Here is a 121,896-nt window from a genome sequence, read left to right on the forward strand (position 1 = left end):
GGGACGGGGAGTATTTACCTTGCATGTTTCATTTTAGATAGCTGCAGATATCACCACATGTGAAAAGCCACATCAAAATACTAAGAAAACATGGAAATACTTTTTCTCTCTACAATGAATTCTAGTATCCCAAACAGGGTACTCACTGGTGTCTGTACAATCTCACAGAATCAGGTAAGATAATCCACCTACCCATGTGGATCTTTCAATCAGGAAGGAGCCCTCAAGAAGCACAGTTTAGACAGACACAGCCTTCTTAAATTCCTACAGTTCTAACACAGAGTAGAAGCTGAATAATTCTGCTTAAAAAGCAACAAAGATCCAAGTAAAATGCACTTTCCAGGTATCCTGTCCTGGGAAAGAAAAACTGGTTCTTAGGGTGAGATTTTCAAGAGAAAGTAACATTCCTTTTCTGCACATAAAATATTTTGGCATCCTGTATCTTTCACACATATTTGGCTATAAAGAAATATTTTGGAAGCACTTTCCTCCCAGATAACAAACACTGGTCTGGACAGCCTGCTGCACAATCTGGATTACAGGGACTTTTGATAAAAAATAAAAATAATTACTTTTCAAGCATTTGTCCACAGCAGTGCATATTACAAAGCTGAGGACGAGTATCAGACAACAGAAAGAAAGGCCTGACAGCTCCACAACTTTCCAATTTGTCCTTCCAAGTGTTCCGAGTAGGTCAATTCATGTTTTATTTAAAGGTGAAAGTATCATCACCCCAAGATCAAACTTCCTTAAGCTCCTGAGGTCTTTCCCATGCCCTTCCTTCCCCCACCAATCTACGGAGTATTTAGGTAGAAAAATAGAACAGGATACTGAATTAGAGGGAGCTGAGAGAGAGTAACAAATGGTTTAGCTAGACTGAAATCTCTCAAGCAGGGCTTCTCAAAGCCACTATTTATTGTCACGAGTGCTGCGCCCAGCTATCTAATATAACACGTCCCTCCAGAGCATGGTAACACACAAATATTCCTGCCCACCAGTTACTCACCCAGGGGAAGAGTTTCCAGCAGATAAAGGTAACACTGAAAGAAGTCATTCTGGATTGCCTTATGTAAGTCAAATGACATGCTGTGGCGACAGAGTTCTTCGTCTGTCTTGTGCCAGCGTGACTTAAAAGCCAGATGTGCTGCTTTATATGCCATGACGATGTTTTTCACAAGTGTAGGCAGCTGTTGTGGCTGCTGCTCTCCGAAGGACCTGTCCTTCTGAAGAGGCAGAGGCAGTGTCATTTAAACTGTGGCAGCATGCTGTCATTCTATATTGGGGGGTGTGTGTGTGTGTGTGTGCAGCAGTGCAGGGGGCGGAGGCGGGCAAGAGGGGAGCGAGAAATGCTGGCTCTTGGCACTTCCTCAGTGTAATCCCTGAAGTGTCGCCCTCTGAAGCAAGCAGGTGCTGGAAAGCGATAAAAACCTCAACCAGGAAATTGCTGAGCCAGGGTAAAAGTATATCTACTTCAAAAAAGAGTGCCTTTAGTTCAATTAGACTTTCCCTAATCTATGCAACATTCACTTCAAAGAAACTCAGATACTATCCAGGGTCTCCCATCTCTCTCTTTAATCTCACAAGAGAATTTTGTTTCTCTCTCTCAGTATTCTTTGGTCTGTGGGAAACCAAGAGGAAGGCCAGAAAATCAGAACGGGGCATATGTCTCTATACAAATTTGGCACCCTAATAAGCACCAATAATGATTATATGTATTATAGTAACTAATAATGATTGCATGCAACAAGAAAACAGTAGGCTCGTAACAATTAGATCAATGCAATGGAATGGTGATACAGGAGGTGTAATAACAAAGGCACTGGTGCAAATGGACAGACATGACAAAGGAAAAGTGCTCGCCCATCTCTGAAGATTGAGGCTCACAGGGAAAACACCACAGAGGGATCTCGAACCAGAGATTCTTCCCCAGTGGTAGTCAGCCCTTAAATGAGATCTAAGAGAGGTGCAGCCAGGCTCCACCCCTTGCAGTCACACAGTTGAATTGCCTTCACCTGTGCTCCCGTGGCTGGCCACTCCTTTCCCCAGGTGCTCTATCAGTGGTTCAGGCCAGGACTCAGTAGTTACCAGACAAGGTTCACCATCATACTTTGCCATTGTATACAGCAGGGCAAACCACTCTCTAGGACCGTAGGCTGCCCAAGTTCATGTAATCTGATTAAATGGTACCGAGCATCTCATCCACAGAGGCTAGCTGCAAGAAACTGCTGTCTGGGAGCCAGCAGGTACAGCCAGGAAAGGGTAAGAGTTTTTTGTTTTAGCTATCAAAATACATGGAAGAACAAAAGGAGATAGACTGTCCTTTAATAAACTTAGACTAATGCATTAGCTGGAAAAGAGGAGGAAGTTGAGCTTCAAGCATCCAGAGCTGCAAAGGTACCTGTCACAGGGATGGGGATTTTGTGCTGATGGCACTGACCTCCATGCATTGTGCTTGTGAAGGTTTCCTCTTTCAAGCCTTTTCTTCCAGTTGCCTGCAGCATAAGCACACTAAAACACAGCAAGGCATGGTGAGAACGTTGGATGTTTTCAACATAAAAAGCCTCCTACTGTATGTCCTGAGCAGTACTGCAATTACCAACAAATGTCTGATCAAGCTTCTGAGCAAGGAGCTTCTGCCAAAAATCTCTAGTATTTGGCTGCACCGCTGTTTTTTTTAAAGGAGCTCTGCCTTTATGAGATGATGCTAAGCAGCATTTAGCAAAGCATCAGTTAATCACTGGGTATTACTGCCTGTTTTGTTTCTTCAGTGAACATCCCCTAATACCCATTCTCACCTAAATGCATTGGCACACTGCTCTGCCACTTGATCCAGTCTAATTGATCACACAAACATGTCAGTGAACAGATCAGTGAATAGATATCATGAAAACTAATTCAGAAAAATGTACTTTTCTTTCAAGTGGCATCAGTTCCTCATTCCAGTCTTCAACTGACACAAGGGAATTTGTCATACGCTACAACATGAAGCTGAAACTGTTATCTATGATGGCAGTGGCAAGAGTCACAATACACAGCAGCCTTCACAATAATGCAGATCTCCCCCTGTATCTTGTCAGATGAGTGCTGGACCTGGTTCTCTGAAAGTCAAATGTAATCAAAGTACTGGAAAATGCATTTCTATGGCCTGATTCCTCCTTGCTCTTGTATTCACAGAAGCCCAGGTTAGAAGGGACTAAGGATCACGAAGCTCCAAACCCCCTGCCACATGCAGGGCCAACAACCTCCCCATTTCATACTAGACCAGGCTGCCCAGGGCCCCATCCAATCTGGCCTTGAACACCTCAGGGATGGGGCATCCACAACCTCTCTGGGCAGCTGTTCCAGTATCTCACCACTCTCTCTGTAAAAAACTTCCTCCTGACATCCAAACTAAATCTTCCCTCCTTCAACTTATAACCATTTCCTCTTGTCCTGCTGTTATCTACCATTTCAAAGAGTTGACTCCCCTCCTGTTTATAGGCTGCCTTTAGGTATTCCCTCTGTTGGGGTCTCTGCTGTGCCTTCCAGCTTGCTACATAAGCTCACATTTTCTGTCTGTCAGCACTGTGAACAAGCTCAATGCAGAGCTTATAGTTGCCAGAAAAATGCAAAAAGAGACGAATGTGCAGCTGAGCATGGAGTAGGGAAAGTGGGATCATGGCAGAGATTAGATCTGCTCTGGTGCCACTAGTGCACCATAGCCCAGACCTCCCTTGAACTGTGTTCTATATCCATCCTTAGAAACTCTTAGCTCCTTCCTGAACTCTATCAGTGAAGCATAAGGTCCTCTCCAACCAATTTTGAAACGCGGCCCCTGACAAAATCCTGGTGTATCTCTTGGTTCCCTCACAAATCTGGCCCTTTCTTTGAGGTTGTCTATTTTCAGCCACACTCAGTTAATGCACCAGTAATGGATGTGTCAAGACAACACGTGAACACTTTGGAAAGAGCTCACACATTGTCACTGATGAAAGACAGCCCTACAAACTCCCAGCCCACCTGCTCCATATTTGACATCGTGCTTCACATTTGGTATGGCTGTGATTTTGGCAATACCCATTGTGTAGCAAAGTGACCTCTCTGCTTAGAGACTAGCAGAGACTCCAAGCATGAAACCTAAGCCCTGTGTGTCCTAAGGGAGCCAGGTGCTAGGACAGCACAGTTGAGCACACTGAGATCACAGGCTCAGGGTTCCCCACAGCCTTGACAGTCACAAGGTCCATTTACATCTGCTAAGAGGAGGTGAGGTACAAAAGCAGAGAAGGGCTTTGCTTCTCCTGCCTTCTGTGCCCAAATGGGGTTTAACACTCCCTTTGGGTCCTCACATTTGAATTCCTCAGTGTCTCTAAAGCGTGCCGCAGCAACTGTCTCCAATGAAGATCTCTGGATTTACACCCTCCAAGAACCTTGCCAATACATGCACAGGGGAAACTGGGCATATTTCAGAACAACTCCCTTTTTAACATAGTACCACAGATCTTCTTGTAACGTACTCTTAGTCTCATTTCCTTAGGAAAAAAAGATGCATTCTCTTTGCTTATGTATATACCTTTCAGTTTCCCCTGTTACTCCAAATCCAAACAACATTTAAACCAGCTCAACTATTTCAAATAAATTCCACAGATATTTCAAAGTTCACAACAAAACAGTAGAGCAGTAGACAAAGGTTTCATCTAAAAATGTTACCCAGGGACAGCACAAAATCTGTAAGAGGGGAGGGCATGGGCACAACTGCCCCTCTTTCCAAGGCAGCATTCTCAATCATCCAATACAAATCTGTCAGAAACAGTTTTTTTAGACTAAATGTTGATTGTAACTGTGTTTGTCACACTCAAAAACAGTGAATATCCATGGCAAGCTGTATAACAGCTCATTATATTCATTCCATTTGCATGTAAACAAGACTAAATTCCTGTTCTAAACAGCTTTGAAATCTAGGAGAGGCACACTGCATCTTCAGATACTGATTAAGGTGAGTCACAACAGCATGAAACCTTTTAAATCATTTTCAAAGCATTTCCTTCTGCTGCCAAAGGTTAGACAGCAGCAGATTTATGTCCAGAAGTGCCTGAAGAAAGCCACATAAATTGCACCTTTTTCCCCCAGAAAGTGGATGCTATATTTTCTGTGTATTTGCAAGCAGCAAATCTCAGTATCACCTGCTAAAACCACTCACAATTCTGATTGCTTTACACTGCCTCCTAACTCCTTGCTTTGAGAACAAGCAATACTGATCTACCTAGGAGCTGCAAACGTGTAACGCTTTATTATATAGCCTACATCTCCACTAACAAGAAGAGTGGAGGTTTAATATAGGCACCCATACTGCTTCTAGTGTCACTGCTGGAATATGAGACAGTCCTTTCCATTTTAGCTTCCTTTATTGAATGGCCATTTGACTCTTTCTGAAGTTTTCTGAGACAGAAAGTCTACTTTTTTGTTTGTAGCAGAGAAAGCTAAAGGTCCAAAGCTTTGAGTAAACTGAAGCCCTATGCTAAAATAACAGCAGAGACAGTCATAATGCACAACAGTCATTGTCTTGAACAGCTTCTGGTCTAAAATAAGAATGTGTTGGTATTTAAGTGAGTAACCAAATAATTCTCCATCTGTCATCTTCCTCCTCCCTGTAAAACTAAGCAGTCCAAGGACATCAAGTTCTTCATTGATGAAAATGAAGAATCAGAGTTCCAATACCTTCAAATGGTCTCTGCCTGAGGGCAGTAGATTTAAAACAAGGTATCAGATGCTTTATGATTCAAAGCAGATCTGTTTGTTGGAGTATCAGGGAGAAGCTGGACTTCTATATTAGTAGGTCAGATCTGCAGATCTGAACTGTACTTGCTTCTTCTGAAGCACATCAGCTGCACAGAAGAACACGTGCACCAGCACTACATATCACACAGGTCACAAAGGGTCAATTTGGCCTTTAAATTACTGTGTTCTGCTTAGAGAACACCTGGTATGCAATGTGATTTCCACACAGACCAGCCATCAGGATTGTTGTAGGATGTCTCTATCTTAAAAAGGCTTTTATATTAATTCTTCTCCCTCGTGCTCACAGCTGGCATATGATGTCAGGAATAAATGTGGTTAAAGCAAGTAATTTTTGTTTTATCTCTGACAACAAGTTTTTAAAAGTTCCTGAAAAACCACAGGATCATGTTGACAGAGGAGGCACAGGCAGAGAGCACACAGGCAGTTATGACAGCAGTGAAGAACAGCTGCAGGTTGGACTGCAGGTGGTAACCTTTACAAATGACTTTGCTGCAGCCAGAAAAGCTGTTCAGACTGCAACTCCAGGGGGTTATTCAGAGCAACAGTGTATGTCAGCATGGGAGTACAGAGCTGGGAAACAGTAATCCAACAACAGATGAGCCAACTGCCTGATGCTGCTGAAGTCTACAGTCACCAGTAGGCTGGTCAGTCTCAGAAAAATCACTCTATGGCAAAAGGATGCAAGGAAATGAAGAGCAAAACAGGTCCTTGGGCAAAGACCCATTTCCTAGGGTAGAACTTGTGATCACTCAAGAAAAATCCTCTCTTTGAATACATTTCCAAAGCAGAGTTCACTGACTGTAGGTCAGGATGACTCATGCCCTTCAGGGCATATCCTGCACAATTCCTGTGCCCTTTCATGGGTACAGTGACAGCAGCAATCTGTTATCATTTATACAATTGGAATTTAACAATCTGGACTTCCATCTAAAGCAACAAAACAGCATGTGAGCCCTATGGGTAAATACATTATAATACATGTAAATGAAATTGGCCAGAGATTTATCCCTATGGAGGGAATACAATTCTTTCCTTCAAATCCTTCTAGCTCAGGGGCCAACACTAAATTATGATTTTAAGGGAGTGGGAGAAGTTGCTGTTAGGTGGTCATGAAGCCTGCCTCATCCTGTCTCAAGCATGGCAACAGCCACAGTGGGGCCCTGATCTGGAAATCCATAAACAGTACACTAACATAAATAGTAATATTTGGGGGGGGACTTCTGCATGCTTTGGTTGTGAGGATTTTATTTGGTTAGGGACTCTCAGTAACACTGGGGCTAGAGGGAAAGAAGGGGAGGGTGCCTGATGAAACTTCAGCAGGGGCTGCTCTGTTGTTCTTGATAAGCATGACAGCTGTGCCCACAACATCTGGTTTTCATTGAACCCTAGTGAGAGTCCCTTGCTGAGTCTCTTCCACCCCATATGTGGTGGTTTAATTGATGGAGCCTGAGAAGGTTTTAGGTCCAGCATGGAATGCCGCCTTTCACTGTGATATGTGATTCCAGATACAGTAAGGGCTGGGCTGCTTACAGTCATCTCATAAAAGCATTTCTTGATATTGTATTTTGTGTACATTGCCCTCTGTTGGCTTGAGTGCAAGATAAAGATCTTCCTCTAGGTAAAAGCTAACAAAAACCTCCTCACGGCTGAGTGGCACAGCTTGTGGGTTTTGGAAAACGCAGGATCAAGATAGCTGCAGCCTTGCATGCATGCATAGCTCACTTCCCCCAGCTCTGCCTTTAAGAATGCAGGCACAACTCTTGAAGCAGGGAGGAAAGAGTTCTGCAGACTGGCTGGCTCTGCCACTGTGGACCGCACATAAGGAGAGTTTTAAGGAGTGAGCAGAAGGCATAGTGGTTTGGTAAGCTGGGATAAAGAGGATGTTGCACACTCAGAAAACTATGAAAAATAATACAGAAAACCTGTGGGAGAATCGGGAAGGTGGGAGATAAACTACAGAGTCTCTTGCAGCTCTGGCATCTAACTGCCAGAAACACTTTGCTAAAAAGTCTCTCAAAGAGGCTTTATTTTAAGTTCCAAAGCAAAAGAGAGATAGAAAACCACACCAAAGCTCCTTCTGCACACAGCATTGCCAGAAAAAAAAGCCCCTCCCACTTCCTCTCAGTTGGATCCTTCCTACCTAAGGCATAAGACTGACCCATCTGCTCAGACGAAAAAGCATCCTGCCTGGTTATCTCATCTCTAACAACAAATGGCAGCAATGCCTAGGAAAAGCAGCCTAAACCCATTAGCTAAGAAATATGCTTTGTCTGACCCTTAGCATCTACATGCTGCTTCCTCACAGCCAGGCCAAGCACTGCCCTGAACTATTAAAAGTCCACAAAGGCTCCTATTCTGGGAATACCAGAGCACACAACACATCACAACTGTGATGGGACAAAGATGGTTGATGCCACAGGGAGACACAGCCCTTCTCTGCAGCATGAACAGCATGAAAATATAGGAACTCCAATCTGAAGAGGTAAAGAGTACAATGGATAACAACAGATCTGCAAAAATAAGTGATATGGCCAGGCCGTGCTTCAGAGAGGTCATTTAATTTTCTGCTGTTTGCTAGGGATGGACATGGCTTATTGAAGAGGCATAAAGATCCAGGCTTCCAGATCTGGAGCTTTGTGGATCCCACACTGCTGTTGGCTAGGATTGTAAACATTAGATTGGCATTTCCCTAGTCTGGTAGAGCAGCATGTTTCACAGCAGTGGTGGTGAACATCCTTTTTGTTAAAGCAAGACTGGAAAACGCATTTTCCTGCAAGCTGTAGAGCCACGTGATCGCTGTGCCTCACTGTTTCTACTAGAAGTAACCCCCATACCTGCTCCCACTGGCCATCTACTGTGAAAGATACATCCTGGACATGAAACTGCCTGTGCTGCAGCCATCCTGGAGCTGCTCTGGGAAAGCCTGGTCAGTCCATTCATTTGAGCTGTCTAGCTATTACGCAAAGAGTGACTGACCTCTTACTGCTGCCAAACAGCTGAACTCTGCTTCACTCTCCCTCAGTGAAGCCCCTATCATGGGTTTCTCTCATCTACCTGGCAGCCAGACTGCACAAACCTCAAGAAACTCAATTAACCTTCAGCCTCTATACACATCTTTCAATGGTGACTGCACTTGGCCAACACATCAAGAAGTTATTAGCAGGAGAAAGAAGAGACCTGATGAATGCAGGGATAAGAAAGACAGGATAAAATTCATTTCTTGAGAAAGCCAAAGGAAAGCTGAAAGAGAAAAGTTGACTGCAGGGAACAAATCTGACCATCTTTTACACCTTTAGGTCCTCAGGTATGTCTGGCAGACACCAGGGAGCACAGACCCAGAAAACTAGAGATTAGAAAACAGCAGCAGCTGTAAGCAGCATTTTTGCTACACCAGCAGAAGTATCACAAGTATACTAATCCCAGCATTTCAGTGTGTCTATGACATTGCTGGCTTGAACAGCCTTCATCTTCAAATTATCTCTGAGTTGGGTGTAATTTTACAATAGCAGGAACTACACAGTTAAATCTTGTGCACACCTTGGAACATTAAATTCACTTTCTGGATGATGAAATGATACATACAGGGGGTAAAAACAAACCTAGATTGAGCCCTACCCCTTGTAGTATAAATACAACATGAATTGCAGGGACTATAAACACACATTTTGTGAAACACAGCTCCTACAGACAGTATTGGCTCAAAAATTTGCAAATAACATCTTTGTTCAGCATTGAAAATAGAAACAAAAAAGATGAAGGCTTGAAATTCCCTCCTTTGCACAAACACTTCCTATCTGAGCTGGCAAACTAAGACTGTTCAAAAAAGCCAAATAAGTGTGTGTTGCTCTTTGGAACTGAAAAACAATCAGCATGAAAAGCTTGAGATGGTTAATGTTTCCTCCAGAGGCTGGGGATTAGAAGTCTGGGCAAGTAGCAGAGGAGAAAAAAACAAAAAGAGTAAAATAAAGAAGAAACTCTTAAGTGATCTGACAAGGGAAACTTAAATCTTATTTTTAAAGGGTTAGGTTGTACTAAAGCTTGAAAAATTAAATCCACAGCTGTCTCTAGAGTACTATATCTCACCAAGAAAGCTTCAAGTAAGTTTATCATGTATCCAACACCTAGACATTGGTCCTCAGGGACCACTAGGATAATATTTCCTCTGGATTAGCAAGAAGGCTAGCAAGTGACATCTGTACAAGACCAACTTTAAGTGTAAGCGGTTTTCTTATTATGAAATGATAAATGAAGAATGAGCTTACTGGGAAGGAAAGCTCTTACAGTTTGTAAATCTAACACATCCCTACTTTTGCTTTAAAAATCCACTGTTATCTCCTAAATTAATTTTATTTTGTGACATCACTAATGTGATGTTTCTAAGTCTATCCTCCTCTCAGTGAGGATCAACATGTTCTTTATGAGTAATATTTTTAATCCTGTAATCCCCTTTGTGGGAATGCTTTTAATTTAAGAGACTATGAGCACTGGCATTGAGACAATGTTATATGTACAAAACGAATTCAAGAATGTAACTATAGGAAATGCAGGATGGATCTGGCAAAATTACAGTGCTTTCCTTCTTCTGGGATTCTTCAGTATTAGCCAATAAAGCCCAGGACATGTTGGAATGCTATTAATTAATTCAACTTGCAGTGCCTTGCCATGACAACTGATACACCCTTGGGTTCCAGGGAAATCTTACAAACCATATGAGATAGAATACTGAGCTTGAGCTAGGTGATCTAAGGACAACTTAATGCATTAACTTAAAAATCTGGAAAGCAACAGCAAACTGAGTTTGGTACATAAAGCACAAAATGAAAGCCTGACAGCTATACAAATACCAAAGTTAGTGCTTCATTGGACAAATCTCTATTTATTTATGCATTTTGCACTTTGTGTTTGTCTAAAATCCTTTGCTGGAAAGAACAGACCACTCGTCACTGAAGCAGAATGAGTACAGTCCATGCACGGGCTACAGTAAGCTAGCATTATCCCTTCCTGCCCTCAAAGCACATCAGTGACAATTGTGTTTTCTATGTATTGGGAAATCTTCTGAGTTACACACCCATGTACTACTCTTTGCCTGTACAGATGCACATGTAGGTGGTATAATAAAGAAAAGGCACATACAGCAAAAATAAATGGTAAAAGCTAAACAAGCAAATTGCCCAAACAGCTCACAGATGGTAAGTAAATTACTCGAAAGCTAAAGGATTGTTTTTTCAACACACAGCTCAACAGCACTGTAAAACTCCCATTATTATAACCCATAGGCTCAAGAGAAATAGTCATTAGCAGAACTTAACTCCTTGGCTCTTGTATTTTCTTAACCATAGCTGTCTAGACCAGGGCCTGATCCTCGCTTCTTCTAGTGATTTCAAGACTCCTGAAAACTACAGGTGGGATGATAAGGAAATATTCTTGACCTCATGCTCCCTTCTTCCTCTCCTGCCTTTCACTGCCCCCCAATACAACTTGTTTCAAACCTAATCACCATCCTTCCCTGGCGCAAACTCTCTTACAGGCTCCCCATACGCTCTCCCTACCAGGGATCTCTTTACCTGCTTCTATGCTGAACTGGCAAGGACAGCACCAGGACACACAACACTCTGGAATTCAGGCTACCAGCAAGCCATGACTACTCTAGCCAGAGACGCTCTGGGAAGCACTTAGGAAAAAATGCCTTGAGTCACTGTCTGCTAACATAGCACCCTGAGCTGATTACTTCATCCCCATAAAAGCATGAAGTCATACTTCTTGCCTATCTAATACAGTAACACAATAGAAAGCACAGCAATAACAGCAGAACAGTAAAATCCAAGGCTGAAGCAAAAAAAAAAGAGCAAGCCCCAGAACAGCAGCTGTAGGCACAAAAACAAATAAAAGAATCTACTTAAATGTAAAAGGCCTCAGATGCACAGGAACCTCCAGCCAAAAGCCTTCTGTTCCACTGCCAACCCTCAAATGAGGTCTGGGAAGGGGTGGAGCCTGGCTCCATCCCTTCTGGTCACTCAGGTTTATTGCATACACCTGAGCTCCCCTGGGTTGGCCCTGCCTTCCCATCAGGTGTTCAATCACTGCTTTAAGTTGTATCTTAGCATTTCTGCTACACCTGTTATTACTTTTAGCTGAAACGTGGGAAAGGCTTCAGCTGAACTACTTTACCCAGGTTTGGATATGGCTCTTCAGGACAAATATGGGTCAAGTAGCTTTGATACAAACAAGAGGAAGAAAAAGGTTTTATTGCAATAATGGCAATTTAGCCATGTAACAGATTCCCCAGGAAGACTAAAATGTCCATCAGTAAAGGTGGTATTAGTGATAAAAAAAGAACATGGATGTTATAGCAGAAATACTAAGTTACAGCCTGAAGCAGTGATTGAGCACCTGGTGGGAAGGCAGGGCCAACACAGAGGAGCTCAGGTGTGTGCAATGAACCTGAGTGATGGAAGGGCTGGAGCCAGGATCCACCCCTTCCCAGACTTCATTTAAGGGTTGGCTGTGGTGGTAAGGGTGCCTCTTGCTGGGAGGTGGGGGGGGGTCCTTTACATATCTGAGGCCTTCTTTAGGTAAGTAGCTCTTTAACATCTGTATTTGAGCATGTTCTGATTTAATGTATCTAAAGAGTTTTGCTACCCTGTTATAGCATTTTAGAAGGAAAATATCTTGTCTGGGGAAAGTATAGACTGAAAGAGGTCACTTCAAGCTCTATCTGCTATGCTACTATGAATAACTTAAGCTGAAGCTTCACTGTTTTCTCCTGACATAAAGGCTGCTGCTGCTGGGGAAGTTTCTGCTTGTGAACACTGTGGGAAGTTATCCTATTGGTTAAGTGCTACCTTCTTAAAACTTTATACTTGCTTCTAGGCCTGAGTTAATCTGGTGTAAATGTATTTGTTGTCACTATGTTTCTTATGCACTTCGGTTAAAATTAAGTAGGATCTAATAACGTGACTTTTGTTACCTGCAATAGGAGAAGGCTTGCCTTGATTAAAAAGATTTTGCATTTAAAACATTCTGTGAAATCCTCACTTTATTTCAAAGACAGAAGTCACTGTCTGAAATTCATAGTAAATATTGCAAACTGAAATTCCCCTTTTGAAAGTATTAGAATGAGTAACTTGTTTCAAGTCACTTGACACCTGACAGCATTTCTGGTAAGGTACCCATTCCTTACCCTTCCTTTGCCTTCTCCTATGTCTTTTTGGCAAAACCTGAAAATGATAGCATTTTAAGGAGCAAAGAACTTGATGATCATATTTAAAATCTATTTCCTTATGGAGGGGATGATGAGGAAGGGGCGGAATTCCTTATTTATGTTCAAATGTAGGCTTGTTCAAGTGCAAAGGAGACTTCTTGCAAACACTTAAGCTGGCACTTAACTTTATTACTGTGGCAAAACTAAGCATGTGCTTGAGTGGCTGTAGTCAAAACCATAAAATGCTATGGCCTTTACAGCCATGAACCTGCTTTCTGCCTGCTGCACTTAATACATACTGAGAGGTACAGTATGTATTTATCATTGACATTTTATCATGATAAAATTCTCATTAATGTTAAAGGAAGCAGATTTTAAGTAAGAGATCTGCAACACTATCACAGTGGCCCATTGGACAATATAAAAACACTGTCTGCTATTGTACACTGTTGTATATTTAAGCTGTTTTCTTTAGTGCAATTAAAATGACAAAAAATGAAAGCATGTAATTAGCTCTCTGGATAAGGATGACATTTCAGGTTGTGCATCGGGAAATAAGCAGAAATCAAATACGCAAGTTCTAGTATACAATACAGAGAACATACTGAAAGCATACAATCTGTTGTTCAGTTGTGTGTGCCTCTCAGCAAAATTCCCTCTTAAAGCGTTGACCTTTTAGGGGGAAAAAGAAGGTAATTAGCACCATTGTGGTAAATCTTATAAATTCCAACACATTTTGATCAGCCTTAGGACATGAGTTAAGTGGTATGTTTTTAGAAGTAGCAACCTTAAGATCTTACATCAGGCAATGAAAGTCTGATGATTGCTTTCTACATCACCAACTCTGGCTGAACATGGAGATTGTATTCCTGCTTTGCAGGCTTGTGCAGGGGTGCAACCACAGAGCCTGTGACACTCCTGCTGCTGAGGAGTACTGGGGCACAAGGTGGTAGAGGTCACTTTACCACCAACTCAATGTAATTACTCAGCCCAGTGAGCGAGAGTACAAGGCTGTCAAATCGTTGCTTTCATGGGATTGAGCAATCTGATATGAATAAGCCAAGAGAGAACTTTGCTCAGTAGTACCTAATTAAAAGAAAACTGCACGTCTATGAAGAGGCCTGTTTCTTTTCACATATTTAAGCATTTCTTTAATGTCCCAAACCTACAGCTAATTCTCCCCACTGGTTTAAAGAGCTGCAAATTGATGCATTTACTGAAGTCAGCATTGATATTAGATAGTGTAAAAAATAAATCAAGCTCTCTTTCAAGGATAGGAAGAGTACTCAGTATTTCATGTGTTTTATTGGCAATGTCCTTTGCTTGTGTAGACAGCCTTGTCATTGCTGATCAAAGAGGCATTCCAGAATCATCTTGACCTTTGTCCCAAAATTATTTCACTGAGAAGAGCTGCACCAGGTATTCCCATTGCAATGCAGATTTTACTTTTCCTCATCCCACTTCCAATGTAAACTTAGGGCCCAATGTTTATCACCTCTGTGCCTCAACCACTGCCCATGGGGCAGCACATCAGACCAACATCATCTCTGTCCCCCTGGGTGGTACAGCATAATCACCTAAAATATTTACTCTGAAAGTCATCCTTTCAGATTTTTATAATTCAGCTAATAAAGGATGTTATGGAGTTTTACACGTAGTTCATTTTTAGAGGGTGTAAGATGTCCCCAAATTCACAATTTTTCCCTTGAAATCCACACATTCTTCTATTTAAGAGGCAGATGTAATCTTTCAAGGAGAGGTTACAAACCTTAGGGTGGGTTTCTTGATTTCTGAAGGGAGAAACTAACTGATTCTAATAAACTTCCTATGGGAAAGCAATGTTGTTACTTTAGTTATTTTTTTTTTATTATTATTATTATTTGTTTTTTTCTCTATGGTGATGCTGGGATTCAATGAAATTTTTGAGCAACCCCAAGGCATTTATGTCTGTTATATGCCAAAGGCCGCACAGGGCTCATCACAGACCGTGGAATCAGCTTCAGAATTAGGCTGAGCATCAACCTGGATTACTATTGTAATCGCTTTGCTTAAACTGAGAGAACAAAAAGGAAGAAATAAAACAAAGTCACTGTGGCACATGGTGGATGCTGTTCCCACACAAAGAGTGGCTGGCACTGGTTAAGGGCACCTCGCCACGTTTTGAGGGAGAGAATAATCTGAGTTACGCTTTTTGCGTAAAGGTGAGTGTTCTCAGCGACACGAGAACGCGTTCCTACCCTTAAAAAGCAAACAAGGTTGGAACGGGCGGCCTCACGCCTCAGGGGCTGCTCCGCCACCCGCAGCCGGCCTACTGTACTGCGCATGCGCTCTCACCCGCCCTCCCTGGGCAGTGGCGGCGGCGGCGCCTGCGCACTGAGGGGCCGCGGGGCGGGGCTCGCGTTCACCCTGGTAACAGCACCGCTGCGGGGCCGCGCCCTGCCCGAGCCGTCCCAGCCGCCATGCAGGGCGAGGACGCCCGATACCTCAAGAGGTAAGCGGGAGAAGCGGCTGGAGCGCTCGGGGGGCGGGCGGGGACGGCGATGTGCTGTAGGGGCGGCAGGCTGTGGTGGCGGGGGGGGGGTTGCTGGGGGATTGAGGCTGTGGTGGAGGTGGCGGTGCTGCTGAGGCGCCGCGGGGTGCCGGGTTTTGCTGGGGAATGAATGAGGTGGGTGGTAAGCTGGTGGTAATTGGTGGCAGGGATGTTTTAGAGGGGTGCCCCGGTCTGCGGTGACCGGTGGCATCTGTGTGTGTCTGGGGTGCCGAGGTAGAGGCTGGTGAGGGGTGAAGGGGAGCTGGGTGTGGATAGAATGGCTGAAAAAGGTAGCAGGTGGATGAGTGATCCTCAGGGATTAATGGCTCTTTTATCTTGTGCGGCAGTGAGGCCAGTCAGACTACCACACAGGGTCTGGTTAGGGAACTATAGCATCAGTGTTGTTGTAGAGCAGAAGCACTGGCTGGCAGTCCCACAGATATCACAACTCCAAGGCCTCCTTTAGGCTTGGTTTGTGAACAGTGTTGCTTTCTGCTGCTGTATGAGCGATGTTATCTATCTCATCTTGAATTTGATGGAGTTTGTTGTCCTTTTTTTCCTTTCTTTTCTGTGGTGTTCAGCAGCATTTGCAGATCTTGCTGATGGGCTGTCTGGGTTTTGCTTTTTTCCCTGATATGTCACATATTAAGACTCCAATATTAATTGGAAATGGTGGGGAGAAAAAACCTCTCAATAATCTTTGACACTCATTAATGCTGTCATGTAAATGTGAAAGCAGCTACAAATCAAAGGGCTGCCTGTAAGGAAACAGCTGTGATTTCATAGCAGTGCCCATTTCTAGCTTTGCATGCTCTGTTTGTGCCACCTTACGTGACCTTGCAGGAATCTTCTTTTGTAGTTATCACTGTAATAAGCATCATTTTATTGTTTTAGGGAACACGAACCAAAAAACAGCTGCTGTGCTCTTTAACGTGACAAGGCTTGTGAGCAAGTCCAGTGTTTCTCTGATCTCTGTTTCCCTTTGTCATCCTCCTTGCGTAGTCCCCCTCCCACCATGTCAGACATGCAAGGATTTGTTACTGGATTTTCAGCTTTATCCACGTGTGTAGTTTGTGCCACTTTTAATTAGGATAGTTTGATTTTGCTTCCCCCCCCCCCCCTCGAAGGAATCAGTCCATAAAGGGCATTCATGCACCAGCTTTGGTATGTGAGCTCAGCTGGCACTGCCTTTGTAGAAAAGGCCTTCCTCCTTTCAAAACTTGGATAGAGTAGGATTCTGGTTGACAGAGTAGGCAGATGAAGGGGAGGACAAGCCGCTGTGTGCAGACACCCCCCTGTGCATTGCTGCTTCTAGCAGAACATCTGTATGCTCACTTGGTTTATGAAGTTATTAGGTGCTTGCAAACTCAAGATGGATAGAAAAATCAATAAAGCAGATGTTTGTTCGTTAGGAGTGGAAGAGGGGGTCTTTAAATAATATACTTTTTGTGGTGCTGGCATTCTGAGTACAGTGGTCTCCAAACAGTATGCAGTTTTAGTGTCTGTGTGATGCATTTCAGTGTAGGTTTTTAAGCATTTCAGAGGAAGAGATTGAATGTGAATTGATTCGTGAATCATACAGCCAGGAAGTAGCTCAGTGAGGGCGGTTATCAGGATGAGAGGACAAAATCTCTGCAGCTGTATGTTCTTTAGCTTACCCATCTGTCCCTCTTAAGGAAGGGGAAAAAAAAAAAACAAACAGGAAATGTTAAAACTAAGCAGTCTTAGGCTGAGATTCTGCTGGTAACTAAGCTCATCAGTGGCTTACTGCTGCCAAAAGGAGATCTCTTGCCTTCATTTTTATCCCTGCTCGTAGCTAGAAATTGTTATTCCCTTTGTACATTGCACTTTAATTGAGTAACACATGGAAAATCTCCTGCTGCCCAGAACATGACGAGTTCTCTTTTAACTTGCTGGAAGAGGCTGTGAAGGGGTTTGCTTGTGTTGAACTAAAATGACTGCTGGGAGCAGGGAAACCATGGGAAGATCAAATTCTTTCTGCAGTGATAAATTGCTAGTTCAGATTAGTTCTTGTATACACTGCTCCTTCAGGCCTGTTTGTTCACCACCCAACCTTTTCTTTATATCTGTGTAAATGACCTAGCCATCACTTAATAGGGGTTTGTCTGTCAGGTGGAGCATTTGTGGTTAGGATCCTCTGGTATGTGTAAATGTGGGGGAAATACATCTAGGAGTAAAGTGAAATGTTGATTTCTTTTGAAATAGATTCCCACAAGCTTTTTGCTTCAGAAGACTGAACCTCATGAGGCTTCTATATGAGAACAGCCTGACATGGAGCATCTGCTCCGAAGTACCGTTAAATGAAAACACAAATCTCTTCCAAAGCGTTAAGTGATAAATGGAGTTTTGCTCCAGTCTCCTCAAGGAGGGTGTTGTTTTTCAGCAGTGAGCTGTATTTGTTTGCCCTGTAGTTTTATGTCTTTGTAAAGCTTGTGGTTGAACTCTGCTTTCCTTCCCACAGTATCCTTTACAGGGTTATTTGGGTGGCTGTGAATATCTCAAGAACCAGGTGCTTTTTGCAGTTGCATCTCTGCAGAAGGAAACTGCTGAATGAAAGAAGGCATGACTTCCAAAATTTTTCTGTTGAGTGGTTACACTGAAGGCTACATCCAGGTTCACTAACATTTTTAGCTCTGTGAGGCATAACAAATCTTCCTTGGTCTAATTGACCCTGCGCCACCACTAGCTGCCACCTGACTTACAGTGCTTGCAAAGTCACCTGTAGATCTCATAAAACAGAAGCTGTATTAAAAACATAACAGCAAAACCCAAAAACACTACAACCAATCAAAACCAAAAACTGACCCACATTACAAGTGGTTTTTTTTCACCTGCAGTGTTTTGGCAGCTGGGTTGATAACATAGCTGTACACAGTCTGTTGGCAGTACTAAGGACGAAAAGATAAGTGTCAGTTTTACCACTAACGACAGATGTGTAAATGTATTCTATGGATGTGGTTTTGCTGTCACTTAAGAACATGGCTCTCATAGTTCAGCATGACCGCGGTGTTTCTGGCCTAATTAAGTAAGCAAGTCAGACACTTCTGTCAGTGCTTTCTTGGAGAATGTTTTTCCCAAATATGTGTAGCTGTAATAAAGCAGGTAGACATGCTTGACTTACACACCTGTGGATGGCAGCTGTTGGTCTGGTATTCCCCTAAGCCTGGCAACAAACACCATGAGGCAAGTAACAGTAGTGAATGGGTTTATGTTTCAGTAGAGAATAGAGAATTTGGGACTAAAATTTTACCATGAGTGAATTACAAATAATTTGAACTGTCAAGGTTTAGATAAACCTGCTAAGTTAGTCTTAGAGCAAAAATTCTCACTTGTAAGTGGCAGTACTTGTACCACTTGATCAATTAGCAGAAGAGTCTGCAGTGCAGATTAAGGGATCTGGGAAATTCACCTTTATGAAGTGCATCTTTGTTGTTGTTAATCTTTGTGAAGATTAAGCTTCTTTCAACCAAGAGTGGCCGATGACTTGGGTGTTTCTGTACATACAAGAGGTAGTACTTAAGAATAAACATTGGTACAGCTGTCTGAAATGAAGAAATGTGTTGTGGAAGGAGGACAATGCTTGGGGTGAGGATATAGAGCTGGAGACTGGTTGTTGTTAATGATCTATGTTCTAGCATGATTTTTGAGCCTTTCAATTAATCAGTAACTTGGTTTTTCTCTGCAGGAAGGTAAAAGGAGGCAACATAGATGTGCATCCATCAGAGAAAGCCCTCATTGTTCACTATGAAGTGGAAGCAACAATTCTGGGGGAGACAGGAGACCCTATGCTGGGGGAGCGCAAAGAGTGTCAGAAAATGTAAGGTCGCAAGTTCTAGGTTTGTTTTATCTCGGTCACAAATTATTTTTGAAAATTTGAGCGGACGTGACTACCTGTGTGAGTCCATGTAAGAAAAGTAATAGAGGGAAAGAATCCTGAGACTGTTTTTGAGGGTACCAGACGTGTTCATCTGTTTCAGATGAATCAGCATAACTCACATTTGCAATTTGCTGGAATTCATTTTTGCTTCATCCTTTTGTTAGTACTCACAGAGATTTCTTGCTGATCATTGCTTGTGGGAGTTTTACTGTAGGTCTGTCAGAACTGTGAGATACACCTGATGCTGCATTTGCAGGCACTGTGAAAGTAACTTCCTTCTGTAGCTCTTAGATGTGTGTAAAGTCAAAGGGCTCAAGATACAAGGATCTAAAATATGAGACCTTTCTAACTCTTTTGCAGCATTCGGCTAAAGAGTCTCAATGCGAATACAGACATTGCTTCCCTGGCTCGAAAGGTGGTTGAAGAATGCAAGCTCATTCACCCCTCCAAACTTGCAGAAGTAGAACAGCTGTTGTACTATCTACAGAATCGCAGAGATGCGTCAGCAGGAAAAGGTAAATAGTACAAGAACAAGGTAGCTTGAGGCTGAGGTCTTTCAGCGTTAGAAAAACTGCTGTGCAAGGTTTTCTTTAGCTGAGGTCCTAACTTGCTTGGTGTACAAGCTCCCACGTTGAAAATGGGAAAGATGTGTAATTAAACCACACTTGAGGGGAAAAAAAAAAAAGGCAATCATGAAGTGATGCCTGCAGGGGGGTGGGGCAGGTGGAAGCTAGAATTGTCATTTTAATTATCAAAATATGTGTCGTGGCCTGTCGCAGGGCAGCCTTGCTACATTGTGCAAGCAGATTCAAAGCTATTGAGGTGTCTTACTGTGGAAAGGAGGGTTTTTTTCCTTGCTGGACGCAAGAGGACTTTGAGCTTCATTGTACCAGAATGTGTACTCTTGGAAGAAATGTGTTTTTGTCTATGAATATGTGTAAGTTAAATGCAATTATGTTTTTTCATTATAGAAAAGAAGGAGAAATCCAGTAAGCCAAAAGATCCACCACCATTTGAAGGCATGGAGGTAAATATTGGTGTTAGATTAGCAAAGAAAAAAAAAAAATTACTACTAAAAAGTGGTTATATAAATGGGGAGGGGAAATGCTTAATTCTGTGTAATGGTGAGTTGTTTTTTCCTTTTTTGTGTGTGTGTGTTTCTTTTTAAACAATGAACTTGGTTTAGATATATTGCACAATGGAAAAAAATCATCTCCATAAAGGGTAAAATATGTGACTTTCATACTTCCTCCTCATCTGTAGCACACAGCAGGACAGCAAGAGAGGTCTGGAACATAGGACAGGATGCAGGGAGTCATGTCTGAGCATCCTTTTGTTTTTTGTAATTAAATCTTCTCAGATTTCCTGGTGCTTGTTGGCTGTGATTCTGCGTGTTGATTTTTTTTTTGAGTGTTTTATCCTTTCCAAATATCTTAACTCAAAGCTCTGCTTTCTTTCGTCTTGTGATTGAGAAACACTGTGATCAGTCGTATTAAACTGACATCTCTTTATCTGTAAAACCGTTGCTTATGACTGCTTTCAGATTGATGAGGTTGCCAATATCAATGACATGGATGAGTACATTGAATTATTGTATGAGGACATTCCTGACAAAGTGCGTGGCTCTGCCCTCATCTTGCAGCTGGCTCGGAATCCTGACAACCTGGAAGAACTGCTTATTAATGGTAACAAGGGTTTGAAACTTCTCTTAATGTTATGTTGCTTTTGTGGTGCGTTCTTGATGAAAAAGCAGTTTGTTTTTCATTTGAGATTTTCTGTGGCGTTATGCTATAGCTAAATATTATGCTTGCTCTCAATAACATGCTAGGCTGTGCTTCTCAGTTCATAATGAACTGGCTGTCAAACTCCAGTTAGATCTCACCACAAATGGACACAACTTAGGCTGTCCATAGGTAGACCAGAAATCATCCAGGTTCAACTTCAGCTGTTTTTTTTCTCATCTTATTAAGTTGGCATTGGTACTGGAGACAAAAAAAAGAGTTGCATTCTGAAGATCAAGACCATAGATGGTTTGAAAACAGGATTTGCAGTCTCACGTAATTATAGATGTTAGGTTTCCAAGAGAATAAATTGACTGTGGATATGTCATCCAACTATTTCACTAGTGTAGCATGCTTCTTTGGTTTAAGGATCCATTTTAAAACTAGAATTCTCTCTGTGACATTCACGCTGTTGTAACTGTCTGTTTATGTATGTGTGCTGCCATGTATTGTGTCAAGGTGAGTCTGACAAAGAGAAGATGCACTCAGTCCAAACCAGGCTTTGAAACAGACGATAGGCTCATGTCTTGTTAATTTAGTTCTCTCCTTCCTTGTCTCCCATGTGTATTTTATTGATTCTTCTCTCCTGACATTCTTTAAGTGATTGTAGTGGAAATGCTAAGTCATGGCTTGAAGCAGTGATTGAGCACCTGGTAGGAAGGCAGGGCCAACCCAGGGGAGCTCAAGTGTGTACCATAGTACACCTGAGTGATGGAAGGGATAGAGCCAGGATCCCCCCCCCTTCCCAGTCCTCATTTAAGGGTTGGCAGTGGAGGTGAGGGTGTCTTGCTGGAGGTCCCTGCCTACCTGAGGCCTTCCAAAGGTAAGCAGCTTTTCTTCCTTTGTTTCTATGTCCACAGCTGCTGTATTTGGGCTTGTTCTCATTTGCTGCAGCCTAGGATTGTGCCAGCCTGTTGCTACTGCTGTATTTTCCATCATGTTATAGCATTACAGCAATGAATGTGCTATGTCCATCCTACAACGTCCATAAGTAAGATTATTGCAAGAATTGGGGTGGGTGTAAAGAAATAGAAAGTAGTGAATGGAAAAAGTGACAGTTGTTAAGGCAGAACTGAAATAGAATTTGAAAGTGATGTGTTGATTTTTGTCACGAGGAGCCAAAGTGTAGTATGGAGGGCACAGGTGATAGAGATCACAACATTTCAAAGTCAGTAGTAGGCTTAAGATTGTGTTAATGCTTGGTTTCACTGTCCTTTCTTATTGCCTCTTGTTGATGCTTGTGAGTGGCCAGTCAGGGTGCTCTGTACCATCTGCAAGCAGAACCTTTTGAGCAGTGTTAACTGTCAAAGTGAGATAACTCTGAAAAGCTTCTCTTTAAACAATCAAACAACAAGACGTGCAGAATAAAGTGCATTCAGACTTTGTCTTTCAAGAGAAAAGGAGGGATATGAAATTCTGGTGCTCATCTAACTCTTGTTTTGCTTTAGAAACTGCCCTGGGTGCATTGGCTAGAGTGCTGCGAGAAGACTGGAAACAAAGTGTGGAACTTGCTACTAATATAATATATATTTTCTTCTGCTTCTCAAGGTAAGTTCAGAGTCTCTGTGTATAGGAAGATAAGGAACATTTTTTTCTCTGCTTAGTTACTTTCCATTTCTTTGCACTGTGCTACAAAACCTTGCTGACAAAAGGGCAAGATATTCCTGATTTAGTAACACCTGTTAAATGGCAAAATTGAGGCATAGAAAGAATCCCCTTGGTGAGGTGCTTTGTAGTTGAGCTGGGAAGAAGCTAATAAGGCTTTTGACCTGTAGGTAAGATGCCGTGCTACTATCTTCTGTTTCCTTCAGCATGTCTCACAGGGAAAAAAGGGTATTCAAAACTGAGGTGAGTGCTTGCTCTTATTGGATATGCCAGCATTCCAGCATACCCTGCGTATGGTTTGCATTGCAACTTGATTTTGGGTCTCTGTTATAGTTCATGTGAGTAGAAGATTCTCTGTAGCTCTTACAGCATGAGAAGTGAGGTTAACTGGAAACCATTTTCCTGTATGCATGAAAATTAGAATGCATTGTTATTCTGACTTGGAACAACACATGGAGATGTCTGTGTTTCATCCATTATGAAGAAAGAATTTCTCTTTGGGACCATAATTTCAGATCAAAAATACAAGACCTGTATTTCTATTTTATATTTTAAGTTCATGCCTTGAAGAACTTAACTGCTGTAGTAACTTTTTCCCCTTAACTGTTTTGCTGTGTCATCTTGACTGTGCAAGATGTTTTCTTGTGCTTTTGAAAACTTGAAAAGAGTATTCATGTTTTAGATCATTGTTTTGGAGTAATTTTCCAGAAAGAAACACTCTGTAATATTGCAGAAAGTAGCTATTTTTTAAAATAATAATCAGGTGGTGTAGCATTGGAACCTTGCTATCTTAGATGTCAGAACAGTTTTAAGGTTGTTTGCATTTACTTCTTTCCTTCTTCAATGTAGTTTTTCTCAATTTCATGGCATAATCACACACTACAAAATTGGAGCTCTGTGTATGAACATCATAGACCATGAGCTGAAGAGACATGAGCTCTGGCAGGAAGAACTTGCTAAAAAGAAGAAAGCTGATATCCTTTTGATGGGCTGGGGCAGCTTGATGGTTCTTGCCTTGTATTGGTAGCTGTTGTTGAGTTACATGTGATTAGCATACAGCAATTACTGTCAAAGCAGTAAAAAAGAAATTAGAATTGCAAAATATAATTGTAGATATGAAAAGGACTGTGAGAAGTTTGAGCTATTGAAGAGATCATTCTAAAGCTATTAAACAACACAAGTGTATTATTGTACGAGCAGTGTGTCCTGGGAGCATTTCTGCTGAGTACTGAGTATAGAATATATCCAGGAATAGGGGGGAAAAAGTACTGGAGATGACAGTGAGTTGTTGGGGAGATAATGTCTTTCCACTAAGGACACCAGTCATCCAGACTGTTTAACTTCTGTCTGAACTCCTTAACTTCTGCAATTTACTTGATGAAGATCCTGAAAATCAAACCTTGAAGAAGGACTATGAGAAAACCTACAAGAAATATCAAGGGCTGGTTGTCAAGCAGGAGCAGCTACTCAGAGGTATGGAAATCAAATTATTGCTTAATGTGGGTAGAGAGTATTCTTGAATGCTGGTTTATAAGCATGACAGCTTAAACATACTGAATGTGGATGAATGTGGAAGAGCTTGACAGAAGAACAGAGAGAAGACAAATAATCAGAATGGCTGACAGCATGTTAACAATTTCTTAAAGTGATCTGTCAGTCTTGAAGAAAACAGTGTTCAACTTTTTTGTTTCTTTTAATGGTGGTAATTTCTTTTTTACATTTTAATAGATTTATTTGTCTGTGTCTTTCTGGGTTGGCCTGTGTCTGAATAATGTTGAGTAACTCTCACCCTGTCTTGATTTCTGTATTCAAATAGACTTCAATGTCAGATTGAGACGGTCTTGAGTAGCAAGACTATCCTGGAAAGGCTTTTTAGTGACTTCCATTTTAATTAAAAAGGAAAAAAAAAAAAATAAAATGCTTCTAGTGATCATAAACCTCATGATTTTAATTTTTATAGAATTACTGTTAAAAATCATAGTTTTGTTTTCTAAATAGGAGTAAAAAGCATTTATAGTTAGTTTTGTTGGAAATGCATTAGAAAGGCAGTGGAATGCTTCTGAAGGTCTTGTCTTAAGTACTTAAAGTGTATGTAGAGACTCAGGTAATTCCACTGTCTTTGACCTGTTGGTATGATTCGTATTGAATTTATTAGTTGCGCTTTACCTGCTCCTGAATCTTGCTGAGGACACTCGCACCGAGCTGAAGATGAGAAACAAGAACATTGTCCATATGTTAGTGAAAGCCCTGGACCGTGATAATTTTGAGCTGCTTATCCTGGTTGTATCTTTCTTGAAGAAACTCAGCATTTTCATGGAGAACAAAAACGATATGGTAAGGCCCACAGCACTCCACTGCAATGTCAGAAAATTACGCAGTGTCTGGAAACTTTGTATGGCTGAAAGGAAGAGATATCTCTGTTGTCACCCTAGCTGGCCCTGATTATCCTGTTTCATTATGAGTTAAAAGGAAGGAAATAAAACGTTAAGCTGCAACATGCTACAAAAAAGTCCTGTAATTCCAAACAGTGAAACTAAATACATGGAATTCCAAATTTAAGTTATCATTCCAGAGTTTGTCATACCTGTGCTTCTGGAGGTGTCCGTGATCCTGCCCCTGAATTCGACTTGCATGGTCAGATATTGAGTATCCCAAGGATTGTCTTGGAAAGAGAGTTATCTTTTTACAGTCTGCTTGACTACTTTGGCCTTCGAGGGCACCTTAGAGCTGTTCCTTTATGCTGCCAATAGCTCACAGGAATTTGAAGCAGTGATGTTTTTCTTAAACTTTTGTAATCTGAAACTTCTGAAATTGTAGGATTTTTTTTCTTCCTGAAGAAAGCTTCCTTATGCTCTAGGCAAGTATCTGGTTTACTGAATTCCCAGCGGATTTTAGTAGATGCCCGCCTTTGTTTCTGTGCTTTTATACAGTTGTTGAAATAAAAATGATAAATTTTCCTTATCCAAGAGGTAATCTGAGATTAATGTCAGACATGAGAGATGAAAAGATCTGTGTAATAGAAAATTAATTGCATCTTTGTTACTGGAATTCTATTATACTCTTGCCTAAGCACTAAATGCTGTCGACAGCGTGCATCTCCTGCATTTATATACAACTATCCTATTTCTTAACGAATATTAAGATCATGTAGACTATTTATTAGGTGATCAATCTTTTATTTATTTTATAGCTGTCTGGTGCCCTGAGGGACTTTATTAGGAAAATAAGGATTACAGCCCTGCTTATTGCTGGTGTGCTTTGAATATTCAGTTTCATTCAACAGGAAGATGAATGGAACAAAATTGTTGGGTTTATTTTATTGCAGAGTGTTTGAAATGTAGCATGCAAATCTTTTAAAATTTTTTCAAAACAAGTCATCTGTATGAGTATCTTTCTGGTAAAAGATGTGTGCTTTTTTTTTTTCCTGAGTATTATGAAGGAAGGGTACCTATGAAGGAGGTGCTCTCATATTTTTATTAGGCTGTAATACACAAATATTGAAGGCGAAATAAGCTGAGGCAATGGTGCAGTGTCTGCTTCTAAGTAAAGCTAAATAATCCACTTATTTATAGCACATTCTTTCATTTGGTATTCAAATGCAGTATTAAATTCAAAGCAGCGAAGTAGGAGTTCTTGGTATCTGATGGTTTCTGATCAAAAGGATCCAGTTGTTTGCTTATTGCACTGTGCCACGTGAAGAGAGCTGTAGTTTCTTTTCTTAGAACTAATCCTCTGTGTATTTATAAGTGGAGTGCTAATTATGTCCCTGCAAAAGCTTATTTTTATGTTCTTCCTTCTGGCCAAGGAAGGTTCCAGGAGAGAATGAATGCTGTCAAAAAATTATGTCAAATAAAAGCAGATAAATGATGTTTAAAAACAATAAAAACTTTCTGAAGCCTTGCCATTCAGTGCTCAGATGTCTTTTCTGACTGGTGTAGTGGATCTCAGGAATGGATAGCACTTCTCAGTTCCTGGATTCCACTTCTTAGTTTGAAAGTGTTACATGTGAGAGAATGTGTAAGTTCTGTCTAGGGGTTTGTGTTAGATTCATAATTAAAGATCTCAGATTCTTTTTGGATGCAGATTCTGTCTTTCTTGGCTGGGCATCTCCCTTCAATATCAGTTGCTGTAGGATTGTTCCCATTTAAATGGTTAGCCATTCTCCTTTCCTAATTTCACCTTGCAAGTGATGCCTCTAGATTATACTCTTACAGTATTCCATTTGTGAGGTGTTTTTAAGATGTCTGAACTGTTTCAACTTTTTTTAAATCGACTGGATGAAATAAACCAATCCAGAAGGCTTTAACTACTAAGACATAAGAGAACCTGCTTCAGATGAAAATGCTTTGACAGTTACTGTTAAGTGCAGAAATTCCACTGCACGTGTTGCATGGCTGCATCTGAATGTACAGTACATTCAGAGGGCTTTTACGTTGAAGATAAAGTTGTGTTAGGATGGGTTATGGATTTTTCTTTTTTTTTTTTGTTTATATACAGGTAGAAATGGATATTGTTGAAAAGCTTGTGAAAATGGTACCTTGTGAACATGAAGACCTACTGAACATCACCCTCCGACTCTTACTGAATCTCTCCTTTGACACAAGCCTGAGAAATAAAATGGTGCAAGTTGGTCTGCTTCCCAAACTCACTGCACTCCTAGGTATGTTTTGTTCCAAGGTGGACACTTCAGCAGGTGGCAGCAAAGCTATTTTGTGATATATCATGGCAAGAAGTTGCTGGATTCATTTTCTCTTTGCCAAGGAACTTCTTCACCACTCCCAACTTCTATCATTTAGATAATCTTTTTGAGATGCAGGTTTAAATTAAAGTCTAAAATGATGCAGTTCCTAGTAGTTTTATTGCTAAGTTCTCTTACACTGTTGAATGAGTCTTTAAAAATAACTTTGCTATCTAAGTGAAAATCGTTTGTGCTGACTCATGGGCAGTGCTTGTAATCTTAGGGGAGGAAAAATAGGAGTATAATAGGAAAAATAGCCTGCAATTTCAGTGAGCTTACTTGCTCAAGATACCTGTTATCTTTTTTACGAAGCTAGCTGTATGTGCTGCTTCATGTTACCATAGTGGTCCGTGTGGAGACCAAAAAATTCACAGCTTTCTCAGCCTCAGCTGTGGACAGTGCTGACTTTTTGTTCTTAGACTTTGTGCTCAACAGTCTGTAATGTGTTAAGATTGTGTGAGAACTTGACAACAAAAAAGTTTTCCCACTTTCGCTATAGGGCAAAGCTATGGAGACTATGAGGAGTCTGGGAAAAGCAGGGGGTTGTCTAACTTGATTCTTATTTTACAGTGGAGCTCTCGAGAAGGAGGTGTCATTACTTCCTGTGTGTTCATTTGGCTGATGCTATCTATAAACCACTCTAGTAGACATACAGAATGTTTGGCTGTAAGGATTGCTGAGTGTTCATTTCTAAGTGGGAGTTGAGGATCTTGTTGTGAAGCCTTACGTGCATAAAGCGCTGACTCAAGACATTGAGTTTTCTGTGATTTGTTGCGTTCAATGCAGTATCCAGATGTGACAGATGGTCTGGAATGCAGAGCTTTCTCCTCTACCTTTGTTTAGGATTATTTGTTTTCTCTGTTCTGCAGTAAATCTCAGCATGGCCTTATTCTTTTTAGTACTCATCATGAAAACTTAGAGAATTGTTGCTCTGAGAGCAGCGTTAGTGATTACTACAATGGCTGTCTGACATATCCTGAAGTTCCTCAGTTTTTTTAAGGCTTTCCATCCCACAGCCATGTTTGCATTTAATGTCCTTCTCTAACCTGAGATAGGAGAAATAAGAAAAATGGAATTTGGAATCCATCTTTTTGCATTTTTTTTCCACTGTTCTTCTTGAGATCATGCTTTGTAACAGTAAAGGAGGCCAAGAAGTGGAAACTGGTCAGGAAGTGTATTTTCTTCTGTTTAAGATGGGGTCTTGCTAGGTAGTCAGGTTCAGCTTGGTCTATGGCTTCTAGGTACTAGTCACCCTAAGCAGTGGCACAACGCAAACCACTGAAATCTTTTCTAACAGAAATTCCCTGTTTAATATAGGAGTCAGACTAAACTCATCAGTTAGATATCTGCTTTCTAGTCTGATTCTAATGTGGAAAAGAGAATCTCTCTTCAAATGCCATTCCCTTGGGCTTGAATATAGACTTGTAAGAAAGGCTGATTATCTCAGAAGAACTGGCTGCTAACATCTCAGTCAGATCCTGAAGTCCCTGTTAAGGCAATCTATGGCAAGTTCTGCTAGTGCTTCCAGTAGCTTCACTGTCTGCACTTGGCTCCTTGAACAGTTTTTCCCTTGTGTAGGAAGCTTGTAGCCCTTTTTTTATGCTTGGAAGCACGTACTGTTTAACCTGGCTCCCTCCTGTAGAATTGTTTGATGCTTATTTTGTGATGTGCTGATTAGAAAAGAAAGTAATAGATAATTTTCTGCGTAAATTTTCTAAGTCAGCTATGTGATTCCTAAGACTTTCCTTGATAAAGTGATTTGTGTCATTCTCCATGACATTGCTTTGTGTATTCTAGCTCAAGGAAGCCTGCAACCTTAATAATATAATAATTATGGGCTAAAATACCCTTTTTATACAGATTACTTGGGCATTAAACACATTATTCAAGTCAGTACCCCTCAGCTTACATTTGCAGGTCACCTTAAAGTGCTGACAAATTTCAGCAGCTGTTGACAAGTCACCATACAGCTCCTAATGCCAAGAGGTCAGGTTTGTTGACTCAGCCTACTGAAACTTAACATTTGTGCATGCTGTGCCTTTCAGTCTTTTGCGCTGTGTTTGAGATGAGTATAAATTAAGTGTAGTAGGTGCTTAAGGGGGAAGGTGAGATTGTGAGAAAGGAAAGAGTGGGATTTGTCAGGCAGCAGTTTAAGACTGAGCACTGAGATGGTTTTCTTTGACAACGTTGAGTCCTGGATGACGTGCAGGTTTCCCAAGGGACTCTGGATGGCTTGGGAGCAGGAGCGCTCTTAATGTAGCTTGAAGTTAGAAGCAGAGGAAGCAGAATGACTTCAACCATGCTAGCAAAGGAATGGACTAAGTATGACGTGGATACATTGGAGAAAGGCCATCTTCTTGTCTTTTGCTCTTGCGTGCTGAGGCTGCTGTTGAAAGAAAGGACATGAGAAATTCTGCTTAGTCTTGGTTTTCATTTTAATTAGCCTTTTCTTTTTAATAGTGCCAATGCCTGCTTCCCCGTGTAGCTTTGCCAGTCAACACCACTTGCTAGTTTTCGCGGCTTCTCTTCACAAGTCTCAAGTATTGTATGTGACAAGACTCCTCTTGTTCCCTCCAGGAGCCCAAGTTAATCAGCTACAGCTGATCTTTGTTATACTGTGACTCTCAAAGAGCTGGGTACAGCTGAGGGAAACTTGGCTTCAGACTTACCAATCAGGAGCTGGAGCAGAGCTGTGGAGGCCTATGGGATTATAGTCTGGTGTGTTCAAGTTTTTCCATGCACAAGCTATGTGAAGTATGGGAAGAGATTTTGTTGCCTTCAGTTCTTGAATAAAACCTTATAATTGCTAGTCACCAGTGCCTTGCTGAGAACAGTTTTGTACTTATGGCCTTGCCTAAATACCTAGAAATTATACTTACGGAGTGATCATATTTTTATGCATTCTCCATGTGTACGCTTTATGTGCCAGAAATACAATTTCAGTGGATTCAAGTGAGAATCTGTGAATCCACTGAGTGGTTCAAACTATTTGCTTGCCAGAGATGTGAAAAACCCAGATTCAGTGCCCTCTAATCATCACCTTGGAATGAAAGGCCAAAGTTGTACATCATAGAATACTGTGTGGAAGTTTGCTTTGCTTGCGCTTTGCTTTGCATGACATAATTCAAAGGGAGTATAATAAGGACTTGCTCCAAATGCAGTCGAGTTTGATGGTTAGTGAATTTGCTTGTGGAAGTTATTCTCATTGAAAGGGTAAAACATAGAGCTAAACTTTAAAGGAAGGATATGAATTTGTTTTCTTAATCCCTGTAAGCTTTCTACTGTTGGACAAAAGGGAAATGCTACCCTTCTTTTTTCATAGTCCTTGCCCTGTGTGATTGGTGTCTGAAGTAAACACTTTGGCAGCAGACAGAAAAAATAAAACACTGTCTACAAGGAAGAGTGAAATAACTATTTGTTTGGACCAAATCCACTTTGTTTTTCAGTTAACTGGCCAAACCAAATGCAAAATTTGGTGCAGCTCTTGAATACATGCACAGCTTGTGATTCACATTACACATCACAATAAGGGTGCTCTTTTGTGCTGTGTCTGAGTGGTTTCTCGGTCTTTGTGAAATGAGACCAACAGTTCTTCATTCTCTCTGAGACCAGCAGGCAGCTTGCTCAGCAGAACCAGCTGAGTGCTGCTGTGCGTGTGATGGCAGGCTGCATATTCTTCTTGGTGGACTCCCGTTCAGAAGAAGCTCCTGGCAATAGAGGATGTGGCAAGCAGTACTGGGGTTTGTGCCCTCCCATGAGTTAGTAATTTCTGTCAAAATGATAGAAATGCTAGGGGATGATGTGGGAGCTCTTACAGTGGGAAATACATTGCTACGCAAAGGTAAATGGGTAGGGAAGATCTGTTCCTTGAAAGAGTAGCTCTGGCTGCATGCAGGGAGTGAATGGTTTGTGATTTGTGCATTTGTCCTCTGCTCTGGAGCTGCTGGACAGTTTTTAGGGGTATTGAATGTGTATTGTCTTGAAATTTGTTTTTTTTTTCACTTCCCAGTGCAAGCCATGTTTAAAGAACTCAATATGCTTGGAAGCCAAGCTGAAGTATCTCATCATTGTTGCTCAGAATTATGAGCTGGTTTTTTTTTGTTTGTTTGTTTTTTGTTTTTTTTTTGAGGAAAAAAAAAAAAAAACGAAGCTCTCATTGAACACAGAGATTTGTGAGCTGAAAAGCAGAGTTGCAGAATACTGACAGTTAAAATTTCAGCCCAAATGGGACACGGAGTGCTGAAGGGTTATGGATGTGTCTGTGGAAGTGTTAGGCAGTGCCAGGGTGTTCCACCTCAAAAATGATGGACATCACAGGTTATTTTTTTTTTTTTTCAGTACCGGTTACTGTGACAGAAAGAATTGTTTTTATGGGTTTCAATTTCCATGTAGCCAAGTAGCGCTTGTTACACATCACAGCGAATTGCCACGTGAACAGTCCCAAGCAGCAAGTAGTTTGCCTGGGCACAGTACATACTGAGCTCATGTACTTCATTACTGTGAGCATCCTGGTCTATGTCCTTAATGTCTTCATGTTCCAAGACTTACTGTCAGCACACTGAGAGGTAACAGCCTCTTAATTTGTGGTAGAAGTCTGGGAGTTGTGCAGTAGCTTACAAACTCCAAAGTAGGTCAAACTTTTCCTGTATTCAGGCTCTTTATTAAAGCTGGAGATAGGGATGGTGAGCTACTTTGTCAGTCTGTGACTTATTCTTCACTGAAGAGTCTGCCTTCATTGGCTCCATCAACAGAATCTTTGAGTTCTATGTTATAATACCTGTCTGGTTTTTTTTTTACTTGCTGGAAACTGCTGAAATTTGTTTGATATTTTTCCACTCCTTACAAGTTAGGTTTAATGAGCAATCACAGAATTGCCAAGCAGTTGTATTTTCGATGTCTTAACAACCAGATCTTGATAATGGTATGCAGCCAAGGTGTGTTGTATGTTGACTGCTGTTTAAAAACCCAAGAAGTAGTTTGCTCTCTAATTAATGGAGTGCTGTGGGTTTTTTAATGTTCTATTCCTTTTATGAAAGTTTCTTTTAAGAAGGCTTAAAGTAGATGTGTTCTCTTTATGAGTTTGCTTGGCCTTTTTGTAATGAACTTATTATGGAGCTTCACACATCTGTTGGAAAATGGAGCTTCTTATAGGCTACTGCAGTGTTTTTTCTGATTTTAATAGGCCTCCTTTATCCTATAAAGAAACATACTTTTTTTTTACCTGATCAAGTGAGCAAACAATAGGGGTCAGATGTGGCAAAGACCCTAACAGAAAGCACATGTCCAACCATCAGGGTGAGGTAAAGTCATATCGGGATTGCTTGAAGTTATTAATGGCAGTAAAATTTATGCTTCCTCCTGTTTTCCCAATTAAATTGAGAAACCTTTTTTTCCTAAGGTGGCTCTGCAGCAGCTGGTTCCAATACTTGTTGTGTGAATATTGCCTGGGGTGTCTCCATTCCTTTATAGTAGAGGCTGGCTGTAGCACATTAAGTAACAGTTCAACTATGGGGACTGGTCTGTTGGAAAGCAGTAATTATTAAGGGATTTCTTTTAATGGTAGCTTTTTTTTTTTTTTTATCATTTATGGTGAATATGGCCAAAAGTTTAAAATAAATAAAAATCCAACCCTATTTAGCATACAAATTTTAAATTCATATTGGATGCTCAAATAAAACTAGCATGTCTGACTTCAGGAGTGTGCTGGGTACACAATGTGCCTGAGAACTCAGCACTTACTTATACCCTTAACTATGGATTTAGATGGAAGACTTTAGTATTACTACAGAACAACTGGCTTCTCATGCTGAGGAATACAAAACTGAAAATAGAGAGGCTTCAGTATCATTAATATTTTGTTTGAAGAAGAAATAAAATCTTAAGTGATTCTTTTTATTTCTTTTTAACATAAAACTTTCTTATATCCCTGCCTCACAGTACTGGGAAACTGTTGTAAATTATCAGTAGGGCTGACTGAAATTCATATAATTATTGTAATTGCTTGCAAGCTTTTAAGCACAGCTGTCTAAGACTTCTGCATCCTCTAATGTAGTGCTTTTGACTGAAAAACAAAATAAATTTTCATTTGGTAGCCATTACAGGTGGAACATTGCTGATCTGGATACTAAGGCTGACTTAGATGAGTGAAAGCTCTTTACTACACTATGCTGCTTACATATAGCTATGCTGCTAGTTTTGTGTTTCTTAGAAATGAAGCAGATGACTTTGGGCATCACACAGAAGAAACCAACTTCATGGATGTTGACTGAAAAAGGAAATGCTTATGGGTGGCAGCAGTGACAGGTGCTCAGTGGAGAGGTGGGAACACGTGGCTCAGCTGAGTTTTTTTGGAAATCCACAAATACAAGGAATTGCAGGGATCTCCTGAGTCTGTGTTTCTGCTGAGGAGCTTACAATTCATGACTAAGTGAATTCTTTCAGTTGTTTCTTTGCATATTGCAAGAGCAATTTCATTCTTATCTGTACAAATTAAACCTGGTCTTTCACACAAGCTGCTTATATCCGAAAGCTTTACAGATTTTCTTAGAAATCTCCATAAGGTAAGGCAGTCTTACTCTTTGAATCATAAAATCATTTGGATTTGAAAGACCCTTAAGATCATCAAGCCTTAACCATCTAACCTGCACCATCTAGCCCACCCATCGCTTGACCATATCTCTAAGTGCCACTGCCACACACTGCTTAAATACCTCCAGGAGTTGGGGTATCCACTTCCCTGGACAGCACATGCCAATGCTTAAGAAACCCTTTCATGAAGAAGTTCTTGCTGATTTTCAGCCTAAGCCTCCCTGGCACAACTTGTGGCCCTTGCCCTGTGTCCTGTCACTTGTCACCTGAGAAAAGAGGCTGACACCCTCCTTGTTGCAATCTCCTAGCAGTAATTGTAGAGAGTTATGTGGTCTCCCCTCAGCCTCCTTTTCTCCAAACTAAACAACCCCAGTTTCCTCAGCTGCTCCTCATAAGTTTTGCTTTCTGGTCCTTCCACTGGCTTTGTTGCTCTTCTCTGAAGGTGTTCCAGCACCTCGATGCGCTGCTTGTAGTGAGGGCCAAAAACTGAACGCAGTACTTGAAGTGCAGTCTCACCAGTGTTACGTAAAAGAGGACAATCACTTCCTTGCCCTACTGGTCATGCTATTTCTGATACAAGCCAGGCTGATGTTGGTCTTCTTGGGCACACTGGTGGCTCGTATTTTAGAAAAGGACCTCGGTCCTTTTCTGATGTGCAGCTTTCCAGCCACTGCTGCTGCTCAAGTCTGTACTGCTGCATGACTGATTGGAGGACATCCTAAGTAACAAAATAAGCATTCCTTTTTTTCCTGTAGTAAGAGAAAGCCTCAGAAAAGGATGTAATATCTAAATTCAGCAGTGTTTTGCTTACTCAGTGGCTACACTTTGTCTTCTTTTGCAAGCAGCAGTACTGCAGTGAAGAGTTTACTGTGTATATTTCAATCTGACTGTCTTGTGCAGCATTGCAGACAAAGAAATTGAGTTTGGTGCTCCAGATGTGCAGCTTTGTTTTTGTCTATAGCTGTAACGTTCAGTAACTCTACCTAAATTAGTCATTTATGACTCCTTTGGCTTAGAAATTACCAATATGTTTCTGTCCTTGTTTCCTAGGGAAAAATAAGTATATCCATATTTCAGATGTGTGCATGTGCTTGCCTCTTTAAGGAAGGAAAACAGAGAAAAATTTTTAAGTTAGACTTGTGGTAGGAAGCCAATTTCAAACATAATAGAGGTGATACAAGAAGGGTTATTAGTAGGTAATTAATAACATTATTTACATAGCCTAGTCTTTCTGAGTATGAGCAGATTTGCAAAGTCTTTAAGGTTCTCTTGATAAAATAAACTGATATATTCAATATGATTTATATTTACATATGTAAATCAAACCAATATGTGTCTAAACCACACGTGGAGTGACTTATTCCAACTGTTCCAGTGCTGCTTGCAAGGAATAATACGAGACAGAGGAAAGTTGTAATACCTTTCTATTATGAGACATAATTCCCTCCTTGCTAATTTTAATGCATGTGAATATGCTCCTCTTAAATGTAAATGTAGTTTTCTAACAGCAGTGTGAGGTGGTATGTAGGGACTGTGTTCAGTTTGCTACGTTTCTATCTGCTTAGGTTTCTTATTTGTATAATATTGCAACAGATTTGACTTAAGAGTATCAGAGTTTGAAACTGAAATGAAGATTCACTCTGCTATTTTAATAGATACTTACCTTCTTTTGAGTTCTGGTTTTCATTTAGTGTAGTTAATGTTTTGCATGTGGGTTGAATAGGGCATGCGTCACATCTAATGTTGGTACACTGATGAGTCCATTAGAAATGATGGCTACTTGAATTACTAATACTCTCACATTTGAATAATTTAGGCCATAATTTATATTCTCATTGTTACATTAGCATTTGAAAGTTGAATGCTGCTGCTGAAACTCAAATTGTCGTTTCAGTTTGACAGCTTCAGGCTTTCTCTTCTGTTTTTGTGGAGCTCATGGAGGATCTTGTATTTTAAGCTCACTACAGCATAGGACCACATCTTGTTATCAAGAAATCACTTCTTCAGCTTCAGCTACTGGTACCATTCAATCTTTAACCCTAGAAAGAGCTCAACGTAGAATTGAGGCACTGGTCTGTGGATCTGGCACACGGCTTCTTATTAATGTTCAAAGGCTAAAAATCTGAAGCCATTTTGAACTCAGAACCCATCGTGTATTTATTTCCCTCTCTAATTTGCAGAAAACTAGTTGTGAAAACAGCCCGAGGGACCTGAGATTTTTCCATCCCAGCTGCTCCAGCTGAACTACAGCTGCAAAAAAAAAAAAAAAAAAAAAAAAAAAAAAAAAATCTAAGTATTGTTTCTATAAACTGTTGAGTGTATTTTATAACACAATAATTCCCACAAAATCAGTAACTGCAGTTAATGACCGGTTTGTTAAGGCATTAACTGCACTCAGCTGGGAATGACCAATTTCTCTGGAATGGCTGTGTAAGAACTAAGGATAATTCAGTAACACTTTCAAATAATTATTTGCTTAATTAATGGTAAATTCTTTTGGAAATCCTATCAAAGTACTTGTGACCCTTACATTTAATATCCAATGAGTTCATTATGATTCATGTTTTATTGCCATACATACCAGCAGAATCCATAATGACTAGACCATTATTTTCCGGGGCTGCCCTTGCTGCTTTAGGCCATTTGGCTATTCCGCCTTCAGTGCTAAAATGCTGGATGCTCAAAACTGCTTGCATTTGTAGGCCACAACTTTCTGGCACCCCACCAAAACTTTGGTGAATTTTATGAAAGTGTTTGGCAGAGCCTTTTTTTCCTTCTTGCTTTTTTTTTTTGATGAGGAGAATAATTGGTGCCTACTGTACCAGGTCATAGGGAATTCTCTCTTACAATGTCTGCTTTTTCACGTGTGGCCTTTCGTAGCTGTCACAAATAGCAGAAAAGGTACTGCTCCCACATTTTGGAAGGCTGTTCTTTGGGCAAGTTTTTAAAGTCTCTAAACAGTAACTGACTTAAAGCTTTATTTATCATCGTTTAGGTGGATATAAAACAAAACAGGAAGCAAGAAAGTGATTTTTGGTATTGGCACATTCAAATAATAATCAGTGTTTGCAAGTTCATGTTTCTGAGAATGAGGTTTCTGTGTAACATTGGGCTCATTGGTGGATTTGTTTCAGTCTGTTACTTCTTAAGGTGATACTTAGTGTTCATAGCACTGTTAGAGCTGTTGAATCTCTTCTCTTCTATAGACATAGTAATTATGTACAGTTTCCAATCAACTTTCCAGTAGGCTCAGCTTTCTGGCTGAGCATGGGATTAACAGTTGCATTAAATCACGGTGGCTGTGCTAAAGAACATCCACGTCTTCTTGATTTTCCTGAAGCATTTGATTGTTTGGTTCAACTGTTTTGCAAGAGGACTGATGAAAGTGAGAAGATTCTGTTGCTTCTCCACCAAAGTTCTTTCATAAGTGGGACAGAAGCTTCTTGAAACTGATCTGAAATTGTCTTCTGAGAGATTAAAAGGGAAATGAAAGTTTAAGAAAACACATACACCATTAAGTCCTTAAAAGCTGGTTTAGTTGCACCCTGTTTTCTTTTCACTTCAGATCTGAGGTTTGTTTTCATCCTCAAGTTAGGAGAATCCAGGCTTTTTTCCTGCATGTTCACAACTGAAAAGTACTTCCTTACTGTGCCTGTGAGTGCCCCCAAGGCCTTTCCGTTCCGTCAGCTGCCTATAGGACAAGGGCATCCAGGGATGATGGATCAGTTCACTGTGGAGCAAGAAACAATTTAAGTTCTACTCTTCTTTTTAAAATTAGGACTGTCTTTTCCTTTTGTGTGTCATGAAATCTGTCATATGCAACACACTGGGAGAAAGATTTAAGTGCTGGTGAGTGAGTTTGGATAAAATGATTTAAGTTTTAGGTGTTTTTCACACTGCAGGTGAATGCAGAGGTCTTTTTCATTATTTTTGGAAGTCTAGAAATAGAGGCAGTGGTGCCATCAATACTAAAGATGTTCTGTGGGCATCAGAAATGACAGTACAACGTGCTGGACTTTTGAAACAAGGAGGGAGAAGTATGTGAAAAGTGTCTTCCCCCCCAAAAAATGGAAGGCTTTGGCTGTTACAGTAGCTGTCTTATTTGAAAGCAAGCTACCAGTGTTACCAAATTAAACTGTGGATGCTACCATATGTAAGTCTTTCTCTTAGCACAAATGCAATTTGCAAAAATAAGGTGGGGGAAAAATACCCATCAAATGGAGAGGTTCAACCCTTCTTGTTGACTGCCTTGCCAGTTCGTACCTGCTGCAGGTCCGTCTCAATGTCTCTCTGTTTTCCAAGTTACTGTTCTGGTTAGCCAATTTTCTGACATTTTTACTAGTTTGCCTTTTACTTCACATAGTGTTTCCTGCATTACCCAGCAACGTGTAATTGTAATTTGAGTCTTAAATTTGCAACTTGATGTTTGAGTTTTAAATGGAGGTATGGAAAGAAGTATTAAGAGCAGTGCAAACAGCTGTTTTTCCCTCCGAAAACAGCTTTTCCCTAAGAAATTTGTGGGCATAGTTTACTCTTTACATTTCTATATTTGCTTATGAGAAGATTTCAGCTGTATGTGTAGTGTGGGGTTTCTTTTTCCATGCAATTGTTGGTTTGTAATGTCACTACAAATGAACAGGTAGGCAAGATGACAAGTCATCAGAGAAGTACAAGTGAGTAAACCCTTTGTTCTGTTTGCTTCAAGCAGTATTTGTATGCTTTAGTATCATCTGCACGTTTCTTTTAATGATAGCCTCAACATCTTTCGAAGTTGGTCCTTATGTCTTCTTTAGCTGTTAAGTGCATAGAAGGCTGAAATGCAAGTCAGTATTGGTGATTTTTGCTTTTCAAAGCAGGTAATGTGCCAGGAGGGGCTGAAAGGTCAGCTGTGTTTTCAGATTTGGCATGGGAAAGAACACTTCACTGTAGTATAACAACTACCAGAAGGGTTTTGTGGTGGGCTTTTTTTTTTCTTGCTAATTCAATTTTGTAAGAAGTCACAAATGTGCATTCTCAGGATAAAGTCATGGTGTCCTTGCTGCTTAAAGGAAATTGCAGTTTCCAGTGATGTATGGAGAAGAAAAATGATTAACTGAGTTGGTTGCTGTTGGAGATCTTGATGCTTTGCCAAAGCATTAGGGAGATATTCTGGCTTAGCTTAAGCTGAAGTGGGAGGTAAGGTATTTCTGATCAGCTGCATCAGGGCTGTGAAACAATTTTGAGTTGAAGACTTGATTGCAGACTGGTCTAAATTTTCAGTTGAGTGTGTTATCCCTTAGGTAGCCAGTGTCCTGCTAAAATGGGGCTAGAGGAGAGCTCAAGAGAGTGCTCAGTCCAACTCTCAGCAGTCAGGATCAAACACACCAGCCTTGTTCTTACCAAGCATTCTTAGGTTTGTGTAAGCTGTTTAGATAGAATCTTTCTGTTAAATATTCCACAACCTACTTGTGCTAGTTGCTACGGTTTTTCTTCCAAACCTTTGTTTGGGAAGTACTAATGTGCAAATCTGCTGTTTTCTCTCAAATGTATGGAACACAAAACACCCACAGTTTAAGACCATAAGACAGTCAGTGTGTGATTTGCCTGAAAGGCACTGGGTTCCTTCTACAACGCTTTTTAGAAGAGTGGTTCTTGTTTCTCTGACATTGCCTTCCTTGCCATTTCGCTTTGAAACAAACTTGTCATTTCAACAGGAATATCCACAGCTAAATCAGTGTCATACTTGGTATTTAATTTCCTGGCTGGAATCTGATGAAGGCTTTCTCTGCATGACCCATCGTTATCAAGTGTTCCTTTCAGAAAATCTGTGGTAGTAGTTGGCATTGCCTTAGTTCCCTCTACACAAATATATTGTTCATTCTGACACGTCAGTTATGACTCTTTCAGTAACATTCCTATTGTAAATGTGCCTTAACTGGGATCATTGTGCTTTTCATTTTTCTGCTCTCGTAAACATCAGTGATATGTAAAACACAAACCTTATTCATTTGGATTTTTTTTCCTTTCAGCAAATGAAAACTACAAGCAAGTAGCTATGTGTATTCTGTATCACATAAGCATGGATGATCGTTTCAAGTCGATGTTTGCATATACGGACTGTATCCCACAGGTATGTACATTCATATGTGATGTGGTGGCAAGATGCATCTGTCCAGGGGCGTATCTTTTCCTCACTGATAGCAGAGCTCACACTGACACCCACAGGTGAGAATGGGAACAGGCAGGGTGCTGCTGAGTCAGTAGTGAGCATCCTACTCGTTGGGCAGTCTGACTATTCATGCTGTGTTTTGATGGTCCTCAGAGAAAGGATGGGTGACGTTATTTGTCAGTACTGCTGACCACAGAGCGACACTGATTAATTAGAAAACAATACATATGACCTGATGAATTTCCAGGAAAGATTGGAGATGCTTGAAAGAAATGAGAAGTTGTACGCAGTAAATCCATAGGGAACCTTGTGGAAAATATTTCCTTTACTTTTTTAGGAGGCATTCTTTCCTGATTCCATGGGGTATCAAAATTTCAGCGTCTTCAGTGTTACAGGATATGAACTGGAAAGCTGCCAAGCAATGCTATGTTGCCACATGACAATTCTTTTCCAAGTGCAAACATGTACAACAAGCTATAGAGGGCTCTTCACTTATCTGTCAGATTAGAGTTTTTTTCCGCAACTTTTTAGCACTATTCCCTCACCCACACACAGGCATAATTTCATGTTTTTAGGGGGGATTTTTGTGTGTGTGTGTGTTTCTTTTGGTCTTGGGTTGTGGTGTGTTGTTTGCTGGTTGTTTTTAAACACTGAATCCTCTCTTACCAGCCTCCTTCCCAGTCCTGGTGAGGCTTGGAGCTGAGAAAGCTTGTGTTACGTAAATGTAGAAGGCTCTCTGGTAGCCTTTGCAGAATTGCACCATAGTATCTTTTTTCCTGTCAAACATGTTTTTAACATCAAGTGCATCTAGAATAGGAAGTTGCCATGGCAAATTTTCAGGATGTTTCTGGTCATCATTTCATGACAAGAATTGTGGTATTTTTCCAAATAGAGGAGGATTTTGGAGAAAAGGGATAAGTGGTGGGAATAGCTAGTGGATGTTGCCAAATCCTCTTGCGAACATCATCCTGATTTCTTTTTCTGCCCCAGAAGTAACTTTGCTATGACATCTGCATGTTACAAGGGACCTTTTTTTATTTTTTTTTGAATGATCACCTGCCAAATGAATTCACGTGCTGTGTTTCAATGTTTGCTTATTTCATGCTTGCAGGAAATGTTGGCTTGCATCTTAGATCCCCAGTTTCGAATGTAAAGAGCTGTGGAAACTTCAGTGATATCATATGCTGAGCTTTAGTGAACCTCCTTGTCCTGACTGGCAGTGGCTGCTCAAAGTAGTGCTTGCAAGGCATTATTTGGAGCCTAGTGGAACAGGGAACAAGCTCACAGACTTAATTAGACTTTGGATAGAGCTACAAAACTTGAAAGATTTCTGTTGCTATTGATTCTTTAGTGCTTGATGTAATTACGCACAGATCACATCTGCAGACTGTTCAGAAAGGGCCAGCTGGACAGTCACACTTTTCTACTGGTGAAAGTTGAAAGTTAGGACAAATATTAACAAAAACAAGCAGTAGAAACAAGGGCAAATTAGTATGGAGAAGAAGACGGTCTTTTCAAAAGCTTTCCGTCATCTGATTCTGTGCTGGAAAACTGAATTCTCCTTTCAGTAACAATGTATGCCCTTCTGTGGGACTGTTTCCTTTTGAGGAGAGGTGTACGTCCAAGCTGGCAAATACTCAACGCCAAATGTTTAGCTGTTGTGGAAAGCAGTTGGGAAATCCATCCCTTGTTGTCATTCTGTACGTGTGAGGTGCCTGACAGGCTCGCGTGTGCTGTCCCAGGTAAACATCCATGCGGATTGTAGGAGTTAGTGGGTGCTATTCTAGTAACAGTTAAAAGCAAGTATTAACAGTTCATTCTTGTTTAGACCTCAGCAATGCGTGTTTTGTTTAAATAGGTGCAAATGCCATCCAGATGCTTATAAAAGCATTTATTGGTAATAACCTGGCCAATCAAAGGGCATGGTTAGGCAGTGATGTCATGGTGATATTTAATATTGTACCGCAGAGCGGTGCGCAAGGTTCTCTGCAGCAACCCACATGTTTTCCACCACGGTTGTCCTGTTTGGCCCCTCTTTGATCTATAAGCTTCTTTTCAGCTTAATGCTGGTAAACGTCCTCTCTTGACAGCACCCTTTGCTCCTGTCCGCCATTATCTGCTGAAGTTCAGAAACCAGAGCATCACTTCAAACAGCAGAGTTAGGGAGTAGCCGGTCAGAAAAGATTCCTGAGGCATGCAGTTCTGGCATAATCATTCAAAGATGTTTGAGCTGGGCTCGGGGAGGGGGTTGGACAGAGGTGTATGTGAGCAGAGAGCTGTGGGGGTTGGCCTCTGGTCACTGGTAAATAAGTGAAGGCAGGTGCCAGAGAGTCTAGACACAGTGATTTCAGTCCTGGTCTGTGGTATCTGATACTCAATATGGGACTTGTCTGATTGAACACTACTGCCTCTTCATTGCACATGCTGCAGTCTTTTTACTGCCTTCCTGTTAAATCAGTAAAAGATGACAATGGACATAGTAAAAGCAGAACAAATTTAATTTTAATATTTCCTATTTGGCAGCAATTATTCTTCCTTTTGAAGTGGCACAAGAAGCAATCAAATTAAATGAAGACATAATGGGAAACATGGAGCTCGTACTAAACTATTATTTTAAAATTTGAACGACTTTAATTGAAACTGGATATATTTTTCCTTTTTATGGAGAAGTAGCTCAGTAATTAACAGTATAATTCCTTCTTGTTAAACATCTGATTTCCACAGATTTTGTATTGTGGACGTAATGAGAATGTTTCCCTTCAAATTACTTGAAGGGTTTTAACAAATCTCTTTTTAAAGGTTTTGTAACAGAATAGTCGCAGGGGGTGATTTTGGAATACTCGTGTTCCACTTGTTAAGTGGCAACTTTCTTCTCCGCTTAATTCACTCTTGTGTGACTGTCAGGCTTACAAATTTAATAAAGTAGAGGCTTTATAAGTTCTTAAAAGAACCTGGGGAAATCTGAGTCAACTTCTTTTAAGAGACGGAGGAAGAAATCAGCGATGGCTTTTAAATCAGTACATGAAAGTCCCAGGAAAAAGAGATTAGTATTGTGGAAACGTAAATATGTATGGCTTTATTTGGCGCCCCTTTGGGATGACAGCATGCTGTCTGGTAAGAGATAAACCTATGATATGCTGCATAAAAGTATTTCGAAGTAAAATTCCTGCAATCCTATTGTTCCCAGTGTTATATTTTTCTGTGAGTTGTTCGCTCACTTTTTTTAGTGTTTAATGTATTACAAACTGTCTTGCCACCAGGGGGCAAGCGCACAAATACGTGATGTTTACTTGCAGCTTTTTCCTTCCCGTGCCTATTTGAGATAAGTTGAGCTCAGTGTATTGTATTTGGTCCCCACTTATCTTTAGGTTCAGTTGTTTCTACTTGCAGTAATCTCAGTGTTGTCATCACGCTGCTGTGCATTGCAACTTGCCATGTCTCATAACAGAGCAGGCTTTAGTAGCAAGTAGGGTGATGTCCTGCAGTCCCATGGTGGGGAAGCAGTGTGACTTGTCTGCTGCAACTGGAAAAAAGAAGTGAAACAGATGTATTTGAGTCATGCTCATGTATTCAGTGTGCCATTTCAAAGAAAGCATTCTTATGGAACAAAATGAGACGAGATAGCTTGAGATGTAATGGACTGTACAGGCACCAGATGGGTGTATAACAATAATGTAAAGGTTATGTGCCTGAGGAATCTGGGAATTTCAGTCTGAACAGGGTTGTAGGAGATTGTCTGTTTATATCAACTCAGGTTGTTGCCTCCTATGACCAAAAAAACCCCATGATTGCTAATGAGAAGTTTTTGGTATACAGCAGTGTTCTGCTATAGCAGTGAAAGCTGCTGAGGTGAAGTGCGTTGCTGCAGACGGAATGCAGCTAATTTGCCTACAGGCAGAGTAACCTGAAAGCAAAATAGCAGTAGATTATTCTGCAATTAATTGATCTGTTTATGGAATCCTGATTTTATTAAACATCCAGCTAGTATTTTCTGGGGAATTAACTTGTATTTTGTATTATATCTACCTGAATGTTAAAATAAATAAAAATTATTCTCTCACAAGTTTAAATATCAGAAAACCAAAGAATTCGGTGGTAGCAATAAAATAACTTGAATTGGTTACAGGGTGATGAGTGACTGCCATCTTTGGCACTCTGTAAGAACTGTTACCTCCAGATCACAGAAGTAGACATCCCATGCCTTTGGCTTCTGTAACTTTATTGTGCCTATGGAAATGCTGAGTTCTTAAAAATATGACAGTTGACACAACAATGCTCTTTGCTTTGGACAAATTAATGACTTGAATGTGTTTGTGTTTCTTGGCAGCTGATGAAAATGCTCTTTGAGTGTCCTGATGAGAGAGTTGACCTGGAGCTTATTTCTTTCTGTATTAACCTTGCTGCTAACAAAAGAAATGTGCAACTTATCTGTGAAGGTGAACATACTGAGATTTTACTGTTTGGGGGGGAATGAAAAGATTCTGATAATATAAACAACTCAAATACTTATTTCTGTACATATGTTTATATATGTGTGTATTTAAAATAAATATATGCTCCTGATTAGGGTGAGATTGCAAATATGACTGTATCCTCCTCAGTGTTGGTCTCGATGGCACTGAGCAGCCACTTGTGCCCACATCTCTCGTGCAGTTCTATAAAATACAGGTGACATTACTTTAGAAAACTATGGTTGTATGAAAAGATCAAGGTTTTTTTCAGCCTGATACCTAAAATCCACCTTCAGCTAACTGGGGTTTCACCTATGAGTACAGAATTAATAGCACAGTGATGTTTAATTGCATCTTTCCTTTCTTTTTTGTTCTTGTTGTGTATCTCTGGCATTCTAGCATATTGTTCAGTGGTATGGATGTCTGCATTTTGTTTAGTGGCTCTCTAAATTGCTCTTTAAGTTCCATTGTTTGCATTCTAGCAGCTTGGTGTGGCACACTGCTATTTAGTAGCTCTAATTTTTCATTTGTGCTCAGAATTTTCACTATGGACTACTGTAATACGTTTTTAGACTTCAAAAGGGAAAAATGCAATCAATTGATTTTATGGACAGCACTTTAAAGTTCTCTGTGTAGCTCTGTAAAAGAAGGATAAGGGAGATCCAATTTTATATTAAAAATGTAAAAACAGAATTGGAGCCAATAACACTTACAGGCAAAGCGATCTTTTGGGAATGTAATTGTGACAGTGCAGCTTGCCCTGTGCTACCAGATCTGTGTGTCTGTATGTGTATTCCCATATTGTGTGTCTGGTAGATCGTCCTGTAAAACAGTAATGACATATTTTAGGTGGAGAGAATGATTCCTGAGCTGGTACCAACAGCTGCATCTCCACTCATAATAAGATAATTATTTGGATCTGGAACCTCTCTTGATCTGAACAAGTGACTGAGCTCACCTGAAGCCCTTATTTTTCTGACAAAAAGTCAGATGTCTCACCAGTACGTATTGTTTGTTTTAAAGAAGCTCTGGAACTTGTGCAGAGCAGTTCTATCTTTTCAGCTTGGGAGAAGAAATTGTTCCTGTTCAGATTCTTCACTTTTTTTCCTTCGAATTTTAAAGCTGTTTTGCTCTTCTTTTCCTTTTGGCCAGTATATTTCTCACTTGAATTTGAAAGGCTTCCTAAGAGGTTTTCTTTTCAGGAAATGGTTTGAAAATGCTCATGAAGAGAGCGTTGAAATTTAAGGACCCATTGTTAATGAAGATGATCAGGAATATTTCACAACATGATGGGCCTACTAAAAACCTGTTTATTGTAAGTACTGTCTGTTGTCTGTGATCTCTGATTCTTCCTGCTGGAAAAGCCTGGCTGCTGCAGTTTTCCTTTACAGGTGTCATGGGTTAGTGAGTATTTATATTTTATTTTAGGAGGATCCCTCCCTATAGAGAAAACAAACAGAACTTAAGCTGTATCCCACAAAACCCTGTTCCAAAATGAACAAGCAGACTAAAAATAATTGCTAGTGTGCGTAACAATTAAGTTATCCTGTATCTCTGCTTTTATAGCTAGTGGGCAAAATAGAAGCTTTTTTTTCTTGGTTAATTGGTTTGTATTGATATTCTAGATGCTAAAAAAAAGGAGGGGAATAACATAACATCCTAACTGAGTAAATTAAATGTACAATTAAAGCAAGAATTTAATATCAAATTGTTTGAAAACAGTATGGATAGTAAGTAAAATTCTTGACTCTCCTGTATTTGAAAACCCTTTTTTCAAAAAGCCATTTTTCAACACCTTTAGGGAAGGTGACGTCACTGCTGTTACTAACAAAGTATGGTATTCACTTTCTTCATTCTCTGAAATCTTTCTGAAACTTGCAGTGTATATACAGTCGTAGCTTCCTCTAGAACATCTGAATAAATTATTCATACCCCTTAAAAGTGAAAGACTGAGGAAGAATACTGAAATGCTGGAGTCATTTTTGAACTGCGAGTGAAACTGCCATATTAGCCTTAGTTTCAGGGGAAGAGTCTATTTAGCATTTGAGAACTAGTTTTGATTTGATCGAGTTGTGAATCCTTCAGAACCCCAGGTTGTTGGCCTTTAATGCTCATCATCCTTCTGATGTGTTTTCGTTAGGATTATGTTGGTGATTTGGCAGCTCAGATATCAAATGATGAAGAGGAAGAATTTGTGATTGAATGCTTGGGAACACTTGCAAACTTGACCCTACCAGATCTGGATTGGGAGCTTGTGCTGAAAGAGTACAAACTTGTTCCGTACCTCAAGGATAAACTGAAACCAGGTCTGTATAAAGGTTGGTTAGTCTTTCAAAGTGGTGTCTCTGAGAGAGTGTTCACATATTGTTCTTCCAGCGTAGAGTCTGCCTACCTCTGACTTGGTGGTTTGGGGAAACGTAACGGTGAAAAGCAGAATTGTATCTACAAATAAAAATCCAACTGACAGAAGGAGAAGAATTTCTAAGAGGCAGTGCTTCGTTTCTTTTGTCTTCCAGGTTCTGCAGAAGATGACCTTGTTTTAGAAGTGGTGATAATGATTGGAACTGTTTCTATGGACGACTCTTGCGCTGCTCTGCTGGCCAAATCTGGAATCATTCCTGCCCTCATTGAGCTTTTAAATGGTATTTTGCCTTGTATTTCATAGACATTTAGCTGCTGTAGCTGTGTTGTAACCAAGTGCTCTGTTCGTCTTGTGAGATAAGGTTATGGTCTTTGTATATGAAAGGAGGAGTGATTACTCTAATACTGATACGGAAATACTGAACTAGTGGTTTAATAGATTTGAGGCTTTTATACCTTCACAGTTGGTGCTGCAATCTGATTTTTCTACTTGACTGCAACAGGGAAGGAAGCGTTCTTCTATTCTATTGTCAGGAGTTGGATTTTTGTGCATACCACTGAACTGTCTAGCTGAGTGTAAGAGCTGGGCTTTATCTAAGCAGCAAGAGCATCTAGATGTGAGATCTTAAATTATATATATTCTTTTCTCCCTCGCAGCTCAGCAGGAAGATGATGAGTTTGTCTGCCAGATCATTTATGTTTTTTATCAGATGGTCTTCCACCAAGCCACCAGAGATGTCATTATCAAGGAAACTCGTATCTTTTTAATGATCAAACATACAGAATTACTGTTGTTAATTTGCTGTTGCTGTTATTTGGCCCATAAATTTCTTGGTTTCAGATGTCTTTGTAAATGGTTTATTTCAGCTGAAGGAAAAATGTCGAGTGGAGTGCAGGATGAATAGTACAGATTCAGATTTGGTTTGCTTTGAAATGGGAGGGGGTCAGTGACATTGGGCTAGATGAGCCTTTGTTTCCTGTCCAATCTGAATTGTTCTATGCCTTGTTAATGATAGTCTGTGGAATAACTTAATTAAATGTGATGCAGCCCAAGAAGTTTGTCTGTTATGTTTATATGCTGCATAGTCTGAAGTGAAGTGAACAGAACTACCTTAATAGTGTGTTTTCTTACATCAAACTAGATGCCATAAATAATGTCTGCTTTGCATTTTTCGTCTGCTTTCTTGATTAAAATATTATGTTAGAAGTTCTGTATCAAAAGTTGATATGCCAATTCCTCTACAGTCATTTCTTATTTTTTCAATCACTTCTGATGTTGATGTTGAGCTTATTCAGGTGATCCAAAGGCTGTGGAAAGAGGCTATCTCTGTGGGCATTAGATGAGTGTGAAGTTGTACTGAAAGGTACAACTCAACTGTAGGTTGAATGGGACCCTTGTAAAGACAGCAGGTTAGTGATTATTTTGCTAATAACACGAGGGCTACCTCTTAATGTCCTTACTTCTGTTGAGCACTGAGGAATATCTGAAAAGCTGTTTGGAATGTTGTTTTAACTCCCAAGAGTTTAGATGTTAAAGAATATTCTATTTACATTCATATCTGTTATGTTATAGTGCTAAGATTCAAGTAATATTTCTCATTCAAATTGATCTAGTAATAATACTCTCATTTGCACTATAGGCCTCTCTTTGGTATCTTACACTGGAAACTTTTTAGATAGTAGAACTCCAGAAAGATTACAAAAGTAATGTTCTTGAAATATTCAAGCATTCCATGGAGATGAATTAAGGTGTTAGACCCAAAGGCATCGATATGCAGATATATATGTATACAGGTTTCCTTGTAGCAGATTTTTTGTAAGAGTACTTAATTTTTCTTCATAAATGTTGAAGATTATTGGCATATCTTAAAATGTGATGTAAACAAACAAAAAAAAAAAGGTGGTAAGGGAGGAAAAATTCCCCACCGTGGTTCTTAAAGAAAGTTGTAATTGGAGGAAGATAGGACTGTGCAAAGCAACCCCAGCTTTTATCCTTAACAGGTTCTTTCCAGAGGCTCCAGCATATCTTATAGACCTGATGCATGATAAAAATGCTGAGATACGCAAAGTTTGTGACAACACCCTGGACATTATAGCGGTAGGTCTGATTTTTCTCATCCATCTTTCAAGAGCATCTCTACGTGACATAACTGTGAAATAATAACTGGATAGCAACATGTTCATACTTACAAACTGAATACGTTTTCCATGTGCAATCACTTAAGTAAAAGCTGAATTCATGCAATCATTATTCAGGGTGGTGTACCAAACTTCCAGAGAAAGCACATACATACTTAGAAAACTCATAACAGTTAACTATAGACTGTGAACACTTTCAAGAAATGCTTTTTTAACCTAAATAAAAATAAAATTAATCACAGTGTATAAGCATGTCAAGCTTTCAGAAGTCATAGTTCTCCAAACAAATGGCTCCTGTTACCCAGCAGCTTTTATTGACTTTTATTCAGCTTTTTCTACAATGCCTGATGTCGGGTCTGGTTATTTTTGTTTTTTGTTTTGTTTTCAAAAAGAAAACATGGGAGGCAGTTCTAAAGCTGGCTGTTTTCTGCTGGGGTACCAAGCAGTATAATAGTGAACTTTTTAGTACTGTCTCAACTCTACGATAGGTTTCATTTCAGCTTCATGGCTTAGTTTGTCTAATTATCCATTCATCAGAAGACACCTTTGGGACAGCTGCTTTATTTTAAACTGTTAACTTGAGAGGAAAACTAAGAATATTGAAGTTAGAATTAAAGCAATATTGCTATATAACAGACAACAATATGTAGTAAATGTAGTCCACTTCTGAGTATCTCTGCCTATAGAAGCTTTCACACTTCTCATGGCATTCTTCCCAATGCTTTTACCTTAGTGATGTAGATTTTATGTAAAAGTTGCATTTCATTGTTAAAAGTCCTGCCCTGTTTAATCCAATTAACTTCTATTGACAAGAAGAAATCCTGGCATTTAATAGTCTTTTAGAATTATGTAAATACACACCTTTTGTATGTAGAGCAGCTGCTGTGAAATTAAATCTTACAAAGAGAACTTGACTGTGAGTCAAGAGTAATATCAAAATATTGGCCTATGTTACTGCTTTTGCTATAAGCTACTTATTTTCTTCCTCTGTGGAATTATGCATATTGCAGCTTGTTCTCTGTAAGGTTTAATAATCTTCTGAAGTAAGAAGTAAAATGACATAACGCTCTCTGTATTGGAATTCTTCTTGTCTCTCTGCTGTACTTGGTAGAGGTATAGGATTACAATTGTGCCTCGCTGATCAGTGGCAGTTAATGTTCATTAAAAGCAAGATTTCAATTAAGATGCATTAGTACTCATTTCTGAGGGGTATTACCAGGATCAGTCACTTCCAGAGACCTCTCCAAGGGAAATGGTAGGAAGAGTTTATCCATTGGATGAAGCTGGATATTTATCAATGTTTCCAACACCTTTTTTTTTTTTTTTCCTTCCCCTCCTTAGGGCCAGCGCAGTTTCCAGGTGTCTTAGGGGCTTTTATGTTTGTTAAGGGAAGCTTTGCAATGTGGGACTAATTTTTCAGTAAGCAGATACTACTGTGTTAGTAGTATTCAGCAAGCTTTATTTTATGGAATCCAGAAGAATAAGTGCTTTAAGACGCAGCTTCACATTCAACATGAACTTCAGAGTAAATCTACTCAGCTGTTTTTTTTCCTTTCTTCCTAGGAAGAGGTAATCTTCATGCTGCTGCATGAGGAAAAACTGAGGAGTGCTGTGGTAATCAATGGGAAGAGCCTCTCTGAGCTTGTGAGAAGCAGGCTTCTCACAGGCATTGAGGAAGAATAGAAGGAGAAAATTATTTGGTTCTGCTGAGTTTGGGGGTGGGGGAGAAGATATGCAGTACTGAGTGTTTGGTATGATGGTAGATTGCTTTGTAGCAGGGTTCATTGGCTATTAGGAGAACTACCTTTCTGTGGAGGTCTTTTCAGCTTTATTATTTAGTTGTTGTGTTATAAATGGCATAAGCTATAGCTAACACTGTGGCTGTGTGGGGCACAGGAAGCACAATAACACTCTATTTTCTGGAAGATGGAGTACCACTGCTTGACTGCTTCCTTGGCTATGTTATGGGCTGGTAGCACTCTGTTTTCCAGTACCAAACAAATCACAAGCTATAAAGGCAACTCATCCTAGATGGCAAATAGAGAATATGTGAATCAAAGTTCTCAAAACCCTCAGGTCTTGAAAGACATTCTGCAATGTAGCTTCTATTATATGATAAAGTAGCCTATGAACACTGAGATGTTTAGCTGCGTGCTGTTCTTATGCTGCCAGTGTCTTCTGAAGTGTCTGAACAGGCATAGTCTCTAGGATTGTTGAAATTTCTGATCAGTGTTGAATCCACAAGGAGAGAATCTTAAGTTTGCAGTCTTGTATACATGCTAACAGGGTTAGTTCTTCTGATAATGGAATTCAGAAAGTAAATGATGGAGAAGAGATTTGATAGTCATTTCTTCTTAGGGAGACAAATGCTTCTTTCACTCATCAATGAGCTCTATGTAGTGTGATTGAAATAACACTGTAGAAAATCAGATGCCTTATATGCCTTAGGGGAGATGTACTTACTATAGTAAAGTAATTGTCACAGAAATTATGGAAATGTTACACTAGTGATGATTTGTTTAATACAGTTTGGCTGGACTCTGCCATTGATGAAGCGAAACAGATGTGTTACTTTAGCATAGTATGTTCTGGGAAGTCTTGGCTTTTTGCTGGTAGAAGCAAGATACTGCTTTTGTCAAAAAGAAGTCTGTGTTGATAATTTAGAAAAGCTTTGGTTTTGTGTCATGTGCTGAGTCTTAACACCAAGCAGTTAGCTGAGTGTGGCTGTACACCTAAGGCTGGACAGGTTGTATGGCTCAACTGGAAGCCTGGAGTCAACAGTGGGATTCCCAAGCGAATGAAGTTTGCCCTTCCTCTGGTCCTGGACATCTGTTCTTGATGCTTGTGAAATAAATGTCAGTTTACTCAAGAAGGTTTTACTCTGTTCACTTCAGACAGTATTATCAAGAGCTGATGAAATTATTAATGGCTCAGTTTTCTTGTCTTCTGTTCTTTGCTTTCCCTTGCTGCCATTAAATGATTTTTTTAGTTTATTCAAAGGATATTTAACCATAATCAGATCTTTAGTCTTTGGTCTAATGAGCTTTCCTACTCCCCAGTTTTCAGACAGATTTCCTGTTCAGTGGTTTTTGTTTTTGTTTTTTTTTTTTTTTTACAGCTTTGAATCCAGGCCCACTGTACCATCTTACTTCCCTTATGATGTAGAGTGAATTACTGTCCTTTGTGCAGAAGTAAAAAACAAAGATATAGCTACAGCACTGTGATCTAAGGGCCATGTGCTTAAGGTATTTTTAAGGTGTGGTGTTTTGGTTGTGTTTTTTTCCAGCTCTCCTTGTTTTTCCCCAAATACTTGTAGTGAAAGCCAGGCAATGTTTCTCGGATGGAAAGCTGTGTTAATGAGTAGCTTGCATCTTTGTCTATTAGCCAAATGCTGTGACCCAAGTTCTCCACGTTGCAAATGCTAGAAGTTCACATAAGAAGCAGGAATGTGCTGTGAATCCTCAGGGATTTGGAGCCAGCTGTTCAAGATGTTGACCAGCTCTCTGAAAATCAAGGAAAAGCAGACCACAGGGATTTAGCACGGGCTTTATTTGAATAAGCACCGTATTCTGAAAGCAGATAACCTTTGACTCCAGCCTGGTGTCCGCCTTTCGTGAGTGCTGTACTCCAGGAAAGAGTTTCTACCTTGTTTGTCAAGGCTCCCTATTTCCATGCTGTTGTGTACCTCTGTTATCTTCTAACAATCCTGAATGCAGAGAGGTGGGCAGTAGAGCAGCTGTGGCCTGCTGGCCGTACTGTTGACTAGTATTTTCAACTTCTGCATTATGAAGCTTGAAATCAGTCTGCCTTGGTGCTGGTAGCTTTTTGTGGCAAAGAGCTCCCAGCAGAAAGACTCCACGTGGACGAGACAAATGACCACAGTACAGGGAGTGTTGGGGCACGTGGGTTCTGATTCTTTTGTCTTCACATAAACTTACCTATACAGATTTCATTCTAGCATTGGTGCTTACTCTTTGGAATTGAAAAACTAGGAAGTTGAACCAAACCAATTGTCTCTGTTACTTCTATAACAGTTGGCCAATGAGACATCTCTAATTTCTTCAAGGAGAAAAGAGTTGAACTCTTCAGTTGTTGACAGTATAGGAATCCTTTGGAAAGCGTTTTTAATGTAGACACCTAGGTTTAGGAGACATGAATGTTTCTTCTTTTTGCTACTTTGCCTTTAATTCCATTTTGTAGGTTTTTACCAGTCTGCTATCAGCAGGTATTTAGTGATGAGCCCATTTGCAGAGAGGTAACCATGAGTTGTGCCAGCAGAAGTTAGAGGTTTTTTTGAGCTGTCATTGAATTGCCCTCTGGTACTACTTAGCCTAAGGTAGGTGTCATAGACACCCATGGAAGGTGATCCGTACCATCTGTTTCTATCCTTGCTTTATAGAGTTGCGTAGTTTAAATTAAGTGCCTAAATTTTGGTTAGCTAGACAAGATAAATCTTTCCTTAACTAAAAAAAATGGTTGCTTTAACCTTTCTTGTAAACTATATGTTTTAGGAATGTTTAAATAATGAAGAATGTAACGTATCACTTTACTGACCATGGCCTTAAACATAACGAGCGTTTAACTTACTGTATAGCAGTTTTAGTTTAGTATGAGGAATCGCATCAAATGAACCCTATTACAGACCCAATTAAAGGGCAACCACATTAAAGTGAAAAGGAAAATCTGTTTTTCATCAGCTGTGAGGGAACACAAAGCAGATCTGTGTAGCTCTATGTTATCCTATAGTGTGTTAATCAGATACAAGGTGTGACGGAAACCAGTGACAAAAGGGACCCCTGATAGGGAACAGACATGCTCTGATAATAGGCCAGTTAACGCTTCATAATATTTCAATGGTTCAGTAGTAAACAAAGTTGGAAGCAGGACTTCAAAAAGGATGGCACATTCCTTGCAGAGTCAAGCCATACATCTTCCATGTCACTTCTGGATTTATGGAAACCGAATGTTAAAAACAGTGATGTCAGGGAGCTCCAAAGAGAATAAAATCAACCTTCAGGATTCCTCCTTTTATGTTACTGCCCGTGCTGTATTTGGGGTGAGGGGTGGAGAATAGGCACATTCCATCCGCTGCTTTTCTGGTGGACTGGTGTTCAAAAGCACTGGAGGGGACAAAGCTGTGTTTGTCTCCATAATGTTTAGTTTTCTGGTTTAATTTTTGCAGGCATTCCTTAGTTTCAAGAAGGCGCACTTGGTATTTATTTTTTTTTTAAAAAAAAGCTTTTAATAGCTGAAAATATAATTACTGGAAGCCTTACTGTGTTTTAGGGAATTGTTTTGCCCTAAAATTCTTTAATTTGGTTTCTTTAATTTGGTTTCTTTGTGCCTTTTGGCTGTAGTCCTGCATTTACAGCTTTTCTTCCATTCTGATGTTATTCCATTAATCATTTACCCAGTGGTGTTTCTGCGCATTTCTGTGGAAAATTTACAGACAAATCCTTGATCATGCAGTACTTAAATGAACTTTTTTGTGTTGAGGTTACGTAAATCATCCGAGATTGCTGCAAATCATCCTTTTCTAGGATTGCTGCCAGAATGAAACCCTTGATACAGCTCATCATTGATCCTACTCTGGCATGGCCATCTCTTTGTTCTTGTTGGTCATTCCTAGTGAAGTGCAGGTTAGAGACCCAAAAACTAGACTGTCTGTTTGAACTGGTAGCTTGGGATTTGTAAGTAATGTGAAACTATGTTTGGTCTCATAACCAGTAATTTGCCAGTCAGTTACTCATCCTGTTTTCCAAAAGTTTATGGATGATTAAGGGGAAATACCTGCAGGTTGGAAGCCTCCTAATGTAAGAAGAGAAATGTAGAATGCATGGGGTATTCTATCTTGTTGCTGTCTAAATAAAAATAATTAAAAAAAAGAAGAACAATCTGAATGGTGTTAACTGATTTTTTTTTTTTTTTTTTTCAGGAGTATATTAAGTTAATGCCTATTGGTAGGAAACGTCCAGCCAGTTCAGACAGTCCTGTGAAATGGGACAGTGGTGTTGGCCACTTGGGATTCCTTTGGTTTTTAATTTCTGGGAGGTAGACCCGTTTTCAAAGTGCACTGATGGTAAATGTGAAATAGAGATTTAGCTACTGGCCTTTCTGCTTTGGGGAACTTTTAGAAGTAAACAAGGTAATGTGAAAGGAATTCAGCTTTCCCATGGATTAATCTAATTTGCCGTTTGTAAAACTTGTTTCTTTCTTCCACCTCTTTGCAATCGTGATTTCTGGGAATAGTTTTGCTAAGACTACAGTGTGATCTTTGGCAGTTACAAGGTGTTTCTCTACAGCTTGTAAGTAATTCACAACTGTTGAGGGCTGATATAATAGTCCACATTTTAGCTCTGGCAGATGCAGCAAAGTAGATGTTTCCAAGATGCTTGTCGTGTGGCATTGAAACTCCTGCTTTCATTTTCTTTTTTTCTGGGTCATTTTGTAGATTTTGATGCTGAGCCTTCCCTTCCCAGAGAACGCTTTGGGATTTCCATTTAATTGAGAGCTGAAGTGTGTGGGGGGGAAATATCAAGAAGCAGAAACAGCATGAGGTGTTCTTTTTCCTAATGGTGTGAGGTGTGAGGTTGGTTGATTTGTTTTCCTCCCTAAGGATACTGCATTACTGTACGGTTGACAGCAACTTGGAATTTTGCTTGAGGCTAGCAGGGACTGGGAACCTCTGTAGATCCCACAGGTGATGCTTGTTCTGTGCACGGATGCTGTGCATGAGAGCAGGTGTTGAACAGAACTGCTTGAGTGCCAGGGTGGTGCAGAAGGGAATTAAAAAGATCACAACTACTGCTGATCAGAGGTGGATTCTGAGAAACAGAGAATGATACCACAGGCTGATCAGGGCTCCACATCTGCAGCGTGCGTGGACGTCTCATCAAAAAGGAGTTCACCTCCTGCTGTAAGCCAGGAGAAACAAACTCGCTGTTCTTCCAAGTAAAACAGTCTTAAAACCCACTGCCATAGCGTAATGGTTTGTGGTTGTACAATGCAATGTGATTCCCTGTGGGATCTTGGAGCCTTGAGATAGGCTGGTTAGCAGTGTTGGAGAATCTTCTGTTGGAAGGACTGAACCAGCTGGTTTTTGTGTTACCAGCAGTCAGAAGGGTGGAAAGGGCAAAGGCTAGGTAGACAGTGTGGTACCCACGTCAGGTTAACAGCAGTGAAGACAAGGTATCCTGACTATAAAGTAAGTTTAAAAGCTCAAATTCAGTCCATAGGGGTTTCAGAAGCTTAACCTGAGCTACTAAGCCAACTTACTCTGTCTTCACTGCTATTTTTTTTTTTTTTTTTTTTACCTCAGGTTGTAGACAGATCTGCTTTTGCATGTCTAGCTGGAGCAGTTTAAGAAGTTACCACTTCTGCAGCCAAGGCGTTGTTAATTGTACGAACAATCTTCCTTCCCTTCTGGGCTAAGGAAAACGGATTTTAAAAACCTAAAAGTGCTCCAGCTAGATCTCAGAGGGAAGTCTGTCTAGAGTGTATGTTAACTATCTTGAGGTAAGAAATGATTTTCAGTTTCTGTCTCTTTTGGAGTTAAGTTAGAAGGCAGTGAGGTGCGTGTGCTGGGACCTGCCTCACAAGGATGTTGCTTCCCACAAACAGAAGCACTTCATTGGTTATGAACGTTGTTCTCTGTCACAGTTCTTTGATTAAAAAAGGTAATAGTCCTGTGTGTTATTTGTGGATCTTCCTAAATTGATAACACCTGTAGCTTTAACATATTCATTAGTGCCTACAGTTAGTTGTGCCCTATTTTTCCAGCAGTATTGAAAATCTGAGTACTACAAGGTCTGTGATTGCTCAGTGGTAATCAGCAGCCCAGACAGTCTGGTCTGCTTAGAGGAACCTTCTAAACAGCTGACTGCACTGACTGCTATGTCTTTTCCTTCTGATATTCCTTTATATTGAATATCACATCATCAGAGAGTGCGGTTAGGCTGTATTCCAGCCTGAAATTTCATGACTACCTTTTGTTTCCATAGTAGCCTATAGCTATTATCCTGTTTCCCTCAGTGTTCTGGAGAGGTTCTTCTCTGGCTTTAGTTTTGTCTTTGCTTCCCATAACCTATTCAAGAGTGTTGTGTGCCAGTTTTGTGGGTGTTCAATATTAAACGTAGCAATCTATTTTGAAGTTTGACAGGAAGCTGAGAATAAATCCTGTTTTTCTGGTGCTTGTGAAACAAAGACTTTTAACTGGTTTTATCACAGCCTTTTTTGTTCTTCTTGAGTAATTGGGACAGGTTGCTCAGAGAGGTTATGGATGCCCCCTCCCTGGCAGCATTCAAGGCCAGGCTGGATGGCGCTGTGAGCAACCTGGTCTAAAGGGAGGCGTCCCTGCCTATAGCGGGGGGTTGGAACTACATGATCTTAAAGGTCCCTTTAAACCCAAACCATTCTGTGATTCTAATGAGATCGAACAGTATTTGGCCAGTGTTTGTGTTTAATTCCTGCATTCCCTCTGAAAATTGGCAGTAATAGGCTCTTCTTGACACTGCCAGCGAGGAGACCATGATGGTGGGACTGCCTTGCTCATAGCAAGAGAATTTTCTGGACAGTACAGAGTTACAAACTGTGAAGGGAAGATTGTACTGCTGCTGCACGTACAAAACCAAAATGAGGCCTAGTGTTTGGAAAATCATTGCCTTTTTAGCTCAAAGTATTCTACACACTTAAAAGATTTAAGGCACTGAGTGCTGAAACTTGAATCTTTTGCTGATGTTAAATTCCTCTGCTATTTCCTGTTCAACCAAATAGGTCTTTGTCTATTCTTCATCACAACCTCTTGTGTGGTCACTTTTAGTTTGTTTTGTTTTTGTTTTTTTTACTAACAGGAATATGATGAGGAATGGGCGAAAAAAATCCAAAGTGAGAAATTTCGATGGCACAACTCTCAGTGGCTGGAGATGGTGGAGAGTCGGCAGATGGATGACAGTGAGCAGTATCTGTATGGGGATGATCCTATCGAGCCCTACATCCACGAGGGAGATATTCTGGAAAGACCTGATCTCTACTACAATGCAGGTAAGCAGCATGTATTAGCATTCAGTGCTGGGATAGCTACCTCTGTACTGGAAACCAGGATCTGGCCTGTTGCTGTAGGAAGGATGCTCAAACTGGTACAGCTGCCTCTGTGTGTCAGTGGGAGCAGTGATGATGCTTGCTTGCTGGGGATTTGTTTGTCCTTGCTAAAGTGTTAATGAAGAATTGAATGCTGTTTTTCCGTGTAGTTGGAGTACAAAGTGTGGCAGGTCCTTAGAGATGTGAACGGGTCTACCTAGCAGAGCGTGATTACTGATCTAAAGGATGGTGGCCCAGCTGTGTTCCCTCACAGCTCTTTCTTACATTCATAGCTTGTTTGCTTAACCAATCACAAACCTTTTCTCATCACCGTTAAATTCAGAGCAGTACAGCTGTGGGATTTGATGCTGCATTTTGTTCTGCCTTGTTTTAGTTCTGTAATGGAACTTTCTTGCAGAACTTGATGCAAGATTTCAATTAAGCCACATCAAATATGCATGTTTCTGAGCAGAAGCCATCGTTCTGTGAATCATTGTCTAATTGTGCTGTCATGTATCTAAAGAGGCATGTGAATTTGTAATGGAAATTCTATTTTTTTTTGAGATCGTTGTATGAAAAGTTTTATTACTTAATAATTAAAATTGAGAGGAGTCATTTTCATGTTGAAGATTACTCCTTTTACATCTTCTAAAGGAGTAATAGTAGCTCACTCCCACTAATGGTGCATCCTGGCATAGCTCTGGGGGATCTCGTGTAGAATTTGCCCTTTCTCTCTGTAAAGATTTTGTAGTAAGAAAATAGAAGTGGGCATATTGGATTGAGCCACTGATGTCTCTAGTCCAGTATCCTCTCTCCAGGGGTTGCTCTTGCCGAACCTTCCAGGTACACTCTCACCCTGCAGGGAGATCTCATGAAATGACTTGCCCACTGGATTAATGTCTTCATAGCCTTTAACAGCTAGGAGTTGGCTTATGCTCCCAAGCTTGTGGTTTTATTTCCTTTTCAAACTCCTGCATAGCTGCGTATGTGTGTGTGGCTTCTGAATTTTCCATACAAGTGTCCAGTCCTTTGCTATGAAGCATGAGTCACAAAACTCTGACTCTGGATGAATTTGCAGGAATATTAATAAGAAAAATAAAACCACTGAAATCTGTAAGCTTTATTTGTAGTTACTGTGAGAAAATAAACATGCAATATCACAGTGGCATTTCAAAAATTATTCTTAAAATACATCAGAACTTAAGGATTCTTATTCATCTGTGTGGTTACGTACATCAGATGTAGCAATGTGCCTCTATAGTGGTAAGTTTTTTTTTTTTTTTCCTTTCTGAATCCTGCAGCTTTATTTCACTGCAGCGGACATTCAGGATGAGCAGTGTAAGCCATGTGTAGTATGGTACCAGGGTCTCTAATTACATCAAGTCTATTTCAGGCTTCCTGAGTTAGAGATGTGACAGTGTGCCTGTTGTGGTGTCTGCTTTACAGGCAGCAAACCTTTGCTCGTTTCCCAGGGCCACTTATTTTCCAAACAGTAGGAGCTAGAAATGGAGTGTCACTGTTAGCAGCGAGTTTCCTGGTTTTTAACCATTTATGTTACATGCTTAATTTACCTGAACAGAGATTTTTGTGTTGGAACTGCTACTTGACAAGTAAGGAGGGGCAGATTTCCAGTGATACGTTCTGCAGATGTTTGAAAAATGCTTTTGTTTTAGAAAGTATTAGACTAAGGGAATATATTCAAAATGCAGATTCTCTTCTCAGGTTTCCTCCAGCAAGTGCCAGTAATGGTGTGCTTCTAAACTGCCAGATTCATACTTGTGAGGTGTGGCCAGAAGGGATGTAACTTTTCTCTGAAAAGGCTATGGATTGTTGTACCAGTTGGAGTAGGTATTTGGGTTTCTGAAGGACAGAGTTGGTCAGAAATGAGAAAAAATAATAGCTTTTGTGCAGTCAGAAGTGACATGTTTGTGTTTTGGTGACCCGTGCTGGTAGCTCACGCACAGTACATACCTGCCCTCAGCCCTGACAGTGTTAGTTTGCTGTTGACAAGGTGAGTTCCTATTGGAATGATGTCAGACATCTCTTGAAAAGTGATCTAACCCTACCTCAAGAACTTGGTAGAATCTCTGGAGTTACCTTTGAGTTCGGTGTCTCCTTTGCGGTGAAGGTACTTAACCCTAATTGGTGTTGAAATGTACATAACAGCAGATGGTCCTTTAACTGTAATCAGGTTTTTTGCTGCTGATGGTATCCGGGTGCTTCCATTTTCATTTAAATCCATGGGAGCCAGAACTTTGAGTGCTATGGCTTGAATCTTAGCGCTGTTGAGTAAAGATGTTTTTAACCAGTGGTAACTCTGGTCTCAGAGTGAAAATACAATGCATGTTTTATTAGCAGAAAGGAAATGAGATATTTGAAAGCAGATAAACTTATTAAGTTTTAAGCTCACCTCTTTAAAACACAGTCACTTGTTAGATTGTTTTTCCTGTGGAATGCTCCACATGCAGAAATGCTGATATGAAAAATACACAGATAGGAAACCTTGGCATGTGTTAATAACAGCCATTTCAGCTTTCCTCCCTTTCCTTTGGTCCTTTTAATTCTTACTCTACCACTGAGCATTTGTGTCTATCTGAGCATGCTGAAAGACAGTAATACAGATCCGTACCAATATATTTGCTTGTCAAGTAATACCCTTTCACATACTGTATGCACATGTATACAATTAGAATATAGCCATTTACAGCTATCTTGTGCAGCTAAAATGTAGTCTGATCATGGCTAGCATTTTTCATTTACAATCTGTTGCATTGTATTTGGTCACTTTCCCATGAGGTATTATCTTCTAAATGAATCTCCGTAGCACCTCATCAAACGTCTGCTGGAAATCTAGATGTGTCAATTCTATTCCTTTTATCATTTGTCACTATATTATCTTCAAAAAACATCAGGTGAATTCATAAAGCACAGGGAGATTTGTTTGAATGCCTGAGTCGTCATCTTTAAGCCCGTGTGTCTGTAAGTAACTTTCCACTGCTTCCTGCACAGGCAGTTTTAGTAGATTTGAAACCACAGAGGTTAAGCTGAGTGGCCTGTGATTCCCTGGGTCTTATCTCTCTTTCTTTAAAGTGGAATGGCATTTGTAACTTCCTAGTCATTAGGAATCTCTCTCCTCTGGTAAACTATTAAATTGTCGATCAGAATGTACCTGTTTCTGCCTGGTTCTTCCTGGGCTGCTTTCTGCTCTATGAAGCTCAGATCATTTTCATACAGTAACGGAAACAAACCAAGAGAGGCTCTGTTTTAATGAAGTTGTTTTACCTAGTGAGAGCCTAATATTACCAGGTAATAACTGTGCCCTTAATATTAACAAGGAGTGAGTTTGGGGGACGGGAACAGGAAAGAGTTAAGCTGGGCTCTCATTCAGCTGGGGTCAGTGCACTGACTTCACTTCAAAGACTCTGGATTTACGCTGATGTAACGGAGGGAAGATGTCAGCCCCTGATTTCCTTCTCTTTATGAAGCGAGGAGAGACTGTAAAGCTTTAAGGAATACTACTGGCCTTACAGATGTTTACATCTTTGTATGCTGATGCTTTTAATATAGAAGAAGCAAAAGGAAACAGTAGTATGTGTTCCTGTGAGTACATCATGTAAAAAGACCACTCTTTTAGGAAATAAATAGCAGGAAGACACAGAAATAGTGGATGTGGGGAAAAAATTGATTTTGAAGCTGCTTTCCTGTTGATTGTTTGCTTTCTTCAACCAGTTTTAAAAGATATGGTGGTGAGAGGCAGAGTCTTGATGAATTAAAACCATTGTTGCTCTCTGCTTTTATGCTGTTACTGTAGACCTGTGTTTGACCCTTCTCATTACTTTTTCCTCTGTGCTCACTTTCACTGATGGGGCAGACAGTATGGTTCTTGATATAGTCTCTCCAGACCAAAAGATGAAGAGGTAAGAGAATTTTCCTTGGGTACAGCTGTTTCCTAGGGCAGTAGGCTAGTTGTGGAGTCCCGGTGAATTTTCTGTTGTAGCTGAAGTTGCTCTTTTTCAGTATTATTGTTGCTTGACATTCCTCCCAGAAACATTCCATGTTGCTCACGAATTTCTGACACAAACCAGCACAGAGTATGTTGCCCGCTTGCCTTGAAATTGTGCTCCTTCTTACAGCCTCTGTATCTTCCTTGTTTTTATAGATGGCCTCATAGCACCCGATGGAGCAGTGAGTCCAGACTTCTTCAGTGACTATCATCTTCAGAATGGAGACCTCGTTGGGCAGCATCCCTTCTCTAGCAGGTAAGTTGTTGTTTGTAAAGAATGTGTATAGTCATAGAGTATCCTGAGCTGGAAGGGGGAGCCCTGAGGGTCGTAAAGCCCACATCAGAAAATGGCTGATCAGGTTTCTTTATAGAGCTTTGTGTTGTTCAGTTCTTGCTCTCATAATGGAAGTGATTGATGCTGAAAATGCAGTTTTGGTCTGCCTTCTTGAACTGCATGTTTTTTCTTAATATGTTAACATACATGTTATAATCTGTAATAGTGTTCTAAAAGCTACAGAAAAGTAAAACTATAATGCATTGTCATGACTACAGTATGACAATTATTGTAACATTCAGACATTGTTATTTAGACCTACTTAGAGATGTTTCAGGTGTTGATTACCTAGAAGAATGCTTTCTCCTGTAGTCTTAAAATGTTGAAAATAACTTTCTCAGTTACCAAAACTGCTTCTGCACTTTTTTCCCTTTTACCTTGAGTCTTCCCAAAGTATTCTCTGTTCTATTACTCATGGTGTGTGTTTTTGGTGATTGGGTAAATGAGCTCAAGGTACCTGTTTTGCCTTGACTTCTGGGAGGTGTTGTGTTGTTGTTTGGTTTTTTTTTTTTAATTACCCACTGGTTAATGACCTCTCTCTGCCTGCATTGAGCAACCTATTGCTGTTTGCATTTCTAGTAGACTTCTCCCACAGGTTCAAAATAGAAAAGACCTTTTTCAAAGAAGAGGGTCCTTTTCTTTGTAGTTCATGAAAGATTTAGGAAACTTGTTTTATAGAGCATCACTGACCTTTGCTCTCTAGTAGAAAGTACTTCAAACACAGGATTCAATTTAACATGATGCTATTTGGACATGCCCAGAACCGTGGTTGAAGTTGCTGCCTTCCAAACTGTTAACACTGTTTTCAGTGCTTCCAACTCAAGTCACCGTTTGTAAAATACGAGCAATTTACTTTATGCATAGGTGGAGCAAAAGCTTTTTGTCTTACCTTGGCTTCTTGCAGCTTTCAAGGGGCAGTGGGAGGTTACACTCATTTCTTTGTTCTACCTGTAATGCGCCAGAAAGCTGAATGTTAAATGGGGTTGCAATGGTGGCAGTGTTTCTAGGAACAAATTAAAATACCTGAAATCCTAAATTAGGAGGGGGAAAAAAAAAAAGTAAAAAGATGGGTTACCTTGAGGGGGAAAATGACGTTTATACTCAGAAAGAATCCAGATCAGTGTGCAACCCTTTGTGCGCAGCTTATGTTTGAGAAGGAGATACTGGCACAAAATCCAGGAAGAGTTCCTTGCCAAGTAATTTTGTTGCTAAACCTCCAGTAAGAGTGATATTATTAACGTATTTATGAAGCATGATTAATGCTTTAATGAAAGGGTCAGTGATAGGTTGGTATACACCATGTTATCTGATTGTTTCCAAATGGGCAGCCTTCATCTCGGGGCATGCTGGTGATCGAGAAAGTGACAGAAGTGTGAGCTTTATGGAGTCTTATTACGTGGCTTGTAGATCTCAGCTTTGCATAGAGACACAACCTAGGAGACAACAGATTCTGTATTAACTACAACACTGTATGCCTATGTATTCTTGATGGTCTTTGTGCCTTCTGGGAAGGATCTTCAGTGTCCGTGGGTAAGAGTTAAAGTAGATCACTCAGCCTCAAATTTCAAGCCCTTTTCAGGGAGTTGCATTAGTAAGATGCGTTTTCATCTGATTGTCCTCCAACTAAAATGAGTAGCAAAGCATACCTTGTATATCCTTAATTAAAATAAATGTTTGTACAACTTCTTTGTAATGCCTCCAGGGGTTTTGGAGGCCTGCCTCAAAAACAGAGGACAGAAAAAGTAATTTGACTAACTACAAACTTAGTAATTGCCTGCTGTTGATAGCCCCTGTAAATATTCCTATTTCTCATTACAATTCTGTTTTCTAGGAAAGCTTTTTTTTTTTTTGTATGATTGCTCCATGGGTTTATCTGCAGTCCAGACACAGTCTAATTGGAAACAGTGTGCACTGCTGCAAACGTTCTGTCCCATTTGTAACAGAGCAGGACTGAATTGTTTGATAGAATAGATACTGGCAGTCGGACGGCGAATCCTAGTTTTCAGATGTGTGTCATTATCGTTTTGAACTTCTTGGCGCCAGAAGCCAGGATTTCCTGATGCTTAGAGCTAATGTAAAATGCATTATTGCTCTGAGGCATGAGCCGTGGAATTGCCAGTCCATGAGCTCGAAGAGTCAGACCCTCCCTTTTCCCAAATTTGAATTGGTGTTGGAAGGTAAAACCATACGTGCTAGAGCCCCTAATTAAAAATAATAGCAGCAAGTCAAGGCTCTTTTTATGTGTTATATAGTGTACATTTCATCCATACCAAAACATAATTCTAGGGTATTTTTATGCTTACAGTTTAAAGCTAACAAGAACCTTATGTCAGGGATTTGTTTTCAACCAGTTCCAGCTTTTAATAAATCTAGATTTTTGTTATAAAAATGGTTTGTGTTTCTATTATTAATATTTGGGTATGTTCAGAAACTTTTTGTAAAGAAAGCTGAGTTACGATTGTCAATTAATGGTAACATTTTTTGTGAATTTGAAGGGGGATGGCTTTATAATGAGTAAATGCATGTTTTTCAGTCTCCTCATTTGTTGTGCTTTATTAAGCATTTAGTCGTCGTGTTTCTGTCTTCTGGTCTTGATTTTTATATATATATATATATATGTGTGTGTGTGTGTGTGTATATATTAGGCTTTATTATTTTCTAGTAGAAAGAGCTGTTTGCTAAGCAAGAGGGAGAGCTGGTAAGGAGTCTTCTCCATTGTGTAAGCCTGGCCTGAAAAATTTGAGGTAGGTAATGACCACGAGGAGACTTTTCTGCTCAGCTCTGAGTAATTTTTTCTTTTTTTCTGCAGTCCTGTGAGGAACAGTTAGAATACATCAGCACTTTAATTTCTCTGATGGTATTTCTTAGCTCGTGTTATGGATTAGGGCTTCTCCTTGTCTTCAGGAGAGCTTGCATAGATGTACTTACAAGTCAGTTATAAAAGCTTACCTTTCTAGTGCCTGCGTATCACTGAGAAACTGCTGGTATTGAACTAGTGTTGGTGCCCCAGTACATTTATAAGGGAGGCATTACTGGGACTGAAGCCTGTCTGATCGTCAACCTAATTTTTTGGAGCCAAGGAAAAGGATCTGTAAGGAAAGTTTTCAAGGACCACAGCCAAACTCAAGTTGCCTAAGAGGTTTTCACCATAAGCAATATTCAGTCATACCTGTATGAGGAAAGTCAGCCCACACCAGCTGCCATGTATCAGATTGTTATACCAGTTATGCTGCATGGAGCAGATGGTGAAAACCATGTGCTTCTTTGGTTGTAGAATGTTAGCCCCAGCAGAGGTCCAGGGACTGCCTCTGAAGTTCCACCAAGTTGTATTCAAGACTGAGGGGAATTGGAGCAGCAGATGTATACAGGTGTGTAATCAATGAAATTACTGACTTCTGTGTAACCCAGTGTGGACATCACCGCAATCTTCTGTGGAGTCCCTGCCCTAAGAGAAGACAGTACCTCCATACCCAGATGTGCTGCACAGTCTTATGTGGGTAGGCATGAATAAAGCAGAAGATTAAATAAGTTGTTTCTGTGCACCTGGGCTAGCACAGGGGCTTTTTTCCCCATTATTTTTTAACAAGGAAGCATGAAGTAATAGTATTAGCAGTAAGAACATCTACAGATTTGTTGAACCAGGTGGAATATCCCAAGGGTTGAATTTTTCAAAGACATTACCTTCCCTTTGTAGGGTTGCTTGGGCTTCCCTTTGAAAACTAGACTACTGACTACTGTCAGAGTTGAGAATGCTGCCTTGGACAATGAGTTCCTGCAGTACAGAGCAACTTTGAAAAGAACTGTAGGAGTATCTAACCCTGAATTTGTTCTGTAAATTTGCATGCTATTCTGACCACATCACAAAGCAGGTGAGGATAATTGTTATTTCTGGTATTCGTCAGCAGAAAGGAGAAGTTGCACATAAGCATAGACCTGGAATCAGAGACACCTCATTTTAGGGATCCAAGATGCTGTTAGAAGTGTATTACCAGCAACATTTCTATCTTGTGAGTTTCACAGCTTTAGATTAAAGCTCTTCTTTCTGAACTACACCCTGAAAAGAGTAGTACTGCTATGTAAGATGTCGGTAAGTAGAATTATTTTGGAATAAAACAACAACTCAGGAGTGATAAAATACACAAACAGCATCTCCTGTTTTCCTCCGAGCTTCGGAGCAGAGTGCAAACAGTTGATCAGGTGTGTTTTCCATTCAGTAGCATGTATGTGGCTGAGGAGGCTGCTTTGACAGCTTGTATCCAGGTTTTTCCATTGGCTGGGAAAAAGGCTTCTGTGATTACATTATCAGCTTTGAATTGCCATACTGTCTTTCAGAAGCAAATGTTTATTAGGCATAGGTTTGAAATTTTCATCTGTACTAAAATCTGTATTCAGGGCTTCTGGTACTGATAACTCTTAATATGGAGTGAAAGCTTTATGATTGTAGCAAACAAAAAAGCCTTCACCTTTGGCTGAAGCGATGACAGCTTGGTATCTGAGCTGCAAGGGAGAAAAGCCAGTTGAAAGAGAGCTTCAGGAATCCCTGGTCATTTGTCAAGTTTTAATTACTTTCTAGAAATGATTTCTTAAAACACAGGCATAATAGCAGTGGCTGAGCATCTTCTAATGGGGATTTCCACAGCATTTTTCTTTCCCATTGGGAAAAAAACTTTTTGACCTTTCTCAGCTGTAACTAGATAATAAAACAAACTTTAAGTGTGAAAGCCAATTTGTTGTAAAATCTTAATCAGAGTTCCCAAGTTCTCTCATCCTGTAGCTTTGGGAAGATTAATAGTCAGGATGCTGGAGCTAGCCAAAACTCTTTTTTTCTTCTAGAGGAAGTTTTCTCCAATGCAGAATCCTTTAACCCCATTAGAAAGCACGGCAGAGCTGCCATTGTGCCTGGTTCTCACTGGGACGAGGCATTTTTGTGTGTGTGTGCACATCCTGGTGTGGGAACTCGTGTCCTCTCAGCAGAGCGCAATTGAAACATCCTCCCAGGAAGCAGTGAGGTTTGGCATGTCAAGCAGACTCTGTTTTTATGGGATGGCTCTGTTTCTGTCCCTGATGGGACATCTTTGTTCTTGCCTGGATTCACAACCCAAACCTGTAGCTGTTTCCCCACGGTAGGTCACTGTGGTATGTTGTGAGTTAATTGCATGGAGCCAGGACCTTACAGACTGCTCTGCGTTAACTTCAGTTAAGCTGTGTCTGTTGCTGGGAAGTACAGGCGTATGAAACTTGGTTTATGTGTCTTGGGTTGATGGAAGCTGGTGGTGTGGGCTTTACTGGCTCAGTACATGGCCATGGGTGTTGGTGGCAGCACAGGGGGGCACTGTCACTGTGGCTTCAGTTCTCTCTAGCTAAGCCACCCCTTCGTAACGTCTGTATGTACAGCCCTACTGAATGGCAAGAATAGTCATATCCTATAGGATATCCCATAGGCTTTTTGCTTGAGTACCCTGATGAATATCAGATGTGAATATTCTTAGGGGGGTGGGGCTGTACCCCAACATTGCTGTCAGCTTCTGCAATGCTCTGCAACCTCTCAGTCACGTCACAGCTGAATAGCTCACATTCCACTCAGATACAGCAGCTGCATCATATCGTGGCAAATAGGCACTTCATAAATGTTTATCGACTTTTTAAAATTGTTGTACGTGTAACTTATCTTCTCTGTCAGCATTTATTCCTGTCTTCCATATAGACCATCATCTCCAATTAGATTTACAGAAAGCAATTCTATGTTGCTCTCAAGCACTGAAGTTAGGATTTCATCTCTTGCTCCATTTCTAAGCCCTACAAATACCTTTCTGATAGAAAGAACCCTCTTAAAGAAATGACTGGAGTTGGGAACTGTGCTGTAGAGCATTTCTCATCTGTTGCATCCTCCTTTTGAAACACCACTTTTCAGCATCAGGCAGTTTGTTTAGAAGTCTGAGCTCTCCCTCCCCAGCCTTTCAGCAGCGCAGTGCTGTCTTGGGAAAACTGATGTGTGAGCAGACAGTAAAAGGTGGCTTTGTTGGTTTTTGGTTGTCTTGGGGGGAAAGGAAAAAACAAAGGGCAGAAATGAGCATATCTGCATCTTCCTTTCTTCGTTATTTGAATGCTTTTCTGCCTTAGAGGTGGGGCGCAGATGAATGTACAGAAGTATAAAACCTTTCAATTAATGGAACTAGAAGCCAGTAGAGCGTAAATTGTTATTACAATATGATTCTGCTTTCAGATGTTTGCTGTAATGATGTTATTTAGTTCTGTGTTACTTTTTGTTTCCCATACTCAAGCTCTATCTAAAAACCAAAACAATAACAAAAGCCCCATGTTTTCTTTGCAACGCAGAGAAAATGTTGTACTCAGCTTCTACCATTTGGATGCTATTTAATTTGCATTTCCCAAGAGAATTGAATTAGTTTTTACTAGTAAATTGGGCCTGTAACCTTGTAGGCAAGTTTTATTAGTTTATCACACATCGGTATTAGCAAATTGTAAATCCCACTGAAATGAAATTGAAAAGTCCTTAAAGAGAGGCCCGGAACCAATGAAGTTGCTTGAGATAGGTAAGGTTTTCTGTTATTTTTTTTAACCCACAAAAATGTTGTTAGTTTGTAGCTGTTGTACTTTTTTACTGTATTCTGTTGTCCTCACTGCCGGTATGTTAAGATTTTTAAGAAGATAAACTGGATGTGATCAGGAAGTTTTCACTAAATTTCAGATGCAGCTCGGTATGGCTTGGCACAGTGATGCACGCAGAGTTGGCTGGTGCAGCCTTTATGATCTGCTCGTGTGCAAGAGGCAGCTCAGCTCAGCCACTGCTTTGTATCCATCAAAACAGCATCTGCTCAGGAGTATAAATGCATGGAGTGAGGATCTTGCATCTAAAAGATAGTGCTAAGGAGGAAGCAGGACCTGCTGCCCTGTGGGGGTTTTGATTACTGTAGCACAAAGGAATGGCTCCAGCACCACCTTGATTTGGGAACAGCCAAATAAGGACAATGTTCTTCTTAAATGGTGTTCGTTATACAGCATTTTCTTGATGTGCTTGGTTGCTTTTCTATTATTCCTGTGTTCTCAGTCTGTACCAGGAGAAAGTTGTCAGCACGCAGCCGATGTCTGCAGTGCAGCAGCCCACCCTGGCCACGAAGAGCCCAAAGTGTGCAGAGGCCCAAAGGCAAGGAGAGGTTGCTCATCCAAAGTCAGGTGCCGGAGCCTCCAGCAGAGCAGAGCTCTCCTCACTGCTCACTGCTCTGCGACCAGACCACACCACTGCTCCGAGGTGTGTGGTCCATAATCATGAAGGATCGTGTTGCACTCATTTAATTTACTGTAAGGGCTATTTAATTGCTCTGAACAATTGCCCTAGTATGGTAATAGGTGAAATAGCTTGCTTAGGAATATTTTAAAGGTGTGACTTCTTTTTTTTCCATTCAGCACGGTGCAGATGTCGTTTGGGAAGAGTTAGCATTGAGGTTTTAATGCACTCCAGCTCCTTTGGAATATCAGATGCTGGGGCCTCTTTCACTCACAGTCGTCTTTTACATTTATTTTTTTTTAGTTGCTTTGTATTTTATTATATTCCACCTGCAGTTAGCCTCGTTTAACCGACGTGGTTTAGGTTATTAAGAATGTTAACAGAATGCCAAAATGCAGCAGCAGTTAGCTCAACTCCTTTGGAATGTCTTAGCAAAAAATCCCCCCAAACCTGAGTCTGTCTCTTCAGAAATGTAGCATTAATTAATTCCCACGTTCTGTCTGCCACTCTGGTCCCTCCAGATGTGCTGCTAGGAATAGACTGGCTCCCTGCTTACAAGCCATCTGGGCTCTGTAAACTGATTTGCACTTATATTAAACAATAAGTGAACAGAATGCGGAAGAGTTATTAAAGCAAATGTACATTGCTTATAAATCTCAAAGTAAAATATTAAAGCGTAGTAAATGGGAATGGAATGTGCAAATGAAGACCTGCCTGTTTTTAATGAGTTTAGCTGTGACCTTCTCGATTTCAACCAAAAGAGAAGAATTTTATTTTTCTCTTTAAAATAAAAAAAAAAAAAAAAAGAAAGAAAAGAAAAAGAAACTATAAAACTGCTTACAGAAGTATCTGAGACAAAAACAAGGAAATATAATGTTCTAAACTTGACTGGTCCAAACCACTCAAGCTGCTGTGACAGCTCATAAAACTGAGAGTAGTTTTTAACTGGACTCTGTTTTACATTGCCAGAGTGAATTTTCCTTGCAGGAAGTAGCCAGAAGGTTTATTTAGTTTCCAGACTGCTGCTTTGATCTTTCCATTCTGTCACTTCTCAGGTTACATAGCCCTTTTTCACTGCAGTAAATCTGCAACAGTTAATGAGAATAAAATTTCCTCCTTCTCACTGATCGCATGCTGTTAAATGCCAAACCACAGCCAGCAGCATATTTGCAGAATTCAGCTGCACTGTACAAAAACAGCACAATCAGTTTAATCTTGTTGTTTTTGTAATTCGTTTTATTGAGCTTTCCTTTTTCAAGTGACCTATTTTATCAAGACAAGCGGTTGCGAGGCCAGACCTGGAAGAAAGATTTAAAACTGTAATAAAGCGAAGGGTGTTTTGTGTGCTGTGCATAAGCGTGCTCACAGGATTCAAAATGAAACCTGCAATGAGTCGGTTTTATGTCCCATATATCAGTGGGATATTTCTAAGGGTTGTTGTCTGAACCGAGCGCGTGCTGCAAACAAGTCCCTGCTATACAAATTAATGTAACGGATCCATTTCTTTTGCCAAACTGCTGGAGTTCTGTTGGTTGTAAATCTCTTTGTCAGTCGCAGCCCTGCATGTATGGTGACAGATCCATCCTTCCCTTCTCTTTCCTCTGGAGAACTGGGAGACTTCCTTAAACTGTGAGCTTAAAACAGACATTTTGAAACCTTTATTTCCCTTTATTTCTGGCTTTTAAGCCCTTTAAGCTTTGTCCCTGTTTTGTCCAAGGCACCCTACCCAACTTTTAGTCTGGATACGTTTTATTTTCATTCTGCTCAAAGTTGAAAATTTTTGCATAATAATGCTACTCCAAGATAGAGATCTCTAAGAAAATATGCAACATCTGGGGCTGTCTGGCTCGTTCCCTCACAGCCAATGCTAGAGGGAGAAAAAAGTGCTAAGAGACATTGAGATCGACTTCCTTTTTAATTAACACTGAAATGACGGTTGATTAGGGGTGAATTTTGACAAGGCTTCAGTGGAGTCCTGTGCTGATGAACTGGTTCAAATCTGCATAATCATCTATGGTGGCAACAACATTTCATGTTTGTGTATGGGTGTTAACACTCCCCTTGCATTGTTTGCTGTAGTGAACGCTGCAAATCCGAGTAATGTTAACTTGCAGAAGAGGCTTTGAAAGATTTTATTGGCTGCAGCTGTAAATCAAAGCAGAGCAGATTTTTTTTGTCTCTGTCTCCTTCACTCCAGCATCTGGATCATCCTCCCTGCTGAGCTGCCTGGATCTTGGTGCTGAGCCCTGCAGGCAGCACGCCTATCAGCCAGCAACCTGTTGTCGTGGCTCGGGGTGTTTGTGCACAAGAGGGAATGCTTTTTCCCGTTTGTGAAGAGCTAAGTGGCAGTGCTTGGGCTTGAGGAGCTCGTGTAGATAATTTAAGGAGTAATTTGTCTGGCTAGGAATGCTTCAGTTCAGGGCACCGAGAACTTGTATTTCCACTCCAACTGTTTATCTGGGAGTGCATTCGTACAGTGAGCTTGCTCTGCTACACAGCACAAGAAGCAGAAACACTTCTCATCTGGAAAGTGGAAGCTGCTCAGAAGCATGTGGAAGATGTGGACCAATCCTGAGATGATGTGGTCAGTGAGAAGTCACCTTTGTGAAGCTGCCACTTCAGGATCTCATTCTGGTCAGGCTGTTGGCTGAAACTTCAGTACGCAACTGACATCACTGGAGCTCAGTAAAAGAGGCCTGAAACCGTCCCAGGCCAGATGTATTAGTAGGGTAAGGTTAAGGCAATGTAATCGTCAGTTTATGGAGCTGACACACATACTTTGGCCTGCCCAAGGAGAGCGGGGGAGGAAAAGACAGAAAAGACATCTTCCTTGACTTTCATTGCCTACTTCTCGGGGCTTTTTTATTTGTTTTGGTTTTTAATTAATTTTTTTAGAAACGCCTATATCTGATCAGTGGGTTTGGCCAGATGTTGAGCCAGCAGCACGGGAGATGTTTCGGTCAGGCTTACAATGGAAAGACAGAACTCCTGCTTTCCATTCCAGCTCTGACTGCACACTTGAAAGCTGAGCAACTCCCTGCCGTGTGGTGGAGCTGTGAGGCTGTGTGAGGGAGTGTTAGTAGAGTTACTGTGATGCCTTGCACAGGAACAGGATGTCTGTGTGAAGCAGCTGAGCAGGCTGTAATCTGGATTGGTTGCTTCTCTACCATTTCTTGCCATTCAGTTGGGAATTTATTCATTAATCTAGCTTTTAAGTGCTGCCTTCCCACCTGTGAGTTTTGGCATGCTTGTTGCTTGATGCGTAGCTGGAACCTGACACAAGACAAAGACACAGTGCTCGCTTATCTACAATTGTCAGATTTGCATTTGTTTATAATTACATGGAAGAAGCAGTGGCATTGTGCTGAGATGCAACTGGGCACCAAGTCCAGAAGCAACTGGAAACTTTAAGTCATCAATTGCAGCGAAGAAAACTGGATCACAGGGAAGGGGAGCCGTGATCACATCCATAAAAGCTGTATCATCGTGCACAAGGGAGCTAAATTAGCACTGTGCAGGTTCATTTTTGGCATTTCTTACCTTTTGAGCAGATGCAGTGTTATTAAACGAAGATTAGTATTAAAATGCTAATTGGAGGCAGATCTAGTGTGCACAGGCAGTGTCTCTGCCACAGAGCTCTCCCACTTGAGCTCGAAGGATAGAAAGTATGGAAAAAAAGCTTCACAGATAGGGGAGAAAGTGGGGCCGTGAGAGACAGAATTTAAGAGACTTGTGGTTTATAGTTTAACGTCACTACCAGTAGTGGGAGAATCTACAGTTACAGAACATTGGGTTTTTCTGTGTGTTTTTAAGGCTTTTCAGTTGTATGCTGTTTCTCTATAACTGATGGTTTATGTTCATATTCTGAAGGACAGAAAATTTATGGCCAGTGAAGCAAAACCAAAGTAGTAGCTGGCACAGAGAAGTAAATCATCTCAGAGAATCATCTTCTCGATCACTGCACTCTGAGCAGAGGGAACCTCTACTGTTTCATGATGTGTTTTTTTTTTCAGTTGGTAGCAAATATCAATAGAAAGAGGAAAATCTACAGACTTTGGAGTTCTTGTTGGTGAGTGTTACAGTCTCTAAGCAGCATCTCAGTTGGGCAGGTTATAATGCTGTGCTTGTCTTAAGTCTGGACTGGTGCTCCATTTCCATGGCTTTGGTACCTCCCGAGGGGAAAAATACAGCCTTCAATGTTGGTTTGAATGTAGCTTACTCTGTTATACACAGGAACTCGATACGGCATTAGAGATGATGGGTTTATGGCATGAAAGTTTATATGGAAACGTAGGATGGTAACTTTACCATATGTTATCAACAGTGCTGTCAAACACTGGTAGGCTCACAAAAATGAGACACTGGGACTCCGGGGATGCTCTGCACCAAACTGAATGTCTGTCTGGGGGGCACATGGGGCTGTTTTGACAGTTACAGCTGGTTCTTAGAGACAGTAAGGTATGGGAGTCCAACCTTCTGCCTTGCCTGGGTCATGCTGAGTGAAGAGCAGTTGTTTTGGGCAGCGTATATGTAGGTCACTCCAAAAGTAATGCCTCCTATTTACTTTCATGGAAGCAACAACAGATACAAAGAGCACAATAACACTGAGCAAATTCTCAGCTGCGAAACAGTTTTTTCCACATAGCCACCACCATTAGCTCTGCTTTATTGCCAGTGATGAACAAGAGAGCCTGCGTGCTCTCTTATGGGAGCTGTTAGGTCATGGCCTGAACCAGTGATGGAGCACCTAATGAAGGGGCATAGCCAGCCCAGGGAGCACAGGTGGAAGCAATTCACCTATGCAACCAGAAGGGGTGGACCCTGGGTTCACTCCAAAACTTGTATCCCTGCTGAGCAGCTGAGAGTCTCTTGGGCATGAGCTTGGTGTAAGCCTTGTAGATGCAGAATCAGGAGAGGGTAGACAGGGCTTTTGAACTGGGTTAGAGTGAAAAGAGAAACAGCTGAAATTGTGGAGCAGGTGGAAGTGCTGTATGTGCTCCAAGTAACATTTATCTCTGATTTCATCTTTAGTGGTCACTGATTTCGGGGTGTTTTAACTATAGGCTTCCAACCATGAAACTGAAAGAAATGAAGGCTCTAAAATGCAAGCTCCTGAAGTGATAACTGACCCTCAAAGGTCAAGGCTGTCTTCCTGGGCCACGCTCACCTGCTCAGGCAGCCACCTCCTTTCTTTTGGGCACAGTCCTTGCTGTACTGCTCTGTGCCTCTTTCCCAAGCAGCGTTTCTTGCTGTATTTGCTCCAAGATATATGCATTCCACGTGTGGCTTTCAGTTGGACGTCAAGGTGCTGCTTTTTACTCGGGACTTGCCTTTCTGAGGCCCCGCTTATGCCGGAGGAATTAGTACCCATTTTAGAGCAGCTTGTCAACACCAGCACCGTTAACAGTGTGAACGCTAGTGCAGACAGGCTCAGGTGTCTATTGCATCAGGAAGACTTCCAGAAAGCAGCTCTGCTCTGTGGTCAGTTGCACCCAGGTGCTGCTGGTCAGGATTTTGAGGAGGATTTTGGAGGATGCTGGCTGGCGTTCCCTGCCCTAGGTTGGTTTCTTTTAAATGACGTCAGGGCACCCAGGATACAAGGTGGGAGGGTTAATTTGGATGTTGGGAATCAGAGGTGAGTATCAATAAGCAGAGCTGTTAAGAAATCTCTCCTCACTCGTGCACATCAGGAACATTTTCCTCTTTGGCATGTGTTCTTCAGTTCCCCAGCAGTACGAGCAAATTGGAAAGTTCAGCTGTCATTTGGGGAAGGTCATAGATCACACTAGCAGCCTGAGTAATCCAAGAGGTTTTAAGTATCATAGCATTTAGTTTAAAGTGAAATTTGCTCTGACAGGGGCTGGCAGACCAATAGGAAAAAGAAATATTTGTGCTTGGAGAAGTGCATGTGTAGAGACCGCGAGTATAACTGATGGCTGGAAGTGATTTCAGTCTAAAAAAAACAAATCATTAAGAGAGTGCATAGGGGTAAAATACACAGTTCATATTTTAAAGGGTCTCAAAATGAACCAGCAACTGAGGTTAGCAGTACATAGTAATTAGCTGTGCTGTTCACTGTTTAACTCCGTCAGCTCCAGGCGTGGTGGTAAACTTTGCACAAGCAGACAGTTATGCTGGGTTAGTGAGTGTGGATCCCTCTGCATGCAGACATGTGATGCTGTGAGAAAAAGCTCCTGTAAATAACTTGCAGATTAAGGCAGCTGTGTAATTAATTTATCTGAGAAGTCCGTGATGCTGTGTGATGCACATCCATTGTACAAGTGCAGGGATTGCATACGCTGCTGTTGGATACCCAGCTGAACCAGGCGCTGAGCACAATTTCCATGTAGATGCTGTATAAATAATGCTAACACCACATTTTTACCTAGGAGCAAGTCTGGAAGTTGATTGCTGGTATAAATCTGCGAGCACGCGGCACAAATCACCATCTCGGGCCAACCATTAGCCGACAAGTGTTTACAGCTGAAAGCTACCATCTTTCCTGCCTGTGCCCTTCTGCTGTTCTTGGCAGGGGTGGCATGCATTCAGCAGGACTTGGTTTTCCAACCCTGTGTCCAGCTGCATGGGTTGTGCTCACAGAGGCACTGCTCTTGGCCTGCCAGCCTCGTGCCAAAGCCAGACTTCAGTCCAGAGCCACATGTTTGCAGTTCTGTTGCCCGGGCTCGATAGTCTTTCCTTCATCCATGAGGACAAGTTTTTGGCTATGTTTGTCAGCCCGAACAATCAAATAGGTGAAGCTGGTATGTTTCAAGAGCACTAAGATGTAAAAACGAAGCCAGCTTTTTTTTGAAGCACGGGCAAGCATTCACTTACTGATGAGAAATATTTAGAGAGAGTAGTGATTTGATCAAGGTGTCTTAATGTGATTTCCTATTTTCTCTTTTTTAATTTTTTTAACTGTCCAAAGCAGTTATCAGCTGATTCATCTCTTCCAGTTTTCCTCAGGACACCAACATATGTCTAAACCATTTGGAAATAACTGATACTTCTCAAAGTTTAAACTCTGGGGATCTTTACCTAATTGCTTACACGTTTATAAAGGAAAAAAATATATGTATAAAACAATGATTTGCTGAGAATGTAATCGAAACCATATTTTTCTTGCTCTCTTTATCAATGTAAGTGTATTTAAAAGTTCTTTGAGGATGGCTGAACTGGAAATAGCTGGGATAGCTCTCGCTGCAGGGATGGAGACCTACTGCCACCCCGTGGCTCGGCGATGTCCCTGCATCGCACCCGTATCCGTAGCAAATAATGGAGTAACGGAGGACCGTCATTCTCTGACCGAGGGACTGTGATTGCAGATGTTGGAGCGCGATGTTCGGTGTGCCTGGAGAGTTAGATACCACGAAAGTAATGAGGTTTCTTGATATCCCTCCTTCCAGGAGTCTTCTACGGCTTTGGGTCTGCTAAGGAGGAAGCTGTTGTGTGCCCAATACGAAGGAGGGAGCTGGAGAAGGCATCCCAGATGTTAGCAGCTTGTTTCAGAATCGGCTGAAAAAAGAGTAATTGGTCTTTGTAGGAAGGAATGGGAGGGCGGAGGAGGGTGCAGAACCACAGCCATGTGTGCACACTGCTTTGTGCTGCCAGCACTGCTGCTCTGCTTCCCTTTGCTCTGCGGAAGGGACCGCTCAGATGCGGGGTCAGACCAATGGCTCCATGTACAAGTTCTGAGACAGAGGCTCTGCCAATTCAAATACAGACAGGCAGGCGTGGAAATAGCAGTGTGCTTTCAGGGTACTGTGTTCCTCCAGAAACGTTTAGGTGAAACAGAATGGTTTTCTCTGCATTTGGTTTTCTTGGTTGTCCCCTCCCTCTCAGAGGACAAGTCTCAGCCTCGGGCCTTCCACCCTCACGTGATGATCAGAGCATCCCATGTGGAAATGGGTTTCCTGAGGAACCAGGCACGTGAGGTCCTTTCCTAGGCTCTCCCAGAGGCACCGTGAGGAAAATAACACTGGCAAGGACAAAGTGCTTGGACAGGATCCCCCAGCGCTACAGCTGAGCCCTTTCAGCCCAACCAGTTGGGCAGCGCCAGCTTTTTGGTGAGTCAGGGCCTGGGGCCCAGCCATTGTACATCTTCTGGATGGGTCATTCTTTCCCAGGCCTTGGCTGTTGCATAACCCATGTTCCATATGTATAATTGGCAGTAATGAGGTTCAGCTTTTCCCCACTCCAAAAGCACTTTGGTTCTTTGTGTTTTGACAGTCTTCTGAAGGGAAGTTCAATTTCTTTCAATGCATCTTTAGTCAGACAATAAATTAAAGTCCTTTTCCATTTGTCCTGCTGAAGTGGAAGTTTAAAAGTGACACAGCTAAGAATAGGCATTAATCCAGTGTCTTAAGCAACGTTCATTTTCCCTCTACCTCCTGCATGAGAGTTATTGTTGAGCATGAAATATGTGCCACTTTTCCCTACACAGTTCTCGTGCTGTGGGACTTTTAGGTGTAAAAGATGCTCTTCTGTATGACAAATGGCTCATTGTGTGTCATTAGAATGCAGCCACTCAAGTATTTGATGAATTCTTTCTGCCATTTGGCTGTCGGTCTCGTAACCCACCAGAAACGTTGTCCTTTGCTGAACTGTGTTGCTATGCCATATATTGTCACTTTTCATTTCTGACTGGTCTGTGCCCTAGGGCTTCAGAAATGCACTGTTTCTGCAAGAAAATTGGATTATTCAGATCCCCTGTGTAGGGACAGGGCTACCAGTGGGCTTTGCAAGATGTGTACTTGAAGTGTCCCCAGAAATAACACATCAACTTCAGTGTACAGGCGGAGAAACTGAGTCACAGAAGCAAAGCTTCACTGGTAAATCCATAAGAGAAGAGTCGGTTTCTTTAGGGGTTTTCTTCTGGGCTGAAAGTCAAAAGCAGCTCACGAGAAGCTGTTTAGTTCCACAGAGCACATTTACTACTGCCTCACTTTCAGAAAACAAGAAGGAATTCATGCAGGGATTTTTTTTTTTTCTTAGGCCTCCTTTTCCTGGAAAAGAGTTGTTGATTTCTTTTCAGCTATTCTGTTCTACAGGAGTGAGGATGGAGCAATGCTGGCTAGGATGAGAAAGACGCTAAGCTGCTTCTAAGTTGAAGAGCTGGAGCATCCAGCAGCAGCACGCCTTCCCCACCACGCAACAAGCTAAAGTTTCTTACACTTTCTCTCCCTTCTTTTTGCAGTGTCGGTGTTGATGGCTTTGGTCAATCCCCAGGAGTTCCCGGCCGCCCGGCGACTGCGTATGGTTACCGGCCTGACGAGCCTTACTACTACGGCTATGGAGCACGATAAAGCACCGGGCTGCTGCGCCCTGCCTGCAGGGACCAGCGTGTGCATGGCAGGCGGTAGATCTGTCCCTTGGTAGTGCATGGTTGTACCACAGCGGGTCCGTCGTTATGTATCCTTTGGCGTGTGTAGCTCCAGGTAAACCCAGCCTTTCTGGGTCTGCTGTCGTAGTGACTGTGTTACTCTTCAGTTGCTCTTTAATACCATTTTTGTACCAGATTTGCTCTGTGACTTGAAAACAAGTATTGAAAAGCTGCTGGACTGGAAAGTGTCACGTTATGTATATTAAGCTACTAATTTAATTTCTATTAAATACAAAAACCTGTGTGGTCAGTGTCGGATGTGGCGAATGCATTTCTAGCCCACGTTTTGTTTGTTTTCCAGAGCGTTTAAGAGGAATGCTCCATGTGAAGTGTTTAACGTGGACTGTTTCCCTCTAATGCTTGAGTAACACGAACACACTTCAGCCCCTGCATCTCATGGCACTGCCTTGACACATAGTTACTGCAGTCTGGTCTTTGGCTTGATGACTTCAATAATGGAAAGATGGCACAGATTCACTCCCTTTAGGCCTCAGGCATTTAGAGTCTAGTTGAAAACTTAAAATTAGAAACCACAGCACACAGAAAAAATACCTTTACTATGAGTGTTGGGACATGAGAGAAAACAGCCCCTAACATCCTGAGGTCTAATAGGTTTAAAAAAAAAAAAAAAAAAAAAAAAAGCACTGTAGCTCAGTTCAGAGTGCAGGTGCAGTCTTTCCCCCCAGCTTCTCTATCCTGAAGTACGATTTATCCCAGCCTACTTGTTCACATGGGTTTAAGCCAGGTCTAAGCACGCAGTGTGGACTGAGCAGCAGACAATCCAAGACAAGTTAGACATACACAAGCAGTGCTGTGATGAAACTGAGCCATGTTTGAAACATGCTATGTGAAAGTGGAATTCAGGAAAGTGGACAATAAAATCTTGTACCGCCGCCCATAACGGATAGATGGAAGCATGCAGACAATGCTCTCTGCTTGCCACTATCTTGAAAGCAGTTCAGATCCCTTTTAAAATTCATCAGATCCCTTTTAAAGCTCCTCAGTTTTAAATGGCTGTCGAGTTGCAGAATTGTGCCCATCCTCTCTTCCACACACCTGGCTCAAACAGCAAACACACCTGGATGAGGGGCTGGCAGTACCAGAACAGAAGCCAGTACTCCCTTACAAACGGTGTATATGCTACGAAGGTGGTTGTTTGTTGAGTTTGTATTTACCTTATACCTTTAATATCTTTGAGATCAGGGTTGTTCGTAAGTCTTGCTTTTGAAAGATGTGCGGGTACCTTCATATGCACTGCTGCTCACCAGGTTTCATTCTGTGTGACTGGAAATGATTCTAAAATTAGCCCTGGTGTTTCTTGCAAGTTTTCAGCCTCCACCCTGTGCTGGCTTCAACGTTCATGGCTCCACTTACTGGAGGTAGGTGGAAGAGCAGCCTTGCCAAGATTAACTACTATTTTTAAAATCATTTTTTACACAATTGTTAACTAATTCATGTGCAATTTCTTAGAAGATTGAAGTTCTCTCTAGAAACATGCAGAAAATGTGAATTAAACTGATGTGTGATGCTTTTTATTGGCCTGAACCTACGCTCCATCTGCCTGGCAGTTGCGCCATGTTTAGTGGGACCCTCTCAGATATTTTATAGCTTTAGGTGTGAGAGGAATCACCCAAACTGCAGTCAGACACAAGCTTTCTTTTTTCGGGAGCAGTACCCACACATCAGGATTTTCCAGAAAATCAGCATTAAGTTATTTAAAGCAGTCGTCCTCCTCACGGAATGTGTTTTGAGTGGAGGGGGAGGAAAGAAGTGGGTCCTTAGAGCACATTCAAACTATCAATGAAACTGAAGGAGCCTTTAATTGGAAGCTTCGAGGTTAACGAGGAACTGCAGTTGAGACTCAGCAAATGGGTGGGTGTCTGTAATTGTAATACAGCTGTGCCCACGCTGAGAATAAACGGCAGTGGAAAAATCTCTGGCTGCATTTTTAGTATTCAATGTTAGGAGTTTATGAGAAAAGAATAAAAGATCAAGTACTTGTAGCTTTGCCTGGCAGCAGCTAAGAGAAGAACATCATTTATCTGCAAGCAGAGCTTGGTAAAAATTACTCAGCACTTGGTAGCCTGAGGACAGAGCCTGCTAGCCAAGATGAAAACCAGCTGTGCCGCTATATTCTCTACGGCGGGAGAGAGCCTCATTTTCTCTTTAATTACGGTTCCTGAGCCAGAAAGAGGAAAAACGATATGAGCACATACATTTTTCAATCTATATCACATTTCCTGTGGGTGTCAGAGGGAGACCCTACACTCGTCTGACCTGTAGGGTAACTTTTTAATTATCTGCATTTAGGGATTCAGTCCCTGAGTAGTGTATCCTGCATAAAATGGGGCAAGGAGGGATCTGTTTCCTTCTAGCACCTTCTACGTCTCCTGCACTGCCTACCTTTTCCTCATTTCTCTTCCTGACTTTGATTTGCTCCCCTTTGCTTCCCTCTACAGCAGGGATCCCTGTCACTGTGATATCGTCCTTCACTCTCTGCTGCTAATAAATTGATGAGCTTGGCTGTGCAGGTGTTTTAGATGTAACCAGGCTATAAAGTTAACAGCACAGTGAAATAAGCATAGGCCGAGAAGTTTGTATGTCTGGTAGCTATTACTCAGGCTTTCTACAGCTGTACAGTGTACTTTCAGAGATATTTTACTAAATGCAGCACCCTAAGATCTGTTTGAAATTAAGGAGGTTACTGGGTAACACGGGGTGGAGAAAGGCAGAAGTGAACAGATATCCTCAGCCCAAAGGGAAGGACCTGATTCAGAGTCTTTTAAACTGCTGTGTACAGTGCTGTCTGCTAACAGTTCAACACGTGTATTTCATTCTGAAATGAGATTGCCGTGATTCTGCTGAATTTAATCCACTTTGGATTAAATTAAAGAGGAACAAGATGTATCTTTTCCTGGAACAAGCAAGACAAGCTCTTTTTAGATACGACAGATTTCAAGACCCTCTGGCAGGTTCCTTAATGGAATTCCCATAATACACCATTGGTAAATTAAACCCTGCTCTGAGCATAGCTCCAACTTTGTTGGGACAAACAAAAGACAATGAAGCTGACTTACACAGCTTCCATTGCGACTGACAGCCCTTGGAGCTGCTGTGGTCGGCTCTTTTCTTCTGAGATGCAGGAGAGCACCAGCCTCGCTCCCTGCTTGCATTTTGTCTCTGCCTGCAGTCCTTTGGGTCTAACAGCGCCTCAGACACGTGTGTAGAGGGGACAGCTAAATCCTTGCTTTGGTTCTTGAATGACTGCCTTCTTTGCACTCGGTGAGGCTGTCAGCCATCGCACCGTGCTTCTGGGTGTGCCTGCGGACAGTAACTGGAACGGGTGTGAACGTGTACCGCTAAAGAGCTCTCGCCAGCTGGACAGCACGAGACGTAACGCGCGCTGAATTGGTGGAGCCGTTATAGAGCGAGCCGAGGCTTAGAGCGGCTCAGACCACCTTAAAGCACGCTGCCATTGCTCTGATCCCCTTCTAGACGGGCGGTGGGTGCGGGCCGTGCTGCCGGCCCTCCTCGCTCTGAACGCTCCCTTCAAAGCGGCGGCGCAAACCACATCCTAACGCCTCGGAGCCGCAGTAACAGCGCCGATACGAGAGCAAAGTGTGAAAAAGCGCGGACCTCCCACCGCACTGCGCTCGCTGCTTCCAGAGCTCCTCCTGCCGCACAACGCACTCGCGTGCGGTCTCTCCCCGGAGCCCCTTTACTCCGCGCCAACGGCAGCAATTACTTTTAATGGCGTTCCTTGCGTCCCGTGGCGGTGTCGGCACACCACCTGCGGGTGGGACTGCCGTTCGGCCCTAACGAGGGGTGCGCTGCCGACCCCCCTCCCCGTCCCCAGGGACGCGGCTCCGAGGAAGGCGTCCTCCGCCAAAGGGGAGGAGGAGCCCGCTCGCCCACAACCCAAATGGCCGCCCTGCCCTCGCTCAAGATGGGGCCGCCCGCTCGGCGGGTCCTCCGGGCCGGCAGGGGGTGCGCGCGGCGCGTGGTCGGCGCTCTTCCCGCCCTCCTCGCCTCGCGCCGCTGCCGGAAGCGCAGTCGACGGCCGCGCCGTGCGGGAGGGAGCGAGCGGCCGGCGGGGCAGGGGAGGCGGCTCCCTTGGGCCGGCCGGGAGCAGGTGCGGCGGGGCCGGGTTGCGGGACGGGGCCGGCACCTCGCGGCGGGCCCGGAGCCGCCGCCGCCGCTTTGGGTGCAGGGGGTGCGGGCGGTGCGGGCCCGGCGCTGTCGTCCGCCCGTGGCCGCGTCTGGGCTGCGGGGCGCTCGCTTTCCGGGTGCGGCCGCCCAGCGCTGGGCTGAGCGGCGGTTCCCGGCGCCGAGCGCGGCAGCCCGGCCGTGCGCACCGTGCTGCCCGTGTTCGCGGGGTGTCTTTGCGCCGTGCGGTTTGTGTGGCTGGGAGCTCGTGTCAGTCTCAGAAGCGCTCCCCGTGTCAGGGTCAGGAGCGCCAGCTTCGTGCTGCCGCAGCTCCGGCCGCCGCCGTGGATAAACAAACGCCCGCAGCCGTGCTGGGAAGAGCGGGGTTACGCGGTGAGCGAACAGCCCCGCAGCCGGGCGCTGCTCCGTGCTCTCGGCGCTGTGTGAGCCCTCGTGGGCCGGGCAGGTCTCACGGAAGGCCTTCCTACACACGTCCAGGCTGTGCTGTTTCCCTTCTGCCTACCTCCCTGCCCTTCTGTGTGGCGCTTGGACGCTGTGAGCCCGAGTTCTGTCGCTTTCCTAAGGTTCGCACAAAGGGGATTGGTGTGGATGAGGTGACCTTAGTGCTCTTTCCAACCCCGGTGATTCTGCGGCTGTGTGCTCGCTTGGTGCCGTGTGGCACGTTGAGCCCTGTTACATCAGTTAGAAGCCGTTCAGGTTCCCATAGCAAATGTGTCCCTGTGGCTCCTTCCTCCCAGCACGGAGCCCAGCGGGAGCTGTGCCGGCTGCAGAGCTGTGGCTGACAGGTGAGGTGGGGAGGTGAGACATGAACAAGGGGCTGTGGAGGTTCAGTCTCCTCCATGGAAGAGTCCCATTTTGCTTCTTGCTAATGCTCCTGCTGCTTAGCGGGTTGTGCAGTTGGGGTAGTTTATATTTAATAAAGGTATTAGATCGTAACGTGTTGAGTCTAGGAGGCTGTTTTTGTTGTTGGTAATCAACTGACAGGATTGTTCTTCATGGCTGTCTCGTGCTTTGCAGAAAATGCTCTGAAATTGAACAGGATAGTGCCTGCCTCAACTCAGTCTGCCTGAAAAGCTCTTCCTCCGCCCAGAGACCCGTTTGTCACCAAGAGGGAATCTCTCCAGCGGCCCAACTCGGCGAGTGATGGGCTCGGAGAACAGTGCTTTAAAGAGCTACACGCTGCAAGAGCCGCCGTTCGTGCTGCCAACTGGACACACCATTTATCCAGCTGTGCTGCAAGATGGCAAACTTGCTTCTGTCTTTGTGTACAAGCAGGAGAACAAGGACGTGGTTAATAAAGCTGCCAAGGTACTGTAGCGGGCGTGCTGGGAAAGACTTAGAGCTGGGCCTCCTTCTTCTTAGAGAGGTGGGAAGTGGTTAATGAGGACCAAAGCCTTGGGGTGAGGGAAGGAGTTATCAGGGTTATCCCTGGCCACGTGGTAGGGAAGAGGGGGGTCAGCAGCCGCAAAGCTCTTCCTGCACTGCGCGGTGCTGACGAGCAGTGTTCAGATAACAGCACCTGCAGGCATTCTCAGGGCCGATCTCTTCCTGCAAATCCAAAAATCAGAGAGTCTTTCTGAGCCAAATATTGTATTTATTCTTCTGTGTAAGCGCCCAGATGTGCTATGAAGTACTTTGCAATGAGCCAGTGTGCTGAGTGCTCGGTGAGCAGCAGGGTTGGCTGTCTAGATTCACGTAGGAAATGTGGCTAAGCTCTGCAGCCAACAGATGACTGGATGAGATGTAATAGATGTTTTTGTTTCTGGAAGCACCTGAAAACCTTGCGCCACCCATGCCTTCTGCGCTTCCTCTCTTGCACTGTGGAAGCTAATGGGATCCATTTGGTTACTGAACGTGTGAAGCCTTTGGAGACGGTCCTGGAGACACTTTCTTCTGCAGAGATCTGCGCAGGGATCTACGATGTGCTGCTGGCACTCACTTTCCTCCATGACAGGGTAGGTAACAGCAGCACCAGGCTTTGGTGGGAGCGAGGAGAAGTGTGGCAGAGGAGTGCTGTAGATGGACTTGCCTGGACAGCTCTCATTCCTAACTCCTTGCAAACACGCTCGCCTGCTGTAGTAGAAATGCTAAGTCACAGCATGAAGCAGTGGTTGAGCACCTGGTGGGAAGGCAGGGCCAACCCAGGGGAGCTCAGATGTATGCAATGAATCTGAGTGACCAGAAGACCTGGAGCCAGGATCCACCCCTTCCCAGATCTCATTTAAGGGTTGGTAGGGGTGGGGGGGAGTAAGGGTATCTCGCTTGCCTAACTGAGGCCTTCCAAAGGTAAGCAGATTCTTTTCTTTTGTTTCTGCATCCACAGCTGCTACACTTGGGCTCTTCCTCACTTGCTGCAGCCTGGGACTCTGCTAGCCCACTGTCACTGTTGTGTTTTCCATCACATTATAGCATTACACATGAATTTCATAGTTCTTGTAGGCTGAAGCTGCTAAAATTGTTGACTGCTTTTTAGAAGGAAGGCTAATTGAAAATAGGATGGCTTTAGGAAGTAAGGTTTGTAAATGGCAAGCTGCTTGCAGTGCTTCACACTTGTGGAGAGGGAGCGCTCAGCCATTGTATTTATTTACAGCTGTTGCCATGTGTCAGAGGTTGGTGTCACTGCTCCGTGTTCTGGTACTGTGTGTGTCCAGGACTGAACGTAAATTCCTGCTGGGAAGACTGGAGCTTTTGAGCTTGTTGGTAGCTGAAGGTTTTCTCTGGATTTACAGTTGCTCTGTAGAGGCTGTCACAGTTGGAGCTTTGTGTGCTCTAAAAACCCAGCTCTTCAGTGTGATATTTGCTGGTCACCTACAAAATCCCAAAGGGCATGTAGAATTGTGTGCTTTTTGGTAGCTTTTCTTTAGTTCCTCATTAGCTCTGATTAAGATTTTGCATCTTATGTCATTCTTCGTTGTGTTTTAGGGAAACCTCACTCATAACAACGTCTGTTTATCGTCTGTGTTTGTAAGCGAGGACGGGCACTGGAAACTGGGAGGAATGGAAACAGTCTGTAACTTTAATGAAGCCACCCCAGAGGTAAGAGCCGAGCAGAGCACACCCCTCCAGTGCCTGGGAGGGGGCTCCTGGCCTGCCAGCACTGGGAAGGCTCACGTCCAGCTCCCAGCTGAATTGTTGCTCCAGGAGCACTACAGCTATTTGTGTCATCTAGATAAACTGAGACTAATTCCCGCTAGCCCCAAATCAGCTACTTTTCTAAGGGAGACAGCTGGCTGGAGGGTAGGTGAGGACTGGAGAGAGGGAGAACTCTTGTTCCCTTGGGCTGACAAAAAAAAAAAAAGCATGGAGCAGGAAGATCCAAGTTGAAATAAATCAATAAGAATAATAATTTAAATGACTTCAGCTTTTGCTGTTGGCATCTTCATTGCTTTTACTGGTCTTGGCAGAAAGATTCTTGGTTTGATTTCTGCTGCATGCTGTGCAGAGTCATTGCTGCAGCCTGGCACTGTGCAGTGTGTGTATGCTGCCTTTTCTCCCCACGAATCCTTCACAAACTGTGCGATGTTCCTCACGTATCACCTTTCAGAAGGGATCAGACGGGCGCACAGCCGGTGTGTGTGGTGGTGCACAGCAATGCAAAGAGCCCAGCAGTGAAATCTGACTGGTAAAGGTCATGAAATCCTACCCCTGCCCAGATGGATCGTGGATGATGGGACCTAAGACATAAAGGGATCAGTTGGCTGTGGTGCCTTGAAGTTGCTTTCTGTCAGCCTGGTGCTTCACACCTGGTGCATTTGTAGTGTTTCCTGTCTGTGCAGAGCACAGCACAGCCTGCCCCTTGCTGCCAGCTGAAGGAGCAAGGGCCCGTGTTAGTCCTGGCCTGTGGGGAGAGCTCACTCCTGCTGCTTGGCCCAGATGGGCCCTGGAGGCAGCTCACGTCTCCCCTCTTCCCTTTCCAGTTCCTCTGTCATGTCAAATCAGTGCGAGACCAGTCGTGCATCCCATGTGAGGAGATGGTAAGTGGCCTGCCTTCGTGGAGGAACTCGTTGCTGGTGACAAGTGACAGTGTTATATTCAGAAAATAGTTTTCATTCAGACACTTTGTTTCTTTATGCCTAAATGGGAGAAGGCAGCTGCTGGATAATATCTGATTTATTTTCCTATCCCTGCTTATGCTGAAAGTTGTTGACTTACAATTGCAGCATGTATTCAGGGGGGAATTGTTACACAGTGAAGCCATTCCTCCTTGGGTTTTAAATTCCTTGGTGGAAGTTTTTTGTTTTTTGGATTTTTTTTTTTTTTTTTTTTTTTTTTTTTTTTGCAAAATGCTCTGCTTAATTGGGTACCTGGTGGAGCTTTGGAGCTATAAAAAGAATTGGAGAGCATTTGTGGGGGAACGGAGGTCTCTGGCAAGTATTTTGTGAACTCCTGCTTTGCTGATCTTGGTTCTTGGTTTTGTCTTTTGTTTTCAGTCTGTAGATTTCAAAATTCTGCCCAGCAGCTGTGGGCATGCAAGGGACGCCTATGCCTTTGGAGCCATGGTTGAAAATCTCCTGACAGCCCTAAATGATCAGGGTGAGCAATGACGTGTTTATCTGCAACATATGGACCTGTGAAGTTTATCCCTTGTGTGTGTTGACTGATGCAACTCTTGCTGCAGCTGACGTGTGTGGTGCAGGTTTAGTGGCCGTCACTGATCTTGGTGTTTGCTAGGTTAAAATCCAAACATCAGCATCTCCTTTATTCCCATTTTCCCCTGTTTGAATGTGGTCAGACAACAAGTGCTCCCAAATCTGTTCCGTAGCAGTCAGAGATTTGCACAGCTCTGCTCCCGCCAGAAACTTCACTGAGTGCTTAGGAACACAAATACATGGCACGTGGGTGCTGTGTTCCACAGCCGAGCAGGGGCAGGAAGCTTCTCAGAGGACAGTAACACTCCTTGGTGCCATGACAGACCAGCAGCATAGGGAGAAGGATGGAGATGCTATTCTCTCTTCCTTTGGGAGCAAATATGAGTCATTTTGCTATCAGATTCTAAAAGTAAGTTTTCAGGAGAAGTGGAAGACTCCTGAGCATAGCTTATCCAGTGGTGAGAGAGAAATCTAATTGTAGGTGCTCTGGCTTTCAGTTTCAGCAGATATTCTCTCCAGCTTTCAGCAAACCCTGCACTGTACGCTGCTGAATCCAGATCCAAAGTGTCGTCCTCCACTGTCCAGCTTACTGTCTCATGAATTCTTCAGGTAAGGAAAGAAAAATCTTGCCTCTTGGTACTGCTTGTTCCTGTTATGGGGCTCTTTGTTGAAGAGGGTCCTTAAATTAAGAAAGCATTATCACCTTCCAGCTGAGGTGCTGAGAGTTACCACTGGTGACAGTAGTGACAATCTACTTTTTTTTTTTTTTTTGCCTAGGAATGATTTTCTGGAAGTTGTGAACTTTCTGAAGACCTTAACACTAAAATCTGAGGAGGAGAAAACGGAATTTTTCAAGTAGGTGAAGGAACTGCAATCTGGAAGCTTATGTCAGAAATGCTTTTGTCACACGGGCATCAGGCAGAGCTGGGAAGACTAGTTGCCAGGGAAGTGGTTCCTCGGGTGCCAGATTTTGACTGCTTTGGCAGAATATTGTTTGCTCTGTAATGCTGTTTGAATTTCCTTCACTCCCTTTAGCAGCACTACCCCATCTCCCATTGCGCAGTGGCAATCATCTGGAAAGTGCATTCATCTGCTGTAGTGCCACTGGGGGAGGGAGTGTGGTGTAACAATCTTGTTTGCTCGAGGTGGTGATCAGCCTGTCCTCTGGCTCCTTGCTGAGCTGCTCCAGGGTCCCGTTGCTTTACAGAAAGGCTGTCTGCCCAGTTTCACAGTCTAAAATATCAGGAAACCTGTTTCAGTGTAGTGGAAGAAAAGAATTTTTCCTCAACTAATTATTAGAAGTAGCTTTCTTTTGAGTATGACTTTGTTTAAAAAGTGAAAAGTAGCACCAGACACATTGAAGGCTGAAGTTTTCTTTCATGTAGGCAGATCTTGGTAAAACGATAATGAGAATTTTGGGTAAGACTTGTTGAGTGAATTAATTTTGTGGTCCCAGCCTCCTGTGGGCAAAGCTGCTGTCTGTAATGGATGTCCAGGCTGCTGAAGTGCAGCACCTGCAGGAAATCCTATTGTCGTATTCTCCAGATTTCTTTTCTCTAAGAGAAGCTTCCATTTAGTCATGGCATTACCTGGCCTGAGAAGGGGAGAAGCTGAATTTTTCTTTCATGCTCTTCTGGCTGCCTCTAAAATGCATTAGCTGGATGTGATTTCAATATGGGATTTCCTTTTTTACAAGGGAAAATTTCCTTATGTAGAAGCTCAGGCAGGCCCCCAAAAGAGGGGAAGGCAGTACAATGAGAAATGGTCGTAAATGCATGAGAGGCCACTTTGATACCAATTGCTCTCTCCTGGAACACAGGTTCCTGCTGGACAGAGTGGCTGGCTTGTCAGAGGAGCTGATAGCATCACGGCTGGTGCCTCTTCTACTCAATCAACTTGTGTTTGCTGAACCTGTAGCTGTCAGGAGTTTTCTTCCTCATCTGCTGGGGCCAAAGAAAGGTGATCTTTAAATGCTTTATTCAAAATTATTACTGACAGTTTTGGAATTAATTCGGTGGTCATTCCACTGGATCATGAAGTAGTGTTGTTTGTTTAACAAGAACAAATTCTCTAATGCACAGAACTAGAGAGGAGAGTTATGTGAGCTTCCCCATTTGAAGTGCTTTTCCACTGCTTTGCTGATGCTAGGTGAGAATTACAAATTGCCCAGGCTTTTTCCCGTGTTTAAGTGTCACCCCACCTGCCCAGTGAGCCACTAAGAGCCTGGGCTGTACAGCCCTGCACTGATTCTCTTCTGTCATCTCTAAGGGAGATGTTCAGCATGTCTTGCTGGATCTACAGCAACCTCTGGCTGTGCTGCTTGCTTCCACTCTCTTATAGTTTACCTAAATAATTACTGGTATTTCAGGCAAGCAGTTGCTGCTAAGCTTTCAGAGCCATTGCTGTCAGGCAAAAGATGCTGGCTGTCTCTTCTCGACTCAGACTCAGCACTGGGGTGATGCTGTAGATTTCAGCTGTAACAGTCTCTCACTGAATAGCTTTTGGAAGAGCTGCCTGTGGTTTTCAATGCAGGCTTTTCCCATCTCTTCCCTAGAGCAAACTGGAGAAAGCCAGACCAGCTGCCTCCTGTCGCCAGCCTTGTTCCAGACTCACGTGATTCCTGTGCTGCTGAAGCTCTTTGAGGTTCATGAGGAGCACGTGCGGATGGTGTTGCTGTCTCACATTCATGCCTATGCAGAACTGTTCTCTCGGGAAGAGTTGAAAAACATCATATTGCCACAGGTTAAGGATGGGAAAGCAATACATGGTGTATATCTGAGTATATGGGATTTCTGCTGCTCTATTGGCTCTTAGCTCAAAACTAAGTTCTCGCAGCACTGGCAGCAAACAGTTTCCAGCCTCCTTTTACACAAGCCCTAAGTGTGACACCCCACCTGATCTGGAGTGCTGTTTCTGTTAAACCTCATGCCTCTGACACATCCACTGCTTGTGCTGATTGGTACCTGTCAGCTTGGACTGCAGCCTCACAAGAGATGGCATTTCTGTTTCACAGAACACTGCAGCTGTCAGCAGGGAGTGATCGGTCTGAGCTCTCCAAATGCTATGACTGTGTACTCTTTAGCTTTCACACAAAGTGGAAGGCTGGTATTCTGGCATAAAATAATGTCCAAAATCCACTAAGAGCTTCAGGAGATCTTAGAATTGAAAAGTGCTGCAAATATAACATGTATAGAGGAGGGAGGAAAAAAGTGGGGAAAACAGGATGTTCTGTTCTTGATAACATTGTCCCATTCTTGCTGTAGGTATTGCTGGGCCTTCGAGACACTAGTGACTCTATTGTGGCAATAACACTACACAGCTTAGCAGTTCTTGTCTCCCTGCTTGGACCTGAAGTGGTTGTAGGTGGTGAAAGAACAAAGATTTTCAAGAGCTCTGCACCAAGTTTCATGAAAACTGCTGATCTCTCCCCAGAAGGTGAGTGAGTGATGTGAGCTCCTTTGGGATTCATGTTGTTTTTGTCCCTGCAACACGGGTGGAATTTCTTGGTTGAATAATCTTTTTCTGTTAGGTTAATTAAAGGAAACCTAATTTGCCCCTAAACTGCAAGGAAAGATGTGCAAAGGAAATAATGTTTAAGTGCAGTTGCCTTTAGTGGAAGAGCTGTACTGTACTCCTCTGAGATTTACATACTTGCATCCAAATAGTTGTTCAGTATTTCCTCTGTCCTTCATGCTTTTTAAAAGCAGTAAATTTCATCCTCTTCCCCTCGATTTCTGTTTGTAGATTGGAAAAGAAATACAAACTTCCCTATTTTCTCAGCTCTCTGGAGGCTTTTCACCTAATCCAAATGAAGAAATTAGTCCGTGCACCTGCTAGATAACTTGGAACCAAGTGTACTAAGGGAAAACTTTTCTGCATGTTGAAATAATACTTGTAGCTGGAGGGAATCATTTGCTCTATTTTAGACATAAAGCATAGGTACCTATGTGAAATGCATGATGAAGATGAATTTTTTTTTTCAGTGTAAATGTTTTTGTCCTGCTTGTGTGTACTGATAACTGCTGCTCCTCATTAAAATCTGTGGATGGTTCATTGCAGTGTTTTTTTATGTTACTGTAGTAGACTGTAGTAAATAAAAACCTTCATCTTCTATGCTAAGAAGAGATGCATTTTTCAGAATATGTTTAAAATTGGACCTGATTTAACTGTTGATGGAGGGGTGGGGGTATTGAAAATCAACCCTTTGTCCTCAACAGTGAGTGATGACGTACAAAAAGGAGTACTAAATGCTGCATAGATGACACTCAATGAGATGTTAGTCTATGCTCCTGAAAGGATGCACCCTTTAGGGAGGGCTCATGTTTTGTGTATCAGTTGCAGTCCTTTCCCGTCCTGTGAGTTGGCTGGCATCACACAGCATCAGATGGAGACAGCAGTGACCCAAGCCCTTCTATTGCATCTTTGAAAGGATGGGAGCAGGGGCTTAAACAGCTGAAGCCAGTGTTAGTGCATCAGTGCCAGTGTTAGTGCATCAGTGACAGTATGCTACAACCCCCCCAATGATCTGGAACCAGATGCTTGCACACTGTTCTGACTGGCCCAGGAAAACAAGCCTGCCTCATGCAGCTTCAGTGTGCAGCCTTTAACGTTCCCTCCATCATACCTCACCTTGGGTGCATCATACAAGTAAGGCTGTCATACAGCCTTTGGGATAAAGCCTCTTGTTCTTGCTCTACTCATGCCCAGACATAAAGAGTTTGTGCAGTGGCATTATGCTTTGAATTGTGACTGCTGTGCTTTCATATGAGGCAGACTGGGAGATTGGTGTTGCCATGCATCCAACTGGATCCAGCTGTGTGGCAGACAGCATTTTCTAAGCATCTAATTCAGATCATGTTGTTTGTTCACTGTGAGTACCTTGAAAGAACAGAGCAGCAAAAACTGACCCATTTACATTGCCTGAACTGTGTACTGGCGAGAGCTGCAGGAACAGTAGTATTGTTATGTATAGATAAGAGGTTCAGTTTTTGCATTGCACTGCCAGTCTTTGCTATTGCTCATCTCTGTAATAAATAAAACTCCAATGCCGTGGGCAGTTTCAACTGAGATTGCCAACACACCTGGTGGACTTAATGGCCTTTCTTTTGTCCCTGCAGACTCACCAACTCATGCTGTAAGCAATCAGAGACATCAAACCTCTTGGCCTTTGAAGAACAATTCCAGCGTGCTCCCTGTCTCTGGAAATGCAGTTGTCAAGAAGCATTCTGTGCAACAAGACAATCCACTGGCTTTAAAGACAGGTAAAACTTTGACCTATCTATTCCTTTTTTAGAAACCAAGCGTCCTACAGATGAAAAGTTGTTTGAGAAATGTAAATTTTGCCCATGTGCTGTCTGAAAGGAAGGTAATAGTGAGGGAAAGAGCACATGACCCTTGACTTTCTAGGGAATAGTTATTTGGGAATCTGATGTTTACACGCATTGATGCTTGGCCTGCTTTGGATTTTTGTGTTTCCATACCGCAGGATGTCTGCTGTGCTTTTTCACCTCTCCACAACATGGCAGAGACCCTCCTGCAGACTGTTGCCTCTGTGATTATTTGTAGGTCAGCTCATTCTCTGACTTCAGAAGCTGACTCTGTTTGCTTTCATGGCGTTTTTTCAGTTCTTTATTGGTCTTCTCTCAATCACGTAATGATGTCTGCCAGTTGCCAGTTTTTAATGCCCCCCACTTTGCAAACAGGAAGATGGCTGTGCTTTCTAATTTGGGAAGAGCTCAGCACTGAAACATCTTCACAATTACCATTACTTTCTGAACTGGCAAATGCTTTATGTCCATGCCAGGTGCCATCTGCTGATGTCAACCACACTTGCCTTTCTGAAATGCATATATAACACCTTTATCCTCCACAGGTGAGCAAACCACTCAGCTCCCCCTTAATGGAGTTCCTGGGAGCATTAATGTGCTTGGGAGCAGCAGGAGCTCTTTAACTACCTCCGAAAAGCCAGCAGAGGAGTGGCCAGACTGGAGTGAGCCAGAGGAGACAGATACTGAGAAAACTGTGAACATCCAAATTCAGCCCCAAAAACCACAGGGCAGCACAGGACCTTATTTTGTTGAACACGATGTAGATGAGAAGCCTTGGGATGACTTTGAGCCCAGCAGTCCTCATACTGACCTGACCTCAGGAAACTGCCTCACTGTGACGCAAGCTGATGCAGCTGAAATGCGAAGGACTCTCCCGGGTACCCATCAACAGAGCAAAGAGTTAGAAAGCCTCAAAGTGAGTCCCTCAACAAAGTCCTCCCCTAAGAACAGCTGGAACAGTGACAAGCAGGACCATCAAGGACAACTAGGAAAAACTGTGCTGCCCAAACAAACCTTAGAGGAAAGATTGAAGTCTTCATCAGAGTCTGGCCTAGGAGAAGAATTCACCATCAAAGTGAAGAGGAAACCAGTGCAAGACCCTGAGCTGGACTGGTTTGCTGACATGATACCAGACATTAAACCTTCTTCAGCAGTCTTGATTTTACCTGAAGCAAGGACAGAAGCAGTTGTTTCCAGTCACCCTGGTGCAGAATCCAGCAGAGAAGGTGCCTCCCAGAATGCGCTGTTTTCATCCAAATTTGCAGCAGTTGATGTTAGTGAGGTAAGAGCTTATAGACAGCGGGGTTTAAACAAATGCACATTTGAGAGGGTTCTAAAGCACATACATCAAACAACATGCCGTTGTGGCAGCAGCAGGCTCCATACATCACGTCATATATCATATAGCTGATAGCCTGAGGAAGTATCAGCAACGCAGGGCTGTACAGTTGTGAATACAAGATACTGAGTTCTGGATGATGCCTCTTATCAAGCACAGGGTAATTGTGGGCTGCCACAGCAGCAAGGCAGCCATGTTAAGGAACAGTAAGGAAATTGATTACGGAATTCTAAGTTAAATTTATGACTTTAGTTTGTGCTGCTGTATCCTGTATGCTAGGACCCTACGTGGCTTTAGGGTGAGTCTTTTGTCAGACAGGGGAAGTGAAATAAGGCTGCATACTGTCTGCTGAACAAACGTGGCCCTAAGCACTGAGAGACAGGGGCTTCTAAGCACAGAGGATATTCAAGGCTCTGTTGCTGGTGGTTATTTATAATGCTAGCAGGTTTTTCCAGAAGAAAGAGTGAAGAAATAATACCTGAAATAATACAGAGAAAAGCTTTTTGGAGCCTTGTTTTCAGGAAGGATTAGGTGAGGCATTTCTCCCATTCATAGACCTGGGAGGCAGTTTTATAAGCTGCCTTTCCGGGTAAGCAGATAAATGCATCTAGCTCCAGCTCTAGGGCTTCACAGACTGCTTCTGTTCACTAGGGAGGGGAGGTAGCACTTCCACCTGAACACTTAACCTCCATTAGGGAATAGATATTGATTTCAAGTTGTTTTGCTGAGTTAGCCCTAGGAGAGTTAGCATAGTGGTAGCATGAGGAGAGGAGCCTTACGTCTAAACTGAGGTTGTTTACAACATTTGAAAATGTGACTTGATTTTTCAGATGCACTGTTGTGATATCTACTTCATTTTATGGGATCCACTTATTGTAGTGCAGACAATGCTCTTGGAGTAGCAGAGAGTGAGATCAAAGTCAGAGTGCTAGAGTACAGCAGAACAACAGCTGTTTCTTATGAGGAAGGGAAAGAAGTCTATTTTATAGCATCCCGTTCTTAATGAAAAGTGGTTTTGATGGAAACAAAGCTTGATTTAAGTTTAGGAGGAAACCATAAGAAATTCCTTATATTTAAAGTGTTTCCTTTTACAGTTAGAAGACCTTCAAGATGAAAAGCTGTAAATTCCAGTGCTTTGTTTTTGGTTTCTGAGAGGCTTTCTGTGTAAAGCCCAGGTGCTCGAAGGGGCAAGGAAGAGGGTGCCTTTCTCTTCAAGCACTGTGAAAAATGTCTTGCTCTGCCATCACAAGTTGGCCTGGTTGCTGCCTGTCTCCTGTAGCTGCATTGAGAACAGAATTACAGTGTGCGTGCCTTAATGTTGATAATTTTACATGATTCTAGGCTGAAGCTGCAGGCTGGGGTGAAGAAGAAGAGTTGAACTGGGAAGATGATGCTAACTGGTAATGGGACTGAAAGAGACAAAGGCAATTTATGCTGTGTTGGAATCTGTAAGAGAAGTTGCTGCTTCTACAATATAATGGATGAGTACCTCAGCACTGCTTTTGTGAAAAGGCAGGCACTTGCTGCAGCAGCCAGCAAAATCCCAGGGGGCCCAATCCCTTCTAATGGATGCTCCTTTCCAATCTGTGCCAAAAAATGCAGGGGGGTGAGGCCTGCACTCGAGTAATAGGCCCAGCTGTGGTGTGTGCCACTGCTGCTGGAGAGAGGAACAGCAGGATGGGTGCGTTGGTGCTGACATGCTGATGGAGGCTGAGTGGTGGTGCAAGCAAAACTCATCTCTGCTCTGATGACAATAAATGAAAATTATTCCGATTTACCCGTTTATTGGGCTTGTTATTTTTGTTGCTTTTTTTTTTTATTTCCTGGCAAGAAAGCCCTTAGAAATTGATCCTTGTAACATTTTAGCTGTAAGATGGTTTTAAAATTAATCTGTACAACATATTTATTTCTGTTTATAAAACTCTTTCCACGAATTGCATAAAAGGTGCTAGAAAATGCACGGTGAAGGACTGTTCAACTCAAACCGTTTAAGCGCCACATTTATTCTGCTCTTAACTGTGATGAATAAAGATTATTTTTAAAAGATGACCCTAGTCTGGAGTGAAACCAACAGTGTTCAGAGAACAGCATAGAGCCTTATGTTGTTATTTTTAAGTGTATTTTAAAATATTAACACACAGCACTTACTGCTCATCCCATGTGTGACAGGAACAACGGTAACTGTTGTAAAAATAACAGATTCAAACGTAGCAATATTCAAAATAAAATTTCATGAAACGTTTATCATCACAGCAGAGCTTAAGATGACTAACCTAGAGGGCAGCAGTGTACAAAAGTCAGCACAGAGGTGTCCATTGAAACATACTGCTCATCCAGACAGCAGGTATGAAAGACGGGCCTCAGTTCATTTGGGGATATTAACCAAGACTTAGCAGTGCAGCAGAGCGTCACCTCATGTCACAGTTTTTTTCTTCTCCAGCAGCCATGGTACAAACAAAGCATCAGTTCCCTCACAACAGAGAGCTGAAAGGTTTCAGCATCTCTCACACCCCATTGCCACCTTACCGTATGCTGTCTCTGAGGATGGCTATAGCTGTATGTAGAGCCTCCAGTTTCACTGCAACCCATGCAGGGGGTGATCCTTTCTGCAGCAGCAGCTTCACGGCCTCCACTGCCCCCTCCATTGTGCCTACTGCTGACTTGTACTGCTCCTCAGACGGGGGATGACACGCTCGTTTTGCCAGAGGCTGCAAATTTAAGTAAGCATTAGACATCTCTAATCCCTTCTAGAGGTGATCAGAACCCACCCAAATGCAAGAAACCCTCACAGAGTGGAAAGCTGCACGAGACTCCCTTGTCTCATGCAACTTCTTTCTGGCTGACAGGCAGAACAGAGCATGCAGCTGTAATATTGAGGTCCAGGACTGTACACAGCCTTTTGTTCCTAGAACACGGAAGGCAGCAAAGGCTGACTTGAACCTCTTCAGATACTTCCTCGTTCCCCCAGAAAATTGCAGAAATCTACAATAGAGGCAAGGCAGTTTAAAGAAGTACACATACCTCTCCTGTTGACTCCACTTCTCCAACCACTTTCATAAAATGTGCACCACAGGTAATCCTTTCTTGTTTCAGGCGTTCTATACGTGCTTCTGTTGTCTCTTCGCCTTGCCTTACCTAGGGAGAAAGCCACAGGAGAGGTAACAAACAAGAAGTCATTACCAGCCTTCAGCAGTTCTAATAAGTACCAGAACAATTAGGGAAATAATCCGAATGTGTGAGAGTTTATAGAAGCTGGTCCAAGAAAAAAAGAAAGAAGGAAATAACACAGTGTGATGAAATCACTGTCTTTTTTCATAGACACCTTATCTGCCCACAACAACAACTGCAACTTTGCCATTTATTCTTTTTTTTCTTGAGGGAAACACAAAGCATTTGAAATCAAAATGGAGAAGTACTGGAAGAACACTGTGCATAGAAATAGCATTTGTTAATCCTCATGATTTAAGCAAATAGAAAAGTTCAACCAGATCACAGTTTAACAGGACAGTTTATTAACTTACACTTAGCTATTTAATCTGCCTGTAGATGATGGCATGGACACAGTCATAGCCAAAACCTACAGGAGTGTGGCAGCGAAGCCAGGCTCATAAATCATGGATATGTGCAACATCAACTAAGAAAGCAGTAAGCTGATTCAACAACATACCTTAGCCATAAAATTAACAACTTTATTCTTAATTTCTTCAGAATCAAGGCACTGAGGAACAACATCTTCATGGATTGTTTCCTGTCAGAAATGTTGGGTAATAGATCTTTAGTAGTTTAGTTTCGTATCAAGAAAGAAATACACAAAGAAAAACGTTTCTGTGACAATATCAGAAGAATTCTCTGGTGACAAAGTATTTTAAACAACCTTCCTTGTTGCAATCAATCTAAGCAACCAACGTTTCATTTTCATTCACTTCTAGCTCCTGAAATCACAAGTAACTGCATGAGGAGTTTGACCTATGTGCAATAGCATTTGTAACTAAAATCCTGCATTTTCAGTGAAGAGCAGCAAACATTTAAGACACAACAATCCCTGTATGACCAAAGCTATTACATCCAGAGTTCTGCTGTTCTTACCTCTGCAAAGCGTCTGAATGCCTCCAGTGCACGCTGGTGAATCAACCAGGTTTGGTCAGCTAGCAGAGAAGCAAACAAACAGGACAGCTGGGGTACAACTTGCCTCTGGAAAAAGACCAAATATCTATCAATTACTAGCAGTTAATTGTATCTTACCAGAATGATTGATTTATTAAAGGATTGGTCTACGCTCAAGGCACAGGTTCATGAAATGTGAGAGTGCTACTGCTCTGTTTGACAACACATTTCTGTAAGGGGGTGAAATGCTTTCTTAGGGGCTCAGACATCAGCCCTTTCTAACCGCTGAGAAGCAATGAGCAAATAAATAAACGAAGCATCTTACATGCACTCGGGGTGCCAATGAAAAATGAATCTCCAAGATGATTAAGTCGTGGCACATCTATATGTATTTAACTCAATCTTTTATATTTCAATAGTTGAACATCTTTTCGCTGAAGTCTAAAGACTAAGTAAAACCACTGTTATTATTACCTGTACTTCTGGTGGTATAAACACCTTCCCCACAGAAGAGAGAAAATCCAGCATTGCTTGACGAACGTGATCAGGGGGATCCATCCGGAGAAGGGAAGACAGCAGGGAAAATATCTGCAGGAAACAAAGCCCAGCAAACAGAATAACAGATGAATGCTGCTCTGTGTAATCATTGAATCTGAGGATGTTGATTTTATGAAGTGGGACTGAAAACAAAAGAAGGTGTGCTATTGCTTGAGGAAAACTAGCGGGGATAAAGACCAAGCCATGGGATAACTTTGGGATGTCATTAAATCACAAAGAACAAGCTTTTCATGAAGCACATTGCTCGTAATTTTTGGTTGTTTTCTTTACCTGGCTAATTAGTTGAGCATCTAATGCTTGGATGAAAAACTCCAGAAGCTGAAGTAATAAACACAACGTCTGCTGGAGACATGGTTCATCTGAGACCTTCAACAGATCACAAGGTATTAGCAAATGCATTATCAGTGTATTTCAGTTTATGGAATAACTACCTAAAGTATTTGCAGTAGCATCCTAAAATTCTTAGCCTAATTACACATTTAAAGCAATACATCATAAGCAGCAGAGAAGATTGAGATAGAAATACAAATACATATTTCTAAGTGGTTGTATTTTTCAAGATCCTTTCCTCAGACTTTTATTAATGATCTTTCTTAAACCCCTTTTCCTTCCTCCACTCACCAATATAAGCAAAACAAAGAGCGTGGCTCTTCGCACCCTCCCTTCCAATATTCATGTACATTGATAAGATCTTCCCAAAAACTTTTTTCTAGTCTGAACAGTTCCAGCTCCCTAAGCCTCTCCTCGCAGGACACACACTCCAGTCCCTTGATCACCTCTGTGGCACTTCACTGGACCCTCTCCAGGAGTTGCATCTTGCTCTTGGACTGGGGAGTGCAGCTTCAGGAGTGGCCTCACCAGTGCTGAGAGGAGGGGAAGGATATTGCCTCCCCCAGCCTGCTAGCAACACTCCTCCCAAGAGGCAGTCCAGGTTATTATCAGCCTTCTTTTCCTCAAGGGCACACTGCTGACTCTTCTCAACTCCTTTCCTTTGGGTTTTTTTTTGTTTTGTTTTGTTTTTGTTTTTGTTTTGTTTTAATCTGGAGTAGTAACTGTGATAATTCCTTTTGTTTGCTTGACTCCAGCTGCAGACATGAATGATTGGGTATATAGTCACAAGGGGGAGATCACCTTACCCCCTGTTCTCAAATATGAGAGGAAAGTTACTAGCTCTGTAGGCTTTCCTGTGCTAACCAGTATCACCATGGGTTTTGTTCACTTTCTAATAGACATTTAACATAGGCCAAATACGTAATTGAGATGAATCAGAATGAGGTATTTCAGACTTTTTGTTAAGCAAGTCTGGCACTGAGTGACAGACGCAGTAAGAAGGAGCCATGCATTTGGGGAAACTCAAACTCCATTTCCTAGCACAAGCCTATCTATTAGACAAGCCACCTGACAACAGAATTGTGCTTTACAGAAATGGTCTGACCCAAGTAAAACAACTTAGTAACAGACATGCTGTAGTAGCAGCAGCCTTCCACAGACATCATGTTTCCACTGTCAGAACAGTAAATCCTCTCACCTGCTTAGCCTGAAGGAAAGTCCAGAACTGACCAAGCACTCCCAAAATAGATGTCCGAAGTTCTGCCTCCAAAGTATCACCAGAAAAATTGCAGGTAACCAGCAAGACAGAAAAGGCAACATTCTAGTAGGAAAAAATGTTGTATAAGTAAAACAAAAACCCCAGGTTCACATTAAGTATCTATAACGACTCCAGATGGCAAGAAGCCTAATGGGCTGTGCCACAGCTGTACAGCACAGCTAATCCACCAACCCCATGGCCAGTAAAGCTTCCAAAGTGAGGAGAACCATCCGTAACTTCTGTGGGATCTCAGATGGTGCTACAACTGTTAGCTGCACTGCCAGGAGGAAGCTGGCAGCCGGTACTTCGCATGGAACCTTCTGGGTTCTTCCACTCCCTGCTTTTGCCAGGGAGACCAGTGAGCACCTTTCAGATTTGATTCCACACAAAACCATCCAGACTTTGCAAGTAGTTTTATAATATGATATAAACTGGAAATTGTAAAGAAAAGCACATCTGCTCACCCAGAGAGCAAAAAGCAACTAGAGTAACAAATAAACCAAAAGATCTCCACTATCACCCTCAGAGTAAAGGCCCCCAAGGCATTGCACACTGTAAGAAACATTAACATTAGTGTTCTTGATGATGCATTTACTGACGAGGTATAGAAAAAAAGCTGTGCAGTAGATAGAAGAAAAAAACTGAGGCAACAGCCACAGCTTCCTCATGGTCAGGTAGTACAGAGTTCATATGCTTTCACAAAGAGAACCAAATCTCCTTTACCACAGGTTGGAGCTCTCCCCAGGCACGCCTGCTGCTCAGCCACCACCTGCACTGCGCCAGCGCTGCCATGCAGAGCTCCCGCACCACTCGCTTCCCAAGATCAGGGTTCAGGGCTCTGAGGGACACGTGCTGCCACACAGCCAAGTTTTCCACTTCTTCCGGGAGAAATTTGTGAGCAAATTCCACCTGTAAATAAAAATATAAAATTCATTCGTTCATAAAATAATATGAACTAATGGGACCAGAAAAGAATTGAATAACTCAAAAAGCTGTGAAGCCAACAAGGAAAAGAAAATCACAGAATCACAGAATGGAAGGGACCTCAGGGATCATGAATCTCCAACCCCTCTGTCACATGCAGGGCTGGGGAGTGCATTTAATACTAGACTAGGCATAGGAAAACACTTCCTATTTGCTTTATAAATATTATATTAGAAAGTTTTACGTGATATAGTTTTCAAGAAAATCCATTTGTTCAGTAAACAGAAAACAAACAAAAAACCCAACAACAAAATACAGAACTGCCATCTCCCTGCCAGAAGTAGGACATCAGAACTATTAAGCTATTTATGCTCTCAGCTACTTGAAGCAATGGCCCCAGATATTAGAAGAAAGAGATGAAGGATCATAAATGTGCATCACCTTGCTAAATCAACCCCCAAACCATCCCAACAGATTATATCAGAGAACTTGAGAAACTTTCATTCCTGAAGAGCAGTACACCAATAGGTTTGCTTGCAGTAATCAGTCTCCTTATTAATAATAAGTCAGTTCTGCTGACATTCATCTAGGCATTAGGAAGAGTCTGAACATTTGCCATGATGAACCTTAAGAGCCTGCTTCTGCAGACTGCTATTCTTCTTACTCCAGACTACTTTGCAACAAAATTTGAGCCTACTTGTCTTTTCACAAGCAACAGTGATTGAACAGATGATCAGCCACTTCTGTCACCCCATGCAGCTGATGCAATCTATCTACACAAGTATATATAAAGAAAAGCTAGACGTGTATTCCCAAGTACTGAAATTACTTTAATACTCTTCTTACTATGTTGATTTTCTTGGTATTAGTTATTAGGTATTGCAGCATGATTCTTCATCATAATCTCTATTAAATGAATACAAGTGACGACTACAAATTAGATTTTATGTCCCGTGTACAATTTCAGATTCAGAAATACAGTTTCAGTAAATCAGGGAGATGTGCTCTTTCCATACTTCAAGAAAGGACTTCACTGACACACTACTGTGTGTCACTATCAGAGAAGTGTACCACTATAGAGAAGTGTACATGCCTGCCTTGCTTTGAAGAGCACATCTGCACTAATTAGGATCTAACACTAACAAATTTACACTAGTGAACACTCAACATCCTGACATTTCTGAAGGACAGGAGGAAGATACTTCAGACACATGGCTCTGATTCAGAGCTGTTTATTAAAGGCACAGCCAGTGCTGTACTTGCCTGATGATCTGGAGCCATCAAGAACAGCATGCGCTTCAGCAGAACACCCAAGACTGAGACCTGATGACACTCATTGGGCCACGACTTTATCTGGATTAGGAAAATAGGAAATGAACCTAATTAAATTAAGGAAAAAAATCACCACTCAGCAAATGAATTCTGTACTGAATGTTCCAAGAACTGCTACATGAGATGACAACAGTAACACTACATAAGACAACGCAGGACACATCAGGAATACTAGCTAGATGGCTTTGTATTTTCACAGTACTGTTTTGCTAATTGTTAGCCCAATATGAGGAATTAAAGTCATCTCCATTCTGGATTTGGATAAGAACCATTAAACTCTCATCTTTGGTGATTTAGAAATTTGCAGTAGAACCAGGATCAGAACCGGTGCTGAATTGCAAACATCACTGATTCTTACCAAGTGAGCAATCACCATACAGTGGTGAGCACACAGTTCAGCTGTTCCATACCTGAAATGTGAAAAAGAGGAAAGTTAGATGAAAGTACGGATGAGTCTGTATTTCCTACACTTGTACAAATTAAATATCATACATCTTGTCTCAGAGATGGCCATTTCTCTTAACACATTTAAGCACAGATAAAATTTACTTGAGAACTGCTCCAGAAAGCAATCAAATAACAGAATTATGTTCTCCTTGAATGAAAGTAAAAATGGCTGAGCTATTTCTGTTCCTAATTGTCAAATTACTTCTATATTTGAAAATAATTCAATGCTGGGACAAGTTTGTCTTAAAATTCTCTCTCATGTAACAGAACTACTGGATCTGTGGAATCCCGCTTGATTTGTAATAAGAATCTCTTACCGAGCAAGGAAGCACCATGAGTCCATTGCTAGCAGGGATGTGATCATACTAGAACCCAGCACAGCATCCAGCAGAGCGTGCTCCTGAGGAAAAAATGCTCATCTAAATTCAAGCAGAAACAAACTGCAGGCCTACTACTACTATTACTCCATTAATTAGCACAGTAGGATTCTCAGCTCGTCCAATTTGAAATGTTTTAACAGCTGATCCTCATGCTTTCTACTCAGCCACAATATTAACCCAGCAGCTTTAGTTTTGCAAACTTGGAACACGTGCATACATTCATTACAAAGAGCTAAAGGTGCCCCACTTCTCAAAATATTTCATGATGCACATCTCCTCTTTGCAAGGCAACTGCTGTGTGTATGTGTATGTACACACACACATACATTCACATTTAAACAACTGTACTATTTTTTGCCATTTTTATTGGCGCTTTACTTAAACACAAATCAATCCTTTCCTCATAAGTGAAAGCACTGAAGTTTTCTTAACAACTCGGTATCCCCGTGGGAAGAGAACAAGAATTTCCAACACAATAAGGTTCCACAAGAACTTGTAAGCAGCTTGATTTTCCCCTTTCCTCACAGGTAACATTTTGTGTGTAACTGAACCCCTGCGTTTTGAAGAGCAAGTCAAAGCACTTGATACTCAATCATTTCTTCAGCTGCACCATTAGGCATAACTCATTATTTTAAAAATATTATTTTTGCAACACAACAGCTGAAAAGATGATAAGCAACATCAGTCTTACCAGATGAGGAAATTGTGATGGGAGTGTGGAAGCAATGAAGGAGCACACATGGACACAGACATAGTGGTACAGGGTGATGGGGACTGTTGGCTGGCCTGTACTGATCACTTCTGGCAAACAAACAGGGAGAGAAAGCTCGGCAAAGCATTGCTGGAAACTCTGGAAAAGAGCTGAGAGAAAAGACAGGCTGGGGGTGGGGGAGTGAGGAGGAAGAAGGGAAGGAAGAAAAACGATAACAGTTGTGTTACAGATAGGCAAGCCCCAAATCCTGCAAACACCATCTCTACTACAGAAGCTTTGTCTTCAACTAGAAACTATGGCAGTAACTTCAGCGCTTTATTTATATGCTAGATTTGTATTTCTGACTACCTTCCTCTTTCACAAGCACTATTTACAAAGACTATTAGAGCATTCAGGCGTAAAAATGCAAGATTTTAACTTAGCAAAGTGTCAACATTATATACATATCTCTTTCTTCGCCCTGGACGTAGTCTAAGTATCATCCCTTTCTTGAAATAACAAAGATATTCACAGAACCATGGAATGGCCTGTGTTGAAAAGGATGACAATGATCATCATGTTTCTGATCTGTACCCTTCAGCCCTGAAGCAGAACACCAAGTCTTGTTTTTCCCAGCGTAAGGATGTCAAACTTCACAAATCTGTGAGAGAAATCCTAACAGCTGAGCCCCATTGCCTGCACAGACTGATCCCTCTAGTGAGGAACTACAGTGAAAATATTTTTGGTACCGTTTTCCTGTGTTCCAGAGAGTCTGTACTTCTTCAGGCTGAGAAGACAGCTTGTCCATGATGGTAATCAGAAGGAGACACTGGGGCAGCTGCTGCTCAGCAGGAAGACCTGGAGAATTGGTTTTGAAATGTGCTATTAATCACCCTGGTAAATATATATGGTGCTGAAACTAGCTTTTAAGCAGTTGACAGAAGATGAAGAACTGGTGATACAAAGAAGTTCTCAGTAAAACAATCCAAAGTCTCTTATAGACACACTCAGAACAAAAACAATGTTTAATTGTGTTTGAAGTGAAAAATAAATGCAATATCCTTTATCCATTAAAAGCTAAAATACTGTAGTACTGCTGCAAAGAGTACAATCTACGTGCCTTGTGCCTCCTATCCCCTTGACAGCACTGGATGAGACACTGAGTGCTCAAAGTTTTCTCCTGAGTGTGTCATGATAGCCACAAGACCACAGCACACACGTGGGAGAGAAGCAAGCCCACCCAGCCTACACAGAGAGAAGGAGCAACTGATGCTCACATCATAACTCTCACAATGTTGCACAGCTATCCAGAATTATAACACACAGGTCAGTGCAGAAATGTTAAAGGTGGTTATGACAAAGATAAGCATCTTCCATTTTGAAGACATTTTGTTTTTCACAGAAAAAAAAAGTATCAGGAAAAATATCTGCCTCAATCAACAGCACAGCATAAAATGGTTATTGTGCTTTAAATGTTAGTGGCAAATATGGAATGAAATCGTGTGAAACAGTACAATTAATAGGATTTGTTAACCAAATTAATTGCAAAGTCATTGTGAGCACTTTGGAAAACATGCATTCAACAGCAATGTGAACTTCTATGCAATTCATCTGAACTAGCATTCAGCTGACTATAACACAATAACAACAAAAGAAACGGTGCAAGCAAGCCAGTACAGAATGTGGTCCAGAATGTCACCATACAAATTCTGGCCCCTTACACATGGCTGCATAGCACTGCACTGATGGTAGCTGTGTTTTAAACACACCTGAAGTGTCCCTTAGCACTTGCTCCATAAAAGGGCTAAAGGGAAGAAGCTGACTGACGAGAGGATCTAGAGCCACAAGAAAAACCCGCGATATTTCATCTTGATGTACCTCTGAGATCGCTGGAGCATAAAGACTGGGAGGAAATTTGCTGAGGAAAGAAGAAAAAAACCAAACATTCTCAGTGGCATTACTTTTCAAAACAACTACAGAAAAGCCAACTCGTGCTCTCCCTCTTACTGCTATATAAATGAGAGAAAGGACTCCTCATTTTTTAATATCTACTACAGCCTGAGAGTTACAACTTTGTATTTAGTCTTTCAGCTCAAAACTCAGCACTGTTCTAAACACTGCAAAGAAAACTTCACATTCTGGGAGTTTTAAAATGTGTAACACATTAGAAATACAGACAATGCAACAAACAGAGCAAAACTTTTGAAAGAAAAACGATAAGCTGCTTACAGATTAGGGAAGGAAATACTTATAAGCATCACATTAATAAAAGCTTTTGCTTTAGGTAGAACCGGAGTCCCACTGGGAGCTTTTAAGAGATTGAAAGCATGACAGTTAAGCTGGGAAAAAAATCCTAGATGCTCTGAATTTCACTTACCTGTATATCTGAAGGAACAGTTGATGCAACTGTGAGCATAAGTCAGACAGGAAAGGAAGAAATTCCTGCAAAAGTCATTAATTTTGAAAGGTACTTAAATTATAGAACACACAATTAAATGTTCTCTTTCTGTTCTGCTATATTAGTGTGTGAATACTAAGCATGCAAAAACAGATTAAGTTTTAACAATCTACAGCACAAAACAAGTACAGGACCATCCCAGGAATGGCTTATTGTCTAATTACCATGCACATATATATAATTTACTGAAAATAGTGACATTTCTAGACTTGTTTTTACAAAAATAGTAAGAAGAGTTGCAACAGCCATACATTAAATGCTCTGACATACACTGTAAGGCTGTCTCATCCAGTCAGAATGCTAAAAATCAAACTCCCACTCTTACCCCATGGGACAAAGTGGATGCAGAGCACATCACCACTGCTTCTCCTAGAGAGCAAAATTATCTCACATACTTTCTAAAAATGGGTCAGTTTACAGCATCTTTTCTACTAATGAGGAAACTTAAACATAGCAACTAAGAGGGGAGGAAATTCGTGTCAGAATTGGTATCAGTACAGTGGCATTTCTAACTATTAACACTGCATCCAGACCATTAGACTGTGCTGCATGTTAAAGTACGCTGGCTTCAATCTGACACCACCAGAGAATTCAAATAATCAGACCTACCTTGGTGTAGTATATCAGGGAATTGGCAAAGAATCTGCACAGTTTGACAGTCTTCTGGAATAGCCTGAGGTCAGTGCCACCCTGTCCAAAAGAGCAGGTCTCAAACTTCAAATACAGACTAACAGGATTCAGAGGAAATTTAAATTGCTAGCAGCACTCAAAACCCATTTCACACTTGACTCTCTGCGAACTCAGCAGCAGTGGGAGACAAACTTTAGAAATCCTCAACGTTTTCATATCAATATTCAGAACTGAAATGCTATCTTTTGGTTCACCTTGGGATTTCATCAGTTTAGGAAATAAACAAAACTCCCATAGCAAATGAGGGAAATTTGTTTCCAGTGCCAATACAAATGAAGTCAAGTGGCCTGATTTGCATACAGTTTCAAAAGAACAAGGTATTCTGCCCACCACACATGAGCTAAAAAGAACATTTAAAAAAATAATACCCCAGGCACAGTGAATTTATCTTGCAGAAGCTCAGTGGCAGCTTTGGAAGCTTTTTAATTCACCTGAATGTCAGACATCTTCATTTCCTCAGCTAGTTGTAAACTGGAGTGAAAAGAAAGCAGAGTATCGTTGCACAGACCGCTGAGGATGTCACTGTGTTTCAGATGGCACTGCAGCAGAGAATGGTGCTTCAGGCTTTGCCTAAAAGAGGAATATAATGAGATGTTTAATTGTCACAAGTGATCACGCACTAAAGTAGAACAAATCCAAACAACTAATTCTTCTATTTGAGCCGATTTATACCACATTAATTTGTGCAATATCCACACTGAAGGGAAACAGACTGAGAGAAAATTGCCCTCTTTGTAACCATGACAGAAGCACAGAGGGCAGGTAGGCTGAAAGCACAAGACAGCACAGTTTAAGTTAGAAACATCTACAAAACTGCACGTCAGAACTCTTAAGACTATTTATTCAACAAAGCTTTTTCAGATGCTCAAGTCAAGCTTCTATCACTTCTTCATGGATGATTCCTGTTTTCACTGACGGTGCATTGAATTCTACTTACTAGCTAAATTTTCAAAGAAATTGAGTTCTCTAATTTCCATTTCATTCGAAATTCTGAACACGAAGCTAGTGAAACTCTGGTTATGTAGAACTATGGCTCAGATCGCAATAAAATTCAGGATTTTATAGACATACTTGATTATGAACTTCCATGTATTGGCATGAAGAGCATGGTCCATATTGGAAATGACAGAGCAGATCTCCAGCACAGTGTGAATTACTATGAAGGAAATAAGAATAGCAACAACTGAATTCAAGCAGTCATAATTTCACAGACAGCACCGCATTGATGCTGAATCAGGAGAATAGCTCAGTTCTTAGGGCTGCCCCTTTCAAGCAAACACATTCAACATTCCCCGTCTCACACACAGGGTTTCAAGCAGCAAAACGCTGCCTTCCGAAGGGCTGGTCAGGACTGCAGGAACTGAACTCAGAACCATGCTTAAAGATTCAAACATTCTTTCCATAGAGAAAAAAGAAAAAAAAGACTGAGCAAAACGAACAACCTTTAGATCCACTTGTACCTGACACCATATCTGTGATGTCATCTTCAGTAGATGCAGACCCCACAGAAATCTGATCAAACAGTTCCATCAGCTGTTTCTGAAGAGAATAAGTTTCCTTGAACACAGCTTGCAAGAGGTCAGAAATCAAGTGCAGATGCCCACAGTACACTGATTCGCTATCCTATAGGAAATGGGGAAGACAAGGTTAAAAAAAGGTTCAGGAATCACAGACTGACCTTTCAAAAAGAACAAAGCATAGATGTACATGCTTCTACTCAATACGCAGCTAGATCTGTAGTTTCTGATACCAACACCTGCTTGCTAAATATGAAATGCTATTCACCTGCACAGCCTAATCAACAGCTAGTGAAGTCTGTCTGGCTCTGGTGAGTTCAGTTGGCTTTGGATTAGCATTTGATTCATGAATCTCAGATCATATTTCTGAACACAACAGTATAGCTGTAGAACAAAGAAAGCAGCATTCCAAACATTTCTCAAAACTTCAGAATTAAAATTGTTACATAAAAGGTATGGCACCTGAGTTCAAATCTGGCTGTAAATGGTCCCGTAAGAAACAAAAAGTGAACAGTGAAAGTGAAGGCTCACCAAAAGCTGTTGTGTCCTTACAATAACCTCGTTTCATATTGACTGTTTAAGTGGGCATTACTGTTGCATCTAAAAGCTGATACATGTTACTCCTTGTAACTAATAAAAAGGTTTTCATTTCAACTTTCAATCCACTTTGGAACACACATATAAATAAGGCAAGCAGCACCATTTTCATCACCTTTTGTAGCTCTGAAAACTCCTGCAGCTATCAGAAGTGCACAGATATCACAGCCTACATTCATAAGCAGAGCTTATGTTCAACTGACACTGATGCAAAATTTGGAAATAAGAGGGCCTATGCCTGCCACCACCAGGTACAAATTGGTGGGCAGACAGATGAAAAATAACTTTTGTACTTGTACATGCTGTAAATGATTTAATAGCAATCCTACAGCAACATTATTTTGAAACAGGATCTTCTTATAAAGGGATCATCTCCCAGAAAACAATCAGTCAGACAATTTTTCTCCTTCTAACACAGGCCTACCTTGCAGTGTGTAAATGTGTTCTTTATTACATAAAGAACAGAGGATGGAAGGGTGCGGATACTCTCCAAGGGCACACAGTCTTGCAGTGTACAGATGTATCGTACACAACTGGTCAGAGTTTCCAGGAGTTGCACTACAGTCTTAAATCAAGAAGAAACAACCATAATTAATGCTTTCCAACTCCTGTACAAACTTCAGAAGCATTTTTTCTTAGCAGAATTGCTCCTAGATTTTATGACATTCAAAGTTCACCACTATTTGCATCAATAAATAGTTTATTAAAGACGAATATAGGTCTACAAAATATCAACAAATTCAATGCTTTTTCTGATACCACTCCCCACTTCTTTTTGCTACTGTTCTCTACTTTGAAAACATCTTAACTCCTAAATGGCTGTAATAATAATTGCCACATTTAGTCTTTAAATATGGAGAATCACACTCAATTTGCATTAGAAACTATGCAGAATTTGATATTTTCTTTACGTTCTGATCAACATCACAGGCTAAACACAGTCAAATAATACATAAAATTTTAACTGAACTTCAATTGCAATGATGTTTGGATTACATTTTTGCCAGCTAGTTAGCAGACAGCATAAACACTCAAAAAAACCCAGTTAATTTATTAGGTAAAACCTAAGCATAATGGACTTGCCTGTAAAAGATTCCTTACAGTACTGCGTAACTCTGTATTCTGGTCAGTTAATCCTTTGGCTTCACTGGAGAGTTCATACATCAATTTATCATATAACCGTAGAGTCTGTCAGGAAAAAAATTCACATAGTTTAAATATTTTATTTATAAACATGCACATAATAAATAGCAACACCCTTCTATATCTGCGTGCTCCCTTGGACAGGAGTCAGAGACTACCAAGATAACTCACGGGAGAAAACAATGCTTTCTAGAACATACACTGTAAACAAAACGATATACCAAGATATGAAAACCATCTATTCTTCCCAAATTATAGACAATTGCCAGGTAAATGCAGGGTATGGCACGGTAATCCTTGCTCAGGAGATGCATGCTATGAGCCACTTTTCTTGTATCTCTAAAATTTGCCACAGGACACTCAGGAAAGGAAATGGAAATCAACTGGGCAGTTTTACAGGCTTGCTAAAATATACAAGATGAGGCCTGAACCTTTAGTTGGCATTTCAGCACCGCTTTAACACCATTAAGATACATGCACTGAAGAATATAATACAACCACAGCACAAAATACCATTTAATCAAAAACAGAACATATGTTAGATCAATATTGCCTAAAGGCTTATTCAAAATATTACTCACAAATATGACAAAAATTATTTGTGATAGGAGTATTGGGTTCTTCAGCTTATTTATCACGAAAGCTGGCCTCAAAGTAAAATTCCCCACCTTGGTTGCTCTATACAAAGCCCAACATTCTCAAAAAAAGAAGAAAAAAAAAAGCAATTCTATTATTAAATAGAGAAAATAAGACACTATTCAATCCTCTCCCCACTGTATAGAATGGTAAAAATCACAGAAGCAATCCAGCAACACTGTTAAACTTTTAACAGTCAAATATTTATTTCAAGCTTTGCATGCGAAGTAATGATTCTTTGCTGAGCCCTCAAAAGAAGAACCAATGCATTGTAAGCAGGTTTTCAGTACTGTACTGACAGAAAATGTCACGTTCAATTGAAGGTGGCATACCTTAGGTAATACTTTAGAGAAAAACGTTTCTTCCAAATCTCCAAGGCTGATATGAGGCAAAAACATTTCAGTCAGGATCCTCAAAACACCTGCAAAGCAAAACATTTCTAAAATATTATTGAAAACCATGTGATTATCAGAAGTACTAGGTACTGAACAGAGGGAAAAAAGAACTGCATGGAACAGAAACAGATCAGACATCCGATTCTGAGAGAAGAAATGTAACGTGTCACTTATTACGTATGTCACATTAGCTGAAAAAAAAACACTAATAATAATAGCTCCGACATGCACAGAACCATCAGCAACAGCATCACACTGGACTATATTGGTTGAAGGCTGAGTACAGTTGTTTACCCATAGCCTGGCACCTAGATACAACTGGAAACTTCCATATTCTTAATCTCAGATAATTACAACAGTTTGATGTGCTGACACATAGCTGAGCAGTGAATGTTAGCAAGAGTCCTAAACAGCTGCATCTCAATATTTTTTGATCACAGAAGTAGGTGATAGGGTTTGGCCACCTGTGAGATAACAGCCAGCACCACAGAAAGCATCACCTCCCCCTTTCAAGAGCCTAAAAATCACAAATAGAGGCAAAGAAAAAACAGCCTTACATGCACATCTTATGAGATTTTATGAAGCTGTGTGTGTGATTCCTGTAACGTACAAGGTGCAGGATTGGTCAGGACCATGACAGAAAAGTCACAGGTGAGAGCAGAGCTCATTAACTCACGCAGAACTTATATGTGCAACACAATAAGCCTTAGCATAAAGACAACCAGCTGGCTGCTACTTACGGATGTGCTCAGTCCAGTCTTCGGACTCTTGATACATAGAGTAAAAGCGTTAAGGAAACTCAGGATCTGCAGTAAGACTGTATTAAGGCATTAGCAGAAACAGAACCCCACAAACCGAAGGGATGCTCCATAACCAGCACAGGTGCTCAGCATATCAGAACACTTCTGTGTCCTGGAAGCATGCTTTGTATGCCATGATTATGGTTTTTTTTTTTAATTTTCTGGGGGATGGGAAGGAACAGGGGCAATTACTAAAAGCTCTCCAGGAGCCACACGCTATTTCTAGCCTTTATTTTGGTGAAGTTCAGCTCTCGCTTCCAGCAAAACCCCACACCCACCCACAGGCTTACATGCTTCAACTGCGCGGGACAACGCCACCATTTCAGGGTACCCCGTGTGAGTTCCCCCGGCTCCCCCTACCGCAGTCCCGCCCCCCTCCCACCCTTCAGGAAGGATATGAGGAGCCGGGGCAGGACGGCGGGCAGCTCCCTGCGGCACAGCTCCCAGTCCCAGCCGCCCAGCTCCCGCAGGAGCAGCTCGGGGTCGGTCTGAGACATGGCACGACACGCTCCGCTCCCCTCAGCGGTGGCGGGAAAACTCAACTCGGCGCCGCGTTCCCAGCAGCCTCTGCGGCCGCGGGGCCGCTGCGTACGTATTCTACGCCCCCTTGTCTCCCGGCGGTGCGCATGCGCATATGGAAGCGGAAGGCCAACCACGCGTGCCAGGCGGAGGGGGACTGAGCGCTGCAGCCTGTGGTGGGTGTAGGGAGCGGGCCCCCGGGGGAACGGGTGCTTAAAATGCGTTTAGAAGTTTTCCTCTCTTTTAAAAAAAACCAGAAAATTAGGATGTTGCTACCAGTTTGCTGGCGTTAGCGTTCTGGCATTTTGATACTGTGTAAAAATGCTTGCTCTGTTTGCAGGAATCATTCGCTTGATTCATTGGCAAAGCAGCGGGTATGCTGCCCACCGAGCGCTCGTTTCCACAGCGATAAGTGCCTGAAAATATCCTCTAAAAGAGAAATACATCAGCGCTGCTTTTAGATGAGTACTTCTGGCTGCAACTTCCCAGTCTGTTATTCCTGAGAATGGATTTTCGATTTAATTTTTTTCCTGATGAAGATGAAAGCAAAGAGCCCAATGCTCACAATGAGACAGAGCCCTGTTCTCCAACACACAAACACCCAGAGACGAGGCTGCCAGAGAAAAAAGTCTGCATCAAAGCTGCTAAGGAGCACTATATCCCTGCAGATGTCAGTAAGGTACTGGAAAATAAAGTCCTGGAAACAGTATCAGGGCTGTGCTATGTAAATATGTCTGTCGTGGAACTGACATGCCAAGATGGCACCCATGAAGAAGATATTGTGTCGAAAAGTGTTTCTTCTCACTCTGATCTCATCCCAGGAGTCTATGAGGGAGGACTGAAAATCTGGGAGTGCACCTACGATCTGATGGATTTCCTTTCTGAAGCCAAAATCCAGTTTGCCAACAAGACAGTGCTGGATCTTGGGTGCGGGGCTGGACTGCTGGGAATAGTCGCCTTAAGGGGAAATGCTGAGAAAGTCCACTTTCAGGACTACAACAGCACAGTGATTGAGGAAATAACCATGCCTAATGTGGTGGCTAACTGTATAAATGATGGCAGTAAGGCTGACAGCGAAGATGACAGAAAGAATATTAAGCCTTCTTCAAAGAAGCGCAAGAAATCAGAGTGCCTGCCTGACAAGCTCACCAAGTGCAGATTTTTCTCTGGAGGGTGGTCTGAAATCAGCCAGCTCCTGTTAAGCAGCAGCAAGCCCTGTTCAAAATACGATCTAATTCTCACGTCTGAGACCATCTATAACCCCGACTATTACGGTGCTTTGCACGATACGCTGGCTCAGCTGTTGGCTAAAAATGGCCGTGTGTATTTGGCAAGCAAAGTGCATTATTTTGGGGTCGGTGGGGGTACCTACCTCTTCGAAAAATTCCTCGAGGAGAGGAAGGTGTTTAAGAGCAGCATAGTGAAAGAAGTTGAGGAAGGGCTAAAGCGCTTTATTTTAGAAATAGCCTTTAAAGACTCCACTTAACATGAATTCCAGCAGTGCTCCAAAATTATCTTGATAAAGACAAAATATTTTTATCCTCATATGTATTTTTAAATTTTACTGGGTTATTCAAAATGGATGAGTTAATGCTGTTCTTTTCTAGCTATTGAAAATATTTTGACAAATTCTGATGCTTGACTGAAGTGAAGGACTCTTCTGATTCTGGTAGAAAAGTATAGTCCTGCATAAAGTATCATCTCTTCAGCCCATTTTGTTACTTGTATGTGTTTAAAAATAAAGCAAGTCACTGTTCCCAGTCTCCCTCTCACATTCCTTGGCAGTGCCAGCACAGCCTGAGGGCGATCATTTAGCTCCCTAATATAGGGCAAGTAGTTCTTAAGGGCCAGGCTCCCATCTCAGCTATGATTTAACTGCAGCAACAAATTTCAGAATCAGCTGCATACCTGTGCGCTTTGCTGCTTTGCCACCAGAGGGGGATGTGATTGTATTTATCGTATTCTAACCATCTGTACTACTTCCTTTTCTAAGACCTTCACAGATACTAACTGCCCACATGCTATGGCCCATTTTCCAAACTTGCCTTCTTCCATTACTGTAATTTCAGGCTGCTGGGGGCACTGCTGAACACTATCATAACTCTTCAATCTTCTAAGCAGTTGGGCAGGGCAACAAACTTTCAGAAAATTTCAGAAAAGTCTGCTTACAAGTCACTCTTCTGCGTCCTAGGCTGAAGATGCTCACAGTGGGACAAGACTATGTTGCTCAAGAAATTACTATAAGAAAAACTGCAAACAAAACTAGAGAACTACAAAATCCAGTCCCAAGTGTTTGGAATCACCAACAACTCACAAAGAAAATAACATTGTATAATTATTTTGGACAGAAAGCTATTACATGACTGTACCAGGTACATCAATCTTACCTCTTGTCAGCACATGCTGCTTTACTGCAGCAATAATGCTTTGGGTGTCCTTGCAAAAATAAAAACTTAAGAGATAGTCAACCATTACAGTAAGCTAGGTAAAGGGAGACTGTATAAAGTCGAGGCAGAAAAGACTGTCTGAGAAGATGGAAAAGGAATTACTACAATAGTGACTTCAGTCACATAGTATTACGTAAGTTCCTGTCATTTCTGCGTATGAAAGCCAACTGCGAGGTTCCTATTTTGACCATGTTGCTATTAAGATAGCCATAGAGGATTTCCCATACTTCATTGAAGAGTCTTAACTAGAATTGTTTATGGAACAAAAATAAGTAGACTACTTAAATGGATGCTTAGGACACTACTGAAGTGCTCTCTCATAGCAGAGAGGGAAAAAAGCAGTCACTTGATGCTAAGGCTGTGACTGCACTGCAACCTGCCAAAGACAGACAAATGCTGACTGTGAACAGGGGAACAGAAAAAAAGATTTAGCCCTGGCACAGGTCAATGAAATACTGTTAACAGTTCTTTGTCAAAAATGGAAAGTTGGAACACCACTACTACTTGCTATTTTATATACCTCAGCCTGAAGACAAATCATTGCTGGCACATGCTGACTGGCCACCTGCTAGGTGCTGTTTCAGAGAATGGTACCTAAAGCAACAACAACAAAAAATCTTGACTTCCTGTGACAATGAATATAGTTAAGAACAAGAATCTCATGTATTTACAGCGAATAAAGAAGGCACTAAACAATTGTAATGCTTCCTCTTGAAAACATTCCTTGATCAAACTCACCCTGTCTCAGGCTTAATAACATTCCTTTGTTCAGCATCCTCATTTTATTCGTGGATTGCTCAAGCAGCTCAGTTTTCATGCAAATACAGAATCAGATCTTTTAGGAATTTCAAGTGAAGACCGCTAGAGCCACAATCACACAGTGATTGCACACTTACAAAAAAGGAAACCCAACACATTGTAATCAAGTTCCCATTTTAGAATGATAAGAGAATCAGTATAGGATATTTTTCTCAGGTGAAATCAGCATTGAGATTTCCATAACTTCAGATGAGTTCTGTTCTGCTTTTAGAAGTCAGCAGACACACCGAGAGGAAGCAGAATTCAACACTTAATTTTGTGATCTCATTGTTCTGTTGCTGTTTCAGCATCAGTAAAAGTGTTGTTCCTAGATCAGGAAAGCCAGTAAGACTTTTCTACTTGCTAAATCATCATCGCTCTTGTGACCAGTTTCCTGCTTCTTTTCATGATCTGGAATTAAAAAAATCTTCGTCTTACTTGTAAGACTTATTATTGGTAGGGCAAACAGCATTTTTCCAAGTTAAATTACATTAGAAAATAATAGAATTTAGAGGACCCTCAAAGCTCCCTTTTTATAATGTAAACCATTGTATCAAGCCCAATTTCTTTATTACGAAACAAAGAGGTCAACTGGCAACTCAATTTTCAGCTCAAGTCTCTCCTTTTCTCCCCTGCCCCATCCCCATACTTTTTGAGAGTCACTGCAGTAAGAAATCCTGTATAAACGATGTCTTTCTCGTAAGTACTGTAGAGAGAAACATTAAAGTCTGTCATAAAGTGTTTCAGGAAATTAAATTTAAAAGCCTGTTTATTTTAACATGCGCTACCCTTAGCTGACGACTTCCTCCTGAAGACCATCTGATGGTTTTGGGAAAGGACAACGCCAAAAAAAAAAAAAAAAAAATCAGTTTTGTATACTGGCACCAACTAAACAGCATCCGTTACAGTTATTTCACTGAATGTTAGGGGAAAAAAAGCCCAGAGGAAAATAGAAGCGGGAAGTGCTCAAGCTGCAGATTAGTGACATGCATGCTATTCTTGGTTACTGAGTACCAGGCATACAATCACTTTCTGAAGTTGTTTTTTTTTTTTGCACAAAGCAATGATCTGCAAATTAAGAGATACCTGGGGATTATTTAACTGTACTATAAATTAAAGGAGAGTCCAGTATTCCGGGTTCATGATAACATACATTCCATTCTATTTATTGAAGCACAACTCACAGAAAGTTTCCAGATTTGAACTGATTGTCACATTCATAAGTAGCCAATTTATTTCTTGTCATCTGACCATGTAATTTCATAATCTGTGTACACTTTTTTCAGTATCTCTACAGTCACCGAATGATCTGCTTTTCCATAGCCCTGCAAGAAAGAGCAAGAGTTTAGACAAGTGCAGAAAGCGACTCCACAGAACCATTCAATTGCTGTCAACACAAGTTATTCAGTTACAGCTTGATACTGCAAGAAGCTCAAATAAAAATTAGAAGTAAATGCACGTTCTAAAAAAAGAAAAAAAAAAAAGTTGCTCTTGCAGTATAGCACTTCATTTTTCTATTATCATCTCCAATTTCCCCCAACCCAATTTGCAGAAAATAAATGAGTCGATCTCCAGTAACAGGATGCATTTTATACACCACGATTTCTCTAACAAAAAGCTTACTTTAAAACACTCCCAATCCCTCAGCCACTCTATTTACTGAATGTTCTTTTTAAACTACTGACTGTATTGACCCACATCAACATATGAGCCTACGAGCATCTGCTGCAGCTCAGCTGAAGGAAAACAGAACAGGAAGCCATGTGTGAACATCTGAGTACTATTCTAGTCACCAAAGGGACCAAAGTCTTTATTTGTTATCTCTTTGGCATAATTTCATACACAAATAATCTTCAGCACTACAACTCCAAACTAAAGCATCATCAGACTTATCTCATTTTTAACTCTCTTTAAATCATTGATCACAGTTTCAGTCTTTCACTGAAATTGAAGAGTTGTGATAGAAGGTGCGCTTCCATCGTTTTGACTGCCTGAAGTTACTAATCTTGATTTCTTATTTCAGAACTACAAGTAAGTTGTCACCTGTCAAAGACTTCAGTCTACTGATAAAAACCTGTTATTTCCACCTTACTGCCTTTTTCCAGTAATATTCAGTGAAACCCATTTAACTCAGACTGAAAAAACTTCAAGATTGCTTGAGCAATTCATACAACACACAATAATTCATCACTGGCTCTATCTCTGAAGGAACAGCTTAAGTAAACTAGCATTTAAGCTGCACAAATTGAATTGAAGCATTAGAAAATGCATCAAACTCTTCAAACTACCAGATAATGGAGCTCTATAAAAAAAACACTGCTGGTTTATACTTTTCATTTTATATCACAATTCTACAGATCACTCTTGCTTTGGTAACTGCTTTGAAGACCCCCATTCAGCTTTGCAAATAACAACACAGCATCTACTTTAAAAGAATCTGTTTCTCTGGTCTTCATTAAAAAAAAAAAAAAAAAAAAAAAAAAAAAAAAAAAAAAGATAATCTTCTTTAAGAGTTTGACAGCAAATCTCCAAGTGAAGAAAAGCATCAAAATGATTTCTATACCAACTTCTGACCTACAGCTGAAGTCTTTCAAATCTCCAGGTCTCTACTCAACAGATGCCCTCCTGGTAGTAAAACTCTGCTTTCATCTTGTGCTCATCTGTATGTTTCAAGGTACCAAAAAGAATCACAAAAAAAAAAAAAAAAAAAAAAAAAAGCACTTTCCATTGGCAGTGTGTTTCAAGTGCTAACTGCTACTTCTGAGAGTAAATTGGCAGCTAAATTAGTAAGGCAGGTGTCAAACCTCATCTAATAATGCAATGATGATAGGCATTCACAATCAAGAGACTTGAGTAGAGCAAGTATTATCCACTGTCTTCTCTCCCTAGCACAAATCCTAAAGCGGTGAGTTTTTTCACATGATTCCAGCTGGCAAGAGTCAAAGAATCATAGAAACAGCAAGCAGCTGGGATGGAAGAGCCAGAGATGCAGAGACAGCAGAACCAGAGAACCATGGAATGGCATGTGTTGGAAGGGACAACAAAGCCCATCCAGTTCCAATCCCTGCCAATGGGCCAGTTACCCCTACAGATCAGGCTGCTCCATTCAGCCTGGCCTTGGGCACTTCCAGGGATGGGGCACCCATAGCTTCTCTGGGCAGCATGTCCCAGCACCTCATCACCCTTTGCATGAAGAACTTTTTCCTAAAACCTAATCTGCATCTTCCTTCTTTTAAAACCATTCCTTCTCGTCATCTTAGAACAAAAGCAACAATAACATTTAACAACAGTTAAGCAATAGGGACTAGGCCTTGAACGTGTTATCAGGTTAAGGTTAGCAGATTTAAAATAGTTCTATCAAATCAGCTGAATTTTTTTTAAATGTAAAGCGATGACTATTCTGTTCTCATCTACATTAAAAGCAAGGAACCTTTGCTCACAGCATTACTACAGAAGCAGCTATACTGCATCACAGAGCAACACAAGAAACAGACTATGGTACATTCCCTCAATTCAAGAAATTACCACTGAAGTTTCTTTATGAGAAGACTCAGTAACTTGCACAGAACAGAAACGCTCAGGTTTCCACACGCAGAGCCACTTTTATTCTCACAAAAACAGACCTGTGCACAGCTGTACCTTCGCTCACCGAACACCCAGCCCACCCACACTGGGTGCGCCCTTCTCACACACACAGACTGTTCACAACCCAGCTGGTCAACTGCCAGCCAACGTTTCCATAGCCAAAGATCACACTCCAGCTGAATCGTGACCCCGTGGCTATAAAGAGGCTATTCCTCCTCTGTCACTAAGTCTGTGAGCCAGGAAACGCTGATTTCCACTTTTAGCCTTGTTTGTAGCTATCATTCCGCATTATCTGCTCCTTTGGCTTTGGTCTCCTGCCCTTAAAGCAGTGTTTTCCCCACAGGGGAGCCAGGCGAGATTCCCAAGGAACAATTATGCTCTGATTCGTTACCACACTTACTTATTACAAAACAAAACCTCCAGAACAACGGAGATGGAAAGGAATACAAGAGGCACTTACTGTAGACAGCCCAAACACCCTAATTTTCTTCTCTTTGCTATTATGATCAATTTTCCCTCCTCCAAGGCACTTGCACTCGTATCCCAGCTTCTCCATCTCAGGATTTACTTTCTCAAAGATGTGATCTGTACAAGGAGAACAGAGCCATCAGAGCCCTATAACTAGGACTGTCAGCTATTTGCAACCAGTTTTCCCTCCGAGCCGAAGGGGGGTTTCTCTTGTGAGACGGGCACGAGCAGTAATTAAGGCTGTATGGCGAGCATAGCGGGACAAACGCGGTTTGAGGCGCTTCGAAATGGCGGGTGAGAGAGGAGCCGGGACGCACGGCGCTCCCCGCCTCAGAGCCCCGCTCCCGCCCGGCACGCACTGTGGAACTCGGCCGCCTTGGTGCCGCGCACGATGTCGCGCTGCTCCCCGCCGCCAGGCCGCTGCAGCCGCACCAGGATGTACTTGAACGTGCCATCAGGATCGATCTCCACGTCCCGCACAGCCGCCATGGCAGCCACACAACCCGGGAGTGAACGTAGGGTCCGGCGGGCGGGGCGGCCGCGTGTAGCACCGCCCAGCGGCTCGTCCTGAGCGCGTCATTATTAACGCAAGTTTCTGAAGCGTACCACAAACAAAGCTATTAGCGAAGCAGAGGCGATCGTAGAACCGCAGAATGGTGGGGTTGGAAAGGACCTAAAAGATCACTGAGCTCCACTCCTGCCGTGGGTTCTGGGTGCTCAGGGCACCTCCAGGAATGGGGCACCCACAGCTCTGGGCGGCTCCGCCAGCTCCTCACCACCGAGTGAAGAGTTCCCTCACCTCCATCTCCCCTCTTGTAGTTTAACGCCATTCCGCCTTCTTCTGTCACAATCAGATTGTGTAAAAAGTCGCTCCCAGAAGAGTACCAGCTGAGCACAATATTGGAGATGCTTCACAGGATGAATTTGGTTTTTATACGAGAAGCTGTCTTATGGTTTGTTTGGTTCTTAGGGCAAATTGTTAACTGAGCTACTTTCTGAAGTCTCAGTGAAGATTTGCAATGTTTTGTTATTTTAGAAACAACTTTTAGTTACCTTTTTGGGTACAGGATAGCATAATTACTGTGAGGAAAGAAATAAATGACCAAAGTGCTGATAAACCAAGCCAAATTCCTGCTAATTAA

The 121,896-nt window shown here is 41.7% G+C and overlaps 6 protein-coding genes across 6 annotated transcripts in view; 3 read left to right on the plus strand and 3 right to left on the minus strand.

Annotated features, from left to right (window-relative positions):
• The window catches only part of NTMT2 (N-terminal Xaa-Pro-Lys N-methyltransferase 2), a gene marked incomplete at its 3' end in the record, with an annotated part of 16,918 nt that extends 15,646 nt beyond the window's left edge, over positions 1-1,272 (minus strand). The window contains exon 1 of the mRNA XM_079536307.1: positions 1,007-1,272. Within this exon, the coding sequence (XP_079392433.1) occupies positions 1,007-1,247 (241 nt within the window). The 5' untranslated portion in view covers positions 1,248-1,272. The remainder of the gene's footprint in view (positions 1-1,006) is intronic.
• A 14,163-nt stretch (positions 1,273-15,435) lies between these two features.
• On the plus strand, positions 15,436-79,178 carry KIFAP3 (kinesin associated protein 3; the record flags this gene model as incomplete). The annotated part of the gene is made up of 20 exons (XM_079536274.1): positions 15,436-15,467; positions 19,213-19,344; positions 19,765-19,919; positions 20,376-20,431; positions 20,948-21,089; positions 22,634-22,733; positions 23,640-23,764; positions 24,165-24,263; positions 24,946-25,124; positions 27,288-27,450; positions 40,125-40,225; positions 44,592-44,700; positions 45,918-46,030; positions 46,856-47,021; positions 47,232-47,357; positions 47,734-47,832; positions 49,089-49,174; positions 58,065-58,254; positions 62,450-62,549; positions 79,070-79,178. 20 exons carry the CDS (start codon positions 15,436-15,438, stop codon positions 79,176-79,178), a joined length of 2,382 nt encoding a protein of 793 aa, XP_079392400.1.
• Positions 79,179-84,565: 5,387 nt separating this feature from the next.
• Positions 84,566-96,217, plus strand: SCYL3 (SCY1 like pseudokinase 3; the record flags this gene model as incomplete). Its single annotated transcript, XM_079536278.1, has 13 exons — positions 84,566-84,730; positions 85,192-85,377; positions 86,345-86,458; positions 87,340-87,396; positions 87,853-87,955; positions 88,509-88,620; positions 88,789-88,866; positions 89,831-89,970; positions 90,566-90,753; positions 91,275-91,446; positions 93,129-93,272; positions 93,884-94,620; positions 96,019-96,217. The coding sequence occupies 13 exons, from the start codon at positions 84,566-84,568 to the stop codon at positions 96,079-96,081; spliced, it is 2,259 nt and encodes a 752-aa protein (XP_079392404.1). The 3' UTR covers positions 96,082-96,217.
• Positions 96,218-97,199: 982 nt separating this feature from the next.
• On the minus strand, positions 97,200-113,434 carry FIRRM (FIGNL1 interacting regulator of recombination and mitosis; the record flags this gene model as incomplete). Its single annotated transcript, XM_079535211.1, has 24 exons — positions 97,200-97,385; positions 97,699-97,812; positions 98,345-98,425; positions 98,764-98,868; positions 99,256-99,369; positions 99,610-99,705; positions 100,868-100,990; positions 101,651-101,836; positions 103,115-103,204; positions 103,542-103,593; positions 103,948-104,030; positions 104,702-104,888; positions 105,451-105,559; positions 106,471-106,619; positions 107,079-107,143; positions 107,769-107,849; positions 108,281-108,419; positions 108,921-109,005; positions 109,310-109,472; positions 110,388-110,528; positions 111,047-111,151; positions 112,075-112,163; positions 112,878-112,904; positions 113,320-113,434. 24 exons carry the CDS (start codon positions 113,432-113,434, stop codon positions 97,200-97,202), a joined length of 2,685 nt encoding a protein of 894 aa, XP_079391337.1.
• A 527-nt stretch (positions 113,435-113,961) lies between these two features.
• METTL18 (methyltransferase 18, RPL3 N3(tau)-histidine) lies at positions 113,962-114,942 on the plus strand (the record flags this gene model as incomplete). The annotated part of the gene is made up of 1 exon (XM_079535157.1): positions 113,962-114,942. One exon carries the CDS (start codon positions 113,962-113,964, stop codon positions 114,940-114,942), a length of 981 nt encoding a protein of 326 aa, XP_079391283.1.
• Positions 114,943-117,933: 2,991 nt separating this feature from the next.
• On the minus strand, positions 117,934-121,243 carry LOC306946276 (14 kDa phosphohistidine phosphatase-like; the record flags this gene model as incomplete). Its single annotated transcript, XM_079535261.1, has 3 exons — positions 117,934-118,026; positions 120,747-120,871; positions 121,114-121,243. 3 exons carry the CDS (start codon positions 121,241-121,243, stop codon positions 117,934-117,936), a joined length of 348 nt encoding a protein of 115 aa, XP_079391387.1.
• Positions 121,244-121,896: the final 653 nt, after the last annotated feature.

The sequence above is a fragment of the Tetrao urogallus genome (assembly GCF_951394365.1).
Source record: "Tetrao urogallus genome assembly, chromosome: 5".
NCBI classification, from domain to species: Eukaryota; Metazoa; Chordata; class Aves; order Galliformes; family Phasianidae; genus Tetrao; species Tetrao urogallus.